The 144179-nt window shown below is 42.6% G+C and overlaps 2 protein-coding genes and 2 long non-coding RNA genes across 12 annotated transcripts; 2 read left to right on the top strand and 2 right to left on the bottom strand.

Annotated features, from left to right (window-relative positions):
• Window positions 1-2682: 2682 nt before the first annotated feature.
• LOC120887868 (uncharacterized) lies at window positions 2683-17000 on the bottom strand. Of its 6 annotated transcripts, none has more exons than XR_013440357.1 (6): window positions 16552-17000; window positions 8456-9965; window positions 6773-7000; window positions 6265-6378; window positions 4144-4456; window positions 2683-3768 (listed from the first exon to the last, which is right to left on the bottom strand). It is a non-coding gene; the product is annotated as an uncharacterized LOC120887868 (long non-coding RNA). The 6 variants fall into 6 exon arrangements; XR_013440356.1 differs by having other exon boundaries at window positions 2683-4264; window positions 4386-4456; XR_013440352.1 differs by having other exon boundaries at window positions 2683-4456; window positions 16552-16999.
• Window positions 17001-56952: 39952 nt separating this feature from the next.
• LOC120887867 (uncharacterized) lies at window positions 56953-66695 on the bottom strand. Its single transcript, XR_005731182.2, has 2 exons — window positions 58238-66695; window positions 56953-57426 (listed from the first exon to the last, which is right to left on the bottom strand). It is a non-coding gene; the product is annotated as an uncharacterized LOC120887867 (long non-coding RNA).
• Window positions 66696-66840: 145 nt separating this feature from the next.
• On the top strand, window positions 66841-126814 carry Txnrd1 (thioredoxin reductase 1). 4 transcript variants are annotated; one of them, XM_078052915.1, is made up of 14 exons: window positions 66841-66980; window positions 85892-86011; window positions 87707-87779; window positions 89256-89375; window positions 93691-93833; window positions 94203-94318; window positions 96202-96427; window positions 98710-98802; window positions 99364-99440; window positions 100057-100213; window positions 105250-105357; window positions 108043-108138; window positions 112464-112598; window positions 124652-126814. In XM_078052915.1, the coding sequence occupies exons 2-14, from the start codon at window positions 85925-85927 to the stop codon at window positions 124712-124714; spliced, it is 1494 nt and encodes a 497-aa protein (XP_077909041.1). In that variant the 5' UTR covers window positions 66841-66980; window positions 85892-85924; the 3' UTR covers window positions 124715-126814. The 4 variants fall into 4 exon arrangements, with proteins under 4 accessions (XP_077909041.1, XP_005322399.1, XP_077909040.1 ...); XM_005322342.5 differs by lacking the exon at window positions 66841-66980 and adding an exon at window positions 67622-67755; XM_078052914.1 differs by lacking the exon at window positions 66841-66980 and adding an exon at window positions 68948-69118.
• Eid3 (EP300 interacting inhibitor of differentiation 3) lies at window positions 78349-80586 on the top strand. Its single transcript, XM_005322452.4, has one exon. It carries the CDS (start codon window positions 78378-78380, stop codon window positions 79578-79580), a length of 1203 nt encoding a protein of 400 aa, XP_005322509.3. The 5' UTR covers window positions 78349-78377; the 3' UTR covers window positions 79581-80586.
• Window positions 126815-144179: the final 17365 nt, after the last annotated feature.

Here is a 144179-nt window from a genome sequence, read left to right as displayed (position 1 = left end):
GGTGCCTTTAGCCATATGTTCTGCTGGACGAAACACTATGTTCTATGCTGATTCCTAATTATCTATCACAGAGACAGTTGATAAATTCATGATTCTACTGAATTGATTTCCAGCAAAATATATGTGGGTGCACAGCGTACAGTCAAGGGTGGCATGGAAACCGGCTGCACCTGGCATGTCTTCCCAGGGACCCAGCGGCAGTGGAGATTTGAAGATCCTTGAGATAGATCTACATCTTTGTAATAATTTCCCCACCACCTTTATTCCCATACCCACTTCAAATAGACTTCTGTTATTTGAAACTGAAAATGCTTTCCATAAAACATTACCTCATATGCCAACAGAGTTGGACCACTGTATTGATCTGTGCATTTCCACTGTACGGAAATTGTACCTCAGGGGGAAAAAAAAGAATTACCTCACACGGTCGCCCTGGAGCCTAAATGAGGTGGGGCATGCAGTCTTGTGCTAGTCAGCTTTTCTTCACTGTGACCAAAATACCCGCACAAACACCTTAGAGGAGGTGGTGGCCTTAGAGTAGCAGGTGGCCTCTAAAATAACCTAAAGGTTTACTTTGACTTATGGATTCAGAGATTCAATCCAGGGTCAACTGGCTCCGTTGCTCTGGGCCTGAGGTAAGGCAGAACATCATGGCGGAAGGGGGTGGTAGAGGAGGGGTGTTCAGCTCTTGGCAGCCAGGAAGGGGGGCGGGGAAGGAAGGGAAAGGAAGAGAAGAGGAGGGAAGGGGAGGGGAGAGGAGAGGAGAGGAAGGAGAAGGGACACTTGATGTGACATGCCCTCCAAGATATGCACCCAGGGACCGCTCCCTCCAGCCGTGCCCCCCAGCCTTGGTTTCCCACCACCTCCGGGAAGTCCACGCAGCTCTCAGTGGATGGACCCACTGATGAGCTCAGAGGCCTCAAGATGGAAGCCCTTCCCAAGAGCCCCACTTCTGGGCATCCATGCCCTGGGGCCATGCAGACCTTCACCTGTGAGCTGCGGGGAGACATTCCAATCCAGCCATAACAGGAATTGCTGGGAAACAGCCACGTGACCCGGCTGGGATAAGGGAAAGATGGAATGTGCACGTCACCGACTCCTCCGTGGGGTCTTGTGCTCCGTAGCAGAAGAATGTGAAGCAGGCACATTGGCCCAGAACCAGGCTGCGCATTCCTGTGCTCCAGCACAGGGAGGCCACATGTGGGGAACGGAAATCCCAGGCTGACGCTGACAAAGGACCAAGGTGCACAGCTTGTGTGACGTCCACGGGGTGGGCAGGGTCCACACCCAGGTGCCTGCACACTGCCCCTCTTGCGAGGCGCGTCTCACTCCATCCTCAGTCTCCTCCTCAAGTGAGATTTTTACTCTGCTAACAAAGTCAGTGGAACCGTGGGCTTCGCTGGGCACTATGTGTGTTTCCCTTATCATCCGGGAAAGTTCCTAACTGGCTCTTGGAGCAGGGCCGTGGGTTTGGTGGTAATGATCTTGTTTTCCTTGGCTCTGACCTCTTGGTGTCTCTGCTGACCACATCGTCTCAGAAGGTTGAGCTGACTTCCCAACCTCCTGTCTCCTGGTGTGTTCTCTTAATTTTTTTTATTTTTATTTTTTTGGTACCAGGGATTGAACCCAGAAGTGCTTAACCACCTAGCCACATCCCCAGCCCTTTTATTTAAAATTGTATTAGAGACAGGGTCTCGCTGAGTTGCTTAGCATCTCGTTGTTGCTGAGGCTGGCTTTGAACTTGAGATCCTCCTGCCTCCGCCTCCCGAGTCGCTGGGATTACAGGCATGAGCCATCGTGCCCCATGTGTTATCTTAATCTTATAGTCTTAAAAATGGATTTGCTTTTTAACTAACAATTTTCTGGCAGGTTTTTCAATCCTGTTAGTCTGAAAACTAGCTTAGCTGTTTCACACCGGCTCATAGAACTGAAAATCCAGGGGAAGAACTATGTGTTGTTTGTTATTGCTAAATTATCACAAATTTAGTAGCTTACAAGGCCCACTGATTACCTTGCAGGTCAAGACTGAAATCCCTGTGTCACCTGGACTGAGTTCCCCTCCAGCGGCTCTGGGAAAATCTGTTTCTAGATCATTCTTGTTGCCAGAATCCAGTTCCTCCCCCTATAGGATCCCACCTCCTTTCCAACTGGACTGCTTCCAGCCCCCAGTGACACCCACTGTCCCTCCCCAGGAGGCCCCCATAGGTAATTCACAGAGTAGATATTTTTTCTTCTATGATACCAAAGTGTGTCTCTCTGTTTTTTCCTTCTTGGCTCGTGTGATGAGGTCACCTAGAATAAGCTCTCAATTTTACACTGAACAGATTTGAGGCCAAAATCCTTCCCCAGATTATCAATGTTTGATTCAAGAACGACTAGAGGTGTGTACCATGACCAAACATGGTACGCCAACTCCAGGGTCTTGATTTAACATCGAGCAGCCACCTTAGATGTTAACCACCATCTTACGAGATAAGTTTCACTTTCCTGTACTTCCTCTTACCCAAGCTCCCCCACCCACATTAGTGACCCACCCCACGGTACCTTGACCCTAAGCCAATCCCATGCTATTCCCACCAGCCTAGCTCTTTGTGTGGATCTCTGCCTGGTCAACATCTTTCATTTCTTGCTCACCTGTCCTTTGTTCCTGACTTTCTCTTCACCAACCACCAAAACAATGAATTTGTAAGGGACAAGTTTATTTGCAAGGTGATCAAGTATGAGGTAGGTGATCCTCAAATTCACCTTCCTGAGGATAACCTTTGGGGATATTTGTGGAATAAGGATGTCGGGTTGTCCGAGGTATGGGGGACGGTGATGCCCAATCAACCGTCCCGTCTCTTCATGGGAGCTGTTCAGAAAATGGCAGTTAGTAGGACCTGAAGGTGGAGTTTTTAGTTTTCTGATGTCAAAAGACCACTGATCTGATGCCCTTGTAGCCCCAGGTGAAGAACTGGTGATTTCAACAAAAATGGCCTCCAAGTCTCTGAAATGTCACCTAGGCAACCGTGATCACGGTGACGGTGCACCCAGAGGTCCCCAGCAAATCTGGGGGAGCCTAACAACACATGGCTCAGCTGCGAGTCCTCCAGAATCAGTGATTTTTAAAGCCAACTAAAAGCAAATAACCATGGTGGAACATGGGGTCTCAGGGAGAAGGAGGAATGCAGAGGGTTGGTTTGTGTCCGTGAGACTGGCCAGCTGGGTTTTTTGATTGGTAATGGTCAGTTAGGATTCTGTCCTCTGGTAGAGTCTTAGAGACTGTGGTCTTACTCTTTTGATGGTTCAGTTCTTGAGAAGAGTTCTCAGGTCCTTGAGAGATGTTTTTGAGCTGCAAAAGATACACATTTACAAGGATAAGCCCTTCTTTTAGTAAATGTTCAGCTGTTTCAGTCAGCTTTTTCCCAGCTGTGACTAAAGACTTGACAAGAACAATTCTTATTTATTTATTTTAGTTGTAGTTGGATACAACACCTTTATTTCACTTATTTTATGTGGTGCTGAGGATCGAACTCAGGGTCTCACATGTGCAAGGCAAGTGCTCTACTGCTGAGCCACAACCCCAGGAGGAAAAGTCTGTTTGGGGGCTCAGAGTTTCAGAGGTCGCAGTCCATAATAAGACAGCCAGCTCCACTCCTGGGTCAAGGTGAGGCAGGACATCATGGCAGAAGAGTGTGGCAGAGGGAAGCAGCTCTCATGATGATCAGGAAGCGGATACGAAATACGTAGCCCATCACCATGCCCCATGGAGGCCCAGGGGTCCCTGCCCTAAGGAATTTGAAATATTGAAAAAGCTTCCTGCATAAAGTGGCTTATCAAACCTAAATGTCTAGTAAAATGGACGCGGTGAAGTGCCCGGAGCACAGCCCTGAGGTAGAATATCACGTAGGCATCAACCTCTCAGCTTTCAAGGAATTTTAACAGAGCAGGCTTATCTGCCAGGATCCTTCAGCTGCCAGCAATAGAAGCTGACATTGGTCCATTAAGCCACAGGGAATTGTGGAAATCAAATCAAAGTGAGCTAGAGGCCCATGTCGCAAGAAGGCTGGAATGAAAGTGGCTTTAGATTCCAGCAGCAGGAGTCTCTCCCGAGGTCTCATCTCAGCAGCTGCCCAGGAAAGCCCCCAAGTGGCAACCACTCACCTGGAACCATCCCTTCCTCCGCATCAGCCACCCACAGGACGCCTCCAGCTGGCCCTGGGGCAAGAAGTGGCAGGATCTGGCCCCTCCAGCTTTGAGAAAGAGCAATGGCACCTGGATTTACCTTCCAAAGTGATACATACTCATGAGAAATTCTCAAAAGGAAAATCCAGGTGTTCTTTGGAAGATGGATTGAAGTGGGGTGCTCAAAGGTAGACATTCCCGACAGGCACAGTAGCACATACCTGTGATGTCAGCCAATTGGGAGGCTGAGGCAGGAGGATCACAAATTCAGCCTCAGCAACTTAGTGAGACCCTGTTTCATATAAAAAAAAATTAAAAAGGGCTGGAGGTGTAGCTCAGTGGTGGAGTACCTCTGGGTTCAATCCTTAGTTGCATACATGTACACACACACATAGACATTTGGCTTCTACTAAGGAGATATGAATTATCATGTTAAGTGGAAAAAATAGGCAATACCATTTGATATATGCACAACTATGTGAAAAAAGGCCTCACTAGAAAAACACTAAAAGGAAAGACAACGTTTGCTATTAGCACTTGTCTTTGGGAGGTGGATTATGGGGTGCAAGCCAGGAAGAGAACCCTTGCCAGAATGTTGCACACGGATCTGGGACTTCCAGTTCCAGAATGTTGGAAAAATGAATTAACCGTATTTTTCTCGTGATGTGAGATGATGTGATGCCTATGTGATGAAGCAAGGTAAATGATGTAAAAATTATGGTAGTATCAAGGCTACTCATCACCTTCTTACTTGAATACAAGCACTGTGATACCATAGCAGCAGATCTGATAACCAAGATGGCTACTGAACAACTAACAGGTGGGTAGCATATACAGTGTGGATACACTGCACAAGGGATGATTCACATCTTGGGTGGGACTGAGTGGGATGGTAAGAGATTTCATCATGCTACTCAGTCTGGCATGGAATTTAAAACATGAATTCTTTAGTTTTGGAACTTTCCATTTAATCTTTTTGGGCCATGACTGAACGTGAGTAACTGAAACCGCAGAAAGTGATATCATGGGTTAAGGGGGACTATCTACTGCATATTTCATTGCATATCTAAAACTCCATGACATGATTCGAATAGGACCTGAGGTTGTCCAGGTTTTAAGGAGCTACAGTGGGCTCAAGTATGAAGCAGAGGACACAGAAGACTCTCAGAGAGTAATATGTAGGATGGAACAGATCCATTCATTCCCAGTCTTTTTGAGTACATGGCTCTTACAGAAAATATTGTTTTTCCTATGGAATAAATGAAAGAAGACTTTGGAGTGTCTAAATAGATAAAAAAGAGGTCCTTACATTTTCTTTACATTATATTAATTAGACAAAAAATAAAATGTGAAATATAAAGAAAGGATGAGTATCAAATTTGTCAAATACTTCCCCCAGATATCTTTTGTATGTTTAAAGAGAAACCCCGAGCTTGCTTCTAGGAACCCAACCTTTTGTATATCAGGTTTTATGCCTGAAATGACTAGATGTGATTTCTTATGACAATTATTAATTCTCTTATTTTTTATATTCTCTTTACATTTGTGATTCATGGCCAGTAAGAATCATTGCTCTCAAAAAAATTTGATCCAAAAAGTTTCAACTGTTGAAATTATATTTAGTTAGGCTTTTTTTATTTTTATTTTTATTTATTTATTTTTGTACTGGGAGTTGAACTGGTGGTTAACCCCTGAGCTCTTTCAGTATTTTATTTAAAGGCAGGGTCTCGCTAAATTGCTTAGGGCCTCGCTAAGTTGCTGAGGCTGGCTTACAGGCATGCACTACCATGCTGGGCTGGTAATCTCTGTTTCTTTTCTTTTGTTGACAAGTGAAGTGTAGGGACTTGCCATGATTATGGATTTCTTAACCCAACTGGATTTTCCTTTTTATGTCAACAGCTTCTCATAACAATGAAGCTCTAATTGGCAGCAGGTATGTGCATAATTAGTGCTACCTGGGTTTCACCACTAGGGTGCGCTGGCTCCACGTGGACAGAAGTATCTGCCACAGGAGGCCGATACTTGGGGTTGCAGCCTAGAAGTGCATTAGCCAGAAGCCTCTGCCCCACCAGAGTTTAAATCCTTGCCCTCCACGCTCACCTGCTGCACCTTGACCTTGGGGTCCTAGAACACCAACCAAAACAGTTCCTAAGTCCTCCTGCATGTGCAGGACATAAAATGGACCATGTGAGGGACTAGTGCCAGAGCACTTGCCTAGCAAAAAAAAAAAACAAAGTTTTTAAAAATTTACTCTTTTAACCATTTTGAAGTACACAGTTCAGTAGCATTAAGTGCATACACACTGTTGGGCAACCACCACCCCCATTCACCCATCAAACTTCTATCCTGCACACCTGAGTCTCTGCGTCCACTAAACACTAACCTCCCAATTCTCTTCTCCCCCAGCCCACAGACCCGCCATTCTATTTTCTGTCTCTATGAATGTGACTACTTTAAGAACCTAAAACAAGTGGAATCATGTGGCGCATCCTTTTGTGACTGGCTTATTTCTCTTGTCATCATGTCCTCTAAGTTCATACCGGATGTAGCACATGTCAGAATTTCCTTTCTTTTTAAGACTGTATAATATTCCATTGTGTGGACATACCACATTTTGTTGATCCATTTGTTCATCGATGGACACCTGGGCTACTTCCACCTTTCGGCTCTTGCAAATAATGCTGCTCTAAGCATGGTGTAGAGTCTCTGCATATCAAGTGCAGCCATGTCCAGGGAGGATTCAGTTTGAGGTACCCCCTCTGGCACATATCAACCACATGCTCTGGACCATGTCACTTCACTTCTCTAAACTCACAGGGTTTCTGAGACTCGATGACTAGAAGTACAGATAAAGAGGAAAGCAGAAATAACAACTGGTAGGTGCTTGACTCCTTTTCCCATCTCCTGGCCTAAGGGAAGCCTGGAGTTTAATAGGTGCTCAATAAAAACCGTCAAATAAATGACTCCTGAGTCACTTGGTATAGCTGACTTGGGCCTTAAGTCCCTTTCTCTGTAAAAACATCATTAAATTGAGGAGACTGGGAGAGCCCATCTTTCTCCCTTTATTACTGTGTAGATAAAGATGCCTCAGGACAGTATTTTAAGGTAGCACACAATATTGTTTTCATAGAGAAAATAGTCACAGGACCATCTTAACACTGGACACCAGGGTCCAAAAACTCAGCACTGAGAGGCCCTCTGAATGACATGAACTCCAATCTGTCCCAAGATGATTGACCTGAAATCGTCCTTAGTCCTTAGGGTTCCTTTAGGCCAATCTGATTTTTCCTTCCATGAGTTGACTGATTTTGCGATACTATTGACACCGATTCCTTATTTCCCTGGTATGGGACAGGGTCCTAATTCTCATCTTAAAGCTGCTCCTTGATTGTAAATGCAGAGATCCTTTCTGAAAGGATCCATAAGAATCTGTCAACAAACTGGGCGCGGTGGTGCACGTCCGTCATCCCAGCAGCTCGGGAGGCTGAGACGGGAGAATCACAAGTTCAGAGCCAGCCTCAGCAACCGTGGGGCCCTAAGCAACTCAGTGAGATGCTGTCACTAAATAAAATATTTTAAAAGGGGCTGAGGATGTGACTCAGTGGTTAAGTGCCCCTGGGTTCATTCCCTGGTACCAAAAAAAAAAAAAAAAAAAAAAGACAACAATAATAAAAAACATAAAAAACCAGTTAACAGTACTGGCCTCTGATCAGAAGGAATTAGGACTGGGGTCAGGCGAGAGAAAGACTTATTTTTCAGTGTAAAATCATTTGTGTTGGGGGGGAAAACATTTTCTTACTTTATGCATGTATTATTATTTTTAGTCCCATTATTCTTGAACAAAAATAAGTACTAACCATGTGTTTAACCAACTCTGAGTCACAGAGGGGAAAAACGATTCCAATCGCAGAGGAAATGGTTTTTGCATCGGGCAAAAACCTAAGCCTAAGAAAATTACCACCCAGCTGAAGCTGCTGAGCGAGATGGTGAGCAGGACTTGTCAACAGAGGGGGCGGAGGACGACATTGGGAGAGAAGCCTCCTGTTGCCAGTTTTTGCTCTTTTTGTCTAGAGAGAAATGTGCTGAATCTGGAGGGCCACAGTTTAGAGAATAAAGCAACCAAGCAGCGTGGAACCCTATTTGAGAAGCAAAAAAACCTCTCCACATTTTAGGCTTGAAGGCCCAGTTTCCTTATTTGCAAAAACAGGATAATAATGCCCATCGGTTATTATAATGCCGGGAAGGTATTTGGTGTTTTCTCAGGGGGACTTTGACTGATGCACACACTCACCAGAGAAGGTGGGAAGCATTCGTGTCTTCAGCGTCTCCTGTGAGCCATTTGCCAAGCTGAGTGTTTGGTTTTATCTTCACAGCAATCACACCAAGTAGGTATTATAATAGATCTCATTTTATAGAGAGGGTAGAGGCTCAGAGAAGTTCAGTAACTGGCTCAAAGTCACATACTAATGAGGGCGAGAAACAAGAGTCAAATTAGGGCTATCTAATAACAAAGCCTGGCTCTCCACCCTGTCCCCAGGACAGGCATCTAGGAGTCAACGTCATCCCAGAATGCATCAGGAGGGCAGCCCCTTGGGATCTGCTCCCCAGGATCTGCCAGAGGTGACCTGGCACAGCAACTGTAGTGAAGGTCAGCCTTCAGCTCCTCTTTCTCTTGCCTGGCAGCTTTGGTTCACTGGGGTGAAGAGACTTCAGAGTCCTATAAATAGGTGGCCCCATGTTATTTATCATCATCTTTAAAAAGTAACAAAGGAAAGCCAGGTGTGGTGGCATATGCCTGTAGTTTCAGTGACTCAGTAGGCTGAGGCAGGAGGATTGCAAATTTGAGGCCAGTCTTTATAACTTAGTGAGGCCTTAATCAATTTAGGGAGACTCTGTCCCAAAATAAAAAAAAGTAAAAAGGCCTGGGAATGTGGCTCAGTGGTAAAACACCCTGGGCTCAATCCCTGGAACCAAAATAAAAGTAACATGGAGTTTGTGTATAACTCAAGCAAAAATTTATATTAGCGGAATTTGTTTTTGGGGAAATGGCTTTTAACATCTGAATTCCGGGGCAAAAACTCAACCAGAAAGTCCAAGTAACCAGAATGTTTTAAAACGTATAATGGATGATTGACGTGCTGCTCCAGGTTGTTCACATTAATTCTCTAGGCACTGAGCCAGGTACTGGGGACCCAACATGTAAGTTTTTGCAATCTCCGGTGATATATGGGGACTACTCTGGCTTCAGATTCTTTTCCCATAAGATTTCTGCCCTTTGAAGTCTTCTGTGAGAGGCTTTGCAGAGCTTCTCTGTGGGGGTGACTCCAGTGCTGGAATATTCTGGAAGCATTTGGCCCAGTAAACAGTGTTCTTATTTATTTTTTGTGGTGCTGGGGATTGAACCCAGAGGCCTCTTGCATGAGGGGCAAGCACTCTACCAACTGAGCTAATCCCCAGCCCAGGAAGTGGTGTTGAAGGGGGAGGAGAGGTAACCAGGCCAGGCCAGGAGGCTCACAGGGGATGTGGCTTTCCTAGGCCTCACTTGGGAGAGAGCAGCGTGAGATGCAGATTGACCACCTCTTGTGCCCATTAAGGAATCTACAGTCCGTCTGAGGTCGCCGATGCTCTCTCCTCCTTCCCACTCACTGGGATGGCGGGAAGCTTGCTTGGCTTTATTCTCCTTTGGAGTCCTGTCTTCTGTCACAGTGACTTGTCGGTCCTTGGCAGGTGTCAAACGTGCTGCTGAATGAAGGCAGCTTGGGAGCCCACAGGCCAGTGTCACAGAAAGACCCCCGGCAGCCCTGCAGAGGAAGAGTGGGAGGGCAGGCTGGGGGGTGAGAAGACACTGGTCCCCAGGGCCACACCCCATGGGAGGACTGGGTAAGGCTGGGGACAAAGGCACTAGAGTCTGCTGGGGAGCAGAGAGGAACTCAGGAGGGACTTAGAGACAGAACCAGCAGACCGTGGTGGGCAGGTTTAAGCTCTGGCCAGGGATGATGGTACCGGAGCCCATGGGGAGGGCGATCAGTAGGCGGCCAACAGCGGGGACTGGAACAGGCGCTTCTTGTCCTTCTGTATAAACAGCAATGCACCGTGTCCCACCGCAGCGCTGAGAGCGGGCTCACCAAGAGCCTCCACTTGTGCTGTGGCATTTGGCTTTGTTCTGGAACTCCGTTGTGAGTGGTCCTCTGAGATGGACTCACGGACTGTTTCCCTTCCCCTTCCCCCTTCCCCTCCCCGCTTCCCACTCCCCCCTTGCCCCCTTCCCCCCTTCCTTCCTTCCCCCCTTCCCTCCCTCCCTCCCTTCCTTCCTTCCTTCTCTGGGGATTAAACCAAAGGGCGCTTTACCACTGAGGTATATCCCTAGCCCATTTATTTATTTATTTGTTGGAGACAGGGTCTCACTAAGTTACTAAGGCTGACCTCCAAATTGCAACCCTCCTGTCTCAACCTCTTGAGATGCTGGGTTACCAGCGTGTGCCACTGTGCCAGGCTCCACTGGTTTCTTTCTTTCCTTCCTCCCTCCCTCTCTTTCTCCCTCCCTCCCTTTCCCCATCCCTCCCCTCCCTTTCTTTTTTGGTACTGGGGATTTAAACCAGGGGCACTCAACTACATCCTGAGCACTATTTTAAGCTTTTTAAATTTTGAGACAGGGTCTCACTGAGTTGCTTAGGGCCTCACTAAATTGCTGAGGCTGGCTTTGAATTTGCGATCCTCCTGCCTCAGCCTCTAGAGCTGCTGGGATTACAGATGCGCACACTCAGCACTACTGGTTTATTTTCAATGAAATTTTCTGAATCTTGTTTGACAGCAGTTTTTACATAAATCATCCCAGACTGAAAATTACAAATATGAGAGTGGTGTCCAGGGGACTCCTATAAACTCTTATCCAATGGTAACTAGAATATTGACCTGCATACAGCAAGGGCTCTGTAGTGGGTTTTGATGGAATGAATGAATGAATGAATACAGCTCCAAGATCACCAACTTCTAAATCAGGATGAAATTAATTCCTTCCTTCCTTCCTTTCCTCCCTCCCTCCCTCCTTCCTTTCTTCCCAGATATTCGTGATCATCTGCTGGTGCCCAGTGCTATACTGGGTGCTGGCAATTAAGTAGTAAATATGACAGACACAAATTCTCACCATGGCAAGCTTCCATTCTCTTGGAAGAGACTGACCATAACCAAAGCGGTCAAGTGGAAGGCATGCAGCATATCATATGACCCTGATATGTTATAGATTAACTATGTTGTTATCATTTTGTCATATTATTTAGGTGGTGATTACTTCTAAGAGGAAACTTAGAAAGTCATCCTGGGAGGCAGAAGGGTGTTGGAGTTAGTATAGAGCCAGGGAATTTACGCTTCTACAACAAGTGGCCCAGGATATCCTTACTGAGTGAGCCTTGGGGATACACCAGGAAAGAGCAGGAGCACCCAGGGCACAGGCCTGAGATGGGAGCATGGTGGTGGGTGTCGGAGGAGCCTGGTGTGGCTGGAAGGAGTGGTCAGGGAGGTGCTGGAGAGGAGGTCAGAAGGGTGTGGGCTGTCAGTGCCCCACACAGGACTCCTTAGGCTACTGTTCCGTCTGGAGATGAGGAGTCATCTTGGTCCATTTTGTGCTGTATAACAGAATACCAGGAATAGTAATTCATGGAGAACAGATTTATTTCCTATAGTCCTGGAGGCTGGGAACTCCAAGATCAAGGAGCCCACATCTGGGGAGGGCCTTCTTGCTATATCACCCATGGCAGGAGGTGGGGTGTGGGTGTGGGGCAAACTCTTCTTCCTCTCAGGATCCCACTCCTGGAATAATCCATGAGTCCACTCTTGAGGGCAAAGACCTCATGCCCTAATCATCTCTCAGCGCTCTTGCATTGCTGATTACTCTCCGAAACCTGAACCATACAGGAACCGGAAGTTTCCAAGCAGAGGTACCACGAGGCTTTAACAGCATCCCTCATAGTGGGAATAGTGGGAAGGGAATAGGCAATAGTGGGAAGGGGAGTCCGGGAGACCAGGGTGTGAGGGTTGGGGGGGTTGGCAGACAGGGAGGCCTTTAGGAGAGCCTTGCAGTAAACCAGCGCAGGGATGATGGGCGCCTTAGAGATGGCCAGAGGGGATCTTTATACATAGGGGTCTAGCTTTTAGAAAGCTTTTTATTTTGGAAAATTTCAAGCATACAAATGTGAAGTGAATCCCATGTATCCTTTGGCCAGCTTTGACAATCCCACTTGGCCAATCTTCTTTCATCTACGTCTCTATCCAACAGGTTAGATTTTTTTTTTTTCTTTCAGTCCTGATGATTGAACCCAGGGCTTCATGCATACTAGACAAGCACTCTGTCAGTGAGCTACACTCCTAGACTTTTTTATTTTGAGGCAGAGTCTCGCTTAGTTGCCCGGGCTGGCCTTAAACTTGCAATCATCCTGCCCCAGGCTCCCAAGGTGTGTGTCACTGTGCTGAACAATCCTTATGGTGTGTACAGTCCTGGGGATTAAACCCAGAGCCTCACACGTGCTAGCAAACACTCTACCACTGAGCTCCATCCCAGGCCAAGAGTAGATTATTTTTAAAGAAAATTTTAAATATTTAATTTCAGTTGTAAATATTACAGAATGTATTTCTAAAAGAGAAGAACTCTTTATAAATTACTACAATAACAGAATTACAATTAAGACTTTGACAATCTATAAATCTCCAATCCCATATTCAACATTTTACCTTATATACTATGTTTTTAAAATTGATTTGTTCAATTGATGTATTGATTTGTTCGAATCAGGGCCCAAAATCCAAGCACTGCATTGAGTGTATGGATGTTCTAAATCTCTCTCCTTTTAAAATTTGCTGTAGTGAAATACACACAAGAATTCACCATTTTCAGCATTGTAAAGTGATAGTTCAGTGGCATTAAGTATATACACATTCTTGTGTAGCCATCACCCATCCCTCTCCACGACTTTTTATTTTCCCACACTGAAACTCCTTACCCACTAACACCTCCCACTTCCCTTCCCTACCCCCAGCCCCAGCCCCAGCCCTTGGCAACCACCATTCTATTTTCCATCTTTATGAATTTGACAACTCTAGAATCTTAGTCCACTTTGTGTTGCCATAACAAAACACCTGAGTTTGTGTCCTTTATAAAGAAAAGATCCATTTCAGAGACCGAAAACTCCTTTGTTTGGCCCCTGGTGGCGCCTGTTGTTACATCACAGTGGAAGACATTCCAAAGAGATGTCACAGGGTGAGACAGGAAGCAACAGAATGGAGAGAGGCTAGGCTTGCTCTTTTATAACAGCTTGCACTCACAGGATCTAATCCCCTCTTGTGAGACCTGGTCCACTCCCAAGAAACAGCATGGATCCATTCACAAGGGCGGAGCCCTGTAATCTAGTCACCTTCCATTTGTGCCCCCACATGAACTTCTGGGGGACAAACATGAATGTGCCGGAGCTCCCACCTCCTCCTTTCTTCCTCGCCATTCTGTAGATGGAATGGGCACTTTCTTGATTCTGCTGATTACAGCCCATGATTTTAACTTGTGCTTTTGGCCTGTTTCCTGTAACAAGCACGTGGAGATTTTGTTGTTGTTTTAAAATATCATTTGAAGGTTGAATGGACAGGGTTTTGACAAATTGAAGGTGGGGTATGAGAGAGAGGCGTCAAAGGTGGCTCCAAGGGTTTTGGATGAATGGAGTTGCCATTTTCTAAGACAGGGAAGACTGGGGGGCAGCAGATTTGGAGAGGAGACGGTTTGGACACTTGAGGTCTGAGATGTTTGTTAGGCTCTCAGAGGAAGGTGCCAGTTGGGCATGGGAGCCTGGAGCACAAGGAAGGAGGTATAAATTTGGACTTGCCTCTGGATGGATGGCATTTAAAGCCTGGAGACTGGATGGATTCCCTGAGAGAGCAAACACATATTTTATTTTTTCCTCAGAGAGGGAAAAAGCTCAGGTGCTGAGCCTTAGGGCACTTCCATATTAAGTGGCAAGGAGATTGGGGAGGAACCAGCAAAGGAGGCTGGGAAGGGTCACCCAGTGTGGTAGGAGGAAAGCTGGGAGAGCCGGAACCCTGGACGCCACTCGTTCACAGGAGGAGAGGATGACACATGGATCAAGTGCTGCAGACAGGCCAAGTAAATTAAGGACTGAGAATTAATTATTATTTGGTGGAATACGGATGTTCTCTTTTGTGGTGCCCTTTAAACAAGTCATGTATAATTAAATTAAAACTCAAATTTTCCAGGGAAGTTATTTTCATATGTAGGATTACTAAACTGCAAAGTCATAGTGATTAGAGAGGTTAATGGTTAAGAACAGAAGCTGGTAAGTCATGAAACCTGAATTGAAATGTTAAGCTATGTAATTCTGGGCAATTAACCCACTGAGCATCAGACTTCTCAGAAGTTGACTGTAAAAAAGGACTTAGCAGGGTGCCTGCATTGTCTAACGTGCCCAAGGCGTTGTTGGCTGTTCCACATGTGATAGGCTGACTCTCAGCTACTTTTGCCTAGGTATTTGAAAGAACAGAAGAGCCATCATGTTAGTTAAGTGTGTGCTTTAAATAGAGAAAAAGTCATCCACAATTGGAATTTTGCTGAAAAAATGGTAATCTTAGCATAAATTGATTAATATGTTAAAAACATTTCTGAGGGGCTGGGGTTGTAGCTTAGTGGTACAACACTTGCCTAGCACACTTGAGGCACTGAGTTCGATCCTTAGTACCACATAAAAATAAAATAAAGGTATTATGACAACTTACAACTAAAAAAAATTTAAAAAATGTCTGAAACAATCATTCCAACAGAACAAAGAAAATGTAGACTCAGCTCATAAAGGAGGGAACTTTTGCCTTCAAAAATCTCTGGCTCAGTTATGCTAGTAACTATCTTAATAGATACCCAACACCTGGATGAGGCTATTAGTAAGATTTACTTTGGCTTTGTGCACTGTTTTTAAAAAGCTTTGGTTCGGCTTGTATTTGTTTTCTGTATCTGAGCAAATAAACACCCGGTGTTTTTCAAGAGCGTTTTGACCCTGGGATGCTCCTGGGGAAAGCAGGATATAAGCTTGCCCGCAAACCTGAATCAAAACAAAAGGCCACCATTGCCACACATCTGGTGACCAGACAAGTTCACTTAGTCTCAGCTGGGTGGCAAGTTCCAGGGAGCTCATGTTAGACACCTAGAGACCCTGGAACAAACTGAAGCCTGAGCCAACACTCAACCTATGTTAGTTGAAAGATGGGAAAAGGAAGGACAGCCCTGTTAGGAGGAGCTATTTTGTTACTGATGGGGCACAATATGGTTTTGGTGTTAAAAAATCATTCTCATTTATTCCTGATGAGAGTACAAATGGGGACCAGCATTCTGGAAAAACAACTCAAACTGGAAGGATCTTAAAGGTCTAAACACAAACATGTTCACTATAACCTTATTCAAAACATTTTTTTAAAAGAAATAATCAAAACTTTTAACAATAGAATACATAATCATAGTACAGCATAGTGTGTAGGGTAGACTATTCTACTGATATTAAAAATGATGTTTCTTCCCTTCTCTTCTATCAATATTAAATTCCAAGTCTCCAGGGTACTGTTCTAGGCATTTTGGATGCATTAAAATAATAACACAAAGGTTGCTATTTTGGTGGGGTTTTGCATGGGAGTGGGAGCAGGAGTCAGATAATACAGGGTAAATTAGAAAGCTTTCAGGGATACCTAAAACAAAGTGGAATAAGGTAAGAGGCAAGGGTAGCGTTGAGTGTAGGGTAACAGGGCTTCTGTTTGAAAAAGGATGGTCTTTTGGCTGTGTGCTTAAAACTGCTCTAAAAAAATAAAAGTCTATTTTTAAGAATAAAATGGTCAAGGAAAGCGTCATCCCTTGGAAGAGAGGCAAATACTGAGGTGAGAGAGAAAACCAAGAGTGTGTGACAGTAGAAAATGCTAGTATTCAGAGAATATCTGGGTGCAAAGCTACACATGCAATAGAGTGCCGAAAAAAACTGAAAATAGTAAACACAGCAAGGGTACCATGCAGGATAAGTACTTTCGTTCTTTTCACTTCTTCCATCTTCAGCAAGCATTTTTTTAATGTTTTTTAAAAATCCACTAGTCAAGTGTAGTGGTGCACGCCTGTAACCCCAAAGGCTCTGAAGGCTGAGGCAGGAGGATCACAAGTTCTAGGCCAGCCTCATCAACTTAGAGAGACCCTGTCTCAAAATAAAAAACTAAAATAAAATAAAAATAAAAACAAAAAGGGCTGGGGATGTGGCTCAGTGGTTAAGCACCTCAGGGGTAAAACCCCCTGTCGGTCAGGGGCCTCTGGACCTCACCACACGCCCCGCCCACCAAGACCACGCCCACAGCGCCCCGCCCACTCACGCTCCTTCCCGCGGCCGGCAGGTGGCGTCCCTCGGATCAGCGCGCTCCCACAGGTCTCGCAAGCCATGGGCTGCACCGGGGGCCGCTTGCGGCGGTTGACCGTGGGCCAGAGCGAGGCAGGCGGCCGTTCGTCAGGTACGACCGAAGGCTAGGGCGCGGGCCTCCCCGCGAGGGCCGGGTGAAGCGCCGCAGCCCTCGGCCTGGCCACCCTCGCCGACGTGGCGGGCCCCCCAACCTGGCCCGCCGCGGAGCCCTGAGGGAAGCCGGCCTCGGGCGGCCCGCGGACCCAGAGCGTTCAGGAGGTAGGAGGTGGACGCAGGAACGGCCGGCCCGAGGACCTGCGGAAAACGTCCAGACACCAGACCCGAGCACAGAGCAACCCGAGCCGGCTCCGCCATTGAGCACCCCGGGCACGCGCCCGGTCTCCAGGGAGACGTTAGGGGGCGGGGCCGCGCGCGTGCGCAAGAGAGCGCGCCCACGTGCCGCGCGCACTCCGTCCTCGGTTCCGCGCAGATCAGCCCCAGGCCCTGCCAGTCTTTAAACACGTCCTGGCGCCACCGTCCCTCTATCCCTTACGTTACCCTTTGGGATGAGAAAGCCGCTATATTTTCTCCCCTTTGCAGATAATGATGATCATGGCTGATCATTAGCTACTGGGCATCCCCCTGCCCCGCCCCAGGTGTTGGGGTTGGACCAGGGCTTCAGCAGGCTGAGCAAGCCTCGGCCACCCACTGAGCCACGTCCCCAGGCCCCAGCCTTGCTGGGCCTGTTTTAAGCACATCACATGGATCGTCTTGTTTCATCCTTCCAACCATACAGTGAGATTTATCAAAGGCCCCGTTTTGTAGATGAAGAAATTGAAACACACTAAGGGTACGAAATTGCCCAAGATTACAACATCTAGTTAAGTGGTAGAGCGAGGACACAAGTGGAGGAGATTTGACTTCAAAGCTCTGGTTATTAACATACTTCCTCCTCCAAGTTGGAAAGTGCCCAGGTGCTGGAATTATTCAAGCTGTAGGATCTATTTCACAGGCTTACAAAGGAGTTACATTTTCATCCTCTTAGGGTAAAGAGCTAAGAGGAATGGTGCATGGGGAAGGCAGCTACCTTAGGTGTGGTAAGGGTTGGCGGGTCTCTGAGGAGGGGAAGGACATCCTTGCTGTGGGAGCAGCATGGAGGACCATCCTGAGGATGTGTATCCCCCTGGCATTGAAGATGTGGGTTGGGGAAGAGGAAGATGGAGAGGAAGGGTAGGAGAGTTCCTGCTGAAGGTCAGGCAGGGAATTTATGGCCATCACTTGAGTTTCTTATCAGTTCAATGAAGGGGTTTGAGTAGGTAGGTGTGCCCCAAATTTGCCTTCTGTGAACACCTTCAGGATTCTCCTGGTACCTATGTGTTACCATTCATTCACCAGTTATCTTTTTTTTTTTTTAACTACACGACTGCAGTGGAAAGCATTAAAATTCTTATTCACCAGTTATCTTTAACTACACTTAATTATTGGGGTAAAAAATACATGCAGTTTACTCAATCAGTTTAAAATGTGCAGTTCAGTAGTGTTAAGTGTGTTCACATTGTTGTGAAATAAATCTCCAGAACTTTTGCATTTTACAAATCTGAAACTCCATTGCCAATAGGACAACTCCCTTTTTCCTTCTTTTTCCAGTCCCTGGCTGGTAACACCACTCTACTTTCTGTTTCTATGAATTTGACCACTTTTGTGTCCTGAATATCATTAGAATCATGCAGTATTTGTCTTTTGCAACTGGCTTATTTCACTTAGCAAAATATCTTCAATATATTCAAAATATATTCAGTATCATCTTGTAGCATGTTGTAGCATGTGACAGACTTTCCTTCATTTTTAAGTCTAATATCCATTGCATATATGACATTTAGTTTATTTAGTTCATTCACTTTTTTTTAATTAGGTGTTAATAGACCTTTATTTATTTATATGTGGTGATGAGGATTGAACCCAGTTCCTCACATATGCTAGACAAGCAGTCTACCACTGAGCTAAGACCCCAGACCCAGTACATTCACTTTTAAAAATAATCCTCTTAGGGTAAAGGTAAACTTACCTTAAAATATATTTTTAAAATATATTGTTATTGAAGTTTGCTGTTACATTCAGAAAATGTGTTCATAATACAGCTTGCCAAATTTACACAAACTCAACATGCCACACAGCCAGCACCAGCTCAGGAAACAGAACCCCAGGAGCCCCCTAATGTCTCTCACCCCCATGCCCAGGACAAACCACTACTCTGATTCCTAACAGCACAGAAGAGTTTTACCTTTTGAAATTTCAGTTTAGTCTCATTCATATAATATATATATATATTAGTTGTTGATAGACCTTTATTTATTTATATATGGTTCTGATAATTGAACCCAGTGCCTCACACATGCCAGGCAAGTGTGCTACCGCTGAGCCACAGCCCTCATTTTTAATCATTAATCTCTGAAAGCACTGCTTTGTTCTAGATATTTTGCCATATGTATACATATATACACAACAATTGATGTAGATGTGATTTTTGTGTACCACCTATAAACGTTCTTCAAGAAGCCATCTTCCATAAGTACCACCAAAGATCTACACACCACATTTAGTGAGACACTGCATTATATAGTCTTTCCCAAGTTAAAATTATGTGGCTAGGTTTCAAGAAATGATTTCTTAAATAACAGCCGGAATCTAATGTGGGGCTGCTCACAGTCTGGTCCAAGTTGCTAATGAGGAAGAATGTCTTGGTTGAATGACTCTGCAACCAAATATCTATTATTTATCCAGCACGGGGACTCAGAGGTCAACAAGGCATGATCTCAGCCTTGAACATACAGTGGAGAGGAGAAAATGCAACATCATACTGTGTAATCATAAATGTGGATGAGTATGAGATAATTCAGAGTGGCGGAGGGAGGTAACAGTGCTTGGCATTTAGTATGTATTTCTTCTACAGCATGTTCCATTCTGTTTTAATTAGCTTGTAAACATTTTTCTTGCCTGGGTTTGGAGGCTCAGGAATGTCTTGTTTGTTACGTATAGCTCACAATCCTTGGCACACTGCCAGTTCAGATCAGTAAATGTGTCCATATGCTCCAGATGGCAAAGGGCAATTTTTTATAAGAAGTTAGGAATAGTCCAAAAGCAGATGCTATTAACACTGATCAGGTTCTCTAGCAAGGAGAGGAGATAGTATCTCTCAAAATGTAGTCCTAAGACTACGTGAGAGAATTAATTACATGTCATTTTCCTGGTCTCCATCCCAGACCTACTAAATTAGTCCTAGGGGATTTGTCCAACAAATGCCATTTAGGTGTCTCAAGTGATCCTATTTGAATCAAGATCTGTGAACACCACCGTGAAGTATTTGAGGCTATTTCTGGGCAGAATCACCTATCCTGAGCAGTGGGGTTAAGGCTGAGGTGGAGGTAGCTTCTGCAGGTCACCAGGGTTGATAAACTGAGTCAGAGGTAGAAAGAGGTCACTGAAAGCTTCGGAACCAAAGATCCTCCAGATGTCCTGCTGGAGATCTGTAATCAGACGTGAGTATCCCACAGTGTAGTGGATGATTGTAAAACAACAACAAATAAAAACTTGCTTTTTGCCCATTTTAATGAGGTAATTTTAATAGAAGTCTTTTTTTTACTTCTTTGTATTCATGTGCATTATTTAAAGCTTTTTCAAAAACATTTTTTTAGTTGTAGGTGGACACAATATCTTTATTTTATTTATTTATTTTTATGTGGTGCTAAGGATTGAACCCAGGGCCTCACACTTGCCAGGCAAGTGCTCTACCACTGAGCCAAAACCCCAGCCCTATTTAAAGCTTTTATATACTTAGTTTTTTTTTTTTTTAAGATGTTGATGGATCTTTATTTTCTTCACTTATTTATATGTGGTGCTGGGAATCAAACCCAGTGCCTCACACATGCTAAGCAAGTGCTCTATCACTGAGCCACAACCCCAGCTCCATATATACTTAGTTTTTAAAGTACATTTTAGATGTACATTTGGATCAAACTTTTGAAAAAAGGAATTAATAAACTATGTGGATTGGGCATGGTGGAGCATGCCTATAATACCAGCAACAGGATGATCACGAGTTTGAGGCCAGCTTGAACAATTTAGCAAGACCCTGCCTCAAAATAAAAAAATAAAAAGGGCTTGGGGGTGTAGCTCAGTGGTAGAGCCCTCTCGGTTCGATCCCTCATATCAAATAGCAACAACAAAAGTCTGTATGGCCTTTTTGTTTTTAACCTTCATAGAACATAAGGGAATATTTAATGATCATTAATAAGCCTGATTTCCAGCTCTGACCTTTGTGGTAGAAACTAGTCTAAATGTTGTGTATATCTGTAAATCAACAACACAGATAACTATTTAATGTTAAAAATGAACTGTTTGTTACCTGTTGGTTTAAGTGATACTGCAGTGGCTTTCAGCTTTCAACTTTCAGGTGTGTTCAGTGTGCCTTAGAAATGTGCTGTCAACCTTGAACAATAGGTAAAAGGTATTTTTTTTCCCAAATGTGTGTGTGTGTGTGTGTGTGTGTGTGTGTGTGTGAGGTGTATATCCATACTCACTTCAGATATCAGTGTCTGTTAGTTTAAAAAAAAAAACTGAGCTAAGCAGGTTATGGGAAGTGGTATTCTGAGAAATAACTGATGAGAAGAATTAAGAAGCCATACCTGCAATAGTACAGGGTCAGGCAGGTGGTAAACAGTAGGGAATGGTGGAGATTGGGGTTAATGAGCAGATGCTGTACATGAGCAGCCTCCACTTGTCTTCCCTTCCATTGGGTGAGAAGATAAGTCAGTGTTTTCAGACCTGATCTTTCAAGAAAAAATACGTATTAATTCATATGTGATATTTATTTTTAATTAAAATATTAATATATTTATTTTAATGTAATAAAAGTTCATAATAATATTTACTTTATGGTTTATTCCAGTTTGAAATTGTCAGCAATAATAAAATAAAACAAAACACTGAAGGTCAAACAAGAAGTTGCTGCAGATAAATATGACTTGTGAATGTGTAAAAAAAAAGTCATGCTTGTACAAAAAAAAAAAAATTAATTGCCTTTTCAATGTATAGGAGTGTCCCAGAACAGAAATCAGTTTCTCCTAGATAGCGACACAGTACAGGGAAATGACTGGGGCAAAATGACAACAACTGTCAAAGCAAGTTTTTCAAAATGTTAAAATAAAATACTAAACTCATCAATAAAATTAAGGAACCAATAAGATGAAAGTCAATTTAAAGGAGAATGGAAGGAATAGAGTCTCACATAATGAAAGAAATTTGCAAGTAGTTACACAGCTAGTTAATGTTCTACAGAGCAATAAAATTTAACCTTTGGGATTATTGGACAGAAATATCTGCGTTTACATGAAACTTCAATATCTAGACTCTACAGAAGTCATAAACAGCAAAGCCAAGTGCAGGCACACACTGGTAGGGAGTGGATGATCTGAGGGAGCTGAATGATCTTAGTGGGCGGGTTAAACTTGCCCCAGGATGGCATTGAAAGGACATTTAGCCAACTTCTTCCTTTATTTTCCAAGTTTGGGATACTTTTCCTAATTCTGTGGATATTATTATGCTGTAGCTATGACTACTTTGGAATTGCTGTTCACTTATTTAGTAATTTTTTTAAATATTTTTTATTTGTAGATGAACACAGTACCTTTATTTAGTTTTATGTGGTGCCTCATGCATGCTCCACAAGTGCTCTATCACTGAGCCACAACCCAGCCCTTATTTAGGAATATTTTTAAGTGCTTAATTTCTTCGAATGTCTCTGCCAGAATTCTACTTTTTCAGGTATGTTCAGTGACTTACCAAAGGGTTAAAAGCACTGTGAGCATTTGAAGGCTTGCTCCCCCGTCCCTGGTATGAAGTCAGTGATTGTTTTTTTATTGCAAAGATTTGTTTAGAAGTAGGCACTGTGCTTTCAATCATTAAGGTGTTTTTTTTTTAATGTTTACAGAAGTAATCTTATCTATTGGAGCAATAGCTAGATTTTATTCTTTTATGTACAGAGTGAAGTCAAAGAAGGGGAGTAGAAGGAACACCCAAGTCAAGTTTGTCAGGAAAACAATACTGGACTATCTTCGCAGGGAGAGCAGGAAGCAGGGTTTCATTGTGCCATTCCTTCAGCAGGTTTCGGTGGGATCTTCCTGGATGGTGCTTGACAGACTAGAATGGTAATAGAATTCTCTAGATTTGGCCAGGCTGCTGGAGAAGAGGGGCATCCAACTAGGCAAAGCTGTTGAAAGGAAGGCTGAACTAGGACTTAACCTTCAATCAAGCACAGGGAATAAGTGTAATTCACTTATTCTCTTCTCAGATTACTGAGAGGCAGCTGAGTGTGGGGATGGAGGGAAGACTGAGCCAGCCTGAGTCTGGCACCTGGGTTTAAGGTACAGTAGCTTCAGCAGCCTGCTTAGGAATATTAATAGTGTTTGTTATAATACGCATCAAGGCAAATAAATTTCTCTGGTCTTGGGTGTGGGCTGGGCAGTATGTATCTGTGCATGAGGGTAGATTTTAAAGAAGATTGTATATTAGATTGTTTCTTTTTGCATCAACACTGATTAATAATTATTCATACTAGATTAAATAAAAGCTGTAACTTCTGTTGAACTTTCTTCTAAGATCAAAGGACCTTTTGACAGGCTTAGTTCTTCCTTTAGACAGTCCTTTCTTATCTGGCATTTTTTCCCCCCAGCTCCCTAAACTTCCAGCCTCCCTCACTTATGTTTTTAAATCTTTGGTCTTATCTGCTTAAAATACCCTTTTTATCCACTTTGCTGAGCAAATTTTCACCCATGAAGACTCAGTCCAAAGATAGTTTTATGATTCCCTCAGTAGCATTGGTTTTGCCTTTTGTGAACACCTGGGCCCCTCCTATTTCTGGCACAGGACATGGGGTGTGTTGTGTAGCATATTCTTCTAGACTGAGCTCTCTTGAACTTCCTGTTTGGGGTAGTGCATGGCCCGTAGTAGAAGCGTGGTAAATGTCTGGATGCATTGAGTCAAGATGTTCCCTCCAGTTTGATTTTCTTTCCCACTGTGATTAACCAAAGAGTATCTCTCTTTTCCCCTGGGAAACTTCTTTTATCTACCTCTCTTGCCTCTGATGCTTTGAAATGCTACAAATGGAACATTTCATTGATAAAATTGCCATTATTATTCAAGTAAGAGAATAGAGACCTTATATAGGTGTTTTCAATATCCTGTGTATGGGATGTATTTCTCAGTAATGCAATTTTTACAACAGGGTAAGTCCTAAGGTAGGCTTGTAAGTTAGGTTACATTGATTTTACTCAGCATTTACTAATCATCCTTTATTTGTTGGGTGTTGTAAGTGCTGGGGATACATAAGTAAATATGTCCTTAGGGAGTCATTTTCTAGAGTGCTATGTGACTTCTGAGACTTCAAATGAAAAGTCGTGGTTGTTGAGTGCTCATCGTGCCCAGCATGTGCTGAATGCCTTACAGGGTTTAACTCAAAACCAGTGCAACAAGCAAAAGAGGAGCATGAGGTCCAAAGAAGTCAAGGGCTACGACTGGTAGGAAGTGGGGCTGGACATCCCACCCAGGAAGCTGGTGCTCCTGACCACCGTGCTGCCTGCCTTCCTTAAGAGAGTGGTTGGAGGAGTCTGATATAATGAGAACCTGGATTCCTCCACCCACATAAGAGTCTTGAAAAGAGTGTCATTTCCCAGAGAAACATGCCGTTGAATTAAAGTGAAACTTTTTTTTTTTTTGGAGGATTTCCAGAACCTGGAAACAAAACAAAACAAAACAGCGTATTTAGGAGAGTTTAATTGAATATTTAAGCTGTCATAGAGATCTGAAGACAGACCACAACTGTCCAGCACAAATCATGAATGCTGAGGGCTCTGGGCTCACTGACCTTTGCCTTTGAAGCAGAGTAGATCCCTTTATCACTTAGAATTCACAAGTTCACTTATGCCCTGGAATATAACCTTGAAATGGAAAAGTCTGATATAAAACAACTTAGCTTCTAAGTTTGATCCCTTTAACATAGGACCATCTTTAGAGAAGTCTTTATTATGTTTGAGGGCTCCTAATTTAATTTCATTATAATAATCTAATTATGGTTCCATAATCTAACTTTCCATGGAATGGCAAGAGAATTAGTTACAAGAAGAGAGTTTCAGTTTGTTATCAAATAGTTGTGTGATCTTATGTAAGTTTCAAAGAACCTTTGGGCCTTATGTTTCATCATCTGCAAAATAATGTGATTGAGTGAAAATTAAATGCTTTCAAGTTCTAGAGTCCTTTAGACCAGCTGGGTGCAATAGCACATGGCTGTAATCCCAGAGATTTAGGAGGCTAAGAAAAGAGGATCTAAAGTTTGAGGCCAGCCTCAGCAACTTATGAGACCTTATCTCAAAATAAAAAATAAAAAGGGCTAGGGATGTAACTTAGCGGTAATGTGTCCCTGGGTTACATCCTCAGTACCAAAAATACATAAATAAGTAACTAAATATATACATACTGTAGATCTGACTCAGAAAATTGAACATTAAGCCCCTAGATGAATAAGAAACATAATAATCCCAAATAAAAATTCCTAGCATTTTATGGGATTCCATAATATACAAGGTAATTTCACATATATTATCTAAGACATGTTTTTTTTCCGGACCTGGCTCCTGAAATGCATGCCTGAGGAACTACTAAGATTTTAACTCATTCACTTCACTTTATGTGGGCAAGTCAGTCACTCAAGATAGCAAGGAACAACTTGTTTTAAAGTAATAAGTATATTGAGATCCAAACCACTGTCCACTGCTGCTTTAAGAATTCAAGTGTATATCTGGAATGAGTTCTCTGAAAGGTGTGATCTTAAATCCATGTCCCTCATCTACGTGTAAGATTGTTACTGCACTTTCAGTTTTTATTTTATAACAACTTCTCAGTAAATGAGTGTATCTGTTGGGGTATCTTTCTTTTTTTTTTTTTTTTTGTAATAACATACAAGTAAAATTGACTTTTTGGATGTCAGTTTTCTGGTGCCAGAAGTTGAAGCCAGGAGTACTTAACCACTGAGCCACAGTACCAGGCCATTTTAGTTATTTTTATTTTGAGATAGGGTCCCACTAAATTGCTCAGGGACTCACTAAATTGCTGAGACTGGCTTTGAACTCAAGGTTCTCCCTCCTCAGTGAAGGGAAAACGAGGAACGAGAGAGGGGTAAGCAAGAAATGAAAGACGAGACCAGGCGGAGACCCACAGGAGATCCACACGAGAGTTTATGTGTCAAAGCTCTCTGTAGGAGGGAGAGGCCCCAGATGTTCGGGTGTTCGGCTTTTGTGGGGTTGGGTGCCGGGTTTCTGTTCCCGAGACTAAAAGGCTCAGGGGTCACTCTAGTTAAACTGGGCTAACAGCTGCACGAAACAACCACACAAGAGACACAAATACCTTTTTCTTTGGGGTCGCTGTGATGGCTCCTCTGACCTTAAGGGTCTGCAGAAAGAGAGAGAGAGAGAGAGAGAGAGAGAGAGCGCGCGCGCGCGCGCGCGCGCGCGCGCGCGCACACACACACACACACACACACACACACACGCTGACCCCTTTTATTGAGGAGAATCTATTCAAATGAGGCAAGGGGTCAGGTTTCAGGGGCTGAGTCCATCTTCATGATGTCCACTGTCAGCAGGTTGACTGACACCTGGGTAGGCCACACCCAAGGGCACAGTAAGAGGAGGGGACACACACAAGGCACTTCCATGGAAGATTCTATCCTAAACAGGGTAAGGGGTAATATTACAAAGGAACAGGTGAGCATAGCTTCACCCATGGGGCTGTAGCAAGACACACCCATTTCTGTGACTGAGCACCTCAGCACCTAGCTGGGGAGTGCAATTTAGTTACCCGTAAGGTTGGCCTCCCACAGTTGGGGTTTGGTGGTGTAGCTGTGGCACTGTGGGAGAGACTGGGGATGGTTGCGGCAGAGCTAGGGAATAGCATGGGATTGGCTTACATAGATGGCACCATGGGGCTTTCCAGAGCAAAGGGGTCGTGTCCTTGTGGGATTGGCTTGGGTTATGGTACCATGGAGTAGGTCACTAATGGGGGTGGGGGGAGTTTGGGTAAGAAGAAGTAAAGGAAAGCGAAACTTATCTCACAAGATGGTTAACTTTTAAGGTGGCTGCTCAGATGTTAAATCCAGACCCTATACTCAGTCTCCCAAGTCACTGGATTTACAGGTGTGTGCCACTACACCTGGCTTTTTATAACGGACCTGAGCAAGCACAGATTTTGTTATCTCCTGGGGTCCTAGAACAAGTCCCCACTGATTCTGAGGAACAACTCTAATATTCCATTGTACAGATACACCACAATTTATTTATTTGTTATTGAATATACGTTTATTTCTACTTTTTGGTTGTTTTGAATAATGCTGCTATAAACATTTATGTACCAAAGTTTTCATTTCTCTTGAGTGTATTCTTGGCATAGAATTGCCGGGTCATATGGTAAAGAGACTGCTAACCTGTTCCCCAAAGTGTCTATACAATTTTATATTCCCATTTGCAGCATAGGAGAGTTCCGGTTTTTCCACACCTTGTCAATACTTGTCTGTCTGTGGACTGCAGCCATCCTAGTGGGTGAAAAGTGCTGTCTCATGGCAGTTTTGAAGTGCATTTCTCTGATGGCTATTGACATTAAGCAACTTTTTCATGTGCTAACTCTTTGTATATCTTTTTTTTAAATTTTTTTTTTTTTAGTTTTAGATGTACACACACCTTTATTTTGTTTATTTATTTTTCTGTGGTGCTGAAGATTGAACCCAATGCCTCACACTTATTAGGCAAGTAGTCTACCACTGAGCCACAATCCCAGACCCTGTATATATATATTTTTTTTTTTTTGAGAGAGAATTTTTTAATATTTATTTTTTAGTTTTCTGTTGAAACAACATCTCTATTTTTATTTTTATGTGGTGCTGGGGCTTGAACCCAGCGCCCCGAGCATGCCAGGCGAGCGCCCTATCGCTTGAGCCACATCCCCAGCCCCCTGTATATCTTTCTGAAGAAATGTCTGTTCAAAACCTCTTCCCATATGATAATGTGGTGATTTGTCTTTTTATTATTGAGTTGTGAGAATGCTTTATATATTCTATACAAGCTACTTATCAGTACTTAACTTGCAAATAATTCTCCCAAATATTTTCTGTAGGTTATTCTTTCACTTGATGGCATCCTTTGAAGCACTTAATAAACTTTCAATCTTGGATTAAATCTAATCATTTATTATTTTTTTGTTGTTGTTGTTGCTGGTACTTTTGGTGTTATATCTAAAAAACTGCTGTCTAATTAGAGTCACGAAGTTTACTTCTTTTTTTTCCTACAAATTTCATAGTTTTAGTTATTATATTTGGGGCTGTGATCTATCTTGAATTAATTTTGTATTTGATATGAAAAAGGGATTCCAGCTTCATTATTTGGTATGTGGATAACCAATTGCCTTAGCACCATTTGTTGAAAAGACCCTTCTTTCCTCCATTAAATTGTTTTAATATTCTTATCAAAAATTAATATAAGGATTTACTCTGGATTTCCATTCTCTTGCACAGATCTACATGACTATTCATATGCTAGTATACCTGGCTGTCCTGAATACTGTTGCTTTGTAGTAAGTTTTGAAATTAGGAAGTGTGAGTCCTCCTACTTTGTTCTGGGTCCCTTTCTATTCCATATAAATTTTAGGACTCTCTTGTCTGTTTTTGTGAAAAGATAGCTAGGATTTTGATAGGGGTCTTGTTGAATCCATAGATCAATTTGGGGAGCACTGCCATCTTAACAATATTAAGTCTTTCAGTCACTGAACTTAGGATGTCTTTCCATTTATTTAGGTCTTCTTTAATGTACTTTAGCTATGTTTTGTAGTTTTCAATCCCTAGCAAACCCCTCCCTGCCAAATGATGTTAACTGTAGTCTTATCAGGTTGAGAAAGTTTCCTTCTAATCTTAGATTATCTTATTTTTATTTACTTATTTATTTTTGTAGTAATGAGGATTGAACCCAGGGCAGTCTACCCTTAAGCCACTCTCCCTACCTTTTTTTTTTTTTTTTTTTTTCTAGTTTTTGTTTCTTTTAAACAGGAACTCAACTAAATTGCTCAGGCTGGCCTCAAACTTATGAGCCTCCTGTGTCAGCCTCCCAAGTACCTGGGATTATAGATGTGAGCCATTGCACTCAGCTTATTAAGTATTTTTTTCATCATGAAAGGTTATTAGATTTTGTTAAACGTTTTTTCTGTACCTATTGTGATGCCTGAGTGGTTTTTGTCCTTTATTCCATTAAAATGATATATTGCATTGGTTGATTTTCATATATTCATCCAACCTGTGCAAATTTTATCCTGAGATAAATTCTACTTGGTCATGATGTATGTCTTTGGGGGCACGGGGGTACTGGGGATTGAACTCAGGGGCACTCGGCCAGTGGGCCACGTCCCCAGACCTATTTTGTATTTTATTTAGAGATAGAGTCTCACTGAGTTGCCTAGTGCATGTGCCATTATGCCCTGCACAATGTATAAGTTTTTATGTTGCTAGATTTAGTTTGTTAATGCTTTGTGAAGAATTTTTGTGTCTATGTTTACAAGAGGTATTGGTCTGGGGTTCTATGTAATGTCTTTGTTTGGCTTTGGTATCAGGGTGATACTGGTCTCATGGAATGCATCGTGGAAGTTATTCCTTTTTTTCCTGCTTTTGGTAGTAATTCTGTTGTAAATATTTGGTAGAATTCACCAATGAAGTCATTTGAGCCTAGAGTTTTCTTTGTGGGGAGATTTTTTTATTACTAATTTAATCTTGTAAGTCTTTTCAAATTTTGTTTCTTTTTCTTTTATTCAGGTTTAGAAAAATATTTCATGACTAGGGAAATACTTTAAGATTGAGTGAAAGGTGAATACGAAATGTTTACAATGCAGTCACAATTGTTTTTTTGGTTGTTGTTGTTTTTTTTTTTTTTTTTTTTTTTTTGGTGCTGGGGATTGAACCCAGGACCTTGTATATGTAAGGCAAGTACTGTACCACCTGAGCTATATCCCTAGCCCCTTGATTTATTTTTTAATTGGAAAAAATTATATTTTGGAAGAACATATTACATAAGATGACAGAATTCCAAACTCAAATTACAAGAAAATATACGTTGCAATTTCTTTGTATAATAGGTGAGAAAAATCTCTGGTTATTGAAGAGTAGAAACAAAGAATATGAAGGACTTAAGGAGAAGGGTATGAGAGCAAATAGCATTCTTAATAGCAAGCCAAAAAGTAGAAACCTTGTAATTGTGCATGCTTTATTTAAAGCTGATTGATTTTTGAATATTGAACCAGACTTGCATTCCTAGGATAAACCCCATTAGTTTATGACTATTTTTTTAATATATATATTGCTGGATTAAATTTGCCATTTCAGGAATTATGTATTTTGTTGAGGAATTGTGTATCTCTGTTTATGAGGGATATTGTTTACAAGGATATGATTTTTTTCCCTCATGCTATCTTTATCTAGTCCACATATTATTAGAGTGATACTACCCTCATAAAATTTGGAATTAGTTTGGAATTAGTCTCTTCCTTTGTATTTTCCGAAAACATTGTATAGGTTAGTAGGGTATATCTTTAATAAAGTATTTTTTTCTTTGAGGTATTTTGTGGTGTGTGTGTGTGTGTGTGTGTGTGTGTGTGTGTGTGTGTGTGTGTGAAAGAGAGAGAGAGAGAGAGGGAGAGAGGGAGCAAGGGAGAAGGGGAGCAGGGAGCAGAGAGAGAGAGAGAGAGAGAGAGAGAGAGCGTGTGCAAGACAGAGAATGTAGCTGAGTCAAAAGGATTCTAAATGTTTCTGCTTTATGTAGTTTTTTCTTAATCTTTGGAGTTAAAAAAATTAAATATGATGTAAGCTCATCTCTTATTTCAAAGTCTTTTGGGGAGAACTGCAAAGATTGAGACAGTTTCTTCTACACCCTGTTTTAGTCACATTGCCTGTTTCAGAGTGCTGGGATCTTTCCATTTACTATCTTTTCTTAACACTCAATAGATAACAACAGGAAAAATGCAGAGTGTTTTCAGTATTTATGTATAAGATGTGCTTAGTGAAAGCTTCAGAGTTATTGGTCCGGTGTTGGTGAGACAACTTTTTCGTTGGCTCTTAACTGGTACTTAGCAATGTGTGTATATGAGGGATTAGTTTGGTAATTTCCCACAGATTCCCTTTATATTTTAATGACTGTAATTCTGATTTACAATCAGAGTGGCACCTACATTTTCTTTCACACATATATATTATGTTCAGAAAAGACATATTTGCAGAAGTTTTGTGTGCAACTAGATTAACTCTTATACCACAGGTGAAGAAATGGAATCCAGAGGGGATTGTTAAGCCAAGGATGTATATTCACAGAAAAATATGACTTCTTAAGTCATTTTTAAAAGAAGAATTTCATTTTCATGTAATATCTTTTGTGTTTTGTACTTTTATTTTTTTTCAGAGATACCCAGGAGAGTTTATTTGTCAGAGCTGACAAATAAAGGCACATCTCTCCATAGATGGAGAGAGGCCTGTGTTTTGTACTTTGTATTTTTACAAAGTTCTGTAGTATTGCCTTTAAAATGAGTTTTTATTAACTATAATAATATTAAATTTAACTTCTAGGTGAAAGGAAGTTGGATTTTTTTCTTCTTCCATTTGGTCCTTCAGTAACCCTTCCCTTTCAGGTTCCCTGTGTTGACACTAACCCTGACAGGGTAATCTCTGAACTGAGTAGTCTAGTAAACCAAGACTAACCTCTGCCTACACACACACACACACACACACACACACACACACACACACACATCCACATACACACACACACACACACACACACACACACACACACACGGTCTGCTTCCAGTGACAACATGAATTTCTGGCATAGCTTCTCACATCATAAGCCATTTCACAGACCAGTTCTTTGGGGGAAAAGGTGGTTCATTTTGAATGGCCCATGAGACTGTTGAATCCTGAATCATATTAGAATCCAGCTATGGAGTGAGGCAAGTGGGAAACTCCTTGTAGGTGAGGACCCCACCACAACCAGCTTCAAGCTGAACCTTCTAATAAGACTCCTTTGAAGGAGGTACAAGACAAGAGCTGTCACCAGGATTCCATAGTATTTACTGTAGCAGCTTGCTTCTATAATTAGAACTGTATATGACAAGTTGTAAGACCAAAAGCCCTTTTAAAGCTAAAGAGCCTTCCTGGTTTTTTTTTTTTCCAATTGATAAATAAAGAGAGCTAAAATCTAAGATATATTTAGTATTTCAGCATCAGAAATTGATCATTGTGTCCTGTTCAGGAGCCTTTTGTCTTCCCTCTTGTGCTGTCACAAATACTTCTGTTTCATTTTCCAGCATGTCTCTTACCCTGCAGACTTAGAAAACACGTAATTAGCTTTTCTTCACCTTATACATCATGTCATGCTTACCCATTTAAGCTTAGGTCTTTTATGGGATAACTTCTTGCTTGATGGAGTCTTATTAGACCAAAGTGTAGTAATAATCTGTGTGTCATCTGGGATGAATAAAATGCTATTAAAAATGATCACTTTATTAAAAGGAATCTTCTGAGAGCAGTGGTGTGTTTGCACAACACTTTGCCATTGAACCAAATAAGAAGTCTTACTTATTAAGAGGTCTGGGATCTACAGAAATCTTTGATTTCTTCTGCCTTCTTGCAGTCCAGATGCTTTTCACTGTAGGCAGCAGAGTCAAACTCTGCACATGACAAACCTACAAACCACAAAGCGATGGCAGCAGGCAGAGTGGAATGCTGTAAAATTTTATCATCATATTTGAGGTGATCATTTTACTGGTTAATGGCAAAAATTCAGGTTCTAACAAGTGGCAGTTCCTGTCTGCACGCAGGCTTGTCACTGTGCCTTCTTTAGCTAGGCTCCTCTGCTTTCCCCCTTGTTTCAGGCTTTGAAGTTCACAGCTCTCTTCTTTCATTCATTGAGTGGCATGAGCCTCTGGACCTTGACCTTATCCCCTGGAAATCTAATTAGCCAACTTTAAAAGTGGTCAACTGCTGGGCTTTTTTTCTTTCCCCCACCCTCCCCAAAACAGAAACGCCAGCCTGTGTAGCCTCATGCCATGGATAAGGATCAAGAAAGAAAATGTTAGGGCTGGGGCAGCTCAGTAGCAAAGCGCTTGCCTAGCACTCAGAGACACTGGGATCCTCAGCACCACACAAAAATTAACAAATAAAATAAAAGTATTCTATCCATCTACAACTACAAAATAATTTTAAAAAGAAAGGAAATATTAAAAAAATAGAAAAACAAATAAAAGAAAGGAAATGTTGGTGATTCTGTACTCAGGCTACATCTTCTTTATCCTACATTAGTTCTGAATGGCCTGGAATTAGAAATCCCAACAGTAAAAACAATTTCTTTTTCTCTTTTAGAGAGGATTAGATTAAGGGACTGTCCTTTTGGATTAATTTTTGGAAATTTGAAGTCAACCTGTGTTTTTTCACAGGAGAAGTTTTGTGTGTTTGTGTGGCAGGGGGTAATCTTAATTTTAGCTCCTATTAAAACCCACTTTAAACATATTTTTCTTTCTAACTTTTCAAAATGTCAGAGGTGCTAGTTTCTCACTTCTGATCTCAGGACCCCTTTACTCTTCAGCATTATTAGCAATCTCAGTAGTGAAACACAGGTAATGTCTTCTTATGACAGTATTTTTGGCTTTAGGTACCAAAAAGGTGTATCTACCACCTCTTTGGGGCCAGGGTCTAGGAAGCTGTTTTTGCAGATGTTTGTTATGTCAGAGATATCAGTAGGATTCTGCCTGCACCAAGAAAATCAGGACGTCAGTCCCAGAGACTCCTTATTAGCTACAGATTGATGTGCACAGGGTTGGCTGACTTCCAACTTCCTGAGTTTTTCTATCAGAGGAGCTGGGATGCAGGGGTGTGGCTGAAAGGGAAGGAATGAAGATGAATGGCCTGGCTTCCCCCGCCAAACTGCACAGGAATGTACTGTTGTGGGCTCTATGGAAAAGTTCTGAGTTACCGCCCTGGCAATTCTAGCAGTTCACCCAGTTAACAGAAAAGTTGAAAGAACAATCCAATAAACACAGTATTCCCTTCACCAAGATTCATATTTTGCTATTTTTTGTTTATTTTCCTTCCTTGTGCCCCTTTTTTCTTTTCCCTCTCTCTTTCTTTCCCTCTCTCCTGACCCCTCCTCTCTAGACACCCAAACCTTTTTTCCTGAAGTATTTCAAGTAAGTTCCAGACATCATGATCCTCACTCCTGAACATTTCAACACGTGTCTCCAAAGAACAATGATGTTCTTCTACATACACCCAATAATATCATCAAATATAATCCATACTAAATGTAGTCGATTGTCCCCTGCCTTTTTTTTTTTTGTTCCAATATCTAATTAAGGACTATATGTGGCAGTTTGTGACAAGTTAATACAGTTTGCGGGATTATGTAGTAAGATCCCCTTAAAGAAGATGTGGTTCAAAGGAGGCCCCTTCCCACATTAGGCTCACTCTCTTGTGGCACCCTGGGTGCCTTTAGTGTGCAGGGAGTCAGCTGTTCAACACCAAATCTTCCTATCAGTCTGATTACACATTTTGATGCAGGTTCATCCTAGTCTGTTGTGACGCATCACTTGGGATGATTCAAATAGGTGGGTGCTGGGAAGTTCCTGTGTTGCCAAGGGCTGCTTCCTTCCTACAGAGAGATGACTGAGGTTTCTCTGGAGCACTTACATAACAAAGTGAGGTATCAGCTCTGTGACTGAGATCCATGCAAAGGATGACGTTACATTGCCTGGCTCTCTAGGCTTTCCGGTGGTGGAACTCGTGGGTGGTACACACTTCAGCAGGTAAAAGCGACTGGTATTAAGATAGGCATCTCAACCAGGCATAGTGGTGCATGCCTATAATCCCAGTGGCTTGGAAGGGTGAGGCAGGAAGATCCTGAGTTCAAAGCCAGCCTCAGCAGCAAGGCACTAGGAAACTCAGGAACACCTTGATTCTACATAAAATATATAAAAGGGCTGGGAATGTGGATGGTGGTTGAGTGCCTCTGGGTTCAATCTTCAAATAATAATAATAACAACAACAACAATAAGGAACCCTTTCCTTGAGTAGGAGTGCTCCACCCTTGAATCACAGTTCAAAGATCTTGCTTTATTTTGCCAAACATAAAGATTTAAATGAATTTATCTGTTTACTGAAATCAAAGAGAAGTTTGCTGACACTTTGGAACAAATATAATAGAATAGTGTGCAGCTTTAATATTTGTGACTTAAATTTTTTTTACAAAGCTCTAAAAATGTAGGAAAAGTCATGATTAATCCTTAATCCTATATATAGCTAATATAACCATTTTGCACATCCCTTTCTAGAATTCCCATGTGCAGCATTTCACATAATTATAAAACTGTGGGGCTTAGGATCTGGCATTCTGTCTCTTTTCAATTAATGTTATTTCTATTTTTAAAAACCTCAAATTGCATGCAGCCATTAAAATTACAGAAGAACATGAGAGCTACTAGAATCTAGCTATTCCCCTGATGGTGGACATTGTTTCTAATTTTTTATGATCACCAATGATGTAATGCAATTGTTGGTAATAATTAGTTAAAAAGAAGGGATTGAGGACTAGGAATAGAAAGGGGTGAAGTAGGCTGGAGAACAGGGTCAGAAGCTCTTTGCAACTTAGTTCTGGGAGGCAGAAAAGCTGCCGAGGCAAGTGTAAGGTTGTCTCTGTGTCTAGAAAGGTAATGGGCATGTTCGGGAGATAAGGAGTTAAAAGGGATGTTTTTTTAATCCACACTTTCAAACTATTCTCCAAAACACAGTATAAATTTATATTATATACTCATTTCCATGAACTCACTCCAACATTAGGAGTTTTCATTTGTCATTTTCAATTTTGAATCTACGGATATGAAACAAGAATAGATCCTTTTGTCCAGGTTTCTGATTGCCTTTCTAATGAATTAGCTGTTCTTTTTCTTTATTCATTTTATCATCTGTGGCCCTATTGTTTTCTTTTTTTTTTAAAGAGAGAGTGAGAGAGGAGAGAGAGAATTTTTTTTTAATATTTATTTTTTAGTTCTCGGCGGACACAACATCTTCGTTGGTATGTGGTGCTGAGGATTAAACCCGGGCCGCACGCATGCCAGGCGAGCACGCTACCGCTTGAGCCACATCCCCAGCCCCCTATTGTTTTCTTACTAATTTGCTTAAGTTCTTTTTTTTTTTTTTTTTTGAGAGAGAGAGAAAGAGAGAGAGAATTTTTTAATATTTATTTTTCAGTTTTCAGTGGACACAACATCTTTATGTTAATTTTTATGTGGTGCTGAGGATCCAACCCAGTGCCCCGTGTATGCCAGGCAAGCCCACTACCACTTGAGCCACATCCCCAGCCTTTAAGTTCTTTTTATTATTATTATTATTTTCTGTAAATATTTTTTCTATATTGCTACTCTTTGGTCTTAAAAATTATAATTTTGCAGTACAATCTATTGCCTTTGTTGTTGTTGGTGGTGGTGGTGCCAGGGATTGAACTCAGGGAAACTTAATCACTGAGTCACATCTCTAACCTTTTATATTTTTTATTTTGAGACAGACTAAGCTAAGTTGCTTAGTGTCTCACTAAATTGCTAAGGTTGGTCTTGAACTTATGACCCTCCTGTATCAGCCTCCCGAGCTGCTAGGATTACAGGCCTGCAACACCACACCCAGCACTCCTTTTTTCTTTTGTATTTTCTTCTAAGTTTAGAAAGTTATTGCCTCTAAAGTTTTATCTAGAAAATATTTTTATATAATATACATTGTTATTGAAGATCTAGATCTTCAAGATCATATGCTTTTTATATAGTAAAATATAAATAAAACAACTTTTCTTTCCAAATCATCATTACCATACAATTTCAAATGCATTTTCTCTTTATTGGTATGTGATGGATTTTTATCATAAATTATTCTGTATTTGTCTATCTTGTGTGACCCAGTCTCTTCTGTTGATCTCTATTTTTGCAAATATAAGCATGGAGTGAGCCTATTTTATTATTATTACCTTTAGTATGAAATCTTACAACTGGATAATAGATATGTCATAGATCCAAATATTAGAAATCGATCATAGGCAAAAATGTTGGGACAAAAATAGAAGAAACTCATAATCATCATTTTATCTGAGCTTTCCTGTCAGCCTAGTTCTATGCATATTTCTTTGAATACCGCTTCAAATTTTTATTTCAGAATTGAGGGAAAAATTTTTTAAAGTAAATACAAACTTATAGACAAAATTTTATTTTATTTTTTTGTAAGAGGCAGAATTTAAGGAAGAAATCTTGATGATTTTGATTAGTTGAGTACTGTCTTGCTATTTATCTATTCATCTGTATTCATCTGTTTGTATTTTTAACTTTTTTGGTGAATAGGCCTGGGGACTTAGCTCAGTAGTAAGATCAGTTACTTAGCATGTGCAAGGCCCTGGGTTCAGTTGCTAACACCACCACCAAAAAAAAAAAAAAAAAAAAAAAATTGGTAAATAGTCTCTCCCCAGTAAGATTGTAGCTTTTCTTTTCTTTCTTTCTCCCCACCTCACAGGATTTGGGCATCAAACCCAAGGTCTTGAACATGCTAAGCAAGTGCTCTTGCCACTGAGCCATATCCCCAGCTCAAATTGTAGCTTTTCCTGTTCGTAGCTGATACTCCTTTCTCACACTAGCCCTCTGAGCTTAATAGTTGGGTGGTACCTTTAGTGTAGATGTTATGTAAGGAATTGTCACTGTCTTTTAGCGTTAGTCATCCCGTGAAATTGAAGGAGTCAGTAAGGCAGGATGGAATTAGGAGCTTGTATGACAGTCCTGACTCTGACACCAATTTGTTACCTGTATTGACCTTGGTTTCTTCATTAGGAGAATGAATAGGTTGACCTAATGACTCAGAAAGTCTCTCTGAAGCTGATGTTCTGTGATTCTCTTTTCATGAGATGTTATCACTAGGAATCCTTATTCCTACATTTTTTTTAATTGGACAAATAATTTAATGAGGTAGAGATAGAAGTTTTTTTTCCTACATACAATAAAGTGTTATTCCCACATATACATAGTGACCAGTTTTATTTTTCCCCCACATTTTTAATTGGTGCATTATAATTATACATAATGGGATTCATTGTTACATATTCATGCATCCACACAATATCCCAATATAATTTGACCAATATTATCCTCCAGTATTTCTCGTTTTCTTCCCCTGGTCCCTTTCCCCTCTAATCTCTCTCTGATCTTCATGAGATCCCTCACCTTTTTCCTTTTTCCTCTCTAGCTTCCACACATGCAAGAAGACACATGACCCTTGACTTTCTGAGTTTGGTTTATTTCTCTTAACATAATGGTCTCCAGTTCCATCCTTTATTCTGCAAATGACATACTTTTATTCTTTATGGATGAATAAAACCGCTTTGTGTACATGTGCCACATTTACTTTACCCATTCCTCCACTGATGAGCACCGAGGCTGGTCCCATCATAGGCTGTTGTGAGTTCTGCGGCTATAAACGTGAATATGCAAGTATCGCTAGAGCATGACAATTTTAATTCTTTAGAATAAATGTTGAGCAGTGGTCTAGCTGGGTTACATAGTGGTTTTTCTCCTAGGCTTTTGAGGAAACTCCATACTGATTTCCACAGTAGAGATTTACAATCCTACTAATAGTACAAGAGTGTTCCCTTTCTCCACATTCTTTCTAGCATTTATTATTGTTTGTATTCTCAATAGCTGCCTTTCTGACTGAAGTGAGCGAGACCTCAGTGTAGTTTTGATTTGCATTTCCCTAATTCTACATTGCCTTCTAAAATAAGAAAAATGGAAGAGAGAAAATGAACACCAGTGTTTAAAAATTTTGACGTCATTGGTGGAACTCTAGTCACATGTCATATTATTTTAGCCTAATAATCCTTAAGAGTGTGCATGAGTTACCAGTGGATGTTTGAAATACATGCATATGTGTCCCCATTTGTTCATATGCATAAATATTTATCCTTGGGGTCATGCTTTGCAATTCTGATTGAATAGGTCAAGGCTGAGACCTAGGAAGCCAAGTTGATCCTGATGTAAAGGTGAGAGGTATTCCTCAGCCACTGGCTTACTGAAGGCAGATACTATCTATAGCTACAGTCTGGTCTGCAGCAAATATAAAATTCCATTTTGGCCAGTGCAGTGCTGTGTACCTGTGATCTCAACTGCATGGGAGGCTGAGGCAGGAGGATTGTAAATTAGAGGCCAGCTTCAGCAGTACAGTGAGACTCTGTCTCAAAAAACAAAACAATAATAATAATAATTTATAAAGTTGCTCTCTTGGTGTCCTGTAATTAAATGGCACAGGCTTTGGTTTTTTCCTTAAGAAGAAGCCATATTATTTCAGATTGCTAACAAGATACTGTAAACTGATGGCTTGTAAATAAAGACATTTATGCCTCACAGTTCTGAAGGCGAGGAAGTCCAAGGACAAGGTCCCAGCAGATTCTGTCTGGTGAGGGCCCATTTCCTTCTTTCTTTGTCCTCACATGGTGGAATGGACAGGGGCCCTGGGAGGTCTCTTGTATCATTGCACTAACGCCCTTGAGAGCCTCCTAAACACCTCCCAGAGGCCCTGCCTCCTAATACCACCTTGGAAGCTAAGATTTCTACATATAAACAGAGGGGGCACAAATTTGTACCGGAACACCTCAACATTAAGAGAACCTCTGTGTCCCTTTTCACTTTCCTCCTTATACTTTAGGTATTCATAACATTTGAATATCAGGTTTATAAAAAAATTAGCATCGTTTTTTTAAAAGAGAGAAAGAGAGAGAGAGAGAGAGAGAGAGAGAGAGAGAGAGAGAGAGAGAATTTTAATATTTATTTTTTAGTTCTCGGCGGACACAACATCTTTGTTTGTATGTGGTGCTGAGGATCCAACCGAACCCCGGCGGCACCATGCCAGGTGAGCGAGCTACCCTTGAGCCACATCCCCAGCCCCCCCCAAATTAGCATCTTAATTGTTGATCTTGTTGTTTGACTTTGTATAATAACAGAGTTTTAAAACTCTGCATATACATGAATATCCTTGGGGCCATACCTTTTTAAAAACCACTTATATAGAGCTAGGGCTGTAGCTCAGTGGCAGAGCGCTTGCCTAGTGTGTGTGAGGCACTGGATTCAATCCTCAGCACCACAGGAACAATTAAAATAAAGGCATGCTGTCCATACACAACTACAATTTTTTTTTTAAAAAAACCCACTTTTATAAAAATAACATATTCATGGTATGAAAACACATAGTACAAAAAGGAGGTGAGAGTCCAGCTGACTAGAGGGAACAGCTGCAGTGCATGTTGTGCTCTTTGTTTAAACAGCAGTCTAGGGTGATGACAGCGGAACATACTGGTTAGCAGTGTCAGCCCTAGAGCCCAGCACGATGGCCCACACGTCCCAGCAGCTTGGCAGGCTGAGGCAGGAGAATGAAGAGTTTGGGCCAGCCTGAGTAACTCAGCAAGGCCCTATCTCAAAATAAAAGCTAGACAGGGCTGGGGACGTGGCTCAGTGAGAGTGCCCCTGGTTTTAATCCCTGGCACTGTTTAAAAAAAAAAACCCAAACCAAAAAAGTGTAGGTTCGGTTACAGTTCTGGTCAATTGATTTTAAACGGGGTAGCAAGACATATCAATAGGGAAGGAAGAGTCTTTTTAACAAATGATGCAGAGGCATCTGGTTATTCACATGAAAAAGAATGAAGTTGGATCCCTTCCTCACACCAAATAAGAAATTAATTCAAGATAGATCATAGACTGAACTGTAAAAGTCATAGAAAAAACATAAAAGTAAGTTTTAAAATAATCTTAGATTAGACAATGATTTCTTAGATATGAAACCAAAGTAATAGATTAATTAGACTTCATCAAAATTAAAAATTTATGAGCTTCAAAGGACAGCATTAAGTGAAAAAATAACCCACAGAATGGGAGAAAATATTTGGAAACTATATATCTGACAAGGAATTTGTATCCAGAATATATAAAGAGCTCTCACAACTCAAGAATAAAACAATAAATCACCCCATCATAGTATGGAGGAAAATTTTGATCAGATATTTCTCTAAAAAAAGCATACAGATAATAAGCACATGAAAAGTTGCTTAATATTATTATATTATTATTTGCACATCAGGGAAATGCAAATCAAAACCACAATGAGACTCTACTGTATAAGCACTAGGAGGACTATAATCAAAAAGACAATAAATGTTGGCGAGGATGTGGCAAGAACAGTATTGGAAGGCTGCGGCTGGAGGATCACTTGAGTGCATTAGTTGGAGAAAAGCCTGGGCAAGTGAGATTCTGTCTTTAAAAAAAAAAAGCGTAGCTTTGGAAAATAGCATGTCACTTCCTCAAACAGTTTAACAGAATTATCCTATGATTCAAGTATTCCACTCTCAAGTGTTTATTCAAAAGAATTGAAAACAAACAGAAACTTGTTTGTAGCAGCTCTGTTTTCAGTAGCCAACAAAATGGAAACAACCCCAAAGTGTAATGAATAGATAAATAAACTGTGTCTTATCCAGCAATAGAATATTATTTGGCAAGGAAAAAGTGAAAAACTGACACGTACTATAGCATGGGGGGACCTTGAAAACTATGCTAAGTAGAATAAACCAGTCACAAAAGACAAGATCTAATTCTAGAGAAGAGATGGGTAATTGTCTAGAGTGTGGAGGGTATAGATAGGAAGGGAGAGTGACTTCTAACGGGTGTGGGTTTTTGGTGGTTGATGAAAATGTTCTAAAATTGGTTATGATGCTTACACAACTATGAACATACTAAAAACTATAGAATTGTACATTTGAAATTGGTGAATTCTGTGGCATGTGTATTATGTCAATGAATTTTTTTTAAACACAGGTTCTAGAGAATGGGAACCTAGATTTGAACCTTAGCTCACTGCTTACTGTAAGCTGTGTAACCTTGGGGAAGTTGCTTCACTCCTCTATTTCCTCGTTTGTAAAATGGGGCTTATGGTAACAGGATTCACTAATGGTTTTGCTGTAAGGTTTGAATGAGATGTTACAGACGTTAACCCCATGTCTATTGCTCGGTAAATAAAATATCAACTGTGATAATGATGAGAAGACACAAGAAGAATGGATCAGCCTTAGATAATAGAATGAGAGGAAACTGAGAAACTGATGTCACTCCATTTATGAGAACCAGCCTCTACCTCAGTTCAAAGCCTGTCCAAAGGCGAAGGGGGGGGATGGGGTGACCCTTGTTCTTGGAAAACCCACAGACTGTTCCTAGACAGGTAATTACCTTGCTGAGTTGTTTGTCTGTAAACAATAGGAGAGATCTGTGGCGCCAGGTGTCTCTGACTCAGCAATACTAGTTCCTGGAAAGACCAAAGAATGTTTTGAGACCTAAGACCTTGATGACCCATAGCAACCCCCTAGAAACAACCAATCAGCGTGAGACAGGGAAGATACCTGGAAGGCCAGGCCACCCCCCAGTAGTCTTGATGATGGATAACATGTTAGGAAGCGGTGTAAATTAGCACGTACAGCTTTGCAACCCCCGGGCTTAAACCAATCAGTTCAAACATAACTAACCAATCACTCCTGGGTTAAACCAGGAGCTCAAACATAACCAATCACTTGCTCCCACCAGTGAATGTGCTAATCAATGTTAAGAGTTGTTGTTTGATTTTCCCACGGTGTGAAATGATTTGCTGTGTGATGTGACACATAGAGTATCCCCCCAAACCTATAAAATCTCCCTGAACAAAGGATCGGGACTCACTCCCTAGGACCGCTGCGTTGGGAACAGTTTTGAGTCCAGGCTGGAGCTTGCAATAAAGACTCTTGTGTGATTGCATCGGATTCGGCTCCTGGTAGTCTTTTGGGGTCCCCAAATCCGGCATTACATCATCTCCTGTCAGGGCATACTTAAGTCTGTTCCTTAGAAAAATGATGAGAGGAAGACATTCTCTCAAAACCACTTGAGGAGCGAGGGATGAGCTGGGATTGATCTTGTTGGATGCAGGAATTCCCTGAGGAAGACAGCTGGTTTAGCTGTTTACGAGCCCGAGCCCGAGGTAGCAATCTGTTGGTGGTGTTGGCTGGTGATGATGCCCAGGGTTGCAGTGCTGTCACGTGAGGATGACATACCTGTACGCTGGATCATGTTCATTTTGATGCCTGATTGGGCCAGGAGATCCCATGTCTGCTTATCTGGGAGTCAGCTCTGGTTTGGGTCGGCCTGTGTCTGCACAGGTTACGTGAGAGGGACTTGATGTCTGTATTTTGGTGGGGGTGCAGGTGGGGTGAATTGTCTCCCTTGGTGTTCAGAACCTGTTACTTAGACTCCCGCTTCCAGGGACGGTTCAGAGGATGCCTGGAGATGACCAGGATCCCTGAGGACCGATCCTGAGTAACCATCTGAGTTGGGAATGTTGAGAGGGCTGCCAGAGGTCTCCAGTCAGATGACAGAGCTACATTGTGTGGTCCGAGTTTGAGTCCTTCCTCAGATCCCTTATTTTGGCCTTGGGCTAAAATTATATGGCTTTCAGATGAGCCTAATATTAGAAAATGCATCATCAAGTTTCCTTTCTGATAATTACCATGTTTGCTCCCATTACTTCTAGCTGGGGATCCTCGCCCCATTCACACTTCCCTAGAAAGCCCAGCAGGACCCAGCCACTCGGCCCCCACAGACTCCGGAGTCCAGCTGCAGGCCTGTGTGCACGGGGCCACCTTCAGGAAGTCCAGGTGCCAACACTGTACTGAGGTAAGGATGAGGAAAAATAGTTGAATTATAGGCGCTTGAAAGACTTTTGGACTCAAGAGCCAACAATTGGATTTTACCTTAGAAAAGGTGGGTACAGGTGTAACTTGCTTCCAAGTAATTGGATAATGTTTGTTTGAGAATAAAATGTTGCTTGAGTAATCTTGTTTTAAGGTCATCAAGGTCAGGGAAGATTCGTAGAGGGGCTGATTTGCTGCTCTTTTGGGCAGTATCTAGGGAATACTTTGTGTGTTATTTAAAGTACTCTTCAATTTTGATAAATATCTCTTCATGTTCTGGTTACCTGTGGGGAAAAATGACTTTGTAAAGAAAAAAACTGTTTTCTACTTGGTTCTTAATCTTGGATAATCTGAAAGAAAAGGTCAGCCATCATTGCCATGGCACAGATTAATCCACCTTGCATTAACCAGAGTGAAGGCTGAGTTCAAAAAGACAAACCTGATCTGGTCTGGGGGAAGGTCAAGGGCATTGAGCCGGCACTGAAGCTGAACTTTAAATTACACTCAGCCTGCCTCTCAGCAGAAGGATCCGTGACCTTAAATTTTCTCTCAGCTTATCTCTCCCTTGACTTATTTTCTAGTTGACCAGAAGGGTAAGTTCAGATTCCTTTTATTCTGGAAGCTTTTCACAGAGAGACTTTGTGCATGTGTGTGCGTGTGTGTGTGTGTGTGTGTGTGTGTGTGTGTGTTTGTGTGTGTGTGTGTTTTCAAATACAGAAGAAGGGAAGGTGGGCAGGCAGGGAAGAACCTTTCATCTTGGTCTGTCTCTCACCTGCACATCACTTGCATCCCTGCCCCCTTAGCTTCCCTGTCAGTGTGACACTGCTGCCCTTGTTTGGGTGTCATATCGGGAGACGATGCAGAAGTGGAAGACACAGGATCCATTCCTAGGGGTGATAGTCACACGGAGAGCCAGAATACGGCTTAAAAAGAAAAATGGGCTCAGGGGCCCATTCCAGGTTCTGAGAATGTGTGTGTGTGTGTGTGTGTGTGTGTGTGTGTGTGTGTGTGTGTGTACTGGCGCCTCTTAGAGTTTAGGAGAGGGCGGGATATTAGAAACGTGCTGTGTAATTCTTGGCATGGGGCTTTAATTTTCTGCCTGCCTTTGGCTTCCCCCTTTATGTTTCATTTTTAAAATGCAGGGCTTGATCTCGTTGAATATTGGGGTTTCTTTTTGCTCTGTAATTACGTGACTTTCCAATCTTTTTTTTATTACCAAATAAGGGTTTAACTCTGAAGTCAGAGTTTGAGTCTCAACCCTGTGACTTATTATTAGCCATGTGACCTTGGTTATTTATCTGTTGTGTCTGCCTCAGTTTCCTCATTTGTAAAACATGTATAATAATGGCATTTATGTCATGAGTATGTTGTGAGGCTTAAATTTGTTAATATTTATAAAAGTTATGAAACATGCCTGGCCCTTAGTAAATGCCATGTGTTTGTTTAAAAATAAAAAGACAACTGTTGTTCTTCCTGCTTTCTATGAGGATAACACCCTGGATGGCATTCTTCCTTCTCTAAGTACTAGGGCTCAGTGAAATGGCAGTCACTCATTCCAAGTACAATTCATCCTACCAGTGGTTAATAGCTGCCATTTCAGTGCCCATTATGTGCTGAGCATTATTTGGTAGCTCTACTTATATTTTTTGACATTATTAAAGAATTGGAATACTCCAATTTTGACCCTGCCCTGTTTGGCAATGCAGAGTTGGGCTGGTGGCCAGGTTTGCTACTAGTGTTAGGTCAGTAGATTTTGAGAATGTTCCTTGAAGTTCTAGATCTTTGACAGTAATTGACCTTATCCTTACTAGGAATATTAAGATACTAGGGATTGAACCCAGAGGTGCTTTATTCCTGAGCTGTATCCCCAGCCCTTTATTTTTAAGACAGAGTCTCACAAAGTTGCTTAGTTTCTTGCATGTTGCTGAGGCTGGCCTGAACTGGTGATCTTCCTGCCTCCGTCTCCTGAGCCGCAGGGAGTACAGGTGTGCGCCACAGTGCTCATCCCTGTGTTCTTATGTCACCCTAATTTGACTTAACTAAATCTACTCTGGGAATGAAGAACCTTTCCTAAAAATCATGTTGGTTATTAAATACTTATTTAAATGTGAAGTTTTTCTGGCAACTTTATTTATGTCATTATCTAAGTAATTCCTGGTTATTCCAGATCTTCTGGACTAACAGCCTCTGGTCTTACTTTGACACAGAAGAAGGGAAAGTACCAGCTTTTTTTTTTTTTTTTTTTTTTGCAGGGAGTGTTTAGCAGGAATTGAAGTCAGGGGCACTCGACCACTGAGCCCTATTCCCAGACCTATTTTTGTAAATTATTTAGAGACAAGGTCTCATGTGTTGCTTAGTGCCTTGCAGTTGCTGTAGTTGGCTTTGAACTTGCCATCCTCCTGAGTCAGCCTCCCAAGCCACAAGGATTACAGGCGTGTACCACTAAAATACCAGCTTTTAAGCTTTCCCAAAATATGCATATTTTTCAGATTGGTGCCAATTAATATAAAAATTAATTTTTAATGTCTATGGCCATGAAAGATGATTGAGTGCCTCCCCTGTTAAAAACACTGAATTTCTTCTGCAGCGTACAACTTCTATACTTAGCTGTTGTTTAAAAATTACCTGAGCCAGGTGCAATGGTACACACCTATAGTGTCAGCTGCAAGGAAGGTGGAGGCAGGTAGACTTACTTGAACCCGGGAATTGAGGCCAGCCAGGCAACACAGTGAGACACTCTTAAAAAAAAATTACATTGAAGTAGAATTTTCCCAGATGATTTATTTCCTTCTTTGCTTTTATCATCTCACTTAACAATTGTGATCTGAGTAAGAAAAGAGAAACTTCCTTTTTATATTTCTATGGGTCTGATTCATGTATCTTTCTCTCTGGGTTGAGTAATATAATTTGCATTAATTCAAACCGGGAAGTGCTCACAGGGAAGTTAGCGTCTATATAGGCTGGTCTCCTGCTTTTTGCACATGGCACATTACCCTTTGTGTTACTGTGCCCACCTATTTGTATAATATTGAGCATATGATTTTTTTTTTTTTGAAACTGCTACCAAGGATTGAATCCAGGGGCACTTTACCACTGAGCTACACCTTCAACCCTTTTAAAATTTATTTTGAGTCATATTCTCACTAAATTGCTGAGATTGGCCTCAAGCTTATGATCCTTTTGTCTCAGCCTCCCAAGTCACTGGGATTATAAATGTGTGCCACCATGCCTGACTAGCACATGATTTTTTAAAAAATTAAATTATTTATTTTTTCTGATTTGTGAAATATGACAGCAGAATGCAATTCATTTCATATTATACACATAGAGCACAATTTTTCAAGTCACTGATTGTACACAAAGTATTTTTACACCATTCATGTCTTTATACATATACTGAGGGTAATGATGTCTAACTCATTTCACCATCTTTCCTACCCCCATGCCTCTTCCCTTCCCCACCTCTACCCTTTCTCTTCCCCTCCCTTTCCTTTCCCTTGTCTAAAGTTCCTCTGTTCCTCCCATGTTCCCCTTCCATTGCCATTATGAGTCAGCATCCTCAAATGGTTTTGGGGATTGGCTAACTTCACTTAGCATTATATTCTCCAACTCCATCCATTTATCTGCAAATGCTATGATTTTATTCTAATGCTGAGTAATGTTCCATTGTGTATATATACCAAAGTTTCCTTATCCATTCATCTACTGAAGGTCATCTGGGTTGGTTCCATAGTTTAGCTATTGTGAATTGTGCTGCTATAAACATTGATGTGGCTGCGTCCCAGTAGTATGCTGTTTTTAAGTGCTATCAGTATAAACGGAGGAGTGGGCTAGCTGAAATGGTGGTTCCCTTCCAAGTTTTCGAAGGAATTTCCATACTGCTTTCCAGATTGGCTGCACCAATTTGTAGTCCCACCAGCAGTGGATGAGTGTGCCTTTTCCCACATTCTTGCCAACACTCATTGTTGTTGTTCGTATTCTTGATAGCTACCATTCTGACTGGAGTGAGATGAAATCTTAGAGTAGTTTTGATTTGCATTTCTCTAATTGCTTGAGATGTTGAACATTTTTTTCAGGTTTGTTAATTGATTGTATATCCTCATGTGAGAAGTGTCTGTTTAGGTCCTCGGCCCATTTATTGATTTGGTTATTTGTTTTTTTGGTGTTAAGGTTTTTGAGTGCTTTATATATCCTAGAGATTAGTTCTCTAACTGATGTGCTTATGGTAAAGATTTGCTCCCATTCTGTAGGCTCTCTATTTACCTCACTGATTGTTTCTTTTGCTGGAAGAAGCTTTTCAGTTTGAATCCATTCCATTATGGATTCTTGGTTTTAATTCTTGCTCTATAGGAGTCTTATTAAGGAAGTTGGCACCTAATCCAACATGATGAAGATTTGGGCCTACTTTTTCTTCCATTACATGCAAGATCTTTGGTTTAATTCCTAGGTCCTTGATCTACTTTGAGTTGAGTTTTGTCATGGTGAGAGAGTTTTGTGCATGGTGAGAGACAGAGGTTTAATTTCATTTTGTTACTAGCACATGCTTTTTTAAGATGATCTGTTGATTAAAGATTACTTGGTAAAAAAAAAATAAATAAATAAATATTTTGATTATAGAAGGATGTTCCCTCCTACTCAGGATTGCCACATGAAGTTTAAGCAACATTAAGTACTACAATGCTGGACTGGGGTTGTAGCTCCGTGGTAGAGTGCTGCCTCGAATGTGTGAAGCACTGGGTTCGATCCTCAGCACCACAACAAAATAAATAAATAAATAAACTAAGATATTGTGTCCATCTACAACTAAAAAATTATTTAAAAAAAATATTACACTGATTTTTAGAAAGTGGCTATTATTAAGTCCATTTCATGGTTGGGTAAACTGAGTAACCAAAGGAGTAAAATGTATCTTATGAAGATATAGAGGTGAATCATTGACAATAGAATGGAATCAACAGTCTTCAAATGCTCTCTTAAATATCATTAGTGTCAACAGGGAGAATATTATGGGTTACAAAAAAATGAACTGGAAAGTTTTCAGTCAAGGCTGGTTGAGGAGGAAGATTGCAGAGCTGGATAGGACACTCTCCTGGTGGTCATGACCTTTGGTTTCTCACTCTCCCCTTGTTTTTCAACTTCTTACAGGTAAAGAAGTTACTTAAATCTATGTTTGTCCCTTATTTTTTGCTTGAACTTGATCAAGCAGGTAAGATTTTAATATATAAATTATAACTTCTGACTGTACCTTTTATTTAATCTATTCTGTCTAGTTTTTATTTTTCTTCCTAGATTTTTATTACTTAGCAAGCTCTCACTGGTTAATTCTTCTTTGTGGCCGTTTAAACAGGGCACTCCCTGGAGACTAATCTTTAGCCTTTACCTAGTTTATAGTCTTGCTGTAAGTTTTAGTTTCCTGTTGTTGAAATCATTCTTTCTGTTAATCCTGACCTTAATTATATAACTTATATGATGGCTTTATTTAAAGCTTCTGATAATTTGTCTCCTTGCTGGAAGTAATTCCAAATAGTGTGCATAAGCACCATTCAGACACGTGTCAGTAAAGATTAATAAAGATAAAGATCCATAAAGGAGCCATGGGAAATGGTTGCATGGGCCTGGATATCCCAAGGAAAGAACAGTTGGTGGAATGAAATGGAATACTTCCTCCTAGGTCCATGGTGTGGATGATTTGAAAAATCTCGAAAGATTTCAAGGACAACATCAAGGGCAATCTGGCAGGAATCTGAACCAGTGCCCAGAACCATCACTTCTATTGGGAAGAATGGACCCCTCCATATCAGGAAGCAGAGGTAGCCTTCACGCCTAGTAGCTTTGAGGAAGCAGAGTCCTGGGCATTTATAGTCTCTGACCAGTCTCTATGGGAATAAAGCAACAGAGAAGAGATGGAGCTAGAGAGGAAAAGGTATATGGGTATTGGAATACAGGAGCAATGGGATATAAAGTCAATTTCTAGGGTCAGGAAGAAAAAGGTAGGTAGTTATGTGACAGAAAACTATTTGCTTGTTGTTAGAGATTTTCTAACACAAAGAGATTCAGATCATAACTACCATATAGAGAATGCCAAATGTTTTATAGGAACTATGCTGGCTTTGGTATAAAATCACTAACTTTCATGGCAACTCTATAAAGGAAGATTCTATCCACATTTTACAGATGAGGAAATTGACTGCCAGAGAAGTCAGATTACTTCCTGAAAGTCGTATAAGCACTGGATCTATAATTTGGACACACGCATATCTAATCTAAAGCCTGTATTCTATACCATGTTGTCTGTCAACACTGGCATGACCTCTCTAACCTTTCATCAAGGAAGGCTGTTGTCCCTAAGTACTCGTACTTGAAAGGAAATCCCAATAATTAAGTTTTATCTGGATCAAAAGGTAGCATTAAAAAAAAAAAGCTTTCCTGGCTAACTTAAATCATTTGAAACTTGGTGTGAATTAGGGGACAAAAACCAAATAAAACTAATTAAACTAGCGGGTGAAGCAGCTGGACAAATCCTTTAAGGATGGGAAATGTAAGGGAGGTAACATTGGAAATGGATGAGCAGGATGGAGGTACTAAGTGCTGCAGGGTACCAAAGGGTGGGAGAGGGTCTTTCAAGGCACTGTCAGTTACTTTGGGATTTTAATGCTGGCAGCACTAATCAGACAGGCAGCTCCTTCCCTTTTTGTATAGAAGTGGCTACAGCGCTGTAGGTCATGGCTGGGAGCTCCCATTCACCCTTTGCTAAAACTAAGAAAACCTAGTGCATATGAGTTGGGAGAGGTTTGACCAGAATCACCTTCTGTAATCAAAGGAACCTTTTTCTGAATGAGGGATCTGGTGCTCCTATGTCCTTGCTTGCTGCTTCCTCCCACATAAAAGAGGTACTGACTCATGCCTTATTCTAATGTGAACGAAGGCATCTTGCAGGAACAGATGAATGCGTGTAGAGTAAGTCAGCCATTCTCAGTGTGGTCTGAAGGCCTATGGAGTGCCTATGACATTTTAAGGGTCCTCAGGGTCAAAACTGTTTTCATAACAATAAGACATTCTTTTCCAGTTTTACTGCTTTGCCATTGGCACCGAACTTGCAAAAACATCGGTGCATAAAACTGCTAATGACTGAGCATTAATCAAAGCAGGGGTCAGAGCACCACCCTGCACTAGTGGTCAATGTGTTCTTTACTACCAGACACAGTAGAAGAAAATGTTTCCAGGAGGGCTGGGGTTGTGGCTCAGAGGTAGAGTGCGCACCTAGCATGCGTGAGGCACTGAGTTCAATCCTCAGCACCACATAAAGTAAAATAAAGACATTGTGTCCACCTAGAACTAAAAAAATAAATATATTTAAAAAATGTTTCCAGGAACATTACCTTATTAAATTTCAATACCATAAGTATATGTCCTTTTACTGTTGTGTGATGAGGAAAGTGTGCACGAAGTGTTGACGGCTCGCAGCACTGTGGCTTCTCATGGTAAAGCACCGTGTGCTTGGTAGTTTGAGTTGCAAAACAACTACCTGCTTTTTTGGTACAACATCATATATATGCTTAAAAGAATGAGGCTGGCAGTCAGACTAGGATTATTCAGATATGGGTATTTGTCAGACATTCACCCCAAAAGGATCAAAGTGAGTCTGTCACTTCAAGGAGAATAACTGATAGCATTTGCTGCCTATGATCAAACTTGAGCTTTTAAGTCAATATTAGAATTTTGAAAGTTTTATCTGCCTTGCAACGTCAATTGTTTCTTAATACTTTTCTGATGAGATTGACGATAATATTTTTTTTCTATGGTTTTTTTTTTTTTTTTTTTTTTTTAGTTTTCGGCAGACACAACATCTTTGTCTGTATGTGGTGCTGAGGATCGAACCCGGGCCGCACGCATGCCAGGCAAGCGCGCTACCGCTTGAGCCACATCCCCAGACCCAATAGACGATAATATTGAGTGTAATTTTTTTTTTCTTTTTGGTACTGGAGATTGAACTCAGGGGCACTCAACCACTGAGGCACATCCCCAGCCCTGTTTTGAATTTTATTTAGAGACAGTGTCTCACTGAGTTGCTTAGTGCCTCACTTTTTGCTTAGGCTGGCTTTGAACTTATGATCCTCCTGCCTCAGCCTCCTCAGCCACTGGGATTACAGGTGTGCACCATTGCACCTGGCTTGAATGTAATTTTTAATATTTTATATTGAATTATGCCAACATTTGAAATATCTGCATAACTTAATAAATGAATATTTTCTAAGTAATCAATGTATGATCTTAAAAATGCCATTCAAAGTAAAAGATACACCAGGGGATTTTAATGTGACAGAGTACAAAAAACTCATCCATATGGCTTCAGAACCCACATTGCAACTAACCATTAATCAGCTACTATTTGTGGAATTTTGGGGTGGTATCAAAGGAAAATATACACAATTTCCTGAAAAACAATCTACTAAATATTCCTTCTTTTTCCAATTTCCTTTCCATGTGACTGGATTTTCTCTAGACTACTACCAAAACAACACATATCACAACAAAGTCAATGCAGAAGAACTTGTGATAGACTCTGCCTATATTCTATAAAGCTAGATACTAATAAAATGTAAAAAATACAGAACAATTCCAGTTTTCTCACTGCATTTGTTTTAGAAAATATGCTTATTTTTATTAAAATATATTATTTATATTAACATGTGATTTATTAATTTTTTCAATTAATAAATATTTTAAGTGTTGGGCTGGGGTAGTGGCTCAGAGGTAGAGTACTCGCCCAGCGTGCTTGCCTATCATGAGTGAGGCACTGGATTCAATCCTCAGCATCACATAAAAATAAAGATATTGTGTCCATATATAACTAAAAAATAAATGTTAAAAAAAGAATAGTGTAGACTAATTTTTTTAAAAAATATTTATTGTTTAGTTTTATGTGGATATAATATCTTTATTTTTTATTTTTATGTGGTGTTGAGGATCGAACCCAGCGCCCTGTGCATGCCAGATGAGCATGCTACCGCTTGAGCCACATCCCCAGCCCCTAGACTAATTTTAATAAATAATATTTTAAGTGTCTCAATTTTTATTTGTAATATAGAAAGTATGAATGGCTATGATCCATACTTAAAGGTCCTCAATAATTGCCTAAGACTATAAAGGAATACTGAGAACAAAAGATTATCTGTTCTAAGATAAGTAGGAAGTGTATTAATCAACACACTGTTAATTCTGTAAGTTTGTTTGTGAAAACAAATAGGAGGAACACCATTCAACATGTGCTTTGGGTCCTAGCCACTCAGGAGAGATACTTGATATAGTCCATATCCTCAAAGACCTTCCAGTTATTGAGCTGGACTTGCTGATTAGCTCTGGGGGCTGGTTTCATGAAGATACACCTCCTTTATCTGTTTCTGCTTGGTTCTAGAACCCTCTATAGGCATGATTTTATCAGTCTTGGCTACTTAATTTCTCCAATGCATGAATCATAGCAGGTACTGAAGAACCTTCTGATCAATTGATAGGGTATTTGCTATAGAATCAGATGGGTGTACTTACTCATTCAGAATATTTATTGAGTGTCTGCTAGTTGCTAGGCTGTGTACTAAGCACTGGAAATACAGTAGTGGAGGTGTGATTGCTGCTCTAATGGAAGTAGACTTGTTTGTTTGTTCCCATCAACTTTTCCTTTATCTTCTTTTAGACTTGAGCATCTGTGGCACTCAGTGAAGTGTGCTGCCTAACTGGATGGGTAATGGAGTGATTTTCCACAGAGTTCCTATATTTGCAGTAGTGTCATCTGTTAAGGAAGTTGTCATGCCAGGGAAATTCCTTCACCATCCTATTATTTTCTTCTTCTTTTGGGCTGTATTTTGGACCAGTCTATGTACACTAAGGTGATTAATTGAGAACAACCATCAAGGTCAACTTGCATTTACAAAGATTGGTATTGGAGACAGGAACTCAGCACCTGGAAGGCATGACATCAATGCCTGTCTTTGTGGGAAGCACTAATAGTCATAAATGCTATTCTTACCAGGAACTTACATGTTTTCGTATTTAACCTTCAAAATGCCATCAATGTGGTAGGTGATGATTTCACTTCTTATGACGAGGAAACCAAACATAGAAAAGTACTAATATTCAGGATGGCTAGCTTCCTAATGAACCATTGGTAATTCCTGGTCCCGCCTCCTACTTCCTTTGAATGTCTCATGACATGTCCTGCCTGCTTTATGTTTGATGTTCATGGTATTGGTACAGTGATCAGTGTTCCTGGATTTCATGATGATTGTTGCAACTGGAGGTTGTGCAATCTGCCACCATGCCAGCTACGTCACAGCCATCCCCTGGATGAGTGGCCACTCACATGGCGGCTTGCTGAAACAGGAAACCTTTGGATGTCTTTGCTTTAGATGTCTCCCTGGTGGCTTTGATCTAAGAAACATACAGCATCATCAATATAGTTATCTTAATTTTGTCTGGTAGCAATTGCCATTCTGTAGCTATCAATGTGGGAAAAAATACATAAGTTTTAGAGGACTTGTATGACAGTTTGCCAAAAGTATATATCTCTGTATGCCACATGTCACTATCCTGGGGGTTCTGATGTATATTGTCCTTGACTCCTGGCTGCTTATGGAAAATATAGCTTTAATGCCTTCGGCAAGAGGAAGGGGAACTGATATTTGACCACCATTAGTATTTTTATATCTTTTTTATGTCCGTGCCTTACATTCTCAATCAATTCTCACAACAACCTTAAGTGGTTATTGGATTTACTTCTGTTTTACAAGTGAGGAGGCAGAAGCTCAGCATTTGAGTAATTTACAAGCTCAGCCTGTTTGCATTCCCAGTTGCCTCCTCAGGGATTGCTTTCCTTAAGTGACTCAACAAATAGAGGTGCTCTAGGCCAGCTCCCACCTCACCATTCTGGTACTGATGTTTACTCATCTAGCAGATGTGTTTTGGCCATCTTTGTGCCAAGTACTGGCAGGAGAGAAGAGATTTGAATAAAGCACAACCTCGTTCTTTTGTTTTTTGCTTTTGTGTTGCTGGGGATTAAACCCAGGGCCTTGCATGCTGAACTACATCCCCATGCCATTCCATGCCATGCCATTCCATGTAGTGTCTTGCTAAATTGCTTGGAATGGCCTCAAACTTGTAATTCTTCTGCCTCAGACTCAAGTAGCTGGCATGCAAACATGCACACCTGATCACAACCTCATTCTTAATGATGATTCTGCTTCTTTGCATTGGCTTTTCTTGTAATTTAGTGCAATCTGGCATCTGTAAAGGCTGTAGAATAACAGCTGCAGGAAGATGTTGGATAGATGTTTTATCAGGGGGTCAAAGGTAATGGAGGAGGAATTCATGGCTGAAAACAGGATCAAGTTAGAAAATATCATGGCTTATTCATTTAGAATGAATCTCATCAAGAAGGCTTGGTAGACAGAATGATGAGATCCAAGAGTTAAAAAGTATAGAGGCTTTATCCTACAGGAAGTGGGGAGCATGGTAGGTTGTTCTGCTTATTGGTATTGTCTGTAAAATTATTTGTTTTTTATAAAATTTGGAGACTACAGTAAAATCACATATAATCACACCTAGAGACAACCACTATTAGTATTCTTGTGTCTCTTTTGTGTATTCTGTGTTCTGTTTTGTTATTTAATAAATATTTTTTCTATTATTACAAATCCTTAATAGTTTTCCCAGTAACTATAAAATTCCATATATTATTTAGCTGTTTGACTTCATTTGAACATTCTGCTGCCAATTTTTTTTTTTTTTTTTGCTGTGACAGAACAACAGGTTAGAAATACTTTTCTTGCACATAAAATTTTTGCTGCATTGATACTTATTTTCTTGGGACAGGTTACTGGAGTGTATTTGTAGGTCAGAGTATGAATATTCTAAAGAGTTCTAGAGCCTTTGAAATGGGATGTACTTATTGATAACTCTACAAGCTCAATGATTTTCCTGTACTTAATGAGTAGTAAGAAATAACTATAGGTTTTTAGAAGTTATTGCTTGCCACTTGAGAAGTTAAAAATGTTTATTTTGTGTTTCTCTATTAATGAAGTAAGACATTTTTCCCATATGCTGTGTATCATGGTGTAAGCCGTATTTCACATGTAATATTTCATTATCTAAATTGTCTATTCACATTCCTCATGGAGTAATAGTAATAGGAAGAAACCCTTGTAAAGCAGTTTCTATAAGCCACTACTCTAAGCACTTTAAAAATTAATTTAAACAGATAGATGTTGCTGTTATCTCATTTCACAGAGGAATAAATGAACACATACAGAGGTTAGTAAATTGCTGAAAGTCATGCAGTCTGTAAGTGACAGAGCCCAAACTTGAAACTAAGAGATCTGGCTCCAAAGTCCAGGTTCCTAATCAATGTTGAACTGTTCTCTATTGTAATCTGAGTTTCTGTTCTTGTTAGTCATGGTGCCACCCACTAACTCCTACACACACACACACACACACACACACACACACACACACACACACACACCAGGCTGCTTCTGCTTCCTAGGACTACATTAGTGATGTTCATGGAAATAATTTCTGCACTCATTTACACCCCAGTGTGTGCTCTGCTCTTTTATCAGTGGACCAAGAGGAGTGAACAACAATGATTATTATTATGTAGCATTTATATAGGAATCTGTACATTTTACCTCTACTCAGGTACATTGTGGCTTTGCAATAAATATGAGGAAGTGGGAAAGCTGATTATCCATTTAAGAAAACAATAAATATATTTCATACAAGGATTTCTCTTGAATAGGAAGTAGAAAATACATTTGTATCTTGTAGGCATGAGTTCAATCCCATGCCAAGAGGGAATAGTTCACCCTGTGGTTGAGTTCTTAGAATCAAATAGGATAATGTTTGTAAGACATCTGACAGTGTTTAATGCCCTTTCCTCAATATAATGAGATATGAAAAGGATAGATTTTAAGGTTTTTCAAGGTAAGATAAATCTCTGGTTAATTGTCATTCCAGTCAGTTGTTGTTTTTATCCTTTCAAAAATATTTGAGGGCCTACTCTTACCCATAAGTGGCATGAGTCCTGCCTTCCATGGGCTCATGATCTGTTGTGGGACATTAGTCATAGTCATCACAAGTAGAGAGCTCTGCTCCTGTGCCTTTGTTTCCTCATCTAAAACATGGAGATCTTATAAGGATACATATAAAATGCTCATCATAGTTCCTGACACATAGTCAGTGCACAGTCGTAGCTGCTAAGTCATGGAATATTATGCAACCATTAGAAATGATTCATAGAGAGTTTTAATAGCATGGGAAATTTCCTATACTATAATGTTAATGAAAAAATCAAAAGAGTTTAAAATAATATTTTGTAAAATAATCACATCTGGTTTTAAAAAGCATAGAAAGGGCTGGAAAATGCATAAGATATTAATATTTGTGCATCTATCTCATGGTGTGATAGACTCTGAATAAACACACGTGAATAAGATCTGATTCCTCCTTAGGAGAAAGTTTTAATGGGGAGATGGACAATCACAATCTAGCGTGTAATGAAGGAGAGGGAGAAATCAAGGTGCTGCTCAGATTTCTGTCATGAAGAAGGGTAGATGACGGTAGCTATTATTCATGGAGAAAGGAAACAGAATTAGATTACAGAGGGTAATGATTTTGGTTTGGATAGCATCTGTGATCATCCAAGGTGGGTATATAGGCCAGTGACTGTGTAGATATGGGTGAGCTGGAGATGCAGGTTTAGGAAGGTTTAATCTATGAGTAAAACTTCCAGCTTGGGAACAAATAAGAGAACTCTAGGAAAGTCTGTGAACAAAAGCCCCAGATCTTCTTTGCATCCCGAAGATGAGATTCTTCTGAAAGACAAGTTGTTTCTCTCTCTTCCTTCCTTCCCTTCCCTTCTTTTCCCCTTCCTTCCTTCATTTCTTCCTTCTTTCTTTCTTTCCCTATAATGTAAATATGTAATGTAATTGTTTCAGTTACATTTAGGTTTGGTAACATATGGCAGCAAACACAAATAAAAATGGCTTAACCTAGATGTAAGTGCATTTCCCTTACTTAAAATAAATCCAACTAGCAGTCCTGTCTAGGGCTTATGTGACACTCCAGGGTCCAGAGTTCTCTGTTCCTGTTTGTCCTCCTGTTCTCATGTTCCAGGTATAGAAGGTCATGATTTGCTCTAGAGGGTAATGATTGGTTTTGGATAACATGTTGTGATCATCTAAGGTGGGTATATAGGCTAGTGAATGTGTAGGTATTTTTTCCCCATATTATGCTCTAAGATGGGTGCCCAAACTCTGCCTCAGTTGGAAGAGAAGCTGGAGGAGCACATATCCTTTCCATGCAAGAATATTTCTCGGACGTTGAATGTAACAGTTTGCTTATTTCTTGGCCAGGATGTAATCACTTACAAATATGTATACACACATGTATGTGTCACCAGTGGCCTGTGTGGGGAGGAAATAGGTAGCCCTTGGAGGTGTGGGCCGGCTAGAAATAAAAGGTTGAAAGGTAATATCAAGAAATAGAGCAAGATTTAAAAAAAAAAAAAAAAAAGTTTTTTTTTTTTTTGTTTTTTTTTTAAGTGAGGCCTTGATGGGTGGAAAAGATCTGATGGGTCTGACCCTAACAAAGAAGAAAAGCCCCATAAAGCTTTATTTGTACTGAAACATATCAAGGAATTTACTGTGATGAGGGCTTCCTCAAGGTAAACAAGAAGCAAGCCATGGTGGGCAAGTGGCCTGAGTGGGGACTTACCACTTGTGCAGTCATTCTTCCTCCTCCAGGCAGCTGACGCAACCCGGATAGTGGGGCACTGGTGTCTCTCTCCACTTCTGGGGAGTTGCATTTGAACCTAGGGCTGTCTGAACCAATAAATTCTGTGATATCACAGAATTCTTTTTGAGCAAGACATTTGCTAAGGCAACAAAGCAGTCTCAGATTGGTGAGATCACACCAAGAGTTCTCTGAAGGCTGCACCTCCACTTAGAGATGGCTTAGACACGCCCACAGTTCATTCACAGCTCTCTGTGTGTGTGTGTGTGTGTATGTATCTGAATATGTAAACACACACACATACACACACATGCTGAAAGCAGACTTGGAAATGAAATCTTCATTTCTTTATTTTAGGAAATCAATGGCCTAGAGTTTAGTTTGTGATGCCAATCACATTTTGTTTTTCCTGTGGAACAGCTGAGATTGGTTCATCTGAAAAATTATCACAATAATTTCAATTAGACATTACATGTGTCTCTAATTTAAACCATAAGTATAAGCCAGGGGGAATGGTGTGCATCTACAGACGCAGGTACTCAAGAGGCTGCTGTGGGTCACTTGAGCAGGAGTTTGAGGCTATCCAGGCTCCATAGCAAGACCTCTGACTCAAGAAATTATTTTAAAAAAATCTTAAGTATAGAGGAACCATAATATAGTCTATATAAAGACCATAGATGATAATGAGATGGGAAATACTTGACCTTTTTAGAAGATTCAATGACTAGAAAATGCTGAACTAGAAGCCTCATGTATGTTATACTTCTGAGAAAAAAGAAACCCATTTAAATGGTTAACCTTGAACCGGATCAAGGACAGCAGGAGGTAGTCCAACCTCCTTCATTACAATACAGTCTCAGAGAGTTCCTGAGATTATTGAGAGATTAAATAAACACTGAAAATCTGTGGATGAAAGAATTCAGAAGTATATGGTGGAAAATTACATGATACTGGGAATCAAACCCTAAGCTTCACATGCTAGGCAAGCATTATACCACTGAGCTATATCCCCAACCCAGAAAACTACAAAGCTCTCTTCTGTCTTTAATAGAAAAATTAGTCTTAATAGATCTAAATGAGATATAGTTCTCTCAGATCAATCCAGGGCCTAGAGTATTGAAATTGGAGTCTGAGATGAAGCTCAACTCTCTGCTTCTGCTGGAAGGTGAGGTCCATGTAGGCTGCAGGCCTCTGCAGTTAAATCCCATTTTAATGTTAGCAGCTCATCACAGCAGGAGATACTTGCTAGTGTCAGCTCCAAAGATAGCTGCAAGAAAACCCGGATCCTTCTCTACTACTATCTAGTGGTGTGTTGCAGCTACTAATGTTGGATCTAAATGCTCACTGACAATTACTTTCTGGGTTCTTGTCTCATAAATTTGAAGAATGAAATCCATGGGCCACAATGGAAAGTAAGAGTGAAAGAAATAGGATTTATGAAGTGAGAAGGAAAAAGATAGAACTCTTGCAAGGTACGAGGGGACCTGGGAGCAGGTTACTACTTAAATGTACTAGTCTAGAGGCTTATATAGCTTGTAGTTAGGGGCATTAAACAAAAACCCATACTAAATGGGTATTGGATATTGGTTAGCCTTTGAGTCTGTAGCCTTTACTACTCAGGTGTGTTCTGCTTCCCTAGTCCCATAATCCCAGGACAGAGGAGTTGGTTGGAATGTTTCTAATGGTTAACCTCATGGAGTGGCCTTTACATTAAAAAAAAAAAAAAGTCTTCATTGGGACCTACTAACTATCCTATCTTATTCAGTATTATCTACCAACCAGAGGATACAGGACTGTGCCAGGCTCAGCTCCAGGAGGTGTCCCCAGCCCACCACCAATGACCTACAGTCATCAACTGGCTAGTTTCATTCAGCTCTGGGAGAAATTACTGTGGGATGTTCCTCTTAATATCAACTACCTAATAACATTTAAGAATTTAGAGGTTAATAATAAGCTATGTGATAGTTCTTTCATATCTGAAAGCTGTTTACCATTATTAATTAATACTTATACAACCTCTTGACTGAGGTTGAGGGTGACTAGTCTCCAGAATTATAAGACATCATCTGAGAGATGACTGGGATGGAGCCTGTACCTCCTGAGGCATTTCTGTCCAAAGGCATCCTATGAAAAAACTTTCCCTTCCTCTGGAATTGAAATGGACACCGAGAAACCTAAGTAAGACAAATGGAGTGCAAAGGGGGAATATTTCTTTCTTCTTTTTTGGGTATTGGGGGTGAACCCAGGGGTGCTTAACCACCAAGCCATATCCCCAGGTCTGTTTTGTATTTTATTTAGCGACAGTGTCTCACTGAGTTGCTTAGAAGACTCACTAAGTTGCTGAGGCTGGCTTTGAACTCATGATCTTCCTGCCTCTTCCTCCTGAGCTGCTGGGATTACAGGCATGCCTCACCATGCATCAGAAGGGAAATATTTGTGCATGCAATAGTGTATGTGCATTTTGTACCTATGTACACATAATACGAAGTGCCTCTACTCATTTATAAATTCCTCATATTCCTTCCACTTCTTTTAGCAAGTTGTTTAAGAAAATCATATTTTTCTTTTCCCAGGAAAAGATAAAGCTCAAAGTGTGAGAATATATGTGCTGTGGAAAATGGCATGGCTAGCTATGGACTGGCAATTAGAAGGAAAATGAATGCTCTCCTTCAAGTTAGGTTTCCAGCAGTGCTAGTGTAACACATTGTTGACAGTTGCTGTGGATGACTAACTTATAAAAGGGGAAAATCCAGCATCGTAATTGCACTAAGCCTTCATGGACTTATACCACACAGAAGGACATGGTGATGCGAATAGCACAAATCCTTTACACTCTTAGTCCTTCACAGCTTTTTACTCATCCAATTTCCACAACTATCACACGAGGTATAGATACTATATTTATCACCACTTGACAGATGAGTAAACCAAGGCATGGAGAGGTGGCAGAAGCTTGCCAACAGAAAGGCCAGGCTATGCGACCTTGAGATTTGGGGCAGTGTGCTGGAACTGGCATTATTAAACATTCAGGAATTTTGCAAGTAGATGATAGCTTGAAATCAGCCAAGGTTGGGAGTGTTTATACCATAGAGACTGGAGTGCTACAAATCTGGGCTTCCTCCCCATCATTCAGCTCTGGCTCACCACAACACCATAGGCTTTCTTCTCTGCTCTGCTTCATGAATATTCAGAAGCCTGCTGAAGGACCACATGGATTCAAATCTCGAGTGAATCTTTACTGGGGAAGGCACTGTGCCAGGTACCAGGGAAATAGAGACCAGCCCCTCAGTAAATTATATGTGGTTGAGAGAAGACAGTGCAAAGGTAAATCCTGGCCAGATGTGAGACTGGGGCTAGTCGTTTATCCTGGGGTTACTCATCTGTTAATGGAGCTGATGGTACAATCACAAGGGGTTTGGGAGAGGATCAATGAGAACATGTGAAGCCGCAGGCATGGAGGTGCTCAATAAGTGAAAGTTCTAAGAGCAGTGGAGATGTAAACAGAAGGCTTTAATTTAGCTTGATATAAGAAAAAGGAGTGATGAATTCTGGGTTCAATGAGAGAAGCCTCCACAGGGTCGTGATCCTCCAGGCAGGATTTCAAGGTTTTCAGGTGGGTGTTTGGTGAGTGACTCTTCCTAGTACTTGAAGAGAGTGATTGCTTTTTTTTTTTTTTCCTACAGCATGTTGCTCTTTTTAGTCTACACCTCCCTGTAGGTTGTTTAACTGTGTGACAGTCAATGGGTTTGGAGATTGGCACCCCTGGATTTTTAATCCCAACTCCAGAACTCATCTGCTTTGGAAGGATCCTTAGCTTTTTGGAATCTCAGTTTCTAATATCACAATATGGGTGTAATACCTGCATTATTCTGAGGATTCGTTGAGAATATATGTGAAAGAGTCGGACACAACCCATGCCTTGTGAACCCCAGGCTAAATCCAGCGTGTCTGTATTGTTTCGTCTCCTTTTATCCTCCTGAGTCCCCGGGCAGACACACCCTGTGTGTCTGTACATATTGCCCCCTCTGCCCGGAGAAGTTCTGCTCGGGAGGTAGAATAGCATGTTGGCAAGAGCTATGGGCTGGGAGTCAGATTCAGTTCTGCCAGTTATTAGCTAGGTGGCTGTGAGGAAGAAACTGGTTGTCTTTATATCTCTGTTTTTTTTCCATCTGTAAAATGGGGGAAACAATGGTTGTGAGGATTAAATTAAAAATGGAAAGCCCAGTACATACTAGCCACTGAAAGTTTCTTAGGCATTATTTCCTCCCAGTTTTGCCATCTTAATTACTCTTCCAGATATGGTTCAAATATCACTTGCTTTAAGAAGCCTTCTCCAATTTTCCCTTACCATTATGTGCTTCTCTACTGTGTACCTCTGAAGTTTATGGACCACAACCCTGGAGCACTAGCTATAGCCCAGGCACTTTCCTAAGCATATTACAGATGTCATTTCATTAGGACCATCACTATGTTCTCATTATTATCTCAGCTTTCCTCTGAGATAGATCAAATTCTTAAAGGTCAAATACATCTTTATAGGAAATCTGAGTACCACCTAATATGTGTTATGTAAAAACGTTTTCCCTTTCTTCTCTGGAAAAAGACAGAATCTATAAATTAATGCAATGTCTTCATTTTACAGATTTGATCTCTGAACAAATATTTACTAAGTGATTACTATGTGTGTGCACTGTAATAAGGGTCGGGAACATGACCAACCCTTACTATGGTGAGCATAAATAATAATCGTAGCCCCTGCTTACCTGTGGCTATTTACACTTAAATTAATTAAGCTTAACTAAAATAACTCCAGATCTGTGTTTGCACTAGCTATCTTTAGTCACATGTGACTAGTAGTTACTGGGTTGGACAGTGCAGACATAGACACTGCCATCATCTCATAAAGTTCTGCTGGACTGTGCTATTCTAGAGGGGTAGGCTGACATTGACCAAATTATGCTAAAGAAAAATACAATTGCAGTTGTGATGTGCTGAGTAGAAAGAATGCCTGGGAACTTGGGAACATTTCATGGGGGGTGTGACTTTGATAGCCTCCTCAAGGAAGACATGTTGGAACTAGACTTGCTGAATGCTGGGAGCTAGCAAAGGCCTGTGGTGAGAGGGGGCCCAGTAATTAAAGGGATTGGAAGAAGCTAATGATGGGGCTCCAGGCTGAGGGAAGGCTTCAGTGAGATGAAGAGGTGGAAGACCACAGAGGCCCTTGTTGAAAGCAGATAAAGAAGATGAGAGGTGGAGTGACCGGCTCTCCGGGTACTTCAGTTCTGGTTCTCTGGCTTTGCTGCAGAGTCTGTGCTGCACGTAAATTATTTTCAAAGGACTTGGTTCTCCAGTGACCCCCTTTCCTTCCTGTCCTCATTGGAACTTGCCACATTTCCCTCTACTGGATTATTCCCCCAGTATAAAATCATACTATGATAATGTCCTCCTTAGACAAAGACCTAACAAAAAGACCTTTCTGGATCCTGTACCCTCCTCCTCAAGTCCTTTTCCACTTACCCTTGAAGCTTGCTTTATGTGCCACCTCCATTTTCTTATTTTCTGTTTCTTGTTGAACTCTCTCTGATTAGAATTTCTTTCCCCTCCTCATTTTCATAAAAACCCACAGTGACTGGGGGTTTCTTCTAGGATCTCAGCATTGATCTCCCTCCTTTCTGGAGCTCTTTTCATTGGCTTGGGAGACCACCCTCTCAGCTCTCCTCCTGTCTTTCCCCCTCACTCTGGGGCTCATTTGCTGTGTGCTTCTCCTTTGTAGTTTGTGTGTGCTTGAAGTGGCACACCCTTTCTCCACAGAAAAGTCTTAACTGGGCTTCTCCAGAAATCTTCACCAGGACTGATTTTAGGACTGTCAGCAACAGAGTCTCTGCAAAAAAGTTCAATGTAGATAAACTTCCTATTTTCTTGTTGCCCTGTTTTACTTGACTGCTGTCTGGGGCAGCACTCCAGGCGCTGGACACCCCCCTTACTAGTTTTCACAAACATATCCAGTATAGTAGTTTGTAGAAATGTGCAAACAAGGTCTCTGGCTGTGAGCTGGGCTTCACAGAGATGTCCACATTCCTAAGATAAGAGAAGTTACCAACTGGGCTCCATGGTAACAGCTGGAGGGGGAGGAAAGAAAGGGGAGAAGAAGCTTTCCCCTTCTCAGGTGTTGTCCTTGAAGAGTTAACTTGCCCAGAACAGTGAAAGAAAAAGCTGCTTTTATGTGAACTTTTACAGACTGTGAACTTCTGAAGCCCTCCCAATACATGCTGTTTATAAAATTCTGAAACTACCTGAACTCGTGGTTCAGGGGATTGATTGATTACAGCAAAAGCTGTGCCCTCTGAACCTGGCTGCAGCCAAATAAAACCGTTTCCTACTATCTTTGGTGCCTTGCCTGTCTGTCCCTACAACATTCTGGGCTCTGTCCTGGCTTTCTTCATTATCCTAAATATATTAACTCGCTGGTAACTTTATCTAGAGCCATAGTGAGAATTAATTTTGTACGTCAACCTGGCCAGGCTATGGTTGCCCACGTTTGGTCAAACACTAGTCTAGATGTTGCTGTGATGGCATTTTTAAAGTGTGACAAACAGTGAAATCAGCAGACTTTGAGTAAAGCAGATGGGCTTCATCTCATTATTGAGGGACTGAAAAGAAAAGACTGAAGACTCCTGAAAGGAAATAGTTCTGCCTCAGCCTGCTGCCTGAATTGCTAGCCTCTGGGCCAGCCCTGTAGATCTTAGACTTGTCAGCTTTCATAATCATGTGCCAATTTAAAAAATCTCTCAGCCAGCCATGGTGGCACACACCTCTAATCCCAGTGTCTTGGGAAGCTGAGGCAGGAGGATTGCAAATTGGAGGCCATCCTCAGCAACTCAAAGAGGTCCTGACCAACTTAGTGGTACCCTGTCTCAAAATAAAAAATAAAAAGGGCTGGGGAAGTGGGCTCAGTGGTTAAGCACTCCTGGGTTCAGTTTCCTGTACCAAAACATCTTTCTTTCTGCACGTGCGCGCGCGCGCGCGCGCACACACACACACACACACACCCTGCTACTCTACAGATTTTTTCTGGAAAACCGTAATCCACATTGCATTAAATGTCTTTACTGACTATTACATTTTTATTTCTAATTCTGATCTCCCTGAAACTCCAGATTTGTATATCCAACTGCTTATTTAACACCTCTATTTTGAAAACTAATAGATCTCTAAAACTAATTGTCCCATACTATTGCTTTCCCCCTCTTCCCTGACTGTTCTCCCTTTCATTAAAGAATGTCACTATTTGCTCAGTTGTCAAGGCCAAAAGTCTGGAATCATCACAGATTCTTTTCTTTCTTTTGTTTCCTCATTCCATCCATCTGCAAATTGCAGTAAACTTTCAAATGTATTTTCTCACCTCCCTAAACCAACCCAATCCAAGCCTTTATCACCTCTAGCTTGGGCCACCACAGAAACTTCTTTTTCTTTCTTTTTTTGGGGTGGTGGTGGTGGTAACCAGGGTTTGAACTCAGAGGCACTTTACCACTGAGCTACATCCCCAGTCCTTTTTTATATTTTAAGACAGTTTCTCACTAAGTTGCTGAGGCTGGTCTGGAACTTGCAATCCTCCTGCCTCAGCCACCTGGGATTACAGGTTTATGCCACTGTGGCATGGCCACAGAGGCTTCTTAACTGGTCTCTGTATTCTTTATTATTATTATTATTATTGTTATTATTTTTTAGTTGAAGTTGGATACAATACTTTTATATAGAAGGGGTTTTATTTATTTATTTTTGTGGCTCTGGGTAGGAACCCAGGGCTCAAAGCATTCTAAACATGTGCTGTACCAATGAGTTATAATCTTCCCAAGAAGGCGTGTTTAAAATGATAATTTTTTTTAACTTAAAAAGAAAATAACTACATGGAACTAATCTGGGGATTTGTGCTATAATTTGCTTACCTAAGAACAATGTAAGATAAAATGACTCATCTAGTCTTTTCTCACATGCAGTTGGAAAACATTAACTATAATCACCTTGAACTGTCTGTCCATACAAGATGCAGTTAGTGTCGAGGCTCCTGAAATCGAACAGGTGTTTCATCAAGGTGTTTATTTCATTATTTCAAATTAAGTGATTTTTAAAAAAATCCGCCCCCATCCTATGTCATGCTTTTGCTACAAGCTGTAGTTCCTATATATTTTTAAGAATGAGAAGCTTATGCTCCTAGTTCACGGGCTGTTATTGTATAGTTAAATGAGATAAGGCATAGAAAACGGTTCCTACCGAGCTTGACTCAGGAGGAGTACACAGAGTGTGTCTTCCCTTGCCCCAGCTTTCTTTTCCATTTTCCACCCCTTAATAACATTGTTTCCTGAACACCTATATACTAAGCCATCCCCAGATTCGGGTGAAGTGCTCACACACTCACCAAACACAGGGAGTGTGGTTTAGTGTGTGTAGAGCGTGTGCGGTGTGTGTAGTGTGTGAGCTACAGCAGCCTCTGACTACCTGGGAAGGGGCTGGAAGGAGGAGCCAGTTCAGAGGAGGCGTGGCTTCTCCCTGCAGTTAGGAGCCTGCAGCCCTTTCACCTGGTGTCCTCCAGTGTGGCGTCTTCCAAAGAGGTGGAAAGACTTACGGTGGTTTATTTATTCAGCAAGCATTCGTGGCCACCGACTGGTGAAGGTGCTGAGTGAGAACCCGAGCAAGAACAGCGAAGCGCAGAGGGCAGGGGAGGCAGGTACCTGGAACCGCCTGCGTTAAATGCACGCTGAGCTTTCCTTAAAACAAACGAGACAAACCCAAACCTGAGTGTGGTGGGAGGAAGTGTGCGACGGGGAAGTTTTGTGCTGTTGAGAATGTGTCACTGCAGGATTAGTCAGGATGAAATGGATGCTTAACTTCCTTTAGGGAATTACCCAGAGGACTAATGCATTACCTTAGGGCAGTGGGTTCCCAGTTTTGCTGTCAACTAGTCAAAGTTCTAACAGCTAGATACCCAGGTCACTCACTCCATACCAAAGATGACAGGCTGTCTGTGTGGGAGCCAAGCTTCAGCATTTCTAAAGATCCTCACGGGACTAAAGCGGGCAGCCAGTTCTGGAGCCAGTGCCTGAGGGCATAGTCCAGCTCTGCAGCTCTTACTTAATTCTGGTTCCTCGGTTTCCACCCCAGTCTCGCGCTGGGGGCGGCCACCGGAGGCAGGAGACGCCGTCGCCCAATTAGGAGCTCCCACTTTGCCCAGCCGATCGGCGGCGGCTGCCAGGGCTGCACGAGGAGTGCAGTTTTGCTTTGTCATTCTGACTCCGGCGGTTCACCCTCCCGCTCAGAGCAGGGCGTGGCTTCTCAGAGCCACTGGGAACCAGCTGGCCTGTCGCCTCGGCCAGCCTCAGTCGGGCACTGCGTTCCGGCCGCAGGTGCTGTGCCGGGGAGCTGGCCGTCTCCGCGCTTCTCCCTTCCTGGGAGCTCCGCGGCCGCTGGAAGCAGAGCGCGCTCGGCGCCCTGGCACCCGGCAGGTGAGCACGCCGGGGACGGCTGCTGGCGGGGCTGAGCCAGCGCCGGCGGTGCCTCGGCGGTCCCCAGGGGTGGGGGGAAAGCGGGTGAAGTCCGAGAGGGTCGCGGCTCTTGTTAGGCCAGCGAGAGCGAGCTTGTCGGCAGCGTGCGGTGCGGGCCGGGTCGCGCCAGCTGCTGCCTGTGGTGGGTGAGGTTGGCCCCCTGTCGGCGGTGGTTTCCTCGCTCGTTCTCTAGGTAGCCTCTTTCAGACTCTGAGAAAATGGGGTTTTGTATCATTTCTGGAGCACGAGTCTTGAAATGTTGATGGCAGTGTATTGAGGTGTGGATTGGCACATCCTTGACGGCAGCACGCCTTTCCAGGAATTTTCACACCGTTGACTCCTCAGGAATCTGGAGAAACTGGCAAAGCTCGTGTAAACCCCGTGTTTTGACAAGTGGCTTGCCCATCCAGACATTAGGAAACAGGGCAGCCTCGACTGCCTCCTGGCTCTTACCTTATTCTGCGAGGCAGTGCTGGCTAGTGTTAGGGGCACAGCCCTCCAGGTCTGGGTTGAATCTTGCTCGTGCTGTTGACGCTGCTGGAACTCGGGCAGGCTCCTTCGCTTTTCTGCCCTCGGTTTCCTGATTTGCTTGATGGGCTGGTGAAGTCCCACATCTGCAGTACAGCTGCGGGGATGAAAGGTCAACCCGTGCAAAGCACCAGGCCTGGGTCAGTGGAGACGGCTTTGAATTCTGCCACTGACTGAATCTCTGCTGAGTGCACCCCTTTGGGAAATTGGATCGTTAGTTCCTGTTCTCACCTGGAATTGCTTCAGGATTCTTTTTAAAAGTCCCCAAAGTTGGTAGAATGTTAATTTCTCCCGGTGGTTTCAGATTGCAAGGGAAGTTGGATTTTGGCATTCCCTGTGGGCGCAAACTTCAAAGCAAGATCCACGCGGGAGGTGTTGAGAAAGCAGAGATAATTGTGTCGTAAGATGACTTTTTGAAGCCTTCTGAATTCTGGACTTACTGTTAAAGCAGGCTGTTGAGCGTAAGCTCAGCCTTGCGAGGCTTTGGCGGGAACCCTCAGGTTCACAGTGGCCTCCACCCAGGGGGTTCCCAGCCGGTGAGCTCGGTGCGCAGCGCGGAGCCCCGGGCGCTGGTTGCTGGCTGCGGCTGCGGCTACCGGAAGCCCCGCCCCGCCCCGCCCCGCCCCGCCCCGCCCGCCGCGTTGCTCCGCGGCGCCGAGCTCACGCTCGCGGGGGTTTTGTGCCTCGGAGGACCGCGGGAGGTGGCGAGGAGCGCTAGCCGACTGGCGGGGCAGGCCCGAGGGCCCGGGTATCCGTGGAGCGGGAGCAGACGCGCGGCCGTGGCCCGACCCTGAAGGTAGGAGCGCGCCGCTGGCCCCGGCGGCCGCAGCCTCCTTCCAGAGCCCGAGGCCGTGCGGCCGGGCCGGCGCCTCCCGAGGGCAAGCCGCGCCCAGCCGGCGCACGTGTGGCCCGGTCTGGCCAGGCCGCGGGGGCGCTAGGGAAACGCGAAACCGCTCTCGGTTAAGACGAGTTGTTTTTGTTTTCTTTCGGTATTGGGATTGAACCCGGGGGCGCCCTACACTGAGCCACGTCCCCAGCCCTTTTTATTTTGCGATTGGGTCTCGCGACGTTGCTCAGGCTAGCCTCCAGCTTGCGGTCCTCAGTCTCAAATAGCTGAGGTTGCAGTGAGCGCCCCCGTCCCCGGACGAGATAACTTCCACAGTGTCCTTTGTCTTCCTTCCTCTCTCCCTCCCTTCCAGTTAATGCAAATAATTTTAAATTTTACTGGTGGTGTAGTGTCTTAAATGGTTTAGGGAAGTCCTTAGAAAAGGCCATCAGGAAATGCCTATGTTCGTCATCAGACTGGCCCCTATGGCCTTCCTCTTTAATTCTCTGAGGGCTGGGGGGACCAGAACCCCAGGCTCCAAGGACAGCAACCAAGTAATTTCATTTCCCCTCAGGAGGCTCTTTTGTAGCCCAGAAGTTGATAATTGGGTGGGTAGAAAGGAAAAGAGAAATGTTCTCTTCGGGTTGAGCAGATAGGACAGCCTGGTGGATGTTCCACATCCTATGTGGTTGATTGCCAGGTTAGAAAGCCTCCTGTATTCCATCACCTTCAGCCATCGTTTTGATTTCTGGAGATTGCCTTTTTGTCCTTAAACATTTGTATCTATGTAGGTTTTTTGTGGGAGGGGATAATCAAGCCTTGGGCTTGCTAGGCAAGCACCGTACCAAGTCCTTTTTAACTTTTATTTTTGGACAAGGCCTTGCTAAGTTGACCTCCAACTTAAATCCTCCTACCTTACAGTCTTCTTGTAGCTGGGAGGTGTTGTATCAATGTAGTTTTTAAGAAATGGAACATATATTTGAACATTTCCTTTTTTGAAGTAAACCTGAGGCCTGCCTTAACCATAAAAATGTATTTAGTAATTTGCACCCTTAGGAATAGCATTAACAATTAATTTGTATTTTTTTACTATATTTTAAAAGACTTATTTACCTTTTTGATGAATGAGTATAGAAAATGGAACTAGACTTCAAAGAAAAATAGCTAATTAATGTAAAATAATTAAAGGACATAAAAAGGCTTTTAACTTCAGTTAAAATAATTATGTTACTCAGACTTTTATTTCCAAGTAATGTGAGACAATATTTCTCCTGGTCAGTTTATTCTTTTCTCTTCATCTGTGTCATAAGTTTACAAAGTTATATAGGCATTTGATTTTTATGTAATCCTTTTGATGCTCCCGGTTAAGCATCAGTGGGAGTAAAGTAATCATTTTATAAGTTTTGGAACTCTATGGATGTGATCTGATGTTTTCAACTCCACATGATCTGTTGATTTTAGACATATGGTGAGTTGTATGATACCATTAATGAAAAACATACCACCCATACATACTTTACATTTAGCAAATGTTTTAAGTAAACTTACCATTCTACTTTTTGTATCATTTGATTTAATTTTTGGTTTCTGCTTATTTTATTTTTGCTGAGACACAAGGAGATAGGGGCTACTGGCTTGAAAGGTTTGTGAACTTCTAGAGTGTTGTTGCTTACATTGGGCCTAACGGCTGGGTTTTAGACATATTTAGGGAACATTGGGTTTGAGTGGAGAAAGGTTTATGGGGTTAGTGTGATGATCCTAAAGTTCAAAACTTTTAAAAAAATTAAGGTTTCATAGTTTAATCGCATTGTGAATAATGGATAGGAAAGTAATCATGACATCTGCTTTTGCTTTCTCTTTTTTATATAGCTTCTTCCCTTGTCCCCCATCCTTCCCCATCAGCAGCAAAACCTACCTTGCTTTTCATAGTGAGTGTACTATAGAGAAGAATCCTTCTGGGAGGAACTGATGAGCCTAAAGGATGAAGGCTTCTAGAAGTGTGTGTCTGAAAGTTCAGCCTGTGGACCACCTGCACAGAGTCCTCTGCAGTGCCTGGGAAAGTCGCAGGCTGGGGCTTTGCCCGGTTCAGAAGTAGACCTTCTGGAAGTGGGCCAGGGAGCTGGCTTTTTTGTTCTGTTTATTTTAAATAAGCCTCTTCCTGTTAATTCTTGTGGGAAATAAGCTTGAAGTTACTTTAATGTATAAGGCAGTTTGATCAAGATCAGTTGACATAATCATTATAATTGGGGAAAATGAAGGACTGCTTTTTGATACTCTCAAAATATTAGTTAGAAGACAGCAAATGGGAACTCAACAAGGAAGTAAGCTTTCTGTTGAATACTGTGTCATTGAACAGAAGTCTGGAAGTAAGCTCTTTGTATGTGAAATTGGAGTTAAGAGACTACCTAAGAACTATGAGTAGAGTTCTTGGTGCTCAGATGTAAACATCTGGTTTTCATAAACATCTTAGTTTTTAAGGCAGGATTACAAGTATTCCTGTAGGGAACCTCCTTGTTTGTGAATCAGTGTTTCCAGAATTCTAGAGTTTTGAAATCACTTGTATAAATGTGTCTTGGTAGTACTGAGAAGAGAAGCAAAGTGAGTGAAAATTTACTTGATGGAACACTAAGAGTTAGACGTAGGTAAGTCTTCAGTAGTTTGAGATGATAATCTAGGGTGATGGGACCGACACTGACAACATGGGACTTTATTCCTTTAGGGTAGTAATAGAAGAGATGAGGGACACAAAGCAACAGAGGACCTTAACATCCTAGTGAATTGTGTGGACAGTTGCAGTGGGAGCCCGGATGTGATCATGTTGCAGTTGGTTGTGGTGGTCCATAGTCTTTCCTTGGGAGGTAGATGCTGAAACAAAGACTCAGAAACCAGCCTCTTAGCTGAATGGACATAAGGAGATGAGTAGTAATTGACTGACTCTCCATTCCCTCTCTTTCTCGCTACTCTACCAAAACTGACAGAAAACTCAATTTCTTTGATTCCTTCCTTTGACAGAGGTCATCTCTTTGGAGCACTGGGAGTAGTGGAACTGTTTTTAGCCTGCATAAGGCTGAGGCCTGAAAGAGAGTTGGAGGATTGCCTTGAAGGTGAGGGAAATAGAAGGAAATAAGGATAAGGACTACTGACATTTGAAAGAAGCATAGATTGTTATCGTAAAGAAATGTATTTCGTGCTGATAAAAATTTTACTGATTGTGAATCCATGTTCAGACCCTACGTGCCCTTTGACCACTTAGGCCAGGTGACGGTGTGAACTTCTTTTTGCTGTCCATCTTTCACAGCAGCATCATTGTTCTGTGGTCCAGGCTTCAGAGCTCCTCTTGCCTTTCTGGTCTGTTCACTCACCAGGCCTGACTCTTCCCACGTGCATCTGCCTCTTGCTACTGTTGAGTTCTGCTTGGGTCAAGGTACTCATTTCCTCTTGCCTACACCATCTCAACCATCTCTAACTGGCCTCCCACTCTCCACTCCTCCCCAGCCTGTCTGCTGCCAGAGTCATCTTCCTGACTGCCACTTCCCCATACCCAATCTGCATCTAGGATAAAGAGTACACTCCTGGGGCCTGGGGATGGGGCTCAAGCCGTAGTGTGCTCGCCTGGCATGCGTGTGGCCTGGGTTCGATCCTCAGCACCGCATACAAACAAAGATGTTGTGTCTGCTGAAAACTGAAAAAAAAATAAAAAATAAAAAAAAATAAAAAATTCTCTCTCTCTCTCTCTCTTTAAAAAAAAAAAAAAAAAGTATACTCCTTAGCTAGGTATCCTGTGCCTTCTGGGCCCTGGCCCCAACCAGCTTTTCTGGTTATCTCCGGCTGTACTCCCTCACCTACTGCAGACTCCTGGAACATTGTTCTCCCTAAAGTATCCCCTGCTTGCCCTGTACTCTGTTTTAATTCCTGATGTCTCTTTTTATTCAAATCCACTTTTCCAAGTATCTTCTAGTCCACAGTACAAGACCAGATTTGGCTGGTCTTTTCCTCTGCTGTGTTCCCACATCATTTCCCACAGATCCTTATCTCTGGAAAGGAGGAATCCTGCCAATGATAATTTTTTGGCTTACACATCAAGGGTGGAGAGCTAGGCGTATTCTGTGCTTGTGGTTGCAACTGTGTGGTGCTCATGTCTAAGTGGACATGCTTGCTGTGTGGAATGCTGTTAGACATTAGAGTCTCTAAGTCCTCCCAGCAGTCCTCTGAAGCAGGTGGTAGTGTCAGAAACAGGAATGAAGACCTTCAGAGTTAGAGGAGCATGTCCTAATTGCGAGGCTGGTGAGGTGGCAGAGCTAGGACTGGGACCCAAAGAAAGGCCTCCTATCCGCAGGGCTCGCTCTGGTGCGCTCACACCTCTAACATTCAGTTTTTGTTATTACTTTTGAGCCACATGCCTGCCTTCTTGGTGTGGTGGTGCTCCTGATTCATCTTGATATTCCTGGCATAGTTCTGGTATACAGGAGGTATTCATTCGTTAGAGGCTTGTTGAATGAAACACCGTGCCTATTAAGTTAGGAGACAATGATGCATTTTCCTATTTTCTATGCATTTTTTTAACACCACATGTACATTTTAGCAAAATATTTATTGAGTGAATGGATGGAGGTAGGGACAGAGACTCACTCTGGGAAGAACTTAGCTCTCAAGTTCTGATTTTATTGAAGATGGGCTCTAAGTTGTTCAGAAGATTCTTGGTAGCACATGGGGAAGCAGTTTAGAATTTTTAAAAAGCTGTGTGACAGTAACATTGGCAGCTTTGAGCATTTTATACAGAAGTGTCCAGGTCAGTTGGGAAGAAGCTGTATCAGGTCTCTTTAGCTACTCTTCATCACGCACCTGTGTTGTCAGAGGAGCTTGGTAACGAGTTTGTTATCCCTTAATAACCAAACTGTAGGATGAAATATTTAAATAAAATACATTTGTGGTGGGTAGGGGGGTAGATCAGTGCTAAGAATGCTTGTCTAGCATGCACAAGGCCCTAGGTTCAATCCCCAGCACTACAAAAAATTGGAGAGACAGAGACAGATTGTACAGGTGAGGAAACTCAAAGGCTGAAGAATGAGAAAACATGTTTTTTATTTGAACCCAGGCCTCCAGAGCTGAGCACCTTCAACTGCCATCTTTAATAGCCACACACCTAGTGCCCCTCCCTCAGTCTGTCAGAGTGATACTCATTGCTGACTTCTGGGGTGTGGTTAGGGCTATCTCAACACCCTTGTTTATGCTATTGGAGCTTGGCATATCACTAAGTGTGTGCCTTGACCACAAGTCAAGGGTGGTGGTTTTTTTAAATTTCCTAGTGTATGCAAGTCCAATAGCATAAAGTGTGACCTAGCAGTCATTTTAACTTCACTTTACAAATAGTAATGGCATCTGACAGACTGAGGGATGGGGGTGTGGCTTTAAATCGTTGAAGGAAGCTCTGGAGGCCTGGGTTCTATCCCCAGCCCTACTATAACAATAATAATGTCATTTTATTTGAAGAGAGTAATTATTCAAAGCCGTTTTTGGATACTGTACTTTTAAAAAAGTTTGGAATTTAAGGAGCTGTTCATGAGATAAACAATTATTAATGATAATAAGTAATTATTAAGTAATTTTGCATGTAAACTCAGATTCTTTGTGGATCTGCTTAAAAATACCTGTGGAGAAATTTAACATTCAAAGTCATATGCATATTTTCAGTAGTTGAAACTTAGTAGGTTTTAACTTTTTGTTATATGGCAGATATCTTTGTTGTAGTGGAATATGTTCCTTTATTACTTTTTACTGATTTTAAGCTTTAAGACCTTTTTTTTTTGTTGTTGTTTCTAGAGCAACAATAAGGAGTGAAGCTTCTGGTTTGCATATAAATTTTTTTCTTATTAGTGTCTGATATTTATTAAACATCAGCTATTTTGGGGATAGTTTACAATTTATTAAGTATCTACTCAGTAGTTGAAAATACTGCCTGATCTGTAATATAATCCTCATTCAGTACTTAGTATTATATGATATAAATAGTTAAGTATTCCCATCTTATGCATGAGGTCACTGGAGGATGAGAGTTAAGCAGTCTGCTTAAAGGTAATACCATTAGCTGACAGATCAAGACCAGAACTCAGGTTTGTTGTGTCCTGCCACTATGCATAGTTGGTTGTTTTTTCCCTCCCACTTAGAAACTCCTTTTAAAAACAGATCTCTTACTGAGCATGGTGATGCATGCTTATAATCCCAGTGACCTGGGAGGCTGAGGCAGGAGGATCACAAGTTCAAGGCCAGCCTCAGCAAATTCGTGAGGCATTAAGCAATTTAGTAAGACCTTGTCTAAAAATAAGAAGGACTGGGGATGTGGCTCAGTGGTTAAGTGACCCTGGGATCAATCCTTGGTACCAAAACAAAACGAAAACCAGATCCCTTGATCAAAGCAAAGTTTTAACTTTAATATATACTACAAAAGACAAAGCAAAAAATTTATACAAACATAAATTTAAAGGAAATTAAGGTGAAAAAGAAAATGTACCTCACACCCTATCTACTTTCTGTTGTAAATGAAACCAGAAATTTTATCACCTGTCTTCACAACTCATTGTTAAACAGATACCCTGATGGTGGGTCGAGAGGACAGAAGCTGCTATGAGAAAGTACAGAAAAGCTTTGGGAGGTAGCTGATAGTGGGACATGTGTAACCAGACTGTGGGACTCCAGTCTGATTCTCGTGTTGGCTGGAAAAAGTCACAAAATCTATTTGTTGTAATGGTCTTTCTGTAAATCAGTCTGAACTTCTGGGACAGGAACAAAAAAATATGGAAGAAAAGATGGAAGAAAAAAAATGGAGGGTCAGTTGAGCCTTGGGTAGGAGTTCTTTAGACAGGGGAGGAAAGGAAAAACCAGAGGAAAACTACACTGTGCTTTCTGTTCCAAGTCCTGGAAAAGTTCACCAATATCACTTGAAATTATGTGTTGCCATTTCTTCCTTTTTAAGTTACATTTATAATAATTAGTAGTAGTTTGATCTTAGGTTAGAAAATCAGTTTTAATGATTTAAGGATTCATAAGTGTAGAAATCCCATTTAAGTGACTGAGGAAAAAACATTGAACTTGAGATGGTTTTACTTGATAGAAACACTAAAATTGTGTGCACCTCAAGGCAGACTTAAAGGCTGAATATAATTATACAAGTTTACCTTTCTGCGGATGACCTAGATTACATATTATAAGGTTCCTGAGGACCTAATACATAGAATGAATTCAGTACTGGAAGTGACAGTTTTTAATAATATCATGCTCATTTTGAGGTAGTGTTAACTCTGAGCAAGTTGTATGAGCTGTTATCTTCTGAGAAATCCCTATAAATGATATTCGTGATACTTTCTGAGTCGTTTCGGAGAATTACCAGATTTTTCTAAAAAAAAAAAAAAAAGTTAGAGTGAGAGATTGTCATGTCTTTTGGAGTATTTTTAATTATAAATTGCTTTTATTGAATTTAAAGTGGATTGAAATATACTCCTCAAAATATGGTTTACTGTAAAAATAGACTTTTTTTGGATTTGGATCTTGGAGTTCTTAACTGCATTTTGAACTGAGATTTAAGAGAGGTTTGAGTATTAATTTGTGATTGGCCAGATGGGAAGAAGATAAATAGCCCTTTGATGATGCTGGGTCTTTGTTTTTTCTTTGTTTCAGAGGAGGGATAAGACACTTTCTGACAGACAATTGATTTTTGCCTTCATTGTGTAAAATCTATTCTACTAATCTTGGCCACCAAACAACTTTTGTAACAGTACTGGAACAAAGTTCTTAAAGTATGTTACTTATTCAGACAGTACATACCCAAGTGCATCCATATAAGATCAGTTGTTTGGAATATTTAAAGTCAAGTTTTTGTTTTTGCAAACCTCACAATCTAATAGGGCAGGATAATACAGTACGTCCACACACAAATAACCATAATGGATGTTTCTGAAAAGTGCATGTTTTTTCCTGAATTGCCCCGACTTAAAAAAAAAATTATGGATGAATGGTAAGGTAAGAATTTTAGAGTTAATATAGGTTTTACTGTTTATTCACATGCAGGAAACTAGACCAAAAGAAAAACTGGTCTAGATGCACAGGAAGAGAAGGTAGAGCCAATTTGTTTCCTGGTTAGTTGAAATTTGTGATTGCCAGATGCAGCACATGGGTCCACTTTTTTTTTTTTTTTTTTTAAGGGGAAACTTGCAGTTTTGAAAAGCTTTTGGGGATTAGGCATATCCTAATTATGTAGTCCGTCCATTGTCAGTTACACATTTCTACATGTGTGACTGATAACCTGAGTAGCTTCATGAACTGGCACTTGAATTTCCAGTGAGCAAGGGGGTGAATTTTCCAACACTTACCCAACATACAGACTTCACTTGCATATCCTTATAACATGTTTAAACTCCTCATAGCTTTGTTCACTTTTTAGGTGGCTGTTAACCTTTGATAGACTTCCAAATATGTTTTGTGGAAAAGCCCTACCTACCCATTTTCTTTTTCCTCTCTGAGGCAGTGGAAAACCGAAGGTCACAAGTGCATCTTGCGCATTTTCTCTTGAAAGATCCTACCCCATGAGGTGAATTGGTAAATTGCAGAGGATTTTTACGCACGCCCCCCCTTTCCCCCTCCGTCCCCCCTCTCCCCAGTACTGGAAATGAACCCAAGTGAGCATTCTATCACTCAGTTATAACCTGAGCAGGGATTGGCTTTTTGAGGGCTAGCAAAGGTTAATTAACCCAGTTAAATTTGTGTGATTTCCAGTCACCTTGTACCTGGGAACTTTATTTTGCCTAATTTTAATGAGGGTTCTTCATTTCAGGGCCCTCGACCTTAACTTGTCCTTACCAGCAATTTAGCCACACTAGTTATTAAAAACAAGCATTACATAAAAGCTTTAAATCACAGAACGAAGTATGTGGACCTCATTTCAGTGTATGGCAGGGAACGTTTTAATTAAAGCGTAGGACCTTTAGTTGTTGTCCAAGTGTTTCTTTGAAAGTTAGGGTGTTTTGTCATTGCTGAAAATTTCAATAGCTGCCTCTTGAATGGGAATTATTTCTGTACGGGGCTGGGGGTCCATTGTTGCGCCGGTTCTTTGCATTGCGCAGGCCAGTAGGCTAACGCTAGGGTGGGCAGCGCCTAGCGGAGCTGCAGCCAGGGAGGAGCTGGGGGCGGGGCGGGGCGGGGCGGGGCGAGAGCAGCAGAGGTCCCCACTGCACTGCGCATGGGCTGGCATCCCTCCTCTTCTTCAACTGCCCCTTGGATTTCCGCCAGCGTCGCGAACATTCTGAAGGCGGTTGGCTGCGTGCTGCCGGTTACCGACATGTCTGATGAGCAAGGTTCCCTGATGGGAGGCGAGGAGCCAGTGGCGACAGGCACCTGCCGTGCGTGCTCCATGAAGCAGGTGGAGGAGGAGGAGGAGGAGCCGCCAAAGATGGAAGTGGTGGTGGGGGTGGACAGCTGCTCTGACGACCTCAGCTCCGGGGACCCCGAGCTAGACTGTCACCTCCTGGGTCAGACCGAGGACGAGGAGAAGTGTCGGAACATCCGCAAGCAATACCGGCAGCTCATCTACAGTGTCCAGCAGAACCGAGAGGACATAGTGAACACGGCCAGCGACTCCTTAACCGAGGCCCTCGAGGAAGCCAACGTCCTATTTGATGGAGTGAGCCGAACGAGAGAGGCTGCCCTCGATGCCCAGTTTCTTGTTTTGGCTTCTGATTTGGGTAAAGAAAAAGCAAAGCAGTTAAATTCTGATATGAGCTTTTTTAATCAAGTAGCGTTTTGTGACTTTCTGTTTATATTTGTGGGCCTCAATTGGATGGAAGACGAGTGTGATGAGTTGAGTGGTTGTGATGACAGTATCTCTCTTTCCTTTTGGGAGACGGTACAGAAGGAAGCAACATCCTGGATATTGCAAGCTGAAACATTCCACTTTATTTTTGGTTCATTCAAGTCTGAGCCTTTTGTACGAAAGCCCCGACTTGAACATCACAAAAAATTTCGCAAAATGGAAGGAAATGGGGATATGCCTACAAAGTTGAGGAAGTTGGACCTGAGTACCAACCAAGAAGCAACAGAAAAAGAAGTAGAAAGAATCTTGGGATTGTTGCAAACCTACTTTCGAAAGTATCCTGATACTCCTGTGTCCTATTTTGAGTTTGTGATTGATCCAAACTCTTTCTCTCGTACAGTGGAGAATATATTCTACGTTTCTTTTATTATAAGAGATGGCTTTGCAAGAATAAGGCTTGACCAAGACAGGCTGCCAATATTAGAGCCAATTAATATTAACCAAATGGGTGAAGGAGGTGATCCCAGTTCCTTTGGTAGGAAGCAAGGAGTTATATCTCTGAGTTTACAGGATTGGAAAAATATTGTGGCAACTTTTGAAATTTCAGAGGCTATGATTACAAACTCATATTAGATTTTTGTTCCTAGTATAAGAATCAGTTTTGTTTTTCTGAAGTATTTCAAAACAGCAAAATCTGAACAGAAGTGCACACATTATATTTCTTGTAAAGCAAAATATTTTCAAGAATATTGAAAATTGTTTTTCTGTGTAATGTGTTTTGGTAATTTATGAGGTTGTGATCTATTATTAAAAATTTTCACTGGCATACTTATGGGAAATATTTTTTTGAATGCTCTATAAAATCTACATTAATAAAAAATTTTTAAATTCTTAATTTTGTAAACTAAAAACATTGGCCAACTTGCAAAAAAAAAAATCAGAATGGTATGTGATACTGTTTTGCTTCCTCTCTGGTAGTGAACCAAGGAGAATCCCATTAAGTTGAGGTGAGAGTGGGTAAAAAGTTGCTCAAGAAAAGCATTAAGGTAGTAAATATGCACTATTACAACTTAAAAAAAGTTAGATGCTGTGCTTCACTGCAGAGAATAAATAATTTCTAAATGATTTCTTCTGTAAGCTGACTCAGCAAATTTGTGTGACTACTGCTCAGTAGACAAAATATCAAATAAGGGCTGAAAGGGGAGTAGGAATTGGGAGATGGGAACAGCATTCTAGGCAGGGAAGTAATAAGGGCAAATGCATAAGTCATGGCATAAGAGAACCTTTAGATTTAGGGGAAACAATTCTGCTTGAATGTGAAGCTATGTGAGAATTGCATGACTTCATCTGTTAGTATCCTTAGGAAGTTTTTTGTCCCACAAATTCCTCTAATATGGATTGGGATGGGATTGTGGTTCAGCGGCAGAGCACTTGCCTCGCGTGTATGGGGCACTCGGTTCGATTCTCAGCACTACATAAAAATAAAGATTATTGTGTCCATCTACAACTAAAAAAAAAAAAACATTAAAAAAATCCCTCTTATATGCTTATTTGTAAGCTTTTTGTGCTTGGTTAATGTCTTTTCTGGCCCATACGTTCTCTTTATGTATCTGCTAATAAAAAATGTCCTTCAGAATCAGTGATGTGTTATCGTGTGACAACTTCAGATATTTGTCCCAACTAATTTTACATATGTTAATAAGGTTAGAACTGTCTGTTTAAACTGTGTTTATTCACATATTCTTAGTGTGAACTGTTCTGTTTTTTTCTTTTTGATGCTTCTAGTTGTTTTAAGAGTATAAATTACAACCTGATTTAGAAATTACTGCTGAAAATTAAAAAGCTTTAGAATGTATAATAAGCATACCCATAAGTTGCCTTCTATCTTTAGGAACTTAATCTTTGGTAGTGGAGGAATTTGGCAACTAATTTGTAAATGGGGTAAGTGACTGTACTAACAGGAAGTCTAGTTGGAACAGGGAAGGGAAATCCAAAGGCTAAACAAATGATATCAAGAGAGGCCAGAGCTGATATTTGGGGAAGTTTTTCACTAATAATATACTAGAGAATTTTTTTTAAAAAAATAGATATTTCTTGTTGGTAAATTATTTTCTAAAGTAGCTATTCTTACCTCTTATTAGAATTCTCAAGGAATTCCAATCCTTGTCAGTTTCTGTCACCCATTGATTTAGGGTGGTCTTGCTGATCCTCACTTCTGGTAAATCTTCCAACCTTGCTTGGGTTTTCCGGAGATCTGTTGTTGGAGCGAAAAGATAATTGCTTTGGATAGTGGAGAGATCCTGAGTTCTTCACTCACTATCAGATTCATTTCTTTACTGGGAGGATTTGGCACAGAGTGATAATAGAAAATGTAGGTAATTTTTTGGGTCTCTTTAAAATTAGAGTTGTTCAAATATCAAGTTATCCACTCATTTTTGTTTTTACTAGTTGTCATGACATGTGAGTTATCTCATTATTTTGAAATTAAAGCACATGCTTACATTGAAGAAAAGACTTGACCAATGGAGAGATGAGTTCCTTTATAAAGATTAAGAATCATATTGAAAAAATGCTGTTTTCCCACTAATAGTTAGAACACCTTAACTTTATATTGTTTTCTGAGCACCTTTAAATTTTCTTTTTGTTGTTGTTGTTTTTTTAGTTGTAGATGGATACAACACCTTATTTTTATGTGATCTGAGGATGGAACCCAGTGCGTCACACGTTAGGCATGTGCTCTGCCATTGAGCTACAACCCCAGCCCTGAGCACTTTAACTTTTGAAGGTTCAAATAAATTGAACTTTAAGAGAATGTTGTGAATTTATTTTAAAGTAAAACTTTATTGGATAATAGGACCACTTTGTGATCAAATGTCCTGCATCAGTACTAACATTTTTGTTATCCACTTTGGGCAGATTGTCTAATTGTAAAGTTGAGGTTTTTGATTTTCCAAGTGAGAATAATAGTAAGGTTTAGATTAGAAAAATTTATGATAAATACTTTGAAATAAGAACTACTATGTATGGTGGTGCAGTGAGAAAAATAATAGATTTGTAATTTGTAACCTCGGTTTAATTCTTGGCTAGTGGGCAATTTTCTTAATTTCTCAAGGTCTCCCTTAGGTATGAAATGGGAATGATATCTAACAAAAGTTAGAGGACTACTATAAGGATTAGATGAGATGTAATGTGTGTATAACTTCCAGCATGGTGTCTCATTGTGGACATTCATGTTATCGCCCCATTCTCCAGTCAAGGTCAGCAAATTCTGGGGTACCACCACTCACTGTAGTTTTCTTATGCTTTAAAAAAAATTGTTGTTGTTGTAGATGGACACAATACCTTTTTTTAAATTTAGTTTTTATGTGGTGCTGAAGATAGAACCCAGTACGTCGCACATGCTAGGCAAACGCTCTACCAAGGAGGCACAACCCAGTCCTCCTTATACTTCTAGATCTCTTGTCTTCTGGAGAATTCATTGCCAAGTAACTGGAATCTGCACAAATGGTGCCAGACACTGCTCTAGGCCTGGAGAAAAAGTAGTGCCAGAAAATTGTGTTTCTATTTTAGAGGGTATATTCATTTATCATTGCTGTAACCAAACAGTGAGTGGAAGCAATACTAACTATCTTATGGTTCTGGAGGTTGGATGTCCAACTAGAATTGGGTTGGCTGAGCCAAAATCAAGGCATCAGCAAGTCTGGTTCTTTCTGGAAGCTCTGAGGAAGAATCTCATCCTGTCTTTTCAATTTCTGGAGGCCACCTGCACAGAACACTTTCAAAACTGGCAGAGCCGTCTCTTCTGTAAACACATCTCCAGCTACTGTAGTCATTTCTCTGCCTCCCTCTTACAAGGGCTTTTGTGATTACATTGAGCCTGCTGGGATAATTCTAGAAAATCCATCTCCAGATTCTTAGTCACATCTCCAAAGTCCCTTTTAAAGGTAACATTCACAGGTTATAGGGATTCATGCTCTTATGTCAGGGGAGTCACTGAGGAAAAGACAGCAACATTTTTGTGAATGACTGTTGTACCAAAGAAACACTGCTGGGATATTGGTTGAGTTGACTTTCAGATAGGATAGAAAAGCTCCGGAAGGAGGTAATCAACGTGATACCTGCGGTCATTTACCAGAATACTTGACACAGAGTACAGGTGAAACATACCATGGTTCTAGACATTGTAGTTGTATGCTAGCTGAATATCTAGATAATTGGTCATGGCGAGCCAACTTTCTAATTTCTCCTTAGAGGAAGCATCTCTCCTTCCCTGAACAATGAGGTGATTTTTTGATTTGCACTCACTTCAGTGTTACTGTTATTTTCTGTCCACTACTACCCACTGACAAATTCAAAATTTCCCCAGACCAGGGCTTGGCAAGTTGTTTTCTGTGAAAAAACAGTATTTTAAGCTTTGTGGGCTATGTGGCCTCTTTTGCAATCTATAATCAATTCTACTATTGAAAAAGAAAAGTATAGACAATTTGGAAATAAATGGGTATGGTTATTTTCCAATAAAATCTTATTCGTGGATAGTGAAATTTGAATTTAATGTAATTTTTATTATGAATTATTAGTCTTTTCCTCTCCAACCATTTAAAAATATAAGAACCATTCTTAATGTCAAGGCTTTGGAAAAACAGATCTGCTGCCTTGGCTCTGTCATAGACCTAGTCTTTTCTAGAGAACCTGTAGCATTTAACTTGCAATTTCCCTTTATTGCTTTCCTAGTTCATAATCCAGAGCAAGAAAGGCCTGAGGTACATCCCAGTGGCTGCTACAGTACAAGTCTGACAGCCATCAGGTTTCAAAGAAGATAAGCAGCTGGATCTGATATAGGTTCTATAATCACTGCTGAGTTTGTTGTTTGGATTTTTAATAGCGTAGACATGAGCATCTATGGCATTAAGAAAAGTCAGGCTGCTTATTTTGCACATGAGGTATAAAACATGAAATTTAAGCAATTTAGAACATTTGGGATGTTGCTCTAAATTGTTTAGCTCTTTTACCCAACTGTGCCACTTCGACAAAATATTTCCCCTGTCAGCAACAGAATTTATGTGGATTCTATCTATTAACATTTACTACATTAAAGATTAAAACTATTTTTAAATTTAAATTTTTTCTAGCACTGATGGTTAAGTTGGTGAGGGCTACTTTCAGCTTTTCGGCACAAGGATACATTTTCTTTCATTTGTTGAACTAGATATGTTGGAAGCAGGACTTTCCCAGAATTGGTGGTTTCATTTAGACAGCGATTGTTCAACAGTCTATGCAGATAAAATGAGGTTATTTTTCAAGAACATCCAGCTATGTCTATTTGCAAGTCATTCTCTTACTCTGTGAGACTGAAGGAGTCGCACTTGTTACATGAAGCTCATTCTGGTCCTTTGCTCTGAATGGCTGTCATTACCAACTTGTTTTCCCCCACAGTGCCCTGCATTGAAGGAGCAGCCTCAGCCATGATGCCAGTTGATGAATACTGGCTGTGCCTACCAGCTTCTGGCATTAGACCTTTTGTGCAGACTATCAGGGTGATATGGTCTTGTCCCCACTGTTGCTGGACTGTCCCTCTGGCCCCTGAGTCACCATGTGCACCTGGCATGCTGCCTGGGGACACCTGCAGGGCTGAGCCTCCTCCTCCTCCACATTCCTCAACTGCACCCCCTTCCACATCCCAAGCACCCTGTTTTGCTGGCCCCAAGTCCTGCCCTTCATCCGCTACACCTGATTGTAGGCAGGAGAAAAATATGCAGTCTGGGCTGGTAAGTTTGGGAATTTTTGGGCTATTAAGGTTAAAACTTTATGTTTAAAAAAACATTTTGTTTGTGTTCTTCAGCTTTTTCAGTCCTCTCCTTAGCACAGATTTTTATTTTAATAAAAGGTAATATGAAATAATAGTGGAATGATTAGATTTTTGAGAATCGAGAGTCAAAAACCTAAATTTATAAAGCCTGTTGCATAGAATATGAAAATGAAATAATATAGGAGACTTCAGGGCTGGGGTTGTGGCTCAATGGTAGAGTGCTTCTCTAGCGTAAATAAATATAGGAGACTGCAAGTATATGCAGAAGAAAGGAATGAACTAGACAGAGCCATTTTTATTTAAAATGCCTGGCAGTGGTTGAGTACTTGCCTAGCATACATGAGGCACTAGTTTCTATCCCAAATACTGTAAAAACAACCATAAGATACCTTGAAAAGCAGAGACTTCTTTTCTTATATTTTTCATGCAGGTCAATGTCAATCAGTTTTTCTGGATTTTTAGTTTTTTTTCTTTTAAACTTTTTAAACAGTTTTTTATAATTATGTTAGAGTGGGGTTCATTATCATATTCATGCATGTATATATAACTTGATTAATCCGAATTTCCAGATTTTTAATGCTTCAGCTAAAATTATAGAAAAATCTTAAATATTTGACTGACTTTAAAATTGCTACATTGAAATAATTTTACCCACACTTTACCAGGCCCCTATCTTGGTCTGAGACTTTAACCCACTCATTGCACGTTTGACTTAGAAAGTAAAGATGATTACTAAACTATATTGATGGCACCATTAAAAATATACTGTACAAACATTTTTAAAAACCTAATTTAAAATTTAGTTTCAAAATTCTAGGATGCTCCAACTAAGTTTAGGTCAAAGTTGCTTTGGTTGTGTTGCCAGGACTTCCCCATGTAGAAGTATCCCATGAACACTTGAAAGGAGAGAGTGTGGCACAAGAGGGCGCTGACTGGAGCCAGTCCTCCAGGATCGGAGCCCAAAAGCAAGCAAGCACTGGCCTCGCTTGAAGGAAGGTGGAATATTTCTCTTCATGAGCTATAACAGAAGTCAAATAACATTTTTTTCTTTGAAAATTCCTTTTGCTTTCCAAAAGGAAGAATGTCTTACAAACTTTTTAGATATTGTTGCTTATTATTTTCCATTGTTTTTCTTTAGGCTTGTGAGGACAGTTTTCAACAGCAACTGAAAATGAATGGCTCTGAGGATCTTCCCGAGTCCTATGACTTCGACCTTATCATCATTGGAGGTGGCTCAGGAGGACTGGCTGCTGCCAAGGCAAGGCTCCTTGTGTTGTGTATCATCTGGGTTATGTTTGGAGTATTCCTGTCTATAACAGTTCCCCCCTCCTCTATGGAATTGGTTTGAGGCCCTTTTGTATTTATCACATTAACTTTGAGTGGTACATGTTAAGGGACCATTATTATAAATTGCCTTTCCAAATTGAAATACGTGTTCTTGATATAGTACTGGGTCCATGCTTAGAACACATTTTTATTTAAGTTTGGTTGATTTTTTTTTTCTTCCAAAGATAATAAGGCTGTTTTGTGGAAATGGTTTGAAATTAAACAAATATATTTATCATTAATACTTGTATTAGATTTTTTTTCACTTTGATGATTTTCTTGTTCTCAATCCCTTGTGTCTCCAGGAGAAAGATGAGGAAGAGCTAGGTTTTTAAAACTTAAGTATTTGCCTCCAGTGTAGATGAGAGTGATCCAAGAGAATAACCTCTCACCGAGGCCTGGATGTGACTGGGAAGAGGATGTATAGGTCCAGGTTAGGAGTGGGGCTCCTGGCCCTGAACCTAGATCCACTGCCCAAGTGAGGACCTTAGCCCTGTCATCCTTTCTACCAGGTTCTTTTAAAGATGACGTGGTTTATACTTCCTTAAGGTATAGTTTGTGGTCATGTAGGAAAGGTGGTAGATTCACATGAAGCTGACCAAATTAGGAGCAGGGCAGTGTCTAGCATGAAGTGACACTTCGCTGAAAGCAATTCAGGAATAGTACCTGATATAATTTACTCTGGAAGTGGTGCGCAGGGACTCTGTCTTCTTAACCATTAGAGGTTTAGTTGCCAGCGTACAAAGCTTAGTCCCTGAGAAAGGTAAAAGATACTCAAATGAACCTGACTGTTGTCTTCATTCCCCCCAAAATATATTTAGAGACTTTATAGATACCATCAGCTTTTTCGTGGATTCCTCACATGAGAATTGTAGGAAATCTGACAATTTTGAGGGGAAAAAAATTATTCAGTATCTTGCCTTATAAACTGAATTAGGTAGAACTTACAAATGCTTTCAAATGTCTTACCTTTAAGGTTACAAGTTATTTGAAGGGCTGTAGCTGTCAATAAATTGGCTGTACCAGCTCTGTAGCACTTGAGTGGCCACATATTTTTTTTCAGATTATTGCTTAATCTACTATTGTTTGAGTAGAATTATGTAAGAGGATTCTAGGGTTTCTATCCAGTTCCAACGATTTTATAGCTGGAATCTGCTTAATCTTTAAAGCTGCCCTCACAACTGAGTGTTTTGTGTGTGTGTGTGTGTGTGTGTGTGTGTGTGTGTGTGTTTGTTTGTTTTTAAGGTACTGGGGATTGAACTCAGTGGTACTTAACCACTGAGCCATATCTCCAGTCCTTTTTTGTATTTTATTTAGAGACAAGGTCTCACTAAGTTGCTTAAGGTCTTGCTAAGTAGTTGCTGAGGCTGACTTTGAACTTGGAAGATCTTCCTGCCTCAGTCTCCCGAGCCGTTAGAGTTACAGGCTTGAGCCCCACACCTGGCCTATCTTAGGATCTTAGTTTTTATCTTGGAGTTGAAAAGTCATGGTACATGAAATTCCCTTGTATAAATAATTGATTATGCCTTAGGCATTATAGCTTAATAAAACAGCATGGATGTTAGCAGCCCATTGCCCATTTATTATATTAACTCTTTCAACTCATTTTAGTAATTTTGTTTTCCAGGAGGCAGCCAAATATGACAAGAAGGTTATGGTCTTGGATTTTGTCACTCCAACCCCTCTTGGAACTAGATGGGGTAAGCTCCTAAAGTAGTTCAGAAGTGGTTTTGTAGAAGTCAGTTTTTCTCTAGCAATGATGTAAGTAGCTCCTAAAACCCACTGAGACAAACAAAAACCAACAGCATATCTCTTTCATTTGAGCCAAGTTAAAGTTGACTTGGGTTAAATGCTAAAAATCCAGGTTCTTTAGCACAGCCAAGATAGAAACCTTTTGCACAAGCTATGCTTTATGGTAAACATTTGTGCAGTTTAATGTATTTAGGGGGTTAATAAGTGAAAAATGTAAACCTTTTAAAACTTCCTGTTTTAAATCCACTTTCTACATTCAAATAAAAACTAGAATCAGAATGGGCAGCCTTGCTGCTTCTGTCTTGAGGAATTTTATTTTTATTATTCATTGATTAAATAAATTCAGATTTAAGAACCAGTGTCCTGGGGAATATAGCTTAGATTGTCACAGTATGAAAGAAATTTCTGCCCCCTGTGGCACCTACATTTTGGTGTGGAGATTAAAAACAAGCAAGGACTTCACAAATTGTGATAAGTAGTCCTGATTTTTTTTTTTTTTTTTTAATAATGGGATAGAGAAGAACTGGGTAAAGGAGAGTTTTGACTTTGAGAAATTTATCAAGGAAGGCTACTGAAGAGATGGCAGTTAGGCAAAGCCTTAAGAAGTAAGAATGAACTCCCTATACCAGAAGCTGAGGCATACCCTCCAGGCTGCTTTTCTCTGTGTCATAGTGGTACATTCAAAGGCCCTGAGGTACATAAGAGCCCTTCATGCTTCTAGCATGAGTAGTAGGAGCTGGAGGTAGCATGAGGGCTTTGCAGGCCAAGATGAGAACTTTGAACTAATCAAAGCATAGTGGGAAACCTTTGAGGAGTTTAAGGCAGGAGAGTAATGTGGTAGTAAATTCTATGAAGATTACTTGGCTCCTTGCATAAGGAGGAGGCAAGAAGCAGAAATCTAGGTACGGCAATATCACAATTTCTCATTTATCCATTTAGCAAAAACTTAAATGTCAATCCTGTGCTGGGCATTGTTCTTGGTACTAGGTGTGTCCCCTACCCTGCAGTGCCTACCTCCACAGAACTCTTGGTAATGTTCTTAGAGGACATAGCTTTGAGCTGTGAGGTCCAATGCTGTCTTGCATGCTGATTAATTTTATTTTGGCAACCTCTCCACCTGCCTGCATCTTATTTTAATGGGAAACAAGCTATCACAGTGCTGTTTAAGCTTAGAGATATTGTGCTATTTTGAAGGGGTAGGGGTGAGGGAGATGGGACATGAGTCCTTTGGAGAATCCAGTGAAAGCCTCCTTAAGAAAATAAAATGCGCATAAGTTAACAATTTTTTTGTGTGTAGTTTCAGAACCACTGCAGTTAAGGCATGCTTAGCATAACCACCCTTTGTCATTTCTGCATATGAGTTTGATGGTAAGGATGGGGTGTGTGTGCACATAGTAAAATTTGAATTTTTAATGTTGTTGCAGGTCTTGGAGGAACGTGTGTGAATGTGGGTTGCATACCTAAAAAACTAATGCACCAAGCAGCTTTGTTAGGACAAGCCCTGAAAGACTCTCGAAACTATGGCTGGAACTTCGAGGACAATGGTATGGGAGTGAGAAAGCTCCTCTTCTGTTTGTGCTTTTGGGGGTTTGAACTGCTATCTGGAAATGTGAAGCTAGCAAACACCCTGGAAATTGTTCTTATTGTTTACATTTGTTTGTTGACAAAGTCACTGCAATTATCCTTTGTCAGATAGCTACACAGTATAGTAAGAACAGATATTTAATATGGCATTTCTACTTAGAAACCTAGAATTCTTTCTTTTTCTTTTTTTAAAAAATATTTATTTATTTATTTATTTTAGTTTTCCCGTGGACACACATCTTTGTTTGTATGTGGTGCTGAGGATCCAACCTGGGCCGCACGCTTGCCAGGCAAGCGCGCTACCGCTTGAGCCACATCCCCAGCCCCTAGAATTCTTTCAAATGAATCTCCCAGTGTGTGAAAGAGGTCACACAGTGTTTGTAATGTGAAGGAAGTACAGATCGTATCTGATGAGCTTTGTTTTGAAGCTATTGAATTTTTCTCCAAAGCAGGTCTTAGGAGAGGTATTGTTTGTTTTGGAGGGAACATTTAGACTTTGTTGCATTAAAAATACTTAGAATTCTCTAGAAACCCTAGACAAATTGAGGAAGGAATCTGTGACTTTAGAAAGTAGATTGCGTTCTTTGGTGGAAGAATAAAGTGAGGCCTGGTACAGTTATATGAATTATTCAGGTTTTCTTAGATCAGTATCACCTGTTTCCTGGGACCCTTTTAAGTCTGCTTTCTGTCTACAGCTTTTGGAGACCCGAGGCTGTACTTGAGAGTTTTTCATTTTTTTGTTCTGAACCCCATTTTAATTTTTTTTGCCTAAAGAAAAGAGAATTGAGTAAACTCAGCTGACCTAAGAAGCATGAGTTTGATACCTAATTGCCAAACTCTGCCCTCTCCCTCTCCTCTCTAAGTTGCTCACTGTCCTGTCTAGAGGCGGTCATTCCTGCCTGGCCTGCCAGGTAGCGCCCTTCCCCTTCTGGACACTGCTGTGAACACATCCAGTTAGCAACATGGTTTTTCTTCCTTTTCTTGACTGGATTTCTTTCTGTCTTTTTTTTTTTTTTTTTAATTCCAGAAGTTCTGATGAAAGTTATATAACAGGAGTATTAATCATCTATATAGTGTCCAACACTCAGGTTTGTGTGTAGTCCTTGTTCATGTTAGTCTTTAGCTATCAACTCTTAAGAAAAAAAAATGTAGTCAGTGGAACAGGATTACTTAATGTAGTTAAAAATGTAGGAGAATTTATGTAATATAGTGACTTTAGAATCTTTAAAGGATACTGGTTACTCGTTTGAAAAAGAAAAGAATAGGCCACTGCTGAATGTGGATTCTATTAGTGGGACCAACTAAAAATAATTGTAATAAATTAAGCAATCAGGTAGGGAATGGTGTATAACTTAGCAGACTGACAGATCTTTACAACAAAATAATGTTTCTGTGGCTGTAATGTAACAACAATATGAAATAGCCATGCATATTTTTTATTTATTTCTAGTTATAGAATCAAAAACTAATAAACATACAACAAATAAGATAATAAGGAGCCAATACTAGCACAGTTCAGACTCCCTGAATTTCCTGGGGTTTGAAAACTTGAATCAAATCAGATTTGTCTATCCTTATATACATTATTTATCCAACTGATTTAACTGTCTTACCTCCTTTGTGTTTCTTCCTCCTTAAGGTCTTTTTAAGATAGAAATACGTCATTTTCTGTTTTAACCTCACGATTCCTGTGCTTGTCAGCAGCAGCAACTCCAGGGTCTTTGAGAACAGCTGAAGAACTGCACTCAATTCTTACACTTTTCAGTAGAGAATGCTTGCTGCTTTAGCCCTTCTCATCAAACCTTCATTCTGAAATAAAATGGCATACTATGCCTGTCAGGATATACCACTGAGGGAACAATGCTTACCCTCCCTCCTTTTGGTGGTAAAATAGTTGTGGCGAGGAATAAAGTATATGCAGATAAACATTACTTTATTTCACTAGGTCTTAGAGCTAGAAAGAAATTTGGAGGTGTATTTTTCAAATGAGACCAAAACCTTTAGAGAGGCTACTGATTGGTGCCTCCTACTAAATGAATTTTGAAGTGTTATTTTATATTTTTAGAATAGGAACACATCTAATCTCATGTTCTTGATCAAACAACAGCTCTTTTGTTTTCTAGAAACACTGTGTCTGACACTGCAGATAGCACCCAGCATGCTGAGGGAGGACAGGGACCTGAACCAAGCCAACAGCTGAATCTAATGACCAGGAGAGTGACAGTCACCCCACAGCTGGCAGGTCCAGACCTGAGATCTGCCTTTTTTCTAAAGTTTCAAACTGATACACAGAGAAAGTCATAGATCCTAAAAAAACATTTTGAGCTCAGTCATTCAAGCTGGATGAATTGGTCCTTTCTGGAAGATTGGTTGGCTTTATATTGCTTAGGGTACTTTTATGCTCAAGAATGAAATGTATCTTTTAAAATTGAAGTATTTGAAAAGATTTAGGATCTCATTGTCATTATGGAGAAAATAAGATCATTGTTCACAGTCAGGCTTGCAGAATTTGAGGATATATCCTCATCATATACCTGGTGTTTTACATGGCATGTGACTGCCACTGATGGGTGTGTGCCCTTGGTACTCCAGTCTTTTTTTCCTGGATATATAACAGGAATAATTCCTGCTCCCTAGGGTGCTTTGAGGCTTAAGTGAGAAGATGTGCCCAACATGTTAAAAGTGATGATGCAGTTCTGTTAGTCTGGTTACTGTAGTTCAACCTAAGGTGTGGCCTGGCTCTCTGTAGTGGAAGAGAGTAAACTAGGAGATTTGACTAAGATCCACTGCTGTGTGCAGAAGGGCACGCTTAGGTGCAAATGCATTCTGCCTGCCTGCTGGAATTTGCATTCTAGAGGTTTAGCAACGCATTTCGGCTAGTAGAACAGCCAATGATATCAGGAGGCCTAGGAGAGATGCTGAGGCTATGCCAGTAGGTGGACAGAGTGTGGGTGTAGGATCCTGGTAATGTTTGGGAACACTGATAGGTGGTGGGTTTGGGGTATTATCAGAAGACAGGGCACCCTAGCGAACTAGAGTTCCATGTATGTCCCAGAGTCCAGTTACCACTAGTAGCATATAAGGTGGGAATCTGAATGTTACAAGACACTCAGAAGGGACCACAAGACCAAGACCATAGGAGCAGATCAAGTGCTTTGATGCTGAATCCAAAACTGGTAGCCTGACTTTTTGAAATTCCTTCTGTTTGAGTACAATCATACTAGACACTGAGGCTAAGGGTGGCTATCTGCTGTGCCACAAGGTGAAGGAACCTCTGTAGGGAAAAGAGATTTGAGGAGTTTGGAAATCAGACTGGGCCTAAGCCACAAAAGGAAGGCTTTAACAGAAATGTTGAATCTAATCATTGAATTTGAATTTCAGTCATTGAAATCATGAAATTTATTGGTGCTATTACCTAATTCTAACTATGTCTTATTTTAGAATATGGTATTTCCTATAAGGATTAGCAGAGTACAATTCACTTAGTAGTTTTATACTTATAAAATTTCAGACATGATTTTTCCCTTTGACCTAGCTTATTGTTTCTCTGTGGTGGTGATGTTACTGGCACGTTGGGCTGGACAGCTCTGTGGTAGATGAAGAAGAATAGTTAGCATCACTGGCTGGCTGGGCATTAAATGTTAGGGGCATCCCTCAGTCACTGTGACCACCAATGGTATATGTCTGGGATTAACTTTGGATACAGTACTCTAGTTAAGAAGAAAGAAAGAGGAACATAAAAAGAGTTTGGTAATTGTTGCAGTTAGATGGGGTGAGGTATGCTATTGTCCATTCCTGGTGAACAGGCAGGCAGGCGGGTCCAGGTTCCCTGCAGCGTCCTCCACCCCAAGCACATAGTCCTCTTGGCAGGAAGTCTTGCATTAATTATATTAAATGTATGGTGGGGGCTGGGGATGTGGCTCAAGCGGTAGCGCGCTCGCCTGGCATGCGTGCAGCCCGGGTTCGATCCCCAGCACCACATACCAACAAAGATGTTGTGTCTGCCGAGAACTAAGAAATAAAAATGTTGGAAATTCTCTCTCTCCCTCCTCTCCTCTCACTCTCTCTTAAAAAAATAAATAAATAAATAAATAAATGTATGGTGGTCTTCCAAAAGGGAAAGAATATTGAAAATGAAAAGGTAGCTCATGTGCTCAAAATGAAGAACCTCTTGTAGACTACAAGCTCTACTCTCTTTATTCCATGTTTATAGTTACAGAGAAACTCATGTTTGTTGGGAAGTTGAAAAGCTAAATGTCTTACTTTCTTACACAGTTAAACATGACTGGGAAAAAATGACAGAAGCTGTACAGAATCACATTGGCTCTCTGAACTGGGGCTACCGTGTAGCTCTACGGGAGAAAAAGGTGGTCTATGAGAACGCTTTTGGGCAATTTATCGGACCTCATAGGATTAAGGTAATTGTAAAAGCAGCATCCTCTGTAACTTTTTTTTTTAAGCTTTGGTTGGTGCTGGGGAGAAAAAGAGTTATAATGTTAAAAGTATTATAATAAAAGTGCAAGTCACTGTGACCCAGACTGTCCAGTTTGGTGATTTTGATGTCTGTGGGGGTATGGTGGAGTGTTAGCATACTGGGCCAGATTACCTGGATTTCAGGCTTGGCTCTGTCATTTGCTAGCATTGTGACCTTAATATCTCTTTCTTAATGAATCATCAAATTTTTGTGTGGCTCAAATGAAACACTGAAGAACAAGTCTTTGTTAACTTTTAAGTTAATTTTAAGAACTAATTACTTATTAGAGTTGATGTATTGGGTTCTTTTGTAGGCAACAAATAACAAAGGCAAAGAAAAATTTTATTCAGCAGAGCGATTTCTCATTGCCACTGGTGAAAGGCCACGTTACTTGGGCATCCCCGGGGACAAGGAGTACTGCATCAGCAGGTAAGGTTAAATACAAATGTTTTTAAAATTGAAAACTACAAGCATTGGTCATTCTGCCACTTAAAGTCAATATTAACATCACTGCTAACATACTTATATATAGATACACACTTGTTTGTGTTTGAAATTATCTCTGCCTCATCCAGAGCAGCCCAGGTGGCACATGTTGCCATGGCTGTCTTGGAAGTGCTGTCATAGTCTGGGCTGCTGTAACAACTAACTTAACTGGGGTAGCTGAAATACCAGAAATTCATTTCTCATAGTTCTGGAGGTTGGGAAGACCAGGGTCAGGTGATCAAGGTGTGGGCAGAATCCGTGTCTGCTGAGGGTATGTTGCTTTGTTTGTAGATGGCATCTTCTTTCTGTGTTCTCACCTGGTAGAAGCTGCACAGGCAGCTCTCTGTCTTTCATCAAGACACTAGAGCTCCGCCTTCATGACCTGATCACCTATGAAGGACACCGCCTCTTAACACCATCTTCTCTTGGGGGCTAGGACTTCAACATGTGAATTTTGGTGGGGGGAATGGGCACAAACATTAGTCTCAACAGATACCCTACCCTACTCTTCCCTCCACTTCCCTCCACTCCCTTCCGCATTCCTCTTCCTCCTTCTTTCCTTCCTCCCTTCCTGTGTTTCTTGACATGGTCTCACTATGTTGCCCAGGCTGGTCTAAAACTCCCGGGATTCATGTGATCCTCTTCCCTCAGGCTCCTGAGTACCTGGATTATAGGCCCATGCTACTTGCCCAACTTGCTTTTTATATATATTTTTAATTTGTTCAAATTAGTTTTACATGACAGTAGAATGCATTTTGACACATTGTACACAAATGGAGCACACCTTCTCATTCCTGTGGCTGTACATGGTGCTGAGTCACACCAGTAACACAATCACACAGGTATATAGGGTAATGAAGTCTGTCATTCTACTGCTGATTTTCATATTTTAAAAACTTTTTTTTTTAGTACCAGGAATTGAACCCAGGGGCCTTAGCCACTGAGCCACATGCCCAGCCCTTTTTCTTATTCTCACTGAGTTGCTTGGGGCCTTGCTAAGTTGATGAGGCTGGCTTTGAACTTTCTGTCCTCCTGCCTCTGTTTTCTGAGCTGCTGGGATTACAGGTGTGCACTAATGTGCCTGGTTAAAAACTCATTTTTAACAATGCTTTAATGATATCTTATATGACTTATGTATTCTCTTAACTATAAAATTTTCATCATGTTTTACTCTTTATACTTATTTTAATATTATAAAAACAAGATTTTGAAAAATTTTCTCACCTTTCTCTTCACTTTTTTTTTTTTTTTTTTTGGTACCAAGGATTGAACTCAGGGGCACTCAGCCACTGGGGCACATCCCCAGCCCTATTTTATATTATATTTAGAGATGGGGTCTCACTGAATTGCTTAGGGCCTCGCTTTTGCTGCGGCTGGCTTTGAACTCACGATCCTCTTGCTTCAGCGTCCTTAGCAGCTAGGATTACAGGCTTGTACCAGCACACCCTGTTTTCTCTGCTCTTAATAATCAATATTCCAAATGAGAAATAACATAGGCTTTTTACCTTTGACAGAAGCTGAAGGTGGGGTTTGGGTTTGCAATTGTATTATGTGTTTCACGCAGTTAAATCATGTGGCTGTAGGTTGGAATATTGTCAGGAAGTAAATTTGTTTGCTCTGTTTAGCAACTGGGCTTGAGCTACTCTGAAAGAAACTAGCAAGAAAGGGAAAATATCTTAAGATTTTATAAAAACTTCTCATGTGTAGCTAATTGAATGTTATAATATTTAAAATTTTTTGTTCTTATTTGGTTTAGTCACTATTCATATATGAACCTTTTTCTATATTTTCTTTCTTCTTTCCCTATCCCTTTAAATTCTTTTCAGTGATGATCTATTTTCCTTACCTTACTGCCCGGGTAAGACCCTGGTGGTTGGAGCATCCTATGTCGCTTTGGAATGTGCTGGATTTCTTGCTGGTATTGGTTTGGATGTCACTGTTATGGTGCGGTCCATTCTCCTGAGAGGATTTGACCAGGACATGGCCAATAAAATTGGTGAACACATGGAAGAACATGGTATCAAGTTTATAAAGCAGTTTGTACCAATTAAAGTAAGTGGGGTTGACCATGGGTTTACTGATTTTGTACTCATGATGAAAGGCAAACAGAGGGTTAGGGTTGGGTAGTGGAGACATCGTTTGGGCATTATAAACCGTCCCGATTCCTCACCTTTTATATATTGAAATAAGCTTGTACCTGCCCACTGCTTAAATAACTGCTCTTATTTACGGATTAATTCAACTTACTCTTTTGGTACTTTCTTGATTAAAACTTTCCGTTTTTGCATTCTTTTATAATGTTGTCTTTGGTCTGCTGTATTTTATTTCATCATATGTACCAGAGATTTAAAAATAAGGGTTCAAGGGTAGGCTGACTTTGTTTTTCTTTGTGAGACATTTTCCCTGGGTATGTGATATATTAAATTATGTCCTATGTCACTCTGGCTTTCCAGGAAACAGTTAACTTCATTTCATTTTATGGGCTCTTTTTTGGTCATTTGATCTTTATTTCCAAAGGCCTAAAATATGCCAAATTATACCTGAGACCTTGTTAACATTACCACAATGTTTTGATATATGAGAGTGACAAAATTGATAAGTTAGTGATACTTTCCTTTAGTGCAGGATAGACTATCATGGTCAAGTTTAGAAATTTTAGCTATTTGTTTCCTCTTTCAGTGACTTGACTTGAGTTCTTTGTATGGCCATGTGTCTCTTTGCTGATGAGTAAAAGTATGAGCTTTGGGATAAGAATGACCCGTATTCAAATCTTGTCAGTTTCTACATGACTCATTCATTTAATGTCTGTGAGCCTTGGTTTCTTTTGTAAAGTGAGAAAGATAATGATTATCTCCGAGTTCTGGGTGAGGATTACATTAGCTAACTTTTAAGCCATTGGAACAGTACCTGGCATAAAAGAAGTCTAAGGGAATCCATTTCATAGTACTGTTGTGGGGATCGCAAGTCTGCTGTTTCTAGGAAGTAGATGGCTACATTTGCATTAAGGCTGTGAGTAAGAAACAACTGAATGTGTGGGTTTTGCTGGTAGTAAAGTTAATCTTATTGTGTAATCTCTTAATATTTGGAGAGTTTGTGGATCCTTTTGAAAACCTGGTGGACTGTGCCTCCTTAAATAGTATTATCAAAGTGTCTGGGTAGTGAATTATTGCTGTACCGTAAAGTGCTGAGTGGAAGGAGCCTTCTGTGAAGAGGTGGGAGAACAGGATATTTTGGTCAGAGGTTATAATGTATACAGAAAGGCTCTGGGGAGGAAAATTGGTCTAGATACAGAGAAAGCCTGGCTAGAGTACAAAGTGAATAAGGGCAACGATAGGATGAGGCTCTTTACTTACCATTTTGAAACAAATATAAGCTATGAGCCAATCGAATTCCTCTCCAAAGATGAGAACATTTTAATTTAAACAGGAGAGACTTCTAGTGCACTCCTAAGAGATTTAACTATATAAGAAAGGAAGAGAATTCAAGAAGAAAATCTTTACTGTTATTGATGTCAAAAGTAAAATGACCCTGAAGAATGTTCCCAAACAGAGTGATTATATTTTAAAGGTAGAGCAGAAATTGCAGGTGGTTTTATTGTTTTCTTCCAGGAAATATTTTATAAAAGCCCATGATTGGCTGTTACTCAGAGACAGTAGGTTAACTACAGACTTAAGGAAGTTTCCAGGTTGCAGTGCCTCTATGTCATTGTTACCCAGAATGGATTAGCCTTGACACCTTCCTGTAATAAGTTGGTATGTTCATTCTCTTGCTGTAGCACAGATGTTTCCCTTTCTGCCTCCTTCACAGCCATTGAAACACATACATCTCTTTGCCACTATGGTTTTTACAGCTTGGTAGCTGTCATTAAAATTATTAATAATTTACTTCAATACCTGTTCTTTGTTGTCAGTGATGTGACTATCTGAAGTCAGAAGGGAATTTCTGAATTTGAGCAGTAGTGACTTTCCCATGGTGAAAGCTTCTGGGTGAATTAATTATGAGATAGGAAATGGGAAAAGCAGTTGAGATATTGGTCTGATTTTTAGGGACTGGCATGTACATTCTCTGGCTTTTTTTTTTTTTTTTAAACCTGTTTTTCCCTCTGAACTTTACTATTTGAAAACAGCCTCTCTAAGAAGCAGTGTTAAGCTGTGACAAAGAAGGGGCTAAATAAAAGAATCTCGTATCATCCTAATGATGTGAAGGTGAGGTAATTGGGATATAAAATGCTTTTTAAGCCAGATTTTATATTTCAACTTTGGGTTAGCCAGATTGACAGGGAAGACAATTATTTTCCTTAATAAACGTCTGTCAAAACTTTATCACTTTTGCAGATTGAACAAATTGAAGCAGGGACACCAGGCCGACTCAGGGTGACAGCTCAGTCCACCAATAGCGAGGAAATCATTGAAGGAGAGTATAATACGGTAAGGAGATGCCCAGGGCACTATTACAACAGAAAGCAAGTAACATGCTTCTTGGTTCTCTGTTGTGTATTTACAGTGAGTCCTTTTAAAATCACTTATTCTGAGCCCCTTCTAAGATATCTTCAGTACTTCTGATATTATAATTTGTTTTGACAAAGGGTGGCTTCATATTTTCTGTACTGTAACTTAAAATATTGTTTTATCAAACGGCTAAAAAAGGTATCAGATGTTTTTGAATGAGTTAGAATTTTCTGTCCCTTTTACCTCCCAGCCTGCCACTTGGAAAATAACTTAATCAGTCATAGAGTGTGTTGTGTTTGTCTGTAAACTTGGCTGAGTTCATTAAGGCATTCATTCTTTCTCATTATTAATAAGAAACAAAGAGCTATTTCTGCTATATTATGTTGGAGAGGTTTTTTTTTTAATTGAGGCTTTTTAATTTGTTTTAACTTGTATTATTAAGTATTTATTACTAAGTGGGAAATGAAACTATATTAGCTTAATAATCTGAAAAATGTTTAATTCATGCAAAGGTTTTTAAAAAGTGTATTAATTTTTCAGGTACTGCTGGCAATAGGAAGAGATTCTTGTACAAGAAATATTGGCTTAGAAACAGTGGGGGTGAAGATAAATGAAAAGTAAGAAAAAACATTGTCATTCAGTGCTATTTCACTTATTCATAACATTGATCAATTCTAGAGTATTTTAAAGTTATTTTTAACATAGTTGGAGAGTTCCCTTTTTTGGTTTAGAAAATAGAACACTCTTCAGTGCCACTCATATTAGTGTTTCCTGCATTTATTTTGTTTTGTGGTTATTTTAATTTAGAATTGTCTCTGTAAGGTTTCTTTCTTTTTTTTGGCCATACTAATAGGCTCAAACCCAGCACTCTACCTCTGAGCTACATCTGTAGCCCCCTTATAATAATTTTATTTTGATAAAGGGTCTTGCTAAGTTGCCTGGGCTGGCATTAAACTTGTGATCCTCGTGCCTCAGCCTCCCAAGTAGCTGGGTCTATAGGTGTACACAATGTACTGTGCCTGGACAGAGGTTTCCTATAGTTTTCTTATTTCTTTGATTTTTCACAGTACTGCCAGGATTGTCACTAATCGTTTTGGTTCTTCTAAGCTTTTTAATAATACACTAGAACATCGTTCTCAGCGTCAGTTTGGGGCTTCATGGGGAGAAAGGGGATTTAGTTCTATTCAGTTGATATTGGTAATGTCAGTAATTTTTAATTAAACGAATTTACAGAACTGGCAAAATACCTGTCACGGATGAAGAACAGACCAATGTGCCTTACATCTATGCCATTGGTGATATATTGGAGGGAAAGCTGGAACTTACCCCAGTGGCCATCCAGGCAGGAAGATTGCTGGCCCAGAGGCTTTATGCTGGCTCCACTGTCAAGGCAAGTGCTGAGACACTCTTTTTAATAATCCTCTCTGTCCCGTTTAGTGGTGCAGTTGGGAAATGTACCAGGTTTGAGTAATTTAGTACTTTGGTAATGACATTCTAGATCTGCTTTATTAAGTGTATTCCAAATGATACATTGTTAGGTCTGCTATACATTTGTGACTTTATTATGAAAATTGTCACTTTTGGAATTACACTTAGAATAAAGAGGAGCTAGTTGTGTTTCATGTACTTACAATAGTTGCATTTTCCATCAGTTTCATTATTATCACTGAAAGTATAATTTTCTAAGTCTTTTTTTTTTGTACCTATCTAAGCTATAAAAGGATTTGGGGATTTTAGGCAAAAGTTTCAGTGTGCAAAGTTGTTTAAACTACTGTTCAGATTTTGTTCCCCAGTCCTTTCAAAGAAAATGTCTTTTGTTCTTGGGATATTAAATATGTTTTATGCTAATGTTAATGCTTTAGAGTGATTTTGTTTAAAGACACAGTAGAAAATTGAATGCTTCCTTTTGTAGTATAGAACCAGATGGCCAAAAAGAATAATATACCCTAATTATTTTTTAAAAAGGAATTCTGGGAAAATGAATTGTGAAGAATTTAGTTACTACCCATTTTCCTTGAATATAAATCATCATGGGTTGGCTACAGTAATGGAAATCTCATGGAATGATGCTAGTACAGTTTATTTGTGGCCTGGAGTTATTCTGGATTTGTAGCATAATAAAATCTGATTAGAGATTAGGGGTAGAAGGGTTCTGTCAGAGTGGCTAGATAGGGTTCATATTCCTATTGGAACAAAGATAACAAGATCACCTCTTTGAGTTAAATCTTATATTCATTATCGAAGTTAATGAGTATCTGGTAAGTCAAGAAAGGGCATTCAGAAATATAGCTTGAGATGTATTTGGTTTTTTAATTTATATCTTGCAGATTCCTGAAATAAAAAAGAAATATTTTTATATAACAGCAATAACCAAAGGGTGAACATGAAAAAGATTGCACTAAATTTGAAATCATGTGGCACAGAATTTCTTAAAATCTGGATATTTTCATTTCCTTGTGGATAGTCCTTCTACATCTTGTTGGTAGTCTCAAGTGAATCTCTGGGGGTCTGAGAACTCTCTTTGTGTAACCCCCTCCTCTTTGGTAGTCTGCCTTGTAGCTGCAAGCCACCCTGGCTGCCCTGAGCTGTCATCACTGTCTCTGACTGGGAAAGACTGCCAGGCTCTTCTAGTTTCCCCTCACGGCATGGAGGTCCAGGAGTCCTTCTGGGCAGTAACCCCGAGCCAGCAGAGGCCCCCTCCTTCTGTTTCCCTTCTCTTGAGGGCCACAGGTGCTGCTGCTTGTCCAATGTCCATTTTTGTCTGGTTTGTTCTTATTTAATGTAGGAAGGTAGCTCTGGCTCGTGGCATACCAATAACTTGAAGTGGATATCTGCCTTTTGTATTAGAGAAATCCAAGGATGTTTATGGTCTTTTTAGAGAATAAGAATTATATTTATTGTTTCTGGCATATTTTAAAGATTTTATACTCTATTTTAGAGAATGAGAATTGCATTTTTCACATTTTAAATGTAGAATGTTGCTTAGGCTTATTGTCTTCTAGTGGTCTTCGTTCCCATTTTAGTGGCTCCATAATAGTACACTGACAGTATGTATGTGTTACATTCTAATTCTTGGGGGTTATTTTAAAGCCACTTTTAATATTGCCACTGTTGAAGGAGGACTGCAGCAAAACTCAATCAGTATATGTAACCTTTTCTATGTATGAAATTTTCATACCATTATAATTATAGTAGCATGTTATTGTAATAACATAATCTTATAAATTTTTTAAAAGTAGGATTATTGATCCAAAGGTGTAAAATACTTTTATGACTCCTATATGTATTACCTAATTGATTTCAAAGAATTCTGTTGATTTTTGTCTCTAATCTGAGATTATCAGGTCTGATAATTTCCTATATATTGTTTTTTGCTATTTTATTTAGAGGAGAGAAAGTGGTAATTGAAGGTAACATCAGTTGGTAGCTGCCACAATATGAGGATGCTGATCTTTTCTTTATAATCATTCTTGTCAGACTTCAAGCCTCTAAAAAAGCTTTTCACATGAGTGGGTGATTCTCAGTGTAGTTAGTGTCTGTGATTGGGATTTCACATGCTTTTGATAGAAATTTATTTCTGCTTTCCTTTCCCACTTTTGAACCATTTTAAAAATTTTTCTAATTTGTTATATATGACAGTAGAATGCATCTTCGATTCATATTACACATATAGAGCATGACTTTTCCTGTCTCTGGTTGTACACAAAGTAGAGTCACACTATTTGTGTCATCATACATGTACTTAGGGTATTGATGTTCATCTCATTCCACCATCTTCCTTACCCCTAGACCCCCTTCTTCCCCTGTCTCCCCTTTGCCCTATCTAAAGTTCCTCCATTCCTCCCATGCTCCCCACCCCAATCCCCATTATGGATCAGCATCCTCATATTGGAGAAACCATTTGGCATTTGTTTTTTTGGGATTGACTTACTTCACTTAGCATAATATTCTCCAACTCCATCCATTTACCTGCAAATGCCATGATTTTATTCTCTTTTAATGCTGAGTAATATTTCATTGTGTATATATGCCACATTTCCTTTATCCATTCACCTACTGAAGGGCATCTAGGTTGGTTTCACAATTTTGCTATTGTGAATTGTGTTGCTCTTATACATTGATGTGGCTGTGTCCCTATAATACGCTTTTTTAAAGTCCTTTGGGTATAAACCGAGGAGAGGGATAGCTGGGTCAAATGGTGGTTCCATTCCAAGTTTTCCAAGGAGTCTCTATACTGCTTTCCAGATTGACTGCAATTTGCAGTCCCACCAGCAATGTATGAGTGTGCCTTTTCCCCCACATCCTTCTAACACTTATTGTTGTTTGTATTCTTGATAGCTGCCATTCTGACTGGAGTGAGATGAAATTTTAGAGTAGTTTTGATTTGTATTTCTCTAATTGCTGGTGATGTTGAACATTTTGTCATATCTGTTCAGTTCCTTGGCCCATTCATTGATTTTTTTTTCGGGGGTGGGTGTTAAGATTTTGAGTGCTTTATATATCCCAGAGATTAATGCTCTATCTGATGTTCATGTGGTAAAAATTTGCTACCATCCTGTAGGCTCTCTGTTCACCTCACCATAAGCTCTCTATTCACCTCTTTATTCACCTCACTCTATTTATCTCACTTTGTCTTTTGGCGAGAAGAAGCTTTTTAGTTTGAATCCATCCCATTTATTGATTCTTGATTTTATTTCTTAATGCTATAGGAGTCTTTTTAAGGAAGTCAGGCCTAATGTGACAAAATGGATTCTATCCATTATCCATTTTATCCTACTTTATCTTCTATTAGGCACAGGGTCTCTGCTTTAATTCCTAGGTCCTTGATCCACTATGAGTTGAGTTTTGTCCATGGTGAGAGATAGGGGTTTAATTTCATTTTGTGTGCATGGATTTCCAATTTTCCTAGCACCATTTGTTGAAGAGGCTATCTTTTCTTTAATATATGTTTTTGGCACCTTTGTCTAATATAAAATAACTGTAATTATGTGGGTTTGTCTCTGTGTTCTCTGTTTTTCACCTTTGGTCTACAAGTCTGTTTTGGTGCCAATATCATGCTGTTTTTTGTTACTATTGCTCTGTAGTATAGTTTAAGGTCTGGTATAGTGATGCCACCTACTTCACCCTTCCTGCTAAGGATTGCTTTAGTTATTCTGGGTCTCTTATTTTTCCAGATGAATTTGATGACTGCTTTTTCTATTTCCATGAGGAATGTCATTGGGATTTTGATTGGAATTGCATTAAATCTATATAGTGCTTTTGGTAGTATGGTCATTTTGAAAATATTTATTCTGCCTATCCAGGAACAAGGTAGATCTTTCCATCTTCTAAGGTCTTCTTTAATTTCTTTCTTTAGCATTTAAAAAAAATATTTATTTTTTTAGTTTTTTAGGTGACACAATATTTTTATTTTCCTTTATGTGGTGCTGAGGATCGAACCCAGTGCCTCATGCATGCCAGGCAAGCACGCTACCACTTGAGCCACATCCCGAGTCCTCTTTAGCATTTTGTAATTTTCATTGTAGAGCATTTGTAAATTTCATTGTCACCTCTTTCATTAAATTGATTCCCAGGTATTTTGTTTATTTTTTTTTTTGTGACTATTGTAAAATGGGTAGATTTCCTAGTTTTTCTTTCAGAGGATTTGTCACTGATGTACAGAAATGCTTTTGGTTTATGGGTATTGATTTTATATCCTGCTACTTGGCTGAATTCATTTATTGTTTTGTGGTGGAATTTTTTGGGTCTTCTAGGTATATATCATATCATCGGCAAATAGTGATAATTTGAATTCTTTTTCCTATCTGTATCCCTTTAATTTATTTTGTCTAATTGCTCTGGCTAGAGTTTCAAGAACTGTGTTAAATAGGAGTGATGAAAGAGGACATCCCTGTCTTATTCCATTTTTTAGAAGGAATGCTTTCAGGTTTTCTTCATTTAGAATAATGTTGGCTTGGGGCTTAGCATAGATACCTTTTATACTGTTGAGGTATGTTCCTGTTATCCCTAGTTTTTCTAGTGTTTTGAACATGAAGGGATGCTGTATTTGTCAAATGCTTTTTCTGCATCTATTGAGATGATCATATGATTCTTATTTTTAAGTCTGTTGATGTGATGAATTACATTTATAGATTTCCATATGTTGATCCAACCTTGCATTCCTGGGATGAACCTCACTTGACCATGGTGCACTATCTTTTTGATATGATTTGTGTTTGATTTGCCAGAATTTTATTGAGGATTTTTGTATCTATGTTCATTAGAGATACTGGTCTGAAGTTTTCTTTGATGTGTCTTTGTCTGGTTTTGGAATCAGGATGTTATTGGCCTCATAGAATGAGTTTGCAAGTGTACTTTTGAATCATTTTTAAGAATACCTGTTTTAGGATTTGCCTATCATAATTCTCTTCCCTGGTTTTGAAACAGTGTGACTATGAAAATGTTCCAACAACCGTATTTACTCCTTTGGAATATGGTGCTTGCGGCCTTTCAGAAGAGAAGGCTGTAGAGAAATTTGGGGAGGAGAACATTGAGGTAAGCTCTTCTTTTTTTCTTCATCTTGGACTAATCTATACTACTTTTTTTCATCAAAATTTTAAAGTAATTTCAAGTATACACAAAAGTTTTAAAATAATGCAAAGAACTTCCTTATAGCCATTGTCTAGACTCAATTATTATTACATTTTGTTCATTTATTTTATAAACTTTCATATTCTCTTGCTCTTTGTGTATATGTATAATTTCCTCTGAGCCATTTCGGAGTAAATTGAATGCTACTTTTTATCCTTTGATATTTCAGTGTATTTGTAATGAACAAGGGTGAACCACATTTATTTAGTTTTAATTATTGAAATATGAGAAATACAGCAAAGTGAAAACAAAAAAAAAAGTTTTCTTGCTTTGACCTATGTAATGATTGCTATTTTAACATTACTGTCTGATCTATATTAACTTCACCAGTCACTTTTTATCATGTAGTAAAGACATTGTATATTAAATATGACTTTTTAAAAAATATTTTTTAGTTGCTAATGGATTTTTCACTTTATTTGTTTGGTTATATGTGGTGTTGAGGATCGAACCCAGGGCCTCACACATGCCAGACAAGGGCTTTACCACTGAGCCACAACCCCAGTCCCTGTATATGACTTTTTAATATACACAAATAATACTACTTAAAAGGACTGCAGCATGCATTTAAATCACAGGGGAAAATCTTTCCAGTAAAACATTCTAAAATTTTTTTTTATTCACAGATTTGTGAATAAAAGTCAACCTTATGATATAAAACCCTCTTTTTTTCTTAAATACTTTTAAATTGATGAATCTTTATTTTATTCATTTATTTATATAATGTGGTGCTGAGAATTGAACCTAGTGCCCCACACATGCTAGGCAAGCACTCTACCACTGAGCCACAACCCCAACCCATAAAAGCTTCTTTTAACTACCTGACAATCTTTTATTTTATGCATGGATAGTAGCATGAAATATCTTGGTTTATTAGGAACACATTATTAACATTTTTTTCTGATTTTAAAAATAGTATAACTTCATTTATAGAATGTTTGAAACAGCAAAAAGACTATATTTTAATTCATGAAGAAATGACTGCTATTAATATTTTTGCATATTTCCATCTAGACCATAAATATTTATACAAATTGAATATTCCTAATCTGAAGTGGTTGGGACCAGATTTTTTTTTTCTTTTGCACATATATAATGAGATGTGGCTGGGATTGGACCCAAGAAATATGAAATCCACTTGTTTCAATTTATACACATAGTTTGAAGGTGTGGAATATTTTCCTCTTTGGCATCCTATCAGCACTCACATCCTCCGATTTTAGAGCATTTCAGATTTTAGATGAAGATTAGGGATGCTCAACCTCTGTTGCAAGTATGTGTGTATATATGTGGGAGCATTAATTTTGTGTGGGTGGGCGCATGTTAAGTTTTCAAAGTATGATTAACTGTTTTCATTTTTGTCTGTCCTTCAATTTTCTAAAAACACCATTTTTAGAAATGTGTAATAATTTGAATTTTTAAGGGATGTCATACTTTAATTACCTTTTGTTTAGGTTGTTTATAGTTTTTCACAACTATAGATGAATGAATGTCTTTATAATTCATTGTTTATTGTTCTTTTTTTAAGGATAGATTACCTATCAAAGATATTTAAATTTTGAGGTTCCTAATAAATATTTTTATTTCTTCATAGACTTTTATGAAGAAAAACGAATATTTTTGTGTCAAAAGTAAGATGTTTGAGTTGAAATTTTGAAAAAATATAAGGAAAATAGGAAATTCATCACAGATTGTCTGTAACATAGCAATTGTTAGCAGTTTGGAGTAATGTTCTTAATCTTTTCCCTTCATAATTGTTGCAATACTGTACATTTAATTTTGCAACCTACATTTATTTAAAAAAATTAATCATGTCATCATAACCAATGTGCTTTTACAAGGATCACTAACTGTGTGTTTTGAACTGAGGCCTTAACAGTTGCAGGAGAAAAATCTATCTTTGAGTTATCTGTGAGTTAATCTCAGCCAGTATGTCTACCCTCCCTGCACCCTCAGGTGCTGTTAGTGATAATGCCATAAGAGGAAATGTCTTTTGGAAATATAAACAAGGGATCTAGATGATTGTGATGATTATTTCTGGCTCTTTATTTGTTTCTTGTCCAAAGTTGTCATTCTTATGAGGTAAACAAACTATGTTGAGTTTTTTGAGTTAGTTTTTAAAAAATTAATTAATTGATTGATTTTAATCAGGTATATTGGTTAGTTTTTAGTATAGGACAGTAGTTACATGACTTCTTTCATTTCCTATTTTCTTTATTTTTGTTTTTAGTTTAATTTATTTTGTTTAGTTTTTGTTTTTTTCAGTGGTACTGGGGATCGAACCCAGTGCCTTGCACATGCTAGGCAAGCACTCTACCACTGAGCCACAACACCAGCCCATCATTTCCTATTTATCTTGTTACTATTACTTAAGGTTTACTTTGAGGTTGGATTATTATTAAGGGATGAATTTATTTCAAAAAATCCCTGAGTAGGGTATGTCAATTGCCTTTATACCATCTCCTGTGAATTCATGGATTTTATCATTTAATTAAACTCTTAATTATTAAACAACTTTTTCTTTCACCAGATCTGAAGTCTGCAAACTTGCTACTTAAGAAAGTTTAAATTGTGCTTATATCCTTTTAGGTTTACCATAGTTTCTTTTGGCCACTGGAATGGACAGTTCCATCAAGAGATAACAACAAATGTTATGCAAAAATAGTCTGTAATCTGAAAGACAATGTAAGTACAATTCTGAATCCTTCTAATAATCTCATTTAGCTTTTAATATATGGTTGAATTTTTAAAGTCTGTACTTATATTTTAGTTGTAAATGGACACAATAACTGTTCTTACCTGGTGCTGAGGATTGAACCCAGTGCCTCAAACATGCTAAGTGAGAGTTCTATCACTGAGCCACAACACCAGCCCATGTAGCTCTATTTTTATTATTGGGAAACTGAGATTTTACTGCTTGGCACCTCTAAAATTCAGGAGACAAAGGTTGATGAAGAAAAACAAATTTATTGAAAGCTTGAGGAAGATAGAGGAGACCTTTTTGTCTTAAGTTTCCATCTTTGTGGAGCTCAGAGAAACAGGTTTTATAAGAGGGGAAGGTGATACACTGAGACAACAGGCAGGAACTGCACATGCGTAGACTTAACTAGGCTGTGCTAACCCAGGATGTTATAGTTCATTTCCCTGTCACCTGGCCCAAGTCAGGGGGTTCTCAGTTTGCACTCTCAGCAGGAGATGCAGAAGAGCAGCTATGAAAAAGTTGTTTTTACTTTTAAAGTTGCTGTGCTTGATTTTGACCACACACTGTGTAGGGCACTACTCTAGTGTCTCACCTGCAGTCCCCCAGCTGTGTGCTCACCCTTCACTGGCAGAGGCCTTGGCTCCACTGCCTGCATTCCCTGTCATTCCCCACGGCTGCACTGGTGCAGGGCCCTATACATAAGTAGCAGGCAATCAGTTCAGGGCAGGAAAGAACCCAAGGAACAACTTCTGTGTTTGTGTTTATAAGTGAGTAGCAATGAAGTCACTGACTATCTAGAAATAATGAACAAAAAAGTATAGGAGTGATGCAGATTTGAGCTCCAGCTGCTGGCACCAGAGAAACCTGCCTTGGGAAGAGCCCTTAACTGAGGTCCGATTCGAGCTCTACCTGGAGCCTCTGGTAGCTAAGCCTGTTGGCATACTCCCAGGCCTGGGAGAGTTTGTGTCTTTACAGAATGAGGGACTGAAGCATCAGTGTTCTTCAAACTCTTGACTGCTGCCACACAGTAATGCCGGGTTTCTGTTCTCGGGACTAAAAGGCTCAGGGGTCATTCTAGTTAAACTGGGCTAACTGGGCTGCACGAAATAACCACACAAGAGACACAAATAACTTTTTCTTTGGGGTCGCTGTGACGGCTCCTCTGACCTTAAGGGTCTGCAGAAAAAGAGCACGAGAGCATGCGCTGACCCCTTTTATTGAGGAGAAGCTATTCAAATGAGGCAAGGGGTCAGGTTTCAGGGGGCTGAGTCTCTCTTCGTGAGGTCCACTGTCAGCAGGTTGACTGACACCTGGGTAGGCCACACCCAAGGGCACAGTTAAGAGGAGGGGACACACACAAGGCACTTTCATGGAAGATTCTTTCCTAAACAGGGCAAGGGGTTATATTACAAAGAAACAGGTGAGCATAGCTTCACCCATGGGACTGTAGCAAGACACACCCATTTCTGTGACTGAGCGCCTCAGCACCCAGCTGGGGAGAGTAACTCAGTCACCCATAAGGTTGGCCTCCCACACAGTAAGAAATGTATTTTACATGATAAACCAGGACACATGTATGTTCATACACATACTCTTTTAAGTATTGTACTTAATCTTAGAAAATGGATAATTTTAAGTTACCTGGCACATTGCCTTTAAACAAAACGCCCTCAGTAAAAATATAAATAATGCTAAGGAATCTATTCATTAAAATGCCTAATAAGCTCTATTTTTAATCTTATATAGAAACTACTGCTCCAGACAGGGACATAATTGCAGATTTTTTTTAATATGTATTTTTTAGTTGTAGTTGGACACAATACCTTTATCTTATTTACTTATTTTCATGTGGTGCTGAGGTTCGAACCCAGGGCCTCACTTGTGCTATGCAAGCGCTTTACTGCTGAGCTACAATCCCAGCCCACAATTGCAGATTTTTTATTCTTTCTTTATTTTTTTGCAGAACCTAGAGTTTTAGGAGATACTTCTTAGATTCTCTACAAAAGAGGTCATCATTGAGGCATTTAATAAAAAAAATACTAGAATAATCCATAATGAATATGCCATTGGCATAAAAATGATTGTATATAGTTTTCTTTTTAGACATTTTATTAAAAGTTTGTTTATGTGTGCATACATTAGATATCCATTCTACTGCAAAGAAAAGATGTGGAAAAAGCATGAGGTATTCTTCTTGGCAATGTCACCTCTCTTGTTTGAGCGAGACTTCAGTTGCATGGAGCAACATCAAGTTTCCTTCATGCCAAGCAAATCTATTTTAACTATGTGCAGTTGTTTTTTCCCCCATTGTTATTTATTCTGGTAGCTTGCTTGTGTAATATGAAAAATAAGTTTCACTGCCAATAAACCTTCCTTACCTAAAGCAATTGAGGTCATAATATTTTCATGGACAAAGATAGTAACAAAGAAGATCTACGTTGTTGCTCTTCTGTCATGAGCAAGCTGATTCAAAAGCATGCTTCTAGAACTTCTGACTGTCCTTGGGGCATGCTTTACTCATTTTGAGTCAGTCATCTGACTTTAGTGTCTAAATGTCCTTGATTTTTTTTTTAATGTATTACTTTTTTTTTAATTGATTTTATTATTTTTTTAAATACACGATAACTGGAATGTATTACAATTCTCATTACACATATAGAGCACAATTTTTATGTTCATGCCATGTCCTTGATTTTTAAATCTGCTAGTTTTTACATATTTTAACATAGAATATATATAAATATATGTAAAGACAGGGAAAGTGCCCACAATTCAGAGTCATTGAACATTCTTGCCATATTTGCCATAATCACAGGTATTGTTTATAAATAGCGTAGATTTATTGAACACTTAACTGTATCAGATACTAAAAGATCTGCATTAATAGGTATTAATTTATTAATATGTTTAATAAGTATTAGCTTATTTAATTCTTATATAATCCTATGGCATATGCGCTGTTATTTCCTTCATTTTCTACTAGAGGAAACTGAAGCACATAAAATTTAAGTATTTATATCATTAATAACAGAGTTGGAATTTAATTCCAGTCAAGGTGGAGCCCTTTTAAGCCATCTCCTCCTCCTGTAGTCTTTTCAAAACTCCCCCAGAGGCACAACTCTGAAGTCAGAGGGTTTCTCTTTTTTGTTTCTGTTCGTTTATAATGTTATGTTTTTATAAATGTCACACAGTATTTTGTGGTTTTAGAATGTTATCTTCAGTAAATACAACATGGTGCATTGTTTGTTTGTTTTTTTTTAAATGTTTTTTTAGTTCTATGTGGACACATTGCCTTTATTTTATTTTTATGTGGTGCTGAGGATTGAACTCAGTGCTTCACATGTGCCAAGCGAGACTCTACCACTGAGCTACAATTTTTGCCTGCACCTTGTTTTTTAAATTTATTTTTATTTTTTGAAATCTTCCCATGTTATTGCATGTAAATCTAGTGTATTTTAAATTTTTTTAATAACTCACAACACAGATCTTCTTTATTCAACTTTGAACTCCTGATTGTCCAACACAGAATGTGTCACAGTACTTTGGCGCTAAAGTGACCTTTCTGATTGTTGCCAGAGACTGGCTGAATAGTTCTGCACCCAGTTGAATGGCCTCAAGTGTTGGGAGGAAAAGGGACTAGTTAGTTTAGCTTATTCAGGGTTGGCTCTTGAAAAACTGAGTATAGCCGTAGAATGCACCAGGTTTCTCTGCTCTTGGCAGAGGTAGCCTGAGTTTAGGATTTAGAATTTATCCAAAGTAATTCCCAAACAGGTAGCTCAGAGTTGCTAGACCTTTTCCTTTTGCTTTCAAAAGTATTTTCATACTGGAAGAGTCTTAACAGTATCTAATTGCTCTTTCTACTTCTTAAAACCTTAAATGATTTTTTTTTTTTTTTTTTAGTTTAAGTGACTGTTCTTGAGCCTCATGATTACCAGAGATAGTTTATGTGACACTGAGAAACCAAATAGGGAACACGGGGTCCCCAGCGCCTGTGTAACATCTGTCAGTGTTCAGTGGTTCAGGAACTGCAGATGTCTTTGCTTTTTAGTTTTCCATCCTCCTCCTCAGGTCCTTGTCAGGCCGTCTTGTCTCTTCCTCCTGCTCAACGTGCACGTCACGCTCCCCGTGGCGGCCCACACGAGGGAGTCTGCCTAATCAGTTTGTAGTGTCCAACTTCAGCATGAGTCTGTGGCCGTTTCTGACATGGGGTTTTTAGACTAGACCAGGGAAGTATTCAAGGCCAGATAGGAAAGGAAGGGGATAAAAATTAGCATGCTTTTTAAACTTTATTTATTTATTTTTATCTTAGGAACGTGTTGTGGGCTTTCACGTACTGGGCCCAAATGCTGGAGAAGTCACGCAGGGCTTCGCAGCTGCGCTCAAGTGTGGACTGACCAAGAGGCAGCTGGACAGCACGATTGGAATCCACCCCGTCTGTGCAGAGGTGGGTCATGTACACTCTCTGAGCTGTTTAGAAGTGTACATCATTGCCAGCGTGAGGAGCAGGCCTGGGACTGTGAACAGTGCTGTTCTCTGCTGCACCTGACCTACTTCTATATCTCCTGACCTTTGATAATGTTTGAGAGTACCTCAAAGGAAGGCCTTTCTCTCAAAACAATTTTTTTCAGATATTTATTACCAAACTGGAAATGTCTGTCATGCCTTTCAGTGTAAAAATTTTAAGAGAACAACTGATAAATATGGGCAAGCACTTACTTATAAAATCTCCTTAGTTTTTTTCATGGCAATCAGTTAATAATGCCATTCAAACTCCAAAGACCCTCTATCTTAGTGATCTGGGGTTACTTCAAGGCTAAACTAATATTGTCTATGCCTTTTGCTTTTGTTATCAAAACAATGAGATTAGAAAGTGATGGAACTGGAAATTGACCGCCTAGGCCTCTGGGTGTCAGTGTTTCTTCACTGTAAGTGAGTGATCTTCCAGGAGTTGAATGTAGTAAGTGATACTTCACAGGAACTGGCTGGGAGGTGGCAATGTAGCTCTGGAGTTTAAAATCGCAGCTGTTATCTGTGTACCCTAGCCAGTGGTATCCAGGGTGTGAATTGTGTGTACAAACACATACACAATGGTGTGTGTGTACCAGATTTCATTCAGCAGCTGGAGGACTGGCCGGTTTCCATTTCTGATTGCACTCGCACAGCTGAACTTTTTGCTGAGTATGTGAAATGTCAGTTTTCAGACATGGAAAAGTATCTTGGCTTCACCTTCCAGTTGGGAATGGTGTCCTACTCTAGATTAATAAGCACTTGGCTTGATTGGAAACAAAATATTAACATATTTAGAGATTAGGACATGATTTGTAGAAAGCTGTTCTTGCTACAAAGGAAAAAAAAAAACCTAAGCTTTCAAAAAACAAAAATGGAAGAGTCTGGATTAATGCTCTGTAAGAATGTGTGATATATCTTTTATTCAGTGTTGACTCAGAGTAGGTACATGGGGAAGGAGCCAGTTAACTTTGCATTTTTGAGTCCACGCTAGTTTCCTAAGGCTACTGTAACACAGTGCAACTAACTGGTTGCTTGAAACAACTGACACTTACACAGTCACAGTTTGGGAGACTGGAAATCTTGAATCAAGGTATCAGCAGGTCTGTGCTCCCTCTAAAGCATCTAGGGAACAATCAGATCCTTCCTTGCTTCTGTTAGCTTCCAGGAGTTGGCTTGGGTGTTACTTGGCTTGCAGGTGCATTACCCTCGTCTCTGCCTCCAACTCTGTGTGGCCTTATCTCTTTGTGTCTGTGTCCCAATTTCTTTCCTCTTACAAGGACACAGTCATTGATTTAGGGCCTACCCTAATCCAAAATGCCCTCACGATATTGCCAAGACCCTGGTGTTTTTGTTTTGCTTTTTGTTTGTTTGTTTGGTAGATTGAGCACAGGGACACTTGACCTCTTAGCCACATTCCCAGCCTTGTGTTGTATTTTATTTGGAGACAAGGTTTCACTGAGTTGCTTAGCATCTTGCTTTTTGCTAAGGCTGGCTTTGAACTTGTGATCCTCCTGCCTCAGCCTCCTAAGCTTCTGGGATTATAGGCATGTGCCACCGTGCCTGGCAAGACCCTGTTTTTAAATAAGGTTACATTCACTGGTACAGGGGTGATCATATCTTTTAGAGGACAAAATTTAACCTGCAACTTTGGGAAATCTAAAAATTAGTTGCCAGTCCAAGATCGTTGTGAGTTGCAACATTCATCCCCAGTATGGATGAATGAAGAGATTTCCCAGCTTGCATATAAGAGTGTCTGATTCCTGTTTGAATTCAGCTCCCAGTGGGCTGGTTGAAGGGCTGCTGGCACTGGACTTGCCTGCCTGCTTGTGTTGTTCTTGACCTGCAGCAGCATGCACAGTGTCATCCGGCAGTTGACTGCCAGCCAGGAGAAAGACTCAGTGAAGAGGCAGGAGGTCAGCCAAAGGCCTGTCCTTCTTGGTACCCAGCACATTTGCTGCTGGACACCTCCATCTGTCAGTGCTCTCAAGACTTTGAAGCCTGAAGGCTGAATGTTCTGATACTCTGCTAACATTTTGATCACTCAGATTTATTTTTTCCAAGTTTATGACTGATGGATAAGATAAAAAATGTTGGATGATACTCATTCTGTGCACCTTTGTGTGAAGCCACATGTGGAGCACCCTGTTGGCACTGGGAACTGGCAGGGATTTGTTGCAAGCTTAAGAGCAGGTGAGGCATGAGAGTGAAGTTCCCATTGTAATCCACGGTAAAGCTCCAGGATCAGGGTGAACAATGCAGGGCACCCGAGTGGGCCATCTGCTTTCCACTCACAACACTTCTAACACAAGATGTTTGTGAGTGGGGTGGGATGGGGTTTCTCACCCCAAAGGCCAGTTCTCCAGACAACGGCTGGATCCTACGGTGTAATTCAGTTTGAGGCTAACTACCTAGGATTGGCATCAGGCCCCACAAGTTAAGGACTTTGTTTCATAAGACTGTCCCAACTTCAGATGCCAGTCTCAAGTCTAGGCTTCTAGTGTTTCTGACCGTCTAGCTTTCCAGTCTCAGGGGTTCCCGTGATCCTCTCCTAATAAATTGCTAGGCAAGGGACTCAGGAAGACAATTAACTTAACGTTACTAGTTTATTACAAAGGATGTAACTTAGGAAGCGCCACATGGAAGAGTGGTGTAAGCAAGGCAGGCTGGGGGAATGTGGAGCTTCCATGCCTTCTTTGAATGTGCCACCACCTGGCACCTATGTTCAACCTGGAAGGTCTCCACTCCTTTTGAGCTACTGTGGACAGTGGGCTGGAAGAGGCCCGTGTAGTAGCCAGTCCAGTTATGTACTGTTAAAGGGGCAGATGAGAAAGGAGCCTGGCCAGACTAGGGAGGGGGCGGTGGGCATTGATCGGCTCTGGTGTGCTGGGATTGGGTGGACAGCACCGCCAGCTGGTTGGAAATGTGAGAAGGGAGAAGCTGAGAAGGACTCAGGTTGGTGTCTTGAAGCAGCAAGAGTGGGCTTTAGGGGTAACCACTATGGCACCGGTGCCTGTGAGGGTGCCCCGTGCACAACTGTGTTCTCTGTGTGTCAGCGTCCTTTGGCCTTTCACGAGGAGGGGAGGGTGCCAGCTCTACCTGACAGACACCTTGATCTGGGTGGTCACCTTGCCCAGCAGTGGCACAGCTGGGATCCCACCCAGGCGGTCTCAGCTCCAGGCCCCATGCTGAGCAGTGATAGTCTACCTCCCTGGACTGTCCTGAAGTGTTTGACACTGAATTGAAAAACTGGAATGATTTCTTGGTGGCCGCATGAGCATACTGTCAGGACACAGATCTGAGTTGTGGTCCCACTCAGCAAGTTCTTCTCTTTAAGACCTGGCCGCATCTCTCAGCTTTTATTAGCTTCCACATGAAGTAAAATAGAGACTGATTTACAGAGTTTGCTGGAAGCCCTGTGGACCAGGTGTCCGGGAGAGTCCTGGCATTTGGCCATGGCAGTAGCTGCATCTGTGCGGTGTTTCTTTCCCAGGGAACTTCTCCGTGGGCGGTGGGGCTTGGCTGAGAGGCCGCACAGCGTTGGTGTGGAAGGTGGGAGGACTGCTGTTTGAAGAAGCTCCTGGTGGTGTGCTCCTTTTCAGCCCTGGTTGTGAATTCTACTTGCTTAGAAATTAGAATTTGAAAAACCAAGCTTTTAGATCCTAACTATGGAAATCTTTTTTAAAGCTTCTTGATCTAGGGAAATGAATTTGATAGCTGATTCTTAGGGACTTTTTCTCTGTTAAACGCAGGATTCCAAATCGGGTAGTAACTGGATGGAGTCCAGGCGTGTCTGGGTGGGGAGTGCCGCTCTGGGTGCTACTGTCCACATAAGAAAGTGAAATGAAGAGGAAAGGCTTAGAAACTTAAAGAGCAGTTAGACAGTGTCTGATCTACTCAGAAGAAGTTGGGGGTTTGATTTTATATACCTTGTAAAATTTCATTTTCCTAGTAAGTTTTTATTGATTTTCATACATGTTAGTTCATTGATGTAGTAGGAGTGCTACCTTTAAGAATTAAGAACTTGTCCTGAGCACTGTTGGGAATAGGCACAGCCCTCAGGCCAGCTTGGCAGCTTAGTATTGAAGGAACTCCTCCCTGCCACTCTGATGACTCACCTGGGGAACTGGAGTGCCTTTGGCTCTGAGGAGTACTTACTTTCGGAAGTTGGCACATCCCTCAGTTGAGACTTCACTCTTAGAGAAAGATAGTTTCCACAAGGCCATCTGCCCACGGTTCTCTTGGGATGGCGGAGGAAGGAGGTGGAGAAGCTCCTTGTTTCGACTGGAATCTTTCTGGAGGAAGAGTCCATGCCTGCAGTGGCTCTGCCAGGGCATGAATCTGGGGACAGCAGGTTGGGGGTGATTTATTCTGGACTTTAAGCAGCAGTCCTTGTAATTTAAAGTGGTAATTCAGCTAATAAAGTTTCCTCTCACAGGAGACAGCAGCTCAGGAGGAAAAGTTTTTAAAAGACTCTTTTGAAATGTCTTAAAATGAATTTTAGTGCTGAACATCAAAAGTTCTAGGGTTTTAATAGTTTGATCCCTTTGTACAAGAGGGGGCCTCCTGGGGAGCCTTGTGAGGCCTTGGGAGTATGGGCTCAGTGTCCAGCAGCACTTGACCTGCGAGGCTCCTGCTCCTGCGTGTGGGGAGGCTGCTGCTGCTTGTTTGTTTTTTTTTTTTTTTAATTTTGCTTTTAGGAAAATTTTAAAAGAGCCGAATCTTTTCATTTAGAGGGATCAATGATGACAGCTTGGCTTCCATCTTATCATCAGAAAGAAAAAAAAAATAGCTCTTTTGTCATCTGCTCCCATTTTCTGATGGGTTTTGTATGCAAATCTATTTTTATTTCTAAATCAATTCCTGAAAAATAGAACATTAGGTTGCAAATTCTCAAGTCTGAAATTTGTTTAAATGTATTCCCTTGCCCTTTGTAAAAATTGAAAAGAACGAATTTTAGATCCTGTTTTAAATTGTGCATAATACGACCTTGCTAGCACAGCTATTTTCATTATCACTTATTGTCTCCTAGTCCTCATCCATAGTCACACTTGTTTTAAACAAAAGGATTGTATCGGTTTTCAGAAGAGTTGCACTCCTTTACGGTGTAACCAGCATTCAGTGTAAGAGCACTGAAGAGAACGCTCCAGAATTCAGTCTGTTTTTTTTTTTTTTTTAAAGAGAGTGAAAGAGGAGAGAGAGAGAGAGAAAGAGCGAGAGAGAGAATTTTTAATATTTATTTTTTAGTTCTCGGCGGACACAACATCTTTGTTGGTATGTGGTGCTGAGGATCGAACCCGGGCCACACGCATGCCAGGCGAGCGCGCTGCCGCTTGAGCCACATCCCCAGCCCCCAGTCTGTTTTTTTGTATGAAAGGGGAATAGCTGTTTAAGGATTTTTACATACCTTTACAAACAAGGGAGAGCCTTTTATTATAATATCATTATTTTGGATGCAGATTGTCCAGATTTTCTTTAGGGTTCCTATTGTAAATATTTTGAGATAATAGCCTTAAATACTAAGGTCTGATGGTATATTAGTATATTGGAAGAAAAAAAAGACTCTGTCTCTGCTCTAAAGCTAAAAGAAGCCAAGAGCATTTCTCAGTGCTGTTTTTCCTGTATATAAAAGTATTAGCCTCTTTCAGAAGTGTCTTTGATGCTGATACCAGTTGTTCTGATGCCCTTAATTTACTGTGCTGTTTCCTCTTTGTCCTAAAAACTTAAGAAACCATTGTTTTTCAGGAATCAGTAAAAGGGGCAGTTGGTCAAAAAGTTTGTCCAGGTGTGCCATCAAGAAGGCAGGCACTGGGCTGGGGCTGGGGCTCAGTGGTGGAGCACTTACCTGGCCCTTGCGTGGCACTGGGCTCCATCCTCAGCACCACAAAAATAAATAAATAAGTAAAATAAAGGTATTATGTCCATCTACAACTAAAACATATTAAAAACCAAAAGAACAGACAGTTGAAATAAACCAGCCCCAAAACGTCAAAGGCTGAGTGTTTTCTCTGATATGCAGAAGCTAATCCAAATGAAATGGGGAAGATTAAAAAAAAAAAAAGAATGAAGATCAGTAGACAAAGGGGAACAAGAAGGAGGGAGAAGGGAAGGGTGACGGGGAGAGGAGGCAGGGAGTGCATCTGACCTCGTGTTCCTGTGCACACACATGAATACACCGCATCCAGGAGACACTGAGGAAAACAAGCTGTAAGTAAATACCAGAAAGACCAGTGGAGTAGAGGGAAGGAAATGGAGTGAGTGGGAGGGAGAGGGAGGGGAAGTACCAGGGACCGAATCAGATCGAATTATGTTCCATGCTTCTATAATTATGTCAAAATAAGTTCTATTATTATGTAGAACAAAAAAGAACCAATTAAAAAAATAACACAGGCCTTTTCCCAAGGAAGCCATGGCCTGTGTCTTGGGAAGGCCCACTTGGCAGGACAGACGAACCCTGCAGGGTCTGAACAGTGTGAATGTTACAGTTTAAATACGATTTGCAGGTCCCCCAAGGCCTGGAGTCTTGAAATTTAATCCCCATTGTGAGATGTGAAGATAGTGGAAACATGATCTGACCTTGATCTTTAGAAATGAAACCTTGAAAAGTGATTAGAATTAGGAAAAAGTCAGCATGATCAAGCATCCACATTTGCATCCTGAGGACCTTTATAAGAAGAGGGCACACGGCTGTGCACTCCTATAATCCTGGCAGGTCAGGAGGCCAAGGCAGGAAGATTGTGGGTTCAAAGCCAGCCTCAGCTACTTAGCACCGCCCTAAGCAACTTAGTGAGACCCTGTCTCAAAATAAAAAATAAAAAGGGCTGGAGATATGGCTCAGTGCTTAAGTGCTTCTGGGTTCAATCCCTGGTGCTCCAAAAGTAAAAGGGGGATAGGTGGAGAGACTATGTAGACACACACACATGCTCGTTGTCTCTTGCCATATGATGCCCTGTGCCTTATTGGGACTCTTCTAGAACAAAGGCTATCACCAGATGTTAGCCCTTGAGCCTCCAGAAGTTTGAGCTAAATAAGCCTCTTTTCTTTATAAAGTTGGCCTCCCTCAGGCATTTGATTATAGGAATGAACAACTAATATAGTTTCCCCTCTAGTTGAATTTTGCTTATGTGTTTTTTTTCTCAAACCAGCTTGCTCAGTGAGATCAGAAAGATCTGGCTTGAAGTCTGAATTGTACTTCAAAACAAAATACATTTCTAAATTTGATTTGAGTGCAAAGCATTTTTAAATTTTCATGCCGGGATACTATAGATATGAGCTTGAATGGTGAGTTCTTGTTTTTGCTTGTTAGATTGGTTTGTTCCCAGAAGCCAAGACATATTCCTTGTTGGTACTCTGTGGCCATCATTGGTCAGGTGTGACTCGGGGCCAGGCTGATGGCGCAGTCTTCCTGATCCTTGTTGGCTCAGTGAAGGAGCCAGTGGCTACTTAGAAGTGATGTGTCCTTGGCTACAGCAGACCCACGGCCCCCACTTGCCTTTCGACAGTGTGGGACTATAAATGGTGGAAGGCACTATATGTCTATTTTGTGAACTAACAAAAATAGAATAGAAGCATTTAATCAGAATTATAGAAATTTAAACCAGATGTCAGCATTAAGAGTTCAAATTTGACAGAAAAGAGGTAAAATAAATAAAATAGTTGATTACACATCATCAGTAGTGGAGATAGAAGAATTAGGAATCTCAGATGCATGATCTGAACTGCCAGGGAATGGTTTTGCCTGAGAGGAACCAGATCATGGCTTCCGTATTGGACATGTATCATCCAGGAAGAGGTGTTTGCTACGTCTCAGCTGAGAGGAGAAGGCTGGAACTTGCAGATCATGTGCCCATCAGAGTGACCGAGCTTATTGCAAGCACCCAGTGGGAAGAGCTGAGCAGGGCCCAGGCACTGCCTCCTGGCCCTTTTCATGTCACACATACGTGGATGATGGTGACAGTTGTGTAGCACATTGGGGTGGACAGACCAGGCAGCTGGGATCTGCAGCCAGATAGCCAGAGGTTCTGGCCACCTGACTGCAGTGGGCCTTTCAGCACACCTGGGCTGTGACTGAGAGCGGCTGCAAGAGGAGGACACAGGAGGAGCGCTGTCATGGGAACAAGAGGAGGACTGGATGGTTAAAAGGTGTGTGAGGCCAATGGGAAACGCTACGTGCTGCAGAGGGACTGCATAAAGTGAGCCTCAGGAGTTGTCCCCTGCATTTGGCAGTGAAATGTGGGAGAGGGGGACTTGAGGGTGCAACCAGACTCTAAAGAAAAAGGGAGTAGCGGTAGAGCCCAGGTGACAGCAGCTGAGATCACTGAGAGGAGGGTGGAGAGCTGCAGGTTGGAGGAGGGCTGTGGTGAGAAGGCGGCAGCTGAGCCCTTTTGAAAGCCCAGGAGAAGTGCTGGGAAAGAGGTGTCCTGAGCAAGTCATGCCATTAACGTAGACTAATACGCATGCGTCTACGCACGCGTCTTTCCAGTGTCGGGATTAATGAGTAACAATAAGTAACAATAATAAGCCCACACTACTTTTCACCGGTGGTGGTCACCGAATACTTGTGGGTCACCTGGTCATAAGCTGGGCAATCAGAGGTTCTTTTATCCCAATCTAATTTCTAACACCTGTAACACTCAAGTCGCACACTTAACACAACTGCACATGTAGGTTTCAGAAAGGCTAAGAAAGGGTTACAGTGGCCACGGGGGTTCAGGAGGCTGAACTGAGCAAGGGAGAGCAGACATGAGGCAGAGTCGCTCCAGGTGGTCAGACAGGAGTAGGAACCAGCTGAAGAACTTGTTTGGGCACAGAGCTGTCAGAGCTTACTCTTGGACAAGGTGCAGACAGCAGCAGGTTCATAGTGTTAGCTTGAGGAGTCAGCTTTCGGGGCACGCATGGTTGTTACGGGTGGGAGAAACCTTAGTCTTCTAAAACCTGAGGGCAGAGATCAGAGGTTCATCACTGGCGATTTTCCTGGGCAAGGCTTGTCAGGAGTGACCAGGTGATGGGGTCAGGGTGCCACCATGTCGCATCGTGGGGTACTCCTCTTATGGGTCTTGAGTGGGGGGGTTGCCTCATTGGTGGTCTGGTGGTTCAGTAAACTTATGGGCCTGCCTGGTATTTCTGATGTGTTTGATATTCCCATGCATCCATGTGTTCCTGATTAATGTGTAAGCTCACAGGGGGTCCTCTGATTAGCACAGTTTATTTATCGGTTATGCCTTGTGGTTGTGCCAGGCGGATGGTGGTGGTGGTTTACTTGTCCAAACAAGGTGTGGTGCCATCCCACCTCAGCACTTGAACTCAGAATGGAGTAGCTATGGCAAGCTACTGTTTTGCAAAATAAGAGTAACAGAGGTTTGGGCTGTCGTGGTGTTAGATGTTAAGGGTCCCCAGAAGCTCACGTGTCAGACAATGCAGGCAGGTTCAGAGGTGAAGCGATTGGGTCACGAGAGTCTTAATCCAATCAGTGACTTAATACCCTCCTAGAGGTTAACAGTGGTAACTAAAGGCAGGCAGGGTGTGGCTGGAGCAGAGCTGTGGGCACTGGGGGTGTGGCATTGGTATGTATTTTGTATTTGTCAAGTGGGAACCCGCCCCCCCATTCCTGATGAGATGTCTTGAGCTGCTTGCCTCCTCCACACTCTCCACCATGATGCCCTGCTTCCCCTCGAGGCCTGAGGAGTGGAGCTGGCTGTCTGGACTGAGACCTCTGAAACCATGAGCCCCTAAATAAACTTTTCCTGCTTAAAATTATTCTTGTCAGGTCTTCTGGTCACAGCAGTGGGAAAGCTGGCTAAAACTGGCACAGCCTGCTCTCAGTAAGACTGTGTGGATAAGGGGGTTGGGGCAGGTGACCACGGAACAAGGCCACTTCTGGCTGCTGTGGTGAAGGGAGAAGGAAGTGTCACCAGGCGGGTCTTGGCGGGAAGGGCATCAGCACCTCCTTGCTACGCCCTCACTTTGTCTTAAAGGGGTTTTTGTAGTATAGCTCTGTGGGGGACAAAGTCACTCAAGTTTTGTCTCAAAATGTCTTTATTTGACTTTCTTCTTGGAAGGATATTGTTATTGACTTTGAAATTCTAGGTTGACATTTCCTCCCAGCTCTTTGAATCTGTTTTGGGCACCTGGGTTATTTTGTCTTTCTTTGAAGAATGACAGATGGGTTTTCTTATGTTAGGCAGCTGTTAATGGGAGCCTGTTTTCAAGTTTGCTGGTATGGTCTAGAGCAACTTTTACTCCAGGGCTAGTAGTAAGTAGCCTTTCTCCTAAGGGGTGGCTTCCTGAGATCTCTGAGTGGCCCAGGGGCTCAGTGACCTCTGGCCTGCAGGAAGACAACTGGAACCTCTACTAACCCCACATGAGCTTGGGTGGCAGTGGGGTTCCAATTCCTGGATGGTGATGTTCCTGGCCATGTGGGTCCTATGTGCAGATTTCTGGAGGTGGGTGGCTCCCTTCTCTTGGGGACTGTGCCTCACAGCTTTCTGGCCACTGCATCCTCCCGGGATCTAGTCTGTCTTGTCTCTTCTAGCCCTTGAGCTGTCCGCTGTTCTTGCCCCCCATCCCCCCTTTTGCCAGGGTTAGGTTAATGGCTGCAGGTAGGAAGCCAAGCAGGTAGACAGGTTGCAGGTTTACCTTGTTCTTTCTTCAGGGATCACAGTCTGCCAACCATTGTCCAGTGTCTAAAATGTCAGTTGCATATAGTTTTGGGGTTGCTTAAGAGAGAGAGCTGATCTGGTACCAACACTCCATTAGACCAGGAATGAAAATCTATTTTTAGATGTTGAAGCATTATGTTCTTAAAAATCTTGGCTGCAGGGAAGTTTCCTACAGTTAGTGAAACTGCAGAAAGATGCTGTTGATGGTCTCTGTGGCTTGATTTCTAGGCTGGGAACCCTCAGTGCGTTTCCTGCTCTGGTGTGCCACAGAAATCCTACTATATGAAACCACTTGGGGCTTCTGCTATAAATGAGATTCCTGAACCCTGCCCTGAGAAATCAGAATTTGTATAATTCTATGATTAGTATAATTAGAGTCAGTGTAATTTTCCTGCGTTCCAGGCAAAGTATGAGCAGCAGGATTCATTTGCTCACATTTGGGGACAGTTGTTCTGTGCAGGCAGTCATGAGCAGTAGCAGGTCAAAGTTGACTGCAGTTGTTAAGGCTCTAAGCCCACAACCACCCACTGTTTGCCAAGATTTGAAACAAAAGAGCTCATTGGCTATTGCATGGGACAAGATTAGTTGGTTTAAGCACCTCAGAAGTCTAGCCAAGTTGAAGTCACCTGCCCTCTGAGCTCTTTGTGCAAGGAGACATACCAAAATATCTCCACAGCATATTGCAAAGAGCACAATGGCCACCACTTGGATGGCCAGGAGGAGTTTGGAACTGACTTCTGCATGTAGCATGCTACAATAATTGAATTGAATTTCCATTTAGTGGAAAATAGAATTAGAGCTATTTGTGATATGGGTGAGTTTCAGAAATACAGAGCCAAGAAAGTAGCAGAGTAGTATGTACAGCATCTTGCCACATGTGTGAGGTTTTTTTTTTTTTTTTTTTTTTTTTAACTACAAAAGAAGTGCACAGGAGTGATGAGCATGGATTAGGGAAAGAGAAAAGGGCTGCGGTCCTCTGGGAGAGGCAGATGTGGGGCTGCCCAACAGCCTGGGCCCAGGGGTGCTGGTGATCGTGTTCTTCACTCCTGTTCCTGGGCCCCAGCATTGGTGATGGGTTTCTTTCAGAGTCGAGGGCGGCTGGGTAGCGGATTTGTTTTCCTCACACTCGTGCTGCCAAAATTCCCCATTTGATGTAACCTGTGTTGTTTTCACCTGGGTTTTAACATGGTTTCCCTTCTCCCCTCTAGAGAATAGAGGTCTCAGTGCTTCTCTGTTGCATTAAGTAGTCACAAGTCATTTCCAGTGCATGTGGTGTTACCTGTCAAGTCCCTTGCTCAGGGGTCTGAACATGGCTGTGTCTTTTCTCCTGCAGGTGTTCACAACGCTGTCGGTGACCAAGCGCTCTGGGGGCGACATCCTTCAGGCTGGCTGCTGAGGTTAAGTTCCCAGTGTGGACGCGCCTGCCAGGACTCCAAGCCACTGACTTGTTTCCTTGCCCAAATCCAAGGCAGTTTTCAGAAAGCTTCTTGGGCTCTTGGCACCTATTCAAGGTGCTGTGCTCACCATCACCCAAGGCCCCTTGGACCTCATGGGTAGGAGGCAGTGAGTGGAGGCAGGCAGCGTCACACTGGGGCCACCATCACAGACTCGAAACTGAACTGGCAGTGCATCGGAGTGATGCGTCCATGAAGTCACCAGCCTCAAGCCCGAGTGGTGGGCGGTGATGGAACAGCTGTCAGATGAGTTCAACGTTGCCTTTACTGCGGGGTTTTCTTACACATTCTCCAGCTGTCTAGCATTGATTATATGTTTTTTTTTTCTCTATAGGGTTAATGATACTAGAGATGAAAAATATTAGCTCTCAGTTTTTGTCCAAAGCAAGCCCTGACTAGAATATCCACAGTGTCCTGCTGCCTGAAAGGGGTGAGCTGGCTCGCTTGGAAACTACGTAGGTTTGTCCCATGGAAGAGAACGTCCCTGTGACCAAGATGTGTCTGTCTGAATGCCAAACTGGCTTGTTGAGCTGTGTCTCCTTTAAACAGTACAGCTGTGACCGCCCCTTCCCAGAATGGCTCTTATGGGCTACGTCACTGTTAAGTTCTGTGCAGGAAGAGGAATGGCCCACTTGAAGGAATGCTGCTGTGTGGAACTGGGTGGTGGTTCCCACCATGGTCCTTGGTGGGGGCGGTCGAAGGCCTTGCAGAGAACAGTCACTGTCTTCCTTGCTTTTGCTTGTGTGTGTTGGTCTAAGTGAGCTGAGGTCATCTTGCTTAAAACTGTCTGGTGGGTTTAGCTTTTAGCTAAAAACACAAAACCCCACAGCTGTTTGTTGAGTGTGCGCATATCTGTCCCTTTGGAAGAACTACATTCACAGGAAAGTAGGTCTTTCCACACTTTGGATTTAAGTCTGTGATAATTGATTTTTTAAGGAAGGTGTTAATAACATAAGTTATTTAATTTTTGAACACAGGTGGATGTGAAGGATTTCATTTAAAAACCATGTGATTTTGATTTGTTGTGAACTGAACCTGGCGAGTCCGGGGAGCTGCCGGCTCTGCTGCTGGCTCTGTACAGCGGCTGAGTGGCACTTCTCCACCGTGGGCGGAGGACGTGTGCTGGGGACATCAAGGCTCCTGCAGGCAGTTCTTGCAGCTCCTGTTGCATCCCCTCAGAGCCCTGCCTGTCCTTCTTACCTGTAGCACTGAGTGGTTGCTTCACGCACATTTCTGGCCACCTCAGGGACCCCTGTGTCTGCCTAGCATCTGGTCAGCAGCACACCGGGCTCTGGCCCTGCCTCGTGCCTCTGTATGAAGAAAATGGGGAGGCAGCAGGGGGAAGGGAGCCAAGGTGTGTGTTCAATTTTATTTATTTACATTTTTAAATCCCCCCAAGGCTGCCAACCCGAGATGAAGGAGCAGGCAGGTGAGGTAAGGGCACCTAATCATGTTGATTCTTCCAGGGGAATGAGCGCTCCGCTCCGCGATGATACATTTCATAGACTTGTTTAGATTGAGTTCATGGCCCAAAGTACTGTGACTCACTGAATTCCATGTATTTTTTTGTTACAAATCTTCTGGGGAAAAAAAAAAAAAAAAAAACAATGTGAAACATTAAAAGGTGTTAATAACCCACTCGGCTTGTTGAGTGATGATCTTGGGACTGTGGGGCACACCTCTCTGGCTCTGTGTTGAAGATGGTTAGAAACGAGCTGCTGAGCCGCAGTTCACCACTGGTAATGGCACTGGTGACTGCCAGTTCCCTTGGTCCACTTGTCCCGATCTGACCCCTCAGCCTTGGTCTTGAGGGAGACGAAGCTGCCCCACCTGCCGAGGCCCGCTCTGCTATCCAGTGCCTTGGACTCCAGGACTGTGACGCTCACTTGCCCTCCCTGTAGTGCCAGGAGGTGGCGTGTGACCTTTGCCTCCTTTCTAGACTGAGCAGATACCTATTTGGGGTATAAATAGACTTGTCACCATTCCCCGGCCCCTGGCAGTGCCCAGGCATGTAAGTATTCAATAAAGTTTACAAAGCTGTGCATTGTGTGCTCAGATCATTCACTCATATGCGTCAGTCAACCCAACCCGAGAAACCCCTATTTTATGCCAATGCTTAACAGATCTTTTCAAGGTGTGTTGTTTCCTTTCCACACGGGGCAACTGTGGGCTGCTGTCACCGCCACCCCAGCCCCCTACTGTACCGAGCCCCGTTTCCCTACCAGGTGGGAGTCTTCAGGGACCATTCCTGGGGGTTGTCATTTTCCACCTGCCACAGTGCTGTCTGCACTGCAGCCTCGTATGAAATGCTCCAACACCTGTCATTGCTGTGACCAAGACCTGATGACAACATTAGAGAAGGAAAAGTCTATTTGGTGCGCACAGTTTCAGAGAATCTGTCCCTAGACATCCAACTCCATTTATTCCCCATCCGTGGGTCAATGCACTGATGAGGTTAATGCTCTCATGGCCCAACCATTTCACCTCTGAATTTTCTTGCATTATCATGAACTTTTGGGGGACACCTAACATCTAAACCAGAACTTCTAGCTGGTCTCCCCCCTGCCAGTTGACTTCTGATACACAGCCAGGATTTTGTGGCCCGGTCTTGCCTGCTTCAAGCCCCTGAGGTCTTGAGACACTGGGCCCATCATCCCTCATCAGACGCTGGATCTGTCCCTGCACGTCTGACCGTACCCACTCTGTCCCAGATGCACTGCACTGCTGGCTTCTCCCAAGGGCCACCTGCTCTGAAAGCCTCCACCTCCATCCTCTGTTCCCAGTCACTTTGTCATCTTGAGCACACTGAGTTTCACTGTGGAGACGTGAGTGCGTCTTCTCCACCAGAACCTGCCGAGGGTCTTCACTGCTGCCCCACGTCTACAAAGCCTGGCATTTGAGAGGTTGGTGTAACTGACTTGGCTGGTGGAGTCCTGCCACATGAATCAGGAGCCATCAGAGATGGCCATGCGGGATCCCCGAACATCTCTTTTGGACAGGAAATTGAAATGTTACTGAAAGGACAGAAACATAAAAATGGTCTGCCTTACCAGTGACAGATGCAGAATAAAGGATGGGGGACACCGTTTCATATTGGTGGTTAATTTTGTGTCCACTCGACTGAGTCTGAAGTGTTGCCCAGTAGCTGCCACATGTTTCTAGGTGTGCCTAGATGACCAGCATTTGAATTAGGCCGAGTAAAGTAACTCCCCACCTGTATGGGTGGGCATCGTCCCATCCTTGGTGGTCCAAGTAAAACAAGGCAGGGGGGAATTGACTTTCCTTCTGCTTCTGGTTCTCCAGCATTTGTACCTGGGCAGAACTACACCACCGGCTTTCCTGCTGCACCTTGCAGGTAGGACAGGCCTCTGGCTCCATGATGTTGAGCCAATTCCTCACATATATTCATTTGCACGCACAGTCTGGTCTGTCTTGACCTATATGTGTGTTCATGGCCATAGTGAAATACCTGAGGCTAGGTAAATTTTAATTAGGTGAAGAGGTTTATTTAGCTTTATTCCAACTATGTGGTGCCAATTCTGGCCCAGACGCTCTGACTCTGATATCAGAGCCCCCCACCAACTGTGTCTGTCCCTTTGGATTAATGCCCCCAGTAACCTCAGGACTTCTTAAAGGTTCTACCACCTCTTGCTGCTACACCAAGACCACGCTTCCAGAATGTGAAACCATGAGGGTCACATTCATACCGTAGCCCTCATGATCAGGTCCTCATTAGGAAATCTAAGATTGGGCTAAACGTGCACCAAGGTTGGAGTCAGTGGTGACAGCAATAGAGAATTGATACTTGGGCATTGGAGAGAGCACAGCCAGTCAGGGCCTCGCCTCTTACACTCCCTTTAAATCTGGGCATTTGGCTTTCAACATTTCATAAGGTCATATTTAAGAGAAGAAAAGGGCTTTATTTTTATTTTTAACTTTTTAAACTGGAAATTCTACAAGGAAGCGTTTGCTGCAGCGTGCTTCCTGCTGATGTACTTGGTGTGTGCGTGGCCACGTCGGCCTCTGGGCATCCCAGGAGGAGCCAGACTTGGATCATCCGCGCGCAGCCTCACCACTGAGTGAAATCCTTTCGCTCCACCGTCCACCTGCCCAGCACTATTTCATGCTATTTGAGATTGCAAAGGGAAGTCAGCTCCTTCAAGTCCACTTGCAGAAGCAGCAACTGAGGGCTGACTTCATGAAGCTGCCTGTGCAACATCAAGGTCAAAGCAAAACAGCTGGGACCGGGAGGCAGCTGTCCTTGTAGATTCTTGTACATGCTCAAACGCACCCTGCTGTAGAAGCACACCCTTGAAGGCAATGCAGTGGAGAAACTTTGAAAGCCTATGTTGATTTGGAAAAAGGCCCAGATGGGTCCTTGGCCCTGTGGCCTGCACTCAGTAGGTATGCAGACAGCGCAGGTGCTGACCGGAAGTGAGGCATCCAAAGCTTCAGTATTGGCTTCCCTGGCTATGTGGTGACCACACCCTCTGACTCCGTCTGGAAAACAAGGAGGAGCTGGTTTAATAATCGCAAAAGCAAACGCCATCCAGGGTGTTTGCTAGGCCAGTAGAATGCTCCTCACTGCCAAGTTACACTGGGAACAGAGCGAGCACCTTGCTCTGAAGGTGCATGTGGGGTGGGGAATGTGCAAGAAGTGGTTTTTTTCTTAGTTCCTTCAGCAAATTCTCTGTACCTGGTAATGTGCTAGGCGGCAGAGCTCAGTGGTGAACAAATCTTCCAAAGTCCTTGTCCTCGGGGCTTTCCTTACAGTGGAGGGAAACAGGCAAACACAATCTAGATAAGTAAATTTCTCAGCGTGTTAGATGGTGATAAGTATTGGAGAAAGCTCCAAACGGGTCAGGCTGTGGGGTGTGGAGAGTGGAATTCAACCAGGTGGTCAGGAAGACCCCAGTGAGGTGACATGTGGCTGAAGCCTCAGAAGAGGTGTGGGAGAAGGTACATTCTAGACAGATCAACCAGTGCAAAGGCCCTGAGGCAGAGTATGGCTGAGAGGAGGGAGAAATAGCTCTTTAGTGGAGTCAAGTGAGCAAGGGTAGAAGAGAGTCAGGTCAGAAGGGGAGCAGGGAGGGGACACATTGGGGCCATGTTGGACTGGCACCTGTTGGAGGACTCTGGGCAGAGGAGGGGCATGTTCCCATTCACAGGGACCAGGAGCTCTCTGGTAGCTGGGCTGAGGGCAGGTGGTGGGCAAGCCCAGAGGCATTGCGTTGCTCTGGGCCCCAGTCTGGAGTCACAGAAGGAGGTGCAGGATGGCGACTTCAAATGAATGCCAGCCTTTCAGCCAGCGGGGGTGTTTAGAGTTGCAAGAATGACAGTTACCCAGGGCACGAGCGCAGACAGGAGAGAGATGCTCTGCTAGGACAGCCGCTGCCCAAAGGGAGGGTCTTGCCAGGAGGACCGCGCCTAGAGGCTTCCTGGGGACCCTCCCTTGATGAAGGGTGGCGGTCTTATTCTCTTTCTGCCCCTCCTTTTGTAGTACTGGGCTTGAACCCAGGGCCTCTGCGAGCCAGCCAGGTGCTCTCACCACTAAGCTCTATCCCAGCCTAGGTTGGGGGTTTAGATGTGCGCACGAGGGGGACCCACGGGTGGGTGTGGTCTAGCACTGGGCTTGAGGCAGTGGATCAGAAGGGGAGGGGGGGGAAGGAGGAGAGGTGAGCAGTTCAGCCCTTGGTGGCCCCCAGTGGCAGGCCGGGGCCGCTGGGTGTCACACTGGGGCCGTGGGAACAGAGAAGGTGCAGGACTGAAGGTCCAGTGAGATCACAAGAGGGAGGCACCCTCTCTCCAAGAGCAGGATCAGCCCTTGAGCAAAGCTGAGGGTAAAGTTGTCCCCTCGCCTCACCCAGTCCCAGCTCTGCAGAAGTGACAGGAGCTGGCTTTGGGCAGATTAATTTCCCAGCTCACTCCTGACCTGGGCAGCTCAGGTTTGAATCCCAGCTCTGCCTCCCTGTGGCTGGACAGTCTTGGCTGAGTTATCTCTGCTTAATTTCAATCTGCCTCAGTCTCCTCATCTGTAAGGTAACATTAAGCCAACAGATGAGCCACTTTTTAGGCTTATTTTGTTGCATACTCAGGTGGAAGTTGGGGGTCTTCCTCCCTCCTCTGGCCCTGGGATTTTTTTTTTTTTTTTGGTTGGGGGAGGTGAGACCTACCTACCCCCTCGCTTTCCAGTTGACCCAGGGGAGAGGCAGAGGGCCCGCGATGGCGTAGGCCAGGACTGCACCACCAGGACCTTATACATGATTTGGCATGAAACACACTGCGGCATCCCATAGATTTTATTGCTTTTCTCTCTCATTGTTTCTATGGCAACTGCCTTTTTCCCGATTTCTTGCATCTCTTGTTCTGACTTACTGTTGCCTAGTAAGTCGCCCCTCCAGCCTTCCTTTCCACTCTTCATTCCCTCCAAATCATGTAATGATAAGTTGGACTTGGTCCCACGCTTGCTGAAGTCTGCACGTGAGGCGTGCTCTAGTGCAACCCGCACAGCCAGTGGAAGAGGATCCTGCTGGTCCTCAATTGGAGGCCTGGCCAGGCGCTCAGCAGGGGCCACCAAGGAGAAGATGGGAGGGTGGGGCTCCGGAGGGAGGAGAGTGACAGGCTCGGAGTCACCAAGGAGAAGAGTTGGTATAGAGAAGCCTGGGTCTGTTCACCCTGGCAGTGCCAAGAGCAAAAGGCCAGGGTTTAGAAAAACATTTGAGAACTTTTAAAAAGCATCAGGATGTGACGGGAGTTGGGGGGAAACACAAGAAAATTGTGATGGACATCTCTTTAACACCTACCTAATATCATTTCAACCAAATGCAGCTGGATCTAATTTCCATATGTCTGTAAATAAACTATATTTAATGTGGGATTGTGTTTGATGATGTGGGGGTGACAGCTCTGGAAGCACAGGAGAGTGAAGACCTTCAAACGGACCCCAGGGGAGAGGCAGATGGTGTAGGCCAGGACTCCTTCCACGCAGGGTTTCTGTTGATCTTCTAAGAGCCTCCAGAACATTTTTTCAAGCAAGAAAAGTGAGGTTTGAGGTCACTTGATCCCTTGCCTAAGCTCACAAATGTGGCTTATATGCATGTAGCACTGGGGACTCTGTAGCCCAAGAGAAGGTGTGCCCCCTGGTGTCTGTCCCTGTGAACAGCAGGCTCCGGCTTCTGCAGGGCTCCATACTTAATTTTCTGGGAATACCCGCTGGGTGCTTGAATGAACAAGACCCAGAGCCAAAAAAATTTCAGGGCTTACAAATGAAGGGGGAAGGACCAACCGTTCAGCTGGTAATTCTGGGTAAACGTATTCACTGCACCTATAACTATAAAACTAGATCTTTAGCCCAACAAAGAGACTTGAACCAGATTAAAGATCTAAATGTGCATGGCAATCCCAAGTTTATATGGCAAACATAGGAAAGCATCTGTGACCTAGAGAGGGGAAGGGCTTCTTAAATCATGCCTCAAAGCACAAACCATAGGGCAAAGGCATCCCAGGGCTACCTGTCACCGCTGTCTTAGATATAGTGGCTCAGCCTGTACTCCAGCTAATAGGGTCATCCACGTCTGTTTTATTTTCTGGAAATATTTAATGATATGAGAAAAAGCTTCTAGTTTATGACTTCGTGTAAAAACTATTTTTTTAGAGCAATGGATGATGCTCTACTACTCTGGATGATGCTGAAATGGTGGAGACTTGTCATTATGCATTTGCTCAAACCCATAGAATGTGCAACCCCAAGACCTGTCCCTAATGCAAACTGTGGACTTGGGGTGAAACCAGGGTGCCTGTGCTGGTTACTGGATGCAGAACAGGACCCATGTTGTTGAAAGATGTTGAGAGTAGGGGGGTGGGCAGGGGATAGGAGCAATCTCTGCACTTTCTGCTTGATATTGCTGTGAACCTAAAACTTCTACAAAATAAAGTCTATTAAAAAATAAAACCTACATACGTGTGCATAAGTGTGTAAGGCCCTCACATTTACTATGCTGTGGCCTTGGCCTTCTCAGGGCTGGCTAAAAGGCCCACTCATTTACTTGAAGGCAGGGCCTGGGCCTGCCAGTCATCTCTCGGTGAGATGCTCAGGAAGGTGTCCCACAGTTCTGCTGGGTGAGAGAGTCACGTGGTTCTGCCCACCAATGAATGAGGGAGAAGGTGGGGGTGGGAAGTGTGTCACATGGTACCACCAACCAATGAATGAGGGAGAAGGTGGGGGTGGGGAGTGTGTCACATGGTACCACCAGCCAATGAATGAGGGAGAAGGTGGGGGTGGGGAGTGTGTCACATGGTACCACCAGCCAATGAATGAGGGAGAAGGTGGGGGTGGGGAGTGTGTCACATGGTACCACCAGCCAATGAATGAGGGAGAACCCAGAGATTTCCGGAAAATCCACCAGTGGTGTAGGCAGAGTCATTATTAATGGCAGCTGGGCACATCCTGAGGGTGTTTTTATTGGATCTTTTTGAAATTAATCTCAGAACTTTTCTTGTCTCATGGCACAAATGACCCACCTCTTTGAAAATCAACACAGCTCCTAAAACTTGGTAAGGATGGCGTGTGCTTCTTGTTGTGTGAACTGATAAATACAGTCCGTAAGTGTAAGTTATAGGGTATACATCGGTAAAAAGTATAGATTATAGACATAAGATTTTGATAAGTGAGATAAGACAATTATAAATAAGAACTGTCATACACAGGCCTAAGACTCCATTTTGCTGCCTTTTATTTAAAAAAAAAAAGGTTATAAGAGCTGTTTCTAAGAAATTGAAGTGAAAGCTATTTTCTTATTTAAAAAAAATTGTCTTTCTGAACTTTTTACCCCACAGATTGTGCCCTACTCAGGATGCAGCGGTCGTGGTGAGCTGCATCCTGGGTGTGAATGCCCTCGTGGGTCCACCTGACTTTGATTCTCACCCCACCGACCCCCAGCCCAAGTTCAGGATGCCAGTGTCTAGCACCTGCTTGAACCCGGGACTGTGGTCGACTGAACTGCAGAGCTAATGCTATGTTAGCTTCTGTGTCTCGCTTGCTTGCTGACTGGAAAGTTCCAGTCCTGCCCAGAGCCCACAGGCCCCACTTTTCAGTGTCTTAATTTCTGTGATTGGCTAGCTTACATGGCCATCAGCAAGTCTCTGAGTTGTGGGTTTGTGCTTATACTCCCTTTGGATGGACCAGGAAGCTGCTGTCCTCCCACAGAGCTCGAGTGTCTGCGGTGGGTGACAGTCCCTGCCAGGTAAATAAAGCTCTCTTTTGATTTGAAATTCGGACTTAGAGTGCTTTCTGAGTTACCAGGGCCGATGGCCAGAGCCTGTACCTCTGCAGTCTGAAGTTAGTTGTGACCGGTGACCACGCGGCTCTCTCTTATTAGATTCTTGAGGTGGCGCCTCTGAGATGAGATCATGGGTTGTATTTATAATGAGGTTCGTTAGTGCGTGAGTGGACCCCGATCCTGGTTCATCCGTAACTGTTCAGGGCTGCCGGACGCTCCTGCGCTGTGTTGGGTACAGGGACGTTGGGGTCTTTGCTCTGTTTCTGAAGCTTCTCTGCTCCTGACTCCCACTCACACAGATTCCCAGCCACTCTCGTGTGTCCACAGCTGCTGGTGACCTCACGCAGCAGGGAGAGGGGTGGCGTCCAGGGAACGAGTTCTTTTCAGAAGCACATGCATGGTAGGGGTCTACCCAAAGCGCTGCCCTCTGGATGTAGCGGAGTCTCAGGCCCCAGCTCCAGGGCCCTCCCTGGCTAGGAGCCTCCATGGGCAGGTCATGGGCAGGTCTGTGCCCGCCGCCTGGCTCCCCGACCTTCCCAGGTGACCTGGATCCAAGCACAGCCCCTCCCCACCCAGCCTTCCTCACCCGGGAGAGTGGAGCCAGCAGCAGTCCCGTGGCTTCGCACCGTTGCTGTCGTCTCAGACCCTGGCCTCACTTTGTCACCTCTGTGTGTTTACTTAGCACTGTGCTTTGAAGTGAGCCCCCTGCTCAGTGTGAACACACTCGAAAAGAAGACTGTATCTCAGAATCATAAATGGAAGCCAGTGTCCTTTGCCCTAAATGGAGACTAGTTTTTAACATGAATACGAGAACACGGATTTGTGTTTGCTTGCTTACCCATAAAATGTTTCTGGAAGGTGCACCGGCGGCCAGCGGCCCTTGCTGTGGGAGGTGGGGGCTGGGTTGAGATGAGAAGGTGCCTTCATTCCCCTGTGTGGCCATTCGTTTGCTGGGAATTGAGTAAAAACTCAGTGTCTTTTAGCAATAATTTGGTGGGGGAGGGCAGGGGAACCAAAGTCGGGCCTCAGATCCTGGGAGGTTGCGTGGCCTGCTGGCGTGACGAGGCCTGGACCTCTGCTAGACCCAGAAGGTCCAGAAACTGGTGTCCAGCAGGGCTCTCTCTTCGATGTAGTAAAAGAAGGAGAAGGCCAGCCCCTCCCACCCTGTGCTGGTGTCACTCATGCCGTCCCCCCTTCCCTCGGCCTCAGCCCTACTCCCAGGCCTTTGAGGTCGGGCTCCCCACGGGCCACAGTGCAGCAGAACAGACCTTAGAGCCAAGGCGGCCCTCGGGGCCTCCCCCAAATGTTCCTGACCTGGCTCCTACATCCTCAAAGGGCCAGCCAACTCCCTGACACTCTACGCAGCATCTCGTGCTCATGTGTATGTTCCTAGGGAGACGGTGCCTGGTCTGTCAGGTTCCCAAAGAAGTCTGGGACTCCAAAGCCCTGCCCAGGAGCTCCCTCAGTTTGCAGAGGCATCCGGTCATGAGAGGCCTGTGGTCTCAGGAGAGACTCCTCCCAGGACCCGCAGCCCATGCCTGGCATCAGTGTCAGATGCACAGGTCCTGGTGTCTCGCAGGGTGTGTGAGGAGGATCACGGTCTCTGAGCTGGAGGGAGGAAACTTGAGGACCTGTTTGGTCCGCACAAAAGGGGAAGGCTTCCCAGCCTTGACTTCCGGGAAGGTCTGGGAATCCAGAGAAACAAAGTGATCAAGGGTTAGGGTTAGGATTAGGGTTAGGGTTAGGGTTAGGGTTAGGGTTAGGGTTTTGACAATCACACTGGTTACCAGGTGGAGTGTTGCTAGTGGCACCCCGTGGAGAGAAGCCAGGGTGTGGCTAAACATCGTTCAGTTCCTGATGGTCCAAATGAACGTGCTGAGGTGGAGAGGCCCTGCTCTGCAGTTCTTCGGTGTCTTTCAAAGCTATTTCCAAAACCCTCCACACACACACACACACACACACACACACACACACAGAGTTCTAAAGACCCATGCCAACAGCATTATCTTACGTAGTAGGTACAGCAGCAGGTACTGTGAGCTGACGTGAGCCAGTTTGGTCTGGCCAGCCGTCAGGTGATCTTTGGAAAGCTTCAGAGGCCACTAGTAGTTGCCAGAGGTCGTAAGGGCGTGTCTCTCCTGCCAGCCCTTGCTGCCTGGTTAAAATGCCACCTCGCACAGTGACAGATATTAGCAAAAAGACACAAAGCAAGCAACCTTCTTGGTAAACCCAGCAAAGTCCCAGTTATTAGTCCTCTTAGGTGCTGTACCTGAGCCATGGATGAAAGGCAACCCTCGGACCCCTCTGCAGCTGACAGAGTCCTCGGGAGCCAGCACCGTGCTACAGCGGAAGGGGCAGGCGGACCTCGCCCACGCAGGGTGGCGCTGTCCTCTAGGGGGCTCCACAAGCCGCGTCTCTGAGCACCACACGGTGCAGCAAGGACGACCCGAGCCTCCTTTCTGCTGGGCCCATTCAGAAGCCACTAACTGCTTTACCCAACGCCACTCCACCATTTCTTCTTCTAAACAGAAAATTCCCATTCTGCATCAGAGACGAGGCAGGCGGCCAGGGCCCTCGGGAGTGTGGACGCTGGTGAGGTCTCTGATGTCCCCGAGGCACGTGGGGCTGATCTGGACGTCGACCACGTCCGGCACAGCCTACACCTGACGGTCCCCTTTACTTTGTGGGGGACAGGTCCCCAGGGAGATTCCAGGAGCAGGGCTGTGGTCAGGGGCCCAGTGTTATTTAGAGCTGTCGTGGAGACCCGAGTAAAGGACGAGTGGGACAGGGCCCAGTGCTCCAGGGCTTCCCTGGGGTAGGAGGCAGCAGGCGCCGGGCGGCCTGGGGTTGGGGTGGGCAGCGCGCCCACGGCAGGTGCTCAAGGATGCGAGCTGAGCGGCTCTGGAGGGGCTTCTTCGCGTGTCCACTGTGGCCTCCACCAGGAGGGTCCCAGAGGACCCCGGGGAGCCACCCTGGTGCTCGGCAGGGTCTTCCCATGTCGCAGAAGCTTGACAGTCATCAGCGCCGGGCCTAAGACTCTCCCTGCATGGCGCTGGCCATGGGGGGGCTGGTGCCACCCGATGGCCTGGGGGCTGCCCAGGTAGCTGGGTGTGTCTGTGCCGGGTCCTGGGAGGGGTTAGCGCTGACCCAGGAGGCCGCGCAGAGAAGTCAGACCTCACCCACCGGAGGACGGGGGCCCAGGGGGAGCATTCACCGAGGGCGGGACAGTCCCCTCTTCTGGAGCTGGCGCACGCAGCCTCCTCCCGCAGACCCAGCGCTCCTGACCTCGGGCCTCTGGGCTCTGGGCCTTCCCCTCCCCACCCGGCTGGGGCTCCCGGTTCCTGGGCCCTCAGACTCTGCTGAAGGACATGGCCCAGTCCCCTGGCTCTCGGGCCTGCAGGCAGCAGATGGCGGGGCTCTCAGCTTCCATAATCAGACGAGCCCATTTCCCCAGTCGGCCCCCTCCCCCTTTCCGTAGCTGTCTGTCTATAAATACGTCTCTCCTCTTGGTTCTGTTCTCGGGAGAACTCTGAGGAATCCGTGTTTCTCCCCGGCCTGGCAGGGAGGTGTGGGGGTCAGCAGCACACCTGTGGAGAGCGCCGTGCGTCCTGCGGAATGTGCAGCCCAGATTGAGGCCTGGGCCTGCCGCTCACCAGCTGTGTGACCTTGAAAACATGACCAAGCTTCTCTGTGCCTTGAGTTCCTGCTCCATAAAATGGAAAGGAGAGGGTTGGGATCAGGGGGGATACTATCCGTGGAAGCCCTTGGCTCAGGGCTTGGCCCAGGTAGAATGTTCAGCAAACGCTCAGTGCCACCAGCACGTGGTTATTCCTCACCTCTGTCCTCCCCAGGACAAAATCCAGGAGAGCCTGAAGCCTCCAGAGCTGCAGGCAGAGGCTGGCGGTTCTGAGTCAGCGGGGGGGGGGGGGGGGGGGCGGGGGGTGGCGAGAGAGCCACCAAAGCCAACAGTTGCCCACCCGTTTAGTCAAAGGCCACCACAGAGGGCCTGGCTCTGTGCCGACTTGAGGATCGTGGACAAGAACGGGACCGACATGTCCCCTCCGGCACAGAGCTTCCAGTCTGGCAGGAGAAAGGGGCCTTGGGTAGGCAGCTGCACACCTGATTATTAACTGCAGCTGTGACCAGCGATGCGATGTCCATACAGAGTCTTCAGGGCACTTTGACAGAGGAATGGCCGCAGCTTGGGGCTGGGAGCTGGGGACACAGGAGGTGGACTAAGATCCGGGAACTTCTGAGGACTCCTCCTTGTCCCATTCCCTCTGTTCTGCGTCCAGCGGGGTCGCTCAATTCTTTCTGCATGAACTCAGGACACCCTTGGGGTGCACTTGGAAGTGCAGGCAGGAGCGGGGTCTGCCCCGTCGGGTGTGCGTTCAGCATCAGCAGGGGACGCTCTGGTGGGTCTGCAAGGAGGAGGCCCCGCCAGGCTGCAGGACGCGGGGAGATGGGATGAGAGACATCTAGACTCGGGGAGGAGGAGGGGCTAAGAACACAGTGGGACCTCCAAGCCCTCCCCTCCCGGCAGCCCAGGGGTCAAGAGGAGAACTCTCTTTTTACCCTTTAGACAGGGTAAAAGTTTAGGCAATGATGGGCATTTCCTAGGGACTATTTGAGGAACAGTCTAGAAGTTTTCCTGCCAACTGGACTGAGGGGAAAGCCCTGGCAGCACCCTGGTCCTCTGAACGGATTGGCCCCTTGCTGTCCCAAGCTGGAGGAATCCCAGGATGGCGGCTGGCCCAACCGCTCCCACCAGCAGAGCTGGGTTCAAGTCCTCGCCTGGCTAGGTGCTGTGCAACATCGGGCTTGCTGCTAAACCCCTCTGTGCCTAGGTTTCCTCCGCGGTAAAACGGGGGTGATGACCTCAGTATCTTGCTTATGCAGCTGTCATCACAACTAAATAAGTCGCATCTAAAACGTTGTCACCGTCGATTCTTGTGTGAATCAGGCCAGAACCCGGGAGAGGCTTGGCTTTTCCTGACTGTAGCCACGGTTGACAGACGCCGTCCCCCTTTCTGTCCCCTTAGTCACCTACAGGGGCCGGCAGAGGCACTGGAGGAAGGACGGGGAAGGTGGGGAGGGGGAGCCCTGGGTGGACAGCTGCTCCGGGGCTGGGACCCGCCGTTGGAATCGGGCGCATCGTGACCTGAGCGCTTGGCTGCAGCTCGCGGAGTTGACCCTGGAGAAGGTCCCCATGTGCGGAGGAGCGGGACGTGCCTGTCTGTCCCGTCCCCCACCACCTCTCTGAACCAGGGAAACATCTGGGCTTTCCCAGCCCCCTCCTCCCAGGGGTCTGCGCCCGCGCACTGGCCACAGGGTAGGACGTGGCCAGGGCCCTGGAACCTGGCAGGAGTCCCAGTGCTAGCCGTGAGGGGAGGTGGGGGTCAGGGCCGGTGAGGGGGCCAGGGGGTGAGCCGCAGCAACCGGACAGGCCCCCCACGGCCCCTGCAGCCCCCTCAGGCCAGCGCTGGGGCTCCTGCACTGAAGGGTCCTCGGCTTCGGGACCGGCTGTCCACGGGCAGCAGCCTTGTCCATGCGCCGCCGCTGGGCAGGCCCAGGGTGGACGGGGTGGGGAAGGGGCCTGCCGAGGCCTGGGCAGCCCAGCCCGGCCCATCAGTGAGGTCCCGGGAACCCGGCGCCTGGTCCAGTCCCCAGCCCCCTGCGTGCTCCATGAGTGGGCAGGATGGGGGTGCTGTGTGGCAGCCCCCAAATCTAACAGCCTCCTGTGACTGTGTCACGTCCGCAGCTGAAGCCGGCAGGCCCTGGGGTGCACTTTCTGGATTGCAAATGCCACCATTTTTAACTCAGAGGACTTCAAAACTGTCCTAGTGTCACTCAGGAAGATCTGGAGATTGTTAAAATACAGAAGGTTTAGACTTTGGAGAAGAGACTGGCCCCGTGACTCACCTCCAGGCCCAACATACACGGAAGTGCCCAGCGAGCATGACTAAGGTGGATTTAACAACCGTGGAAATGAGGGATGCAAAGGAAGGTGTCAGTCGCCGCCTTCCTTATACTAGTGCAACTGGTTAGGAAATCGGAGGCACAGGCAGGCAAGAAAATGGCTTGTAATGTCAAGTTACCACGAGGACTCGGGAAAATGTCTGCACAGTGTTAAAATGAAAGGTCACCGTTGAAATTTAATAATACCACCATCTAAACAGTGGAATGGGGATCTGTGGAGCTCCAGATGGGAAGTCCATGTTTTAGTCAAATTTTTTGTGTTTTTTTTTTTTTTGCCATCACAGAACGCCACAGGCTGGGCTATTGATAATGGATCAAGGTTTATTCAGCTCTTGGTTCTGGAGGCTGGAGGCTCTTCCTGGTGGGGACTCTGCAGAGCCTAGAGGCAGCCAGGGACTCACATGGCAAGACAGGTCACGAGAGCCGCTGTTACAACAGAGCCACTCCCTGGTAAGGCCACCTCTCAAAGGCCACCTCTTAACGGTCCCTGAGACCTCACAATGGGGAGTAAGTCTCACCCTGAGTTTGGAGGGGAGGGTCCACATTCAGAAGCAGTCATGGCTGCAGGAATCAGGTGGATAGCCACAGACTCAGCCCTGTACGCGGAGAAGAATGAGGACCCAGAAATAAACCCACGCGTCTTCAGCCATCTGACGCGCCACAAGGTGCCAGGAGCACGTGGAAGAGGAGCCGGCTCTCCCACAGATGGTGCTGGGGAGGCCGGATCCACAGGTGACAGACGGAAAGTGGACCCTGATATCTCGCCCTGGGCCCTACCAGCTCCAAACGCATCAAAGAGCTTCGTGAGGAACTCGACTTTGAAACAATGACCAGAGGAAACGGCAGAGAAAGGCCTTCACGACCCGGCACAGCAACCCCCTCCCAACAGGACCCCAGCGGCTGGGGACACAAAGGCAGGGCGTGGTCCATGGGAGGACAGCCAGCCGCGGGCCTCTGCAGCCCAGGAGGAGGGCGGCCCTGCAGCTGCTCATCCGACAGGGGCTGATCCCCAGGATGTTCAGAAAACTCAAAAGAACAAGTGATCCAATAAAAAATGGGCAAATAAATCTGAACAGACACTGCTCAAAAGAGGAAATTACAGACAGTCAATAAATAAATGAAAAAAAAATGCTCACATCTTTAGCCATCAGGGAAATGCAAATCAAAACGGCACTGAGATTCGGCCTCACACCAGCAGAAGGGCTGTAATCCTGATATAAATACATAAATTAGCAGATAAGATAACAGATGCTGGTGAGGATGTGGGGATAAAGGGACACTGGAACACTGTTGGTGGGAATGTAAATTGGTACAGCCACTGTGGAAAGCGGTATGGACAAAACTACCCTGATCCAGCTGTCTCGCTCCTGGATATATGTACAGGAAGGAGTCCAAGTCAGCAAGTCAGTAAGATGCCTGTGTGCCTATCTTTATTGCATATCCTGTTCATAGTGGCCAAGTTATAGAACCCGCCTAGGCACCCATGAACAGATAAATGGATAGTGAAAATGTGATATATATATATATATATATATATATATATATATATATATATATATATATATATATACCCAATGAAATATTACTCAGCCACGAGGAAGAATGAAATCTGTCATTTGCAGGACAGATGGAATTAGAGGACATCAAGTTAAGCAAAATAAGCCAGACACGCTTTCTCTCATATGTGGAAGAAAGAAAGAAAAAAAAAAAGACCAGAAAATGGAAGAGAGCCTGTTGGGGAAGGAGAAGGGGGCTGGGAGGGTAGGAGAGAGGGGCAGGAGGGTGGCTCAGCACTGTGTGTACATGTATGGAAATGCCACGCTGGAGCCACTAGTTGGTCCCAGCAGTTCGGGTTAACATTTCAGTAATAGGTAGATGCATCCAACAGGCTTCTGAGCCACGGGAGCCTCCCTTGGTGCTGTCCTGCAGGGATTCCTGATCGGGCCTCAGCTCTCGCCAGGAAGCCTCCGCAGCACTTTTCTGAACGGCCTCCGGCTTGCTGTCCCCAGGTCTGGGTTGAGCTGGGAAAGGCCACGCTGTCTACGGGGCTCCTGGACCGTCCCCTGCTGCGGGGGTGCAGAGCCACCGGACCTGCAGGGCTTTCTGGTCCAGAGAGGGTTCTCAGGGCGGGGACCCGCAGTGGGCAACTGCTGAAGTCTGTGAGGGTGGCCCTGGTCAGCAGGGATCCAGGACAGGTGACCTGGGCTCCTAATCCTGCTCCTTCCCCTCCCCTCCCCTTTAGCCTCAGTGTAGCCAACAACCTAGGGGCGTTCTGGGCTCCCTGTCTGTGTGGAGGGGTAGCAGGGGCCCCTCTCCAAGCCCGTGTCCCTGCAGACCGTGAGCTGCTCACCCTCCTGCCCCGCACCCTGCTCTGGCCCGCCCAGGGCTCCGCTCCCGTCCATCCTCAACCCCCTCCCTGTCCTGGACCATGTGTGGACCCTCAGCAGGGCGTGCTGGGTCCCGCCGTTCCTGGGACTGCCCACGCTGGGGGGCTGCCTGCTGGGACAGCGGACATCGCGGACCCCTAAAGTCAGTGCTTAACTTGAACGTTCATCCGTATGGAAAAATGTCCACCAGCTGCTGTTAGTTGGGAGGAGAAAACCCAAAGTTACCAGGGAGTTCGGACTGTCTGAGGCCATTTTAGTTAAAAAGAAAAAAGAAAATGACATCAAAGACCGTCCCAGTTCTGAGGTCTCCCCCTGAAGGCACACGTCACAGGCTGCCACTCTGCGTGCCCCGAGGCCACCTGTCCCCAGGGCAGCAGGCCTAGAATGGATTTTAGTGGCAGCACCTTCTGCATCTGATTTGGGGACATTGGGGGATTCTCTTCCACTCCTCCAATGGACCAGGGCACAAGGCAAGCAGGACACGGGGCTCCTGGATGGTGACCCTCGGTGGTTGTGTGCACTGGTCTCCCCGTGTGGCTCAGTCCAGGGGACGTCACAGGTGGGGCTCACCCAACAAACGATGAAGGACCTAGGTCCCTGCCCTTGAAGCACTCTCAGCCTCAGAAAGGGACACTGAGAAACCAGTGAGCTTGAGGAAGTACTGTTGGTGGCATGGCCCACGGGGACACACAGGAGGATGACCCCTTCCGAGGCAGGGAGGGGAAGCCGGGGCTGCTGCAGCCTCTGTGGGCCCAAGAAGCACTCTCCCTGGACGGGGCTCAGTTCCTCCGTGGTTGACTCCACATGTGACAAGCCGGCCATCGGGGGCTCAGAGCCGGGAGAAGGAGCGTCTGTGGGTTCCCGAGGCGTAGGACAAAGGGTCCTGTGTTGGTCCCTGATAAAGGACAGGGCTGAAGGAGGCAGTTGAGACTTTTGAGTACTGAGTCCAGCTGCCCTTTCCTCTGCTGTCTCTCAGGTCAGGGGCTGTGGGGAGAGCGGGAGTCCTGGGAGGCTCCCAGGAGGCGCCACATTGTGAGTGGCCCTTCTGCTTCCTGGTGCATGACCCAACAGGAAGGAGGCAGCCAGGAGGGCCTCGCTGAAGGCCAGGCCCGGAGAGGAGGCAGGTGTGACCCTGAAAGACACTCGGGATCGAGAAGATGTTTAGACTCATTAAAACGAGCCCTTGAACCTGTTAGAGAGCCGAGGCGCGTCCTGTGCCGCAGGTGGGGCCCCAGGGCTCAGCAGGGATCCGCTCAGGCACAACGCCTGTGGAAGGACAGTGGGCTGGACCCAGGGGACCAGGCCTCCGGTCTCCACAGGGAACGAGTAGAAGGAGGCACAGGGAAAGGGAGTCCGGTGGCTGCCCGTAGCCTCCCTGTGACACCCTCCTGACCCTGAGGGCTCCCTCTTGATCCTTTGGAGGCAGCCAGAGACGGGGCCCATCCACCCCCCAGAAGACTCAGGTCACCACGCCGTCACCTCCAATCCCTGAACGGGGTCTGTCGGTCCCCTCCTGTGACGCATCAGCGCTCACGTCCCCAGCACTCTGTCTGTTACTGGCGCCTTCTAAGTGACTCACATCCAGGGACTCGGCTGCGTTCTCACGGTGGCCCCGCGGGGAAGGCCCTGTGCTATTCCTGTACCAGTTCCCAGACAGGACACAGGGGAAGTTGAAATTTCTTGTCCAGGGTCCTGCGGGGACATTCCACAGAGTTAGGGCCTGAACCGGGAAGACTTGGACTTGAACTCGGCACCGTTCTCTT

The sequence above is a fragment of the Ictidomys tridecemlineatus genome, chromosome 6 (genome assembly GCF_052094955.1).
Source record: "Ictidomys tridecemlineatus isolate mIctTri1 chromosome 6, mIctTri1.hap1, whole genome shotgun sequence".
In the NCBI taxonomy this organism is placed as follows: Eukaryota; Metazoa; Chordata; class Mammalia; order Rodentia; family Sciuridae; genus Ictidomys; species Ictidomys tridecemlineatus.
Note: the sequence above shows the minus strand (reverse complement) of the source record. Positions and strands in the feature narration are given on the sequence as shown.

Bases quoted from the DNA above. Each gene is read 5' to 3' on its own strand.
- Txnrd1 (XM_013357307.4), top strand. From the start codon at position 84,410: ATGATGCCAGTTGATGAATACTGGCTGTGCCTACCAGCTTCTGGCATT. The intron at 93,834-94,202 runs GTAATTGTAAAA...GTTCTTTTGTAG, and splicing joins TCGGACCTCATAGGATTAAG to GCAACAAATAACAAAGGCAA. The intron at 105,358-108,042 runs GTAAGCTCTTCT...ATATCCTTTTAG, and splicing joins TTGGGGAGGAGAACATTGAG to GTTTACCATAGTTTCTTTTG.
- Eid3 (XM_005322452.4), top strand. From the start codon at position 78,378: ATGGGCTGGCATCCCTCCTCTTCTTCAACTGCCCCTTGGATTTCCGCC.